This window comes from Tachypleus tridentatus, chromosome 3 (genome assembly GCF_004210375.1).
Source record: "Tachypleus tridentatus isolate NWPU-2018 chromosome 3, ASM421037v1, whole genome shotgun sequence".
NCBI classification, from domain to species: domain Eukaryota; kingdom Metazoa; phylum Arthropoda; class Merostomata; order Xiphosura; family Limulidae; genus Tachypleus; species Tachypleus tridentatus.
Window position 1 is genome coordinate 81,201,535 of NC_134827.1, and position 117,720 is coordinate 81,319,254.

General features: G+C 32.9%; 3 protein-coding genes across 15 annotated transcripts; 1 reads left to right on the plus strand and 2 right to left on the minus strand.

Moving 5' to 3' along the window:
- Positions 1–289: 289 nt before the first annotated feature.
- Positions 290–32,950, minus strand: LOC143247339 (apoptosis inhibitor 5-like). 2 transcript variants are annotated; one of them, XM_076495213.1, is made up of 13 exons: positions 32,758–32,950; positions 28,896–29,057; positions 23,316–23,481; positions 21,358–21,509; positions 16,373–16,513; positions 15,200–15,265; positions 13,414–13,608; positions 8,027–8,208; positions 5,983–6,076; positions 5,283–5,414; positions 3,466–3,491; positions 2,886–3,028; positions 290–535 (listed from the first exon to the last, which is right to left on the minus strand). In XM_076495213.1, exons 1-13 carry the CDS (start codon positions 32,824–32,826, stop codon positions 456–458), a joined length of 1,608 nt encoding a protein of 535 aa, XP_076351328.1. In that variant the 5' UTR covers positions 32,827–32,950; the 3' UTR covers positions 290–455. The 2 variants fall into 2 exon arrangements, with proteins under 2 accessions (XP_076351328.1, XP_076351329.1); XM_076495214.1 differs by lacking the exon at positions 15,200–15,265.
- Positions 32,951–36,313: 3,363 nt separating this feature from the next.
- On the plus strand, positions 36,314–46,471 carry LOC143247343 (thioredoxin-like protein 4B). 11 transcript variants are annotated; one of them, XM_076495232.1, is made up of 6 exons: positions 36,329–36,483; positions 37,003–37,110; positions 38,032–38,279; positions 43,331–43,515; positions 44,651–44,802; positions 46,191–46,471. In XM_076495232.1, exons 4-6 carry the CDS (start codon positions 43,375–43,377, stop codon positions 46,354–46,356), a joined length of 459 nt encoding a protein of 152 aa, XP_076351347.1. In that variant the 5' UTR covers positions 36,329–36,483; positions 37,003–37,110; positions 38,032–38,279; positions 43,331–43,374; the 3' UTR covers positions 46,357–46,471. The 11 variants fall into 11 exon arrangements, with proteins under 11 accessions (XP_076351350.1, XP_076351347.1, XP_076351349.1 ...); XM_076495234.1 differs by having other exon boundaries at positions 38,038–38,279; XM_076495233.1 differs by lacking the exon at positions 36,329–36,483 and adding an exon at positions 36,658–36,834.
- Positions 46,472–46,948: 477 nt separating this feature from the next.
- LOC143247342 (uncharacterized) lies at positions 46,949–82,839 on the minus strand. 2 transcript variants are annotated; one of them, XM_076495224.1, is made up of 6 exons: positions 82,638–82,832; positions 77,792–77,851; positions 74,167–74,333; positions 53,185–53,440; positions 51,664–52,741; positions 46,949–48,496 (listed from the first exon to the last, which is right to left on the minus strand). In XM_076495224.1, exons 2-5 carry the CDS (start codon positions 77,831–77,833, stop codon positions 51,668–51,670), a joined length of 1,539 nt encoding a protein of 512 aa, XP_076351339.1. In that variant the 5' UTR covers positions 77,834–77,851; positions 82,638–82,832; the 3' UTR covers positions 46,949–48,496; positions 51,664–51,667. The 2 variants fall into 2 exon arrangements, with proteins under 2 accessions (XP_076351339.1, XP_076351341.1); XM_076495226.1 differs by lacking the exons at positions 46,949–48,496; positions 51,664–52,741; positions 53,185–53,440 and adding an exon at positions 66,952–69,636 and having other exon boundaries at positions 82,638–82,839.
- Between the last annotated feature and the right edge of the window lie 34,881 nt (positions 82,840–117,720).

Here is a 117,720-nt window from a genome sequence, read left to right on the forward strand (position 1 = left end):
AATATTAAATTTTAAAATTACCATATTAGCATACCCATAAAATAATTTTATTACAAAATTGATACAACAAAAAATAATTCCTGAGTAAAATAATTAAATTTATGACAAATTAAGGTACATTTGGTGTTGAAACGATGTATACTAAGTTTTGAAATATAGCTCTTGTGAGCAAAATAGGATGTGAATGTCTACAATCACAAGATTCTTATTAATGTAAAATTTATATTTATTCATCAGTCAAAAGTTGAAGTATAAATGACACAGAAAAAAGTCAAAAGACACACAACCATTCCAACAGAAGCCATATTACTGTTTAATGGTTTACACAGGTGATCCAGCCACAGAAATGTATAGAATAAAATTCATCATTGACTTGCCAAATAAAGACACTGCTACAAACACAACAAAGAATGTATGAAACTATTCGATGTAATTACTGGAATGCATAAAACACGTTAATAAATCCTGTCTCGATAGCCTCTTCCCCTACCTCGAGAACTGCCTCTACCCCTTCCTCCTCGACCTCCTAGTGGTGCTGTAAAATAAATATTAGAAAAGTAATGATCTAATAATGAATATAAAAGTATGCATAATACAAAGTTATACAAGTAAGAGAGCAAAGGGAAAATGTGCACAAGAATTTTTTGTCTAACAAATAGAATAGAAAATTCATTCAGGGTGTTACTCATGAAGTGATAACAGCAATAAATTTCACAACTAAGTATTTTTGAAGATAGGTTTTCAAATAAACAAAACACACACAAAAAAATATACAAAATATGTTCAAGTAATTCAGAATTACTTTGAATTTAACATAAAATACAATGGGTTTTGGTTAAATAAATACATCAGATAACTGCTCTGGCAAACTCTCAATCATATACCTACTAATAAATTTTAATTTTTAGGTAAATGCTTTCTCTGTAATATACTGATGGTGGAGGGTTATGTCAGTACACTGCTGTAGTCAATCTAATCTCAGTAACTTGTGATAAAAAAATCGAAGGTTTGATCAAAATTAGCAACGAACTCAGTGAAACTGCTGAATGCATGTATGTGTTGAAATCATGCATGGATTTAACGGCACAAATGAAGAATACTTTACATCATCAGAAGAGAAACTCCACCCCTAAGTCAAATAAAAACAGACTGGAAGTTTCCAACACTAAAAAAATGGTAAATTATTAGCTGTGTCTAGCCTATGTAGGAGATGAAAAAATACTTCATACAGTATGTCAAATTGGGAATAAAGATAAGCCTGGAAGAACGATGTACTTCACTAATAAAGAAGAGAACAACGTTTCAACCTGAAAATGACCTACTAAATAGTGCAGAGCTGTAGAAGCTGCAAAACAAAATATTAGATCTTTTTTTTTACACATATAGTTAATTTTTAATGTTTTATTTTCCTTTCTTGTCTTTTACTACTTATCATTCATCTTGACACAAGTCAGAAGTGTCCTTGAGAATAAATGTTTGGGAGACATGCACAGGCCTTCAAAAATATTTTCATTCATAATGTAACATTGTAAGCCTTGAGAACACATGTAAAACTCTCCAAAAATGTTCAAACAAAATACATTTGCATAATTTCTGGAACCTCCTGAAAGGATATCAAAAATTATTTTTAAGGTAAATAAGTCTTTTTATTGTGCATTAAAAATTTATGAAGTTTTAAGTATTTTTTAAAGGTTTATTTTGAAATAAAGGACTTAACTCTTGGATATGACAAAGCTTCAAATCATAACATACGCGACGATATCAATTTCAATTACATAACCTGGCAGTAAAGGAGCTCAATTTAATTATGATTAGTTATGTTATAACTATGCATTTTAAACCATAAATAATACATAACTAAAATACAAAACTGTATCTCTAATTATAACACATTAAGGTAAATGCTACAGTCAATCAAACAGTCAACAAAGCAACGGTCAGTTACTTACATTAAATTAGATTGCAGTGTGAAATGGTTTTTCATATAGTATTTTAACCCTTTTCGTTATCCAAATATTTTTAAAACATAAAAGAAAATTAAAAGGCTTCATAACCTAGAGCAAGCAGCAAATGAGTGCAAAGATCTTAACTTGAAGAGATAATTGTTACCCTATAAGTTTTTATTTAACGTTCTATGTTTCAAAAAAATAGTGACTATATTTGTAAATAGTAATAATGTATATAGATATATATTGTATTGTAATTAAAACGTGACTGTATTTTACAAAATGCTGGTCCACTAAAACACAGATCACTTTGTGCAGACCAGTTTAAAATCACTAAATATAGTAACATTAGTACACATGTAACACATGTAATGCTAGCTAAGCACAGCTGGAGGGTTGATATAATAACAATAAATATTTATAAATGTTATGAGATTGAAGCTACATAGATAAAACATTTGGGTTTTGTTTTATAATTTTTAGTCATTACATAATGAAAAAAGTATAATCTACATTTATTTCTCACAATTTTATAGTAGTTATAAGATTAGTTAAATCTACCAAACCTGTATAGAGATATGGTAGTAAAAATAACAAATATAAAGTTTTTTCTCTTATGAAATATTTGATTTGGAGGTTATAAAGATTTTGTATGTGAAATTTAAAATTTTTCTAATTAACCAAAGCATTTTTAATCTTAAAATCAAAATTACTTTGTATGTTGGATGGTTGAACATGAAAATATAAATAGCATAAGAAAAACACTATTTAAAAAAATCTTGAAACCTGATATAAAAATCAAAATGAGTTAAACCAGAAGAAAAAATCTTGAAAAACATTTCTGGAATAAATTCATTTTACTTGATTTGCAGAGTCTCATAATTTCAACTTTATGAAGAGAGATTGAAATGTCAAAAAAAAATATCTTAATACATTTACTTTGAAATTTTTTCACTTTAGCACTATATTTTCCACTAGGAGGAGCATACACTTCCCTCTCTCCTTTATTTACTGGTGCTGTTTTCTTTGCTTGCTTGGAATTTTCATCAAAATTAATAGATGTTTTATCTGTCCTTTTTTTGCTATAGGGCAAGAAAAAAAAAAGAAAGACACACACAAGGTAAAACAAAGGCAGCTAAAATGATAAAAACAACTGGCTGAAAAAAATTTTCAGAACACAAGAAAAAAAATATATGTTTAAACTATGCTGTTTATAGTAATTCACTTTTGATTCAAATACTTCTACAGTCTTAGTTTCTGTTTACTCTGATGTACCACTTTACAATCTGAAGTTAACTGAACATTAAAGAAAAAAAAAGTCCAGTAAGTACTAAAAAATTACCAAGTAAAAAAGAATATCTCAAATACAAGATGTGTAATCTGAATGACATTTTAAAGTGATAATTAAACTTCCAGAATGTTTATAGTGCTTAAATATATAATAAAGTAGCAAAACACTAAACTTGTCCGATATGAGATATTCTATTAATCTGTTATTAAGTTTGTTTTTTTTACTTACCCACTAGTATTGGATTCAGGAGTTTTCTGAAATAAACAAAGATAAAAATATTATAAAAATATTTAAAAAGTAGAACTTCATATTCTACACAGAAAGTTGTACTCTGAAAAGTGGTGCAATTTTTTAAAATTTATTTATAGCCATCATCAAATGATGGTTCTACCTGCAACATTCCCATTGTTACCTGCAACATTCCCATTGTTTAAGGGTTAAACAGGAAGCCACATAAACTATAATAGTTCTGGGAGATCCTATTTTGTATGAGGTATATAGTTTGTGTTATAACATTCATATTAGAAATCTACATTAATTAACTAGAAAAATAAAAAAAAGCTTATAAATGCGAGCAACTGAGTTTTAATTGGCCTAGGGGTTATGATAAATACTAAATTGTTATTATACAGATTTTTTATTTATTGTTAACTTTCTAATAAAAAGCAATTAAAAAGTAAAAAGGTAACCTGTATCAGGTTAGATAAGAAAATTAAAAAAAATACATAATTTGTTGTGATTACTCATCAAAAAATGCAAGAGGAATGCACAATGTAACCTGAAATTCATTTTACCATAAATTCACCACACTCCTTGGTGGGTGATTTATTTCTTGTCACAGTAATTCGGCATGATTCAAAAAACAATAAAATTAAATAAAAACAGCTGGAAAATTAAGAGGCATAAAGCTGTTATGATAAACAATGTAATTACCTGTTACAATGTGAGATAATTACTCGTTACGATGTGAAATAGTTACCTGTTACAATGTGAAATAGTTACCTGTTACAATGTGAAATAATTCAAGAAAAAGATATTTTTAATTTTTTTCCACAGAATTTAACTTTTGCTATAACTAACATTAGGATAGAAAAAGAAGCATTAAGTTCAGGAGGACCTAGAGGTTACACATGAGGTTAAAAGCATGCCAAATTTGTTGAAGATATAGTTATTACACTCAGGCTTATAGTATGTATTGTATAGTTTTATGATTATGTGATGATTACAAGGTCAGTCAAAATTAATAGTGTAAGATGTTCATTACAGTAGGGTTAAAGGCATGTATGTAAACTGGATCTGTGTTTACTTCCTCAATTGTGGTTGAGTTCCTATCCAAGTAAAGAGTTTGAATAAAATATAACAACTAAGTCGATAACTTTCAACATCCGAGGAAAAAGACATCATCATCAGCAATGACTGCACAACAGACTGAGATAAATGTTTTTATTTATGATTAATTACAATAAAAATAACTGTAATTAATTAACAAGTACCCATCTCAATGAAAAGATCATATTGCTACTAATCTTAGTATAGACTACCTGAGCTATGAACAGGTAAGCATGGGAAATGTAAAGTGAGTAACACCATATGGGATGGGAAACTGGCTTCAGAATTATAGTAATGAATTTGTAGAAACAAAGTTACGTCTTAGACAGTTAGATTTGCATGGCATGGCTTTGATTAATGCTAGTCTTCTCTATTAACTTATATATATATATATAGGTTGTTTTTAAGACAAAGTATCTGCTCAATCAGGATGTAATTGAGATAAAGCTGTGAAATTAAATGTCAGATATCAAACCAAAAGTATCTTGGAGTAAAAGATAACTTTTACTTATTTCGATTATATTTTTTATACTCCAGCAATAAGTGTATTAATTAAATATTAAATAACTTACAGTATATTTGTATAAGCAAAAAGATTTTGAAAAGAATGTAGAACTGAAAAAATAATTTGATATCTGAGACTAACAGATTTTACTGAAATTACTAATTATGATGACATATTAGTGTTCAGTAGAATCAAAGAAAAGAATACCAACTGTTGTTATTATACTTGGCACCTTCCATGACAAAGTGATTGTACTCTTGAAGGACGGAGGAGTGTGGAAGAGATCTCTAATAAGAGCGTTAATGTTTGAAGTTGTTTTTAAGGCTACAACTTTGAGCTTGTTCTGAAAAATAAAAATTATTGATAATTACTTATTATTATTTTCAGAATAACTTAAATGTTGCATAAACAAATAAAACAATCACTAACACTGTATTAAATCACTAACTTGTATTAAAGTTGCATAACAAGTAAATATGCTGCTTAATCACCAAGACATAATACTTTAAAAGGCACTTGAAGCATGCATGAATATTAGATGTGCCACTTAAAGGGCATCATTTGATTGTAAAACTCTCAACATCTCAGGTCTGAAATAATCATTTCTATACACATAGAAAAATTATAAACTTAGACTATCATCTTATACGTGTAGGAGAAATAAATGAAAAACAAAGCATATAGCCTTTAAATAGCTTAACATCCATATTTAGGGACTAACTGTTACTCTTATAGTGCTTAAAATACAGAAAATATTTTTTGATATTGCACGGATCTGAACTCATCTTTAAAAATTGAGAACCAACCTGTGGAGAATTAAAGAGTAATAAAAGTCTTACTTGTATTTCAGTAGTTATTCAGGCTATAAAAATTTAAAACCAACATTGCATAGGCTTAATATAAGTTCTTGCCTCATCTGTCTTTAGTTCTTCCTCTTTCTTTCCTTGCAATGCTGCCCTTAGTTTTTTAATGTATCCCTGAATTCCCTGAGCCAGGTACTGCAATCTAGGAAAAAAAAACACCAAAGGGCTCTATTTTCATGCAGAATTCTGCATCACTTAGTGACATTTAAAAAAAAATATTATATACTCCCAAAATATGAAGTACCCGTATTTACTTAAAACTCTTATATGTTTATATTTAACATCTTTCAATTGTATCAGCTACATATATAGATTACCATTGAAAACAAGTTCTAATATCTGGTAAGATAAATTTTAGTTATCCTTTGAAATAAACAAATTATTGAACTGAAAACCTTTGAATATTTCATGCAAGAAAACAACATATATTTAATAACCAAGAAAATTCTACAGTTTTACAGCTAACAAGATGGAAATAAGGGAAAAGCTAAATTCATGCATTAACCATTAACTCTATTTGTGTCATCACATAGACGACTTAATGAACTACATAAAATACACTTTGAATCCAAAGAAATATCTTTTTAAATTTTCATGAGTATTTTACAATCACAGCTAGAATATTGGGAAATATGATTAGCTTTTAATTATTTTAAACATGTATGTATTGAGCTTTCATCATAGCTCAATATCTATATTATCTAAATAATCAAAAGCTAATCAGATGTCTCTACATTCTTATCATTACAAGGCACAATTATTGTTATTAAATAATAAAATGCCACCAAAGTTCATTAGGTTAGGTGATTTGATATGCAAGTGTATACCACTGAAAACCTTAAATTCAAATTCGAGAGATTTTACTGCCCAGTAAATGATAAAAAAAGTGTTTGCTCATAATAAAAATGATTACTTTAGGCAGTCATGAAAATTGTATTTTGGTGAAACAAGTATGTTTAAAGTGAATCGGAGTTGCTGAGGCAATTTGATTTAATACTCCATCACAAGCTGCTTAGAATTTTATTGTTTATTTCCAAGCAACTCACCCATATGTTGATTATTTCATTGAATCTTCCAAAAGTTGCTAATTTGTTAGGTAGTAGGGATACACATACACTCAGACATTTAATCTCTGTCCTACTTCACCTGTTCATGGCAAAAATTAATGGTTATGAGGTTGTATTCCTATACTTTATGAATATATGGTAAAAATCTGAAAAGTGACATAACTGGTGACATGGTCAAACTGTGACCTGAAGTAGGGCTATTTTTAGCTAAATTATAAAAAGGTGCATGCAGCTACATTTTTTTACAGGAGATCTAACAGACTTTTAATTACAAGAATTGCTGATCTATCAACTGATATGTTATAGGAAGTTATAAAAAAAATTCAGCTTTGTATCATATTAAGTCTTAGAGGTATGGCTTATTACACAAATCAATGTTTATTATGATTTTGGGTTTTCAGGTGATTTTACAGCCTCACAACGAAAATCCTAAGAGAGATAAACTTGATTTGAGACCATTTTTGAATTCTGTGAGATTAATTCAGTCAGTGTAGCAAATTTCAGCCTTCTACAACCACTACTATTGCAGCTTTAAGCAGCCAAAATTGCCTGAAAATGAATTTGCCAAAGATAAAAAAAAAAAATTAACTAAATTTTACATGGCTGTAAATCAGAAACTATTAGAGATATTGATCTAATCTTTGGTAGTTTTTCATTATATGGGTAGATGAGCATTTGTGAATTTTTTCAAGGTATTCTATGGGGGGTCACCTGCAGCCCCCTGGATGATTTGACAGTAGTATCATTAACATTTTATTTAAAGAAATAAAATGTGTCTATCATATGTAGAACGTACAAAACTCAGACAATACCTTAACCTTTCTGAGCAGTGTGTGTGTGTGTGTGTGTGTGTGTGTGTGTGTGTGTGTGTATATACACATATATATATAAATAAGTTTTGTGTCATAAATATTTATCAGATATTTACAGCTCAAATATATCATGTATATGTTCTTCCAGAAAAAAACAACAACAAACATAAAGCATAATATTCTATCCTCCAGCTTAACAGACCTGGCCATTACCTCAGTTTAAAGTCCCTGAGACGTTCTGCATTTTCATCCAAGGAAAGAAACTCAGGATTGTGCTTACAAAGCTGATGAAACGTACACATTAGACATTCAACATGAGACAGCTGCAGAGATGGTTCATGAGATGGAGTGGAATTTTCAACATTCTCATTAGATGGTGGTGGAGGTACATATTCCTCAAAAAAAACCAATTTAATTTGGTGTAAGAAACTGCATTCCCATATTCATACTACCTAAATGTCTCTCAGTACAAAAGTTTGTTTCTGGTTATTTGGAAATAATGAGTTTACTAGCTGATACAAATCAAAACTACCTTAAGTAAAAACATTGTACTCAAATATAAGAGGAAACTTTGCAAGTTAATACACGTATAAAACTGAAACAGAACAAATTTTACTTGAATTGTATGCAACTTTCAAATATAATGTGGTTGTAATGTTATTGCTGTTTAAAACTCAAATTCAGAAAATTCTTGTTTATCTGATGTAAAATTGAATTTTCTCTCCCTTCTCTAAGGTTACAGCTTGAGTAATGCTCATCAAACACCAATTACTTTCTTACCATCTTGAAAGTTAGTTATGTAAAGAGATTGATTTTTTGTTGAATTTGGATCACTTAAGAAAAATAATTACACATTACATATTAATAAAATATAAATAAAAGACAATGGAATAAAAGTACTGTTAAAATGTCATGGAAGCTCTTAATATAGCAAATTGAACATATTAAAGACAAATCAAGTTGATTACTGCTATTTACCAAGTGCTAATGAGCACAAAAACACAGTACAAATCATTACATGACATGTTGCAATACTTACGCACTTGCTTTAATATATACAAAAGCAAAATTGTTGGATATTTGGAATAAAAACTGTAGTTAATGCTAAATACAAATTCTTATTAAACAATATTACATCCACCTTTCAAAATAACTACATTTTTCTAGTAGGTTTGATTATTGCACTGCATTCTGTTCTTAAACCCTTGATAAATCTGTCTGTAAAAAAGTCTTTACTAACTTTAGAAACCAATTTAAGGAACTAAACTTGTCAGTAAAATGATTTCTTCCTCCTTGGCAGTCAAAGAAATAAACCTTATTTTAAAATACCTCTTCTCCTTGGGAACTCACTTTAACCACACATGTACAGTGGAGGATCATAACCATTTTAGAAAGTTACATTCAAAGTTGATTAAATTATAAACATTTTATAAGATTGCAAAAAAAATTAATCAAACAAATTTATTATGAATTTACACGAGTAACCTTGATATAAAGTGTGTCCATTATTCAAATTTTAATATTATGCAAGTTTCAATTTCTTAATTTCACGTGACAGAGAAATAAAAACAGAATTTCTAGAGGTTTTAGAGGCTATGGAAATGAATTATGAAAGGCAAGAAATAATATTTTTATTCTTAACATGAAAATCACCTTGTAGTCAGGCTAGTCAGAATCAGAGTCAGTCTGACTTAGCAAATTCACAGACAAATCTTCAGTAAAAATACTATTAAGAATTCTGAATTCTTTGCAATAACATACTCGTAACAAGCAAAAGTACCTGTTCCAAGTGATAGCAAGGTTTATGTTAATTTAGCAAGAGTACCTGTCTCTAGTCATGGGAAAAGTTTAAGGTAATCTGTCAATATAAATTATTTCATGGACTTTAATAAAAGTTAATTGTATTACACTCTTGGTTTTACTTAAGAGCAAAAGCTCTGAGCTACATATACCACCCACCAAGAAAAGTGATTGTTGAACATTTCAGTCATGTTAAGAGCTACTCAACAAAACATATGGTAAAATGACATTCTTATTTTTTTATAACATGTTACACTTTAAAATGTGAATGATAGTCTGACTACTTCCTAACAATTAAATGTAGAATATCCTGTTTGTAAAACAAAATTTGGAATCAACATTATTCATGCCTATTTTCACTTCATCTCAATGTAAATAATGAGCTTTGTCTTCGTGCATAGCTTTTCAAATGGAAGACAAATGTTCAGAAACACACAATGATATTCACTAATGAGCTTTGTCTTCGTGCATAGCTTTTCAAATGGAAGACAGACAAATGTTCAGAAACACACAATGATATTCACTAACGAGCTTTGTCTTCGTGCATAGCTTTTCAAATGGAAGACAGACAAATGTTCAGAAACACACAATGATATTCACTAACGAAGCTTTGTCTTCGTGCATAGCTTTTCAAATGGAAGACAGACAAATGTTCAGAAACACACAATGATATTCACTAACGAGCTTTGTCTTCGTGCATAGCTTTTCAAATGGAAGACAGACAAATGTTCAGAAACACACAATGATATTCACTAACGAGCTTTGTCTTCGTGCATAGCTTTTCAAATGGAAGACAGACAAATGTTCAGAAACACACAATGATATTCACTAATCCAGCTTTGTCTTACGTGGCATAGCTTTTCAAATGGAAGACAAATGTTCAGAAACACACAATGATATTCACTAACGAGCTTTGTCTTAGTGCATAGCTTTTCAAATGGAAGACAGACAAATGTTCAGAAACACACAATGATATTCACTAACGAGCTTTGTCTTCGTGCATAGCTTTTCAAATGGAAGACAGACAAATGTTCAGAAACACACAATGATATTCACTAACGAGCTTTGTCTTCGGTGCATAGCTTTTCAAATGGAAGACAGACAAATGTTCAGAAACACACAATGATATTCACTAACGAGCTTTGTCTTCGTGCATAGCTTTTCAAATGGAAGACAGACAAATGTTCAGAAACACACAATGATATTCACTAACGAGCTTTGTCTTCGTGCATAGCTTTTCAAATGGAAGACAGACAAATGTTCAGAAACACACAATGATATTCACTAACGAGCTTTGTCTTCGTGCATAGCTTTTCAAATGGAAGACAGACAAATGTTCAGAAACACACAATGATATTCACTAACGAGCTTTGTCTTCGTGCATAGCTTTTCAAATGGAAGACAAATGTTCAGAAACACACAATGATATTCACTAACGAGCTTTGTCTTCGTGCATAGCTTTTCAAATGGAAGACAGACAAATGTTCAGAAACACACAATGATATTCACTAACGAAGCTTTGTCTTCGTGCATAGCTTTTCAAATGGAAGACAGACAAATGTTCAGAAACACACAATGATATTCACTAACGAGCTTTGTCTTCGTGCATAGCTTTTCAAATGGAAGACAGACAAATGTTCAGAAACACACAATGATATTCACTAACGAAGCTTTGTCTTCGTGCATAGCTTTTCAAATGGAAGACAGACAAATGTTCAGAAACACACAATGATATTCACTAACGAGCTTTGTCTTCGTGCATAGCTTTTCAAATGGAAGACAGACAAATGTTCAGAAACACACAATGATATTGACTAACAATTTACCAAATTCTGTAAAAATCACTCAGTAAATCTGGAATTATAGTAAACAATGCTATGTACAGTTTTACAGAAATGAAGGTTGATGAAATGTACCAGCATTGCACGTGTAGGGTTAAGGAGGTAAATTCATCTGTAAAATCCTTTCATCCTTTAAGAAGCAAATTATTTTTACAATCTTTCTTTCTTGGGAATTCTACTATGAAGAAGTAAATATGTCTGTAAAATCATTCATACTTCAGAATCCTACACTGAGCAAGTTGGTCAGTAAAAAAATTCTCTACTTTGGAATATTACTTTATGGCACTAAACCTGTCTGTAGTCTTAATTACCTTTGGTATTCTACTCTGGAAAGGCTAACTACTTATGAAAATATACTAGATGTTACTTTTGCATTTAGCTTAGCAGGAGAACAAGAATTATTCATCTAAAATTTTCAAACGTTTCACACAAATGTAGGCCTAGTGCATGTACTGGTTTTAAAACGTGACTATATTTGTGATTTTAGTGGTTACTTATTTATAAATGTAGGTTAAGTGCACGTACTGGTTTTAAAATGTGAATATACTTGTGTTAGTGCATGTATTGGTTTTAAAATGTGACTGTACTTGTGGTTGTACTGGTTACTTATTTATAAATGTAGACTTAGTGCACGTACTGGTTTTAAAATGTGACTGTACTTGTGGTTGTACTGATTACTTATTTTTATGGGTCATTACCTTTTGGTGTCATCTGAAGCTTTCCCTTGGAAGAGTATGCTCCATAATTATATAGGATACTTATTACTTAGTATCTGTAGAGCTTTCAACAACATCTCTTACATTTCAAGGATGTATTTTGCATTTTTTGGTCTCTTTCTTCAAAGTCAGTCAGAGTCAAAATTCAGATCTAATTCCACACAACATTTTCTGCCATTCCTTCCATTATCTTTGGTTACTACCCAAAGTTCAATCAGTACATCTGGGAACACCACAAAAGTAAGCTTGTCTGTAAGTCTTCCCTAAAATGTTCTCTTACTTTGAGAATGTAAAACTGTTTGTAAAGTCCACAAAGGACCCAGCAGATTCTAAACAATGTTATGTGAAACTTCTAGTATCTATTTTTGAATATAAAACCAATTAAAAATAGGAACACTTTAATGAAATAAATTAATAACGAAGTGAATATACCATGACAAATTGCTTAGTAAATAATAATAATAATAATATTAACTATGTTAAAAATAGAAAATTTCTAATTTGAAGTCCTTTATTTTTCTTCTATTTCAAATTTTTAGTAAATTATTTGGTTCTTTCAAGCACAAAGCTACACAGTGCAAACCAGGGATATTGAAATATAATTTTTAGCATCATCAGCCTACAAACTTATGAGTAAACAATTTTGGGGCATAAAAAATGGAAGATTCAAATTGAGTTTAATAATACTAGCATTCCTTAAGTTTTTTTATGATACCAAAATATTCACATACATTAACATGTCAGAGCCAATTTTATAAATTAAGTTTCTACATTTTTCTAAAAGTATTCTTCAACTCTCAATATTTCTAATTTAAATTCCAATAGTAGCAATATACTTTGGTTACATATTTGTATTTCATTCAGTGGCATATTTAAGGTAGGGGCTAGAGGTCACTAACCCGATGGCCCGTTGTTAGTTTTATTCTATGTAAAATTACATGTAATGTAAGGCCCACACAACCTTAAACCTGTCACTAATTTAATTTTACAATAATTGCTCTTATATAACCCTTTTAGAACACTTATAGTTTCTAAAATTTATTTTTAAACCTAAAATCATAATTCATAGTAAATTTCACAACTAAAAGATTTCACTACTAGGGTATCGCATCATTACAAATCTTATAGAAAGAAAAAAAAAGGTATCAGATAATATATATATCTTACTAAAATTTAGTGGAAGATGAGGTGACAACAAACCCTACAAAAAATAAATGTTAGAAAATCTTTTTTAAAGTATTACCAGTAATTTATTGAAGACAAGTTCAAGACATTTTTCATTACTATCCAAGTTTAGAGCAAAAGGTGCCATTTCTGTTAACAGCTTCAACAACTCTAAACTGACATCTATCCCTTCTTCTATAGCAGGAATATTTTCAAGCACCGGAATCACTTGGTTACAGAAATATTGAACAAATCGACTAGAACTGACGAATGGCTAAAAAAAATTATAATAAATACAATCAAATATCACATTGAACTTGAACTGTTAAAATTGACAACTGATTCATATTTTTGCATTACATCACATAAATTACAAATATTCTTTCAAACAAAATTTACAACATTGATTATTCTTTAACTACATCAAGTACTTGATACTTGAAAAATCAGCCCTTTACAACAGTTACAGATTAACTGACATCTGACCTTATTAGTTTTATCACTGTAAGTACACTGAATAATTATAAATATGCAACAAACTATTCAGGAGAAATGAAGTGCATGTGTATGACAACATTTCAAAATGATTAACAGATAAAACTGATTCCTAAATATAAAATCTGAGATAACAAAAGTCCCAATAGTTCATTAACCAAAATTGGTCACCATACATGCCCTTCCACTGTAAATAGAAAGAAGGTCAGCAACATAACAGACCATGCTTGGGGGTGTGGTCAAAGAGATCTCATAGCTCTACATGTGTTCACACATTGTGACAGTAGTGCTTTCAAACTCCTTCAGAGGATGCCTGCATTCCAAAATGTTCATGGTAAACTACAGAGTTCAAGGACTGTTCCAGATCATACAGAGGCAGGCTCAAAAGAGTTGACATGTGCAATGTATGGCAAACAACAATACAAAAGTGTTGATAATTTGTGCTTTGTAGCACTCAAGGAGAAATGTGGAGGGCCTAATGGAAGTACAAGTCTTAACCAGAACACTGATTTTAGTCAGCTACTTTTTTGTAAGTATGAAAATAGATGGGCTAATTACTATCAGGTTGTCATCTGGAAGTCTGCCAATGTCCATCAACCAGATATACAAAAACCAACAGAAAAGCATGGTTGGAAAGTTGGAACCTCTGGTCTGAAGGATATACCCTTCTAAATTAAATTGCTAAAGAGGATGTTAGCTGGAAAAGTAATGACCCAAGTTCTTCCTATGAAAACTTGGATCACAGCAACTTAACAGATACAGATGATACTTTGCTGTCAGATGATATGGACAATGATGTGTACTGAATATCTTTTCCAATATTATAAATAAATGTAGCAGAAATAGGACTATACCACAAATACAATGTTAATAATTTACAGGACTTTTATTATTTGTGATTAAAGATTAGATAAGAGCCATTTACTTTTTTTTCAGTCCTTGAACAGTGGGCAGGTACCACAGGATTGGAAATTAGCCAATGTAACTCCTCTTTTCAAAGAAGCAATAAAAACTGTCCCAGTAATAATAGACCCATCAGTCTTAAACTAGTTGTGATAAAAGTTTTGGAAAGTCCCTCTAACAATTATTTTACTTCACTTATTTTTTAGTATGTTTTGATTTAAAAACATTTTTTAATTGTGATCAGTTACTGCCACAAAGAAGAAGCAGAATTAGTGTTCTCCAGTTAACCCATTGGCTACTGATTCACCATACTTTGTATGGTCTGTCTCCAGCAGTTGAATGCAGGTGTGCTTTATACACTATACAGCTCACAAAAAATTTAAAGCAGTGAGTCAGAGAGTTGATATTCTAATAAAAACTCTGAAGATGTTTTTACTTGAAAAAAACCCAACAAAAACACTACTTACATTAAAAAATGGCATAGCTTGTCTAATACACTGCATGACTCTCACAACACTATCAGAGTCAGTGTGCTGAAAATACAAGTAAAATGTTTTATAAAAGGGTATCCTTTAAATCTTTTATATAATAAGCAACAGAAAACATATGACTCTAGTAAAATAAGTTATATTTTGAATTATTTGAGTATTTCTGAAAATCAAGATATACAAGTACACACACACACACAATTTCATCCTTGAAATTGATACATATGGTACATTGAAACTATTCCAGTAATCAACTCTATTTTTGCATTTTCATAAATTTGAGTATAAAAACTGTTAATATTTATAAAATTTGAAATGTGAGAAAGTTTTAATTATTTCTTACATACACAAAAAAGGGCAGAAAAAATTCATTCAAAAAGTTATGTTTCTACATTGCATACTACTGCTGTACAGCTTTCACAGCTTTGACTTGTATCTTGGAAAGATTAACCTAAAGATGGCCTAGGAAGGCCGAAACGTTGTTGTCTGCTTATCAATAAAAGTGTTAATACCCATACCGGCTATTCTGAGATACATTTTTATTTCAAGTGGGTTTCTCGTCACCAAGAATAGCTTTGACTTGATCAAATTTTCAACTAAAAATATTTACAAATTTTAATATGGACAGAGTTACTTATTTATTAGCACCTCTGTACAGAACAACTCTTTTCAAAAGCAAAAACCCCTTCATTTTATTGACTCAAAATAAAAGAGACAAGTCTGCAACAAAAAAGACTAGCTTTCTAACTTTCCAGGCATCTTATATTAGTGTATAGTCACATTGGAAATAAAGTGTAACCTGAAAATCCTTTAAAATGCTTTGATGAATTGTATCCTTAAATGTTTTTTTCACAATGACAATTTCAGCCAATAATAAATAACACTTTTGCACCGTTTCATACAAATATTGAATAATTTTTATATACAACATTTAAATACAACTTTGACAAAATAATGTTTTGAATTGTTTGTTTATTATAAAACATAAAGTTATAATATCTTACACAGTTTGTTATTAAACCTTATAAAATGCTTTAGGAATGTAAAGGGAAACCACCCTCTCCTGCTCAGTAAAATGCAATAGCCAGCTTTTTAACATTTCTTTTCATAAATAATCTGCCAACTGTGACTTTACTGCTAACAATACCTTACCTCAAACTCTTTGTCTATGTCCAACATATCAATAGCCATATCTACTAATGCTTGCTGGCCAGGTATTGTTTTTGAAAGTTTAAGTCCTGATAAAACACTCATCAGGGTGACAAATTCTTCTCCTGTTACATCTTGCATTACCTGAAAAACATACACAACGTTACATCTTGCATTAACTGACAAACAAAACAGATAGTTATATCTTGCATTAACTGACAAACAAAACAGTTAGTTACATCTTGGATTAACTGACAAACAAAACAGATAGTTACATCTTGCATTAACTGACAAACAAAACAGATAGTTACATCTTGCATTATGTGACAAACAAAAATAAATATGTTACATTTTGCATTACCCAACAAACAAAAACAGATAATGTTATATCTTGCATTACCCAATAAACAAAGAACAGATAATGTTACATCTTGCATTACCCAACAAACAAAAAAAATAATGTTACATCTTCCATTAACTGACAAACAAAAAACAGATGTTACATCTTCCATTAACTGACAAACAAAAAACAGATGTTACATCTTGCATTAAGTGACAAACAAAAATAAACACAATGCTACATTTTGCATTAAGTGACAAACAAAAATAAACACAATGCTACATTTTGCATTAACTGACAAAGAAAAATAAACACAATGTTATATCTTGCATTAACTGACAAACAAAAACAAAGATCAAATGTTCTTCTTTCACCTTTTCCAGATGGTTCACAGGTCAAGGGCCATGTCATCATACTTGTTAATTCGCATTTAAAATTTTATTGGACTTTTATTTCATGAATTGACAACATTAAGTTTGGTATGAAACTGAAGAATTTAATTTAAATTTTTACATTATACATTATTTAATTTAAAAGTAAATGTTTAAAAATATGTTGAATACAGCACTGTTTTAAATTAGATGTTTGTGGTATAAAAATAATTTTGTATGAATTAGGAGTTCAAATTACCAATACTGAAAAGCTAAAATACAAAATAAGATCTGACTATCTTTACTATTTGCTGAGATATCACTTATGTACTCAGTCAAACACAGAGGCCTTGCTAACCTCTTTCCATTTCTGGAAACTGTCCCTTATATAAACTTACTTCTATATGTGACAAATGAGTAACCAATCAAAAGTATAAAATGTCCCCCAAAAGGTTTTCTCAGCCATTTTCAAATATAACAGCATTAACTCTTTCATTCAAGATGAACTTTTGTGTTGGTAAGTTGGGTCTTTACCTTATTCAAACTTTCATAGTTTTCAAACCCAAATTTACTTTAGTTGCTAAACTTGATAAATTATAATACACTTCTGTGGTATTGGTACAGTAATTTATGAGATTTTCAGTTATTTAAATGTATATATATAAAACATAAAAAAAAATTCATTTCAAAATCTCCACATGTAAAATTTAAGGCTTATCAACAACCAAATACAAAAATCATAACTACAAATTAATTGTTTGCTTTAAATCTATATTTACAGTTCTCTGTTTTAAGAAAACTTATTTGTAAATAGTAATAATGTACATACATATACAATGTATTGCAACCAAAATGTGACTGTATTTTACAAAATACCAGTCCACTAAAACATAGCATAGATCAACCACTTTGTGAAGGTAAGTTTATATTCTTAGATATGGTAACGTGAGTGAACATAAACCTTATCACTGTAACTTCTATGATGTTAGCCAGCCTTGGCTGAGATATCAATTTAACAAAAATAATAAATATAAACAAATGTATAATACTATAATATTTGAGCTCTTTAGACTAAATATTTGTAGTTATTCTTAAAAATAAAAGCATAATTAATATTTATTTCTTACTTTTTTTATGGTAGTTATGAGAACAGTCAAATCTAATGAACACCTACAGAGATCAAAATTTGCTAGAAAAAATAACAGTTTTTTTCTAAAAAAGCATTTGATAATTATTTGAAGATTATAAAGATTTCACAAATAAAATTTGCAAATATTCTGATGCACAGAAGTATTTTTAATCTTAATACGAAAATCTCTTTGCATGTTGGATAGTCAACATTCTGAAAAAAAAACTTAGAGAAAATCTTTAATTACAAAATCTTAATACAAAGTTCAAAAACCTGATATTTTTTGTACATAAGCCTTGTAACATTTACAAATAACTTGTAAAAGAATGTGAACATGTATATGCATTTATCAAAAGTAACAGCTTTTAATAATTACTCTCACTGATATCTTCATGGTTACAGGCTGGATGGATTCCACCCAACCAATGATGGAAGAGTTAATTAAAGTCTGAAAATTTCAGTTGTCAACTACACCCTTGTGCAAATTAATTGAAACAAGACGGAAAATTACGATTTTTTCAATTTTTTGCATTTTATTTCTGAGAATCCAAAAATTACTCACAAATTAATACATGATATGAACACCTTTATTTTTCAGAAGATCATTAATCCACTTTGGCATTGAGTCCACGAGTTGACTGCAATCTTTACTAATTTTTGGATTGCGGTACCACACCTCAATTATGGCCTCAATTAGCTTATTTTTCATAGTACAGTCTTTTCCCCAAAGTCTTTCTTTACAAATCACCCAAATATTTTCAATAGAATTTAAGTCTGGAGAGTTTCCAGGCCAGTCCAGCACCTTTATTCACATTGTAGTTATAAAATTCTTCACAAGTTTTGATGTGTGGCATGAAGCCAGATCTTGCTGAATAATGCCAGATCCATCTGGAAATCTCTTTTTCAAATCTGGAATGATTCTTCTCTGTAAAACTTCGATGTACTGTGGTACTCACATCATACCTTCTACTAAATGTAAGCCTCCAACACCATAGTAGCTGAAAAAGCCCAAAAATATTTTCTTCAAGGGATGTTTTACGAACTGATTGATGTGAGATTCTCAAAGTTTCTCATCTGGAGATCTACGAACATGCAGACTTCTTTGACCCTGTACGAAGAAATGAGTCTCATCACTGAATAACACCTTCTTCCATTGTTCTTGCATTCAGTTCTTGTATTTCATATCCCATTCATACCGTTTTTTCTTCATTGAGTTGGGAAGAAGTTGTTTTTTGACTGGTCTCCTTGCCATTTTTACGCATTTTCGAATGATGTAATATTCCTCAAAATTTTGTTATATATCCCAAAAATTTATTGACCGTACTGCAAAACACAGCTAATGATGCTGTCTGTGTGAAAAAATGACTATTACAGGAAATCAGCGGGTCCAGCGAACCTACACCAGCTGCCATGCTGTAAAATGACCATTTGTTTCAATTAATTTGTACAAGGGTGTAAATCATTCTGAGAATCAGCTGCAAATGAATTTAAGTTGAAGAGCATTCTGTTAATTAACAATTAAATCTGGATTATTCAGTGATTTGTGCTACTTATTAAACTGAATATTTCATTGCCAACTTTAGTCACTAGTTTAAAAATGTATGGAGGTTAACAAACTTGTACTTTTTGACAAACTGCACATTATGATTCTGTGCTGCATATCTTAAAGTTCTTCATAGATACTTACAAAGACAAAAATGTTGAACGTTACACACCTTATTGCTTATAAATGTGCAAGAAAATTCACACACAGTTACACAAGGACTATCTACAGATAACTGTTCTTCATTTTTAACTAACTGGAAATAACACAAGTCAACAGTATTCATAACAAATGTTTCATTATTCTTAAGTGACAAAATAGTGAAATTTCATCTTTGCTCTTATGGCACATCCACAGTCCTAAAGTGAGAAGAGCATTCCTGTATCAACAGGATATGAATCATGAACTCATATTGACAGTCTGAATCCATTAACACAGTAGGCAACAGCCCAGAAACATAAAATCCAACAATGAACACATTTTACATAAATTAGTACAACTTACTGCAGTATACATCAATCTTTAAAACAAAAATAAAGATTGGATAAAATAAATAAAACAAAAACAAAACTCCAAGATAATTAACAAAATTTAAAAATCTGAAATATAAAGACTAAATAAGAGTAATAAACCTCATTCTTTATCTGTTCTGAAAATTTCTCCATACCTTAGTATCTAGATATGCATGTCCATGCACTTCATTTCAACGGACATAAACAAAAGGCAAACATAAATATACTTTGGTAGATATTTTGTACAACAACATATCGGGTGTTTATCAAAGGTTTTAAAAACGTTTAACTTTAGGCCATGTAATAACATAAATTTGATTGATGATATCAAATATGGAAATTTTTAACTACTGTTAGGCTTAAGACAAGTGGACTTGCAGATTTTAGTATCTCTGATAAGAATTCTTTTGTATTAACCTAGAAATACTGTATTTAAAGTACTATTGCTATAAAAATAATAACTTGACTAAAATGTTTTGCAGCTTCCTGCTAATGTGTATGTTTGTATATGTATCATACACAAGTTACTGTATGCTGCTATCTCTTGTGTTAACTTATAAAAAAAATTCACCATTGTATTTTATGTGATGCTTGATGGACACAAAATAGCAATTAACTGCAGAAGAATACTTAAAGGTTATGAAGTAAAATTGAATATACTTGTTTATAATGGAAATAAGCATATCAGAAAAGTATACTATAATTTTATTTACCTTAAAAGTATTTGTTGTTGACCAATACAAGAGTACTCTACTTTCCTTGTTGTATGTCTCGAATGGGGTGAAAATTAATATTTAAATGCAACTTCATACTTTCAATGAAATATCTTAGATTTTCTTGCTTTCAATGTTTAATTGATTTCTTTAATTTTTGTATTTTCCAAGGCATAAAAAATTGCTTTCTTTAAAGAACTAACTTACAGTTGCCTTTTCAATTAAAAATACATAAAACTAACTCCTTAATTTTCCACTGTTTTTGGAAATATGACATCCATTTTCTGCATTTAATAATTAAGCTTGTAACTCTGCATGCAGTAGTTGCTTATTTGAAGTATATGTAAGAACTTGTGCTTTCTCTAAAATACATAAAACACCTTTTTGCATTCTTGAAATATGTAATCTTCTAATTCCTTCGTCATAATATCTGAAGGCAAAGCCCTGATTTTGCTGTTTAAGAAACGAATGGCTCTTTCTCGGACAACTTCTTCACCATTCAGTATCTGGGAAAACAGTCCACCCAATGTATCTGAATAAAATAAATAATTATGATTGAAATTAAGATCAAAGTTATTTCATACTAAACAAATTTTACAAAACAAAAACCATCATAAAAGAACACTGCACCATATATTATTTAATCAATACAAAATTCTATCTCACCTAACATACAGTGTTAAAGGAAATAAAATACATTTATAAAAAGCCATTTTCATCATATTTTTGTTTAAACAATTGTGCATACATCAAGTAAAAAACAATACAGATAACTGTCACTTATTTTACAACATTAGCTTACAGTTGAAACAATAAATTTTGTGTGTGTATATATGTATAATTATATATACATATATAAAGAGTTAATGTAAAGTTAATGGGCCTTTTTTAATTAGATAAATCTCATAATTCCAGATGTAAAAATCAGTAAACTGTCACAATTTGTATGGACAACAAGTGGATAATAAAAAAATGGTAGCAGTGAAGAGCAACTCATCACCATGGGACTTTATACATTTAACTTATTCACATACAGGTAGATGGACAGTATAAAACCAGCAGAAACAAAAGTTTCTCATTCATTGCTATTTGAAATGTCTCAAAATTGAATGTCTGCACATGTAAAGTATACAACTAATTACAACACCAGTGCAGCACCGATATTGCATTAATATAAACATGGTTCCCACAGAGGGCATTGTAACATGCATGTCAGAGGAATCAATTAAAAATTTTGATTGAAAATAAAAGGTCAACTTGCTGATGCATATTGGAGTGGCTACCTTCCAATACCAGTTGAAGTTCTTGACAAAGTTAAGAAAATGGCACTCGCTGCTGCAGAAACAAATACACATCAAGAATGGGGCAACCATTAGATTACCCACAGTCAACAGCAAAGGTCATGTGAAAAAAAAAAAAAAAGGCTGAAGAGAATCTATGCAATTAAACCAAGAGACAGAAAGCAATGATTACGTTAATTAATGATGCTAACAATAAATGAAATTTCATATTTCCTGTCAAATCAATACTTCAAATCCAATCAGCAAATGTATTGTTCACACACAGTTTGTTGTACTTGCATAACACTAAAAACAAAGTTAAAACTGAACCGATTGTTACCGTTTTTTAATGTGTGTCTCAGTAACTTAGATCTTGTGATGACAAGAAACCCACTTAAAGTAAAAATATACCTCAAGACGGTTGGTATGGGTATTAATACTTTTATTAAATTAAAGTGGAGAACAACATTTGGACCTTCTTAGGTCATCTTCAGGTTGAACAACACATAAGAATTTGTGCTTTTTCTAAAATACATGAAATACCATCTTGAAAATGACCTAATAAGGTTGAAATGTTGTTCTATACTTTATTTTAATAAAAATTTTAATATCCATACCAACTTAGATCTTGGCTAAAATTATCATACTTAGAAACAGAGATAACAGAATTAACACATTCATCATAATATTCTCATTTATGATGATTTTACACTTTTTAGTTTTTTATGACATCAAGAACACAGATATAATTTGAATGGCATATAGTTCTACTAAATTTGTGTTATATGAAAATAAATGTTACAAATCATTCTGTTCATTTTTAATTTGACTTTTAAAATTACGTTACAGTCCGAGTTTCAGTGAAATTGACAAACAACTTCAGGTAATTGTTTTTTTTTATTCTATTTGATGTTTTCAATGGTCTATGAAAGATGCATTAAAAAAAACTGATTTTAAATTATAGTTACCAAAAGAAATTACAGTTGCTTTACATGTGGTAACTATAAAAATTCTGAAACTGTTACAGATAATTTCAATAATAATATAAATGAGTTTACCTTTGGCACTGATTCTAAAGACAGTCATCAGTGCCGCATGAACCACTATTAGTTCAGATGGCTCGTCTGTTAGTAAAAGTTGAGCTAAAACATCAGCAATCTTTGGAACAAATTCTACGTTCTCCTTACAAAAACTGGGCAACTCTTTTATGGCCTGCTTTCGTATCTATAGAAAATAATACATATACTTAAAAAGTGATTAAAAATTTTGTTTATAAGCACAAACAATTGCTTTACAAATGGTTAATCATCCTACAAGAATCACTTGCATATGTTAATACAGTTGATTATCATTACAGAAATGAATTGTGTTGCCAAAAAACCAAAAAACTGGCATTCCTTTATGTATTAGGTCCATGATTAAATCTGAGCAATATGATAGTGCATATATATCCAGAATGGACAAGAAACTGCCTCTTCTCAGACATCAGTGCACTAATGAGACTTTATGAGTAAAAGTAGAGAAAAGTGCAAAATGACATGTCAACTATTACCATCCAGTGACAATAAGGCCTTTCACCTAATACCAGGAGTTTTGAGGTTATCAGAGATATGAAAGTCATAGTAGTTTGTTAAATACAGAACCAAAGATCATAATATTTCATAAAAGGAAGTTTTTTTCTGTGTTTTCTCTGAAATACAAGCACAGCAGGGCGTTTAAGACAGCAACAGGTTATGATATCAAACTTAAACATGTAATAAAACTCTCACCTACTAAGACAGCAACAGGTTATGATATCAAACTTAAACAACATGTAATAAAACTCTCACCTACTAAGACAGCAACAGGTTATGATATCAAACTTAAACAACATGTAATAAAACTCTCACCTACTAAGACAGCAACAGGTTATGATATCAAACTTAAACATGTAATAAAACAACATGTAATAAAACTCTCACCTACTAAGACAGCAACAGGTTATGATATCAAACTTAAACATGTAATAAAACTCTCACCTACTAAGACAGCAACAGGTTATGATATCAAACTTAAACAACATGTAATAAAACTCTCACCTACTAAGACAGCAACAGGTTATGATATCAAACTTAAACATGTAATAAAACTCTCACCTACTAAGACAGCAACAGGTTATGATATCAAACTTAAACAACATGTAATAAAACTCTCACCTACTAAGACAGCAACAGGTTATGATATCAAACTTAAACAACATGTAATAAAACTCTCACCTACTAAGACAGCAACAGGTTATGATATCAAACTTAAACATGTAATAAAACTCTCACCTACTAAGACAGCAACAGGTTATAATATCAAACTTAAACATGTAATAAAACTCTCACCTACTAAGACAGCAACAGGTTATGATATCAAACTTAAACATGTAATAAAACTCTCACCTACAAAACTATAGTTATAAAAAGAAAACTCTTCAATCCAAAAAGATGTCACAATGAAACTTACCATATCTCCAAGTTGGCTTACTATATAAACATTTAAAGTTCTAGTAAAAGCTCACAAGCTAAAAATCACATATATCCAGCACAGCCACATCTTGAAATGAAAACTTTTTTTCAGTAGAAAACTGGAATCACAAAACTTTCATTTGACCATGTTCTGCCAAGCCCTACAGTATATCTCCAATGAACTTTGAAATTTTGATATGCATAAATGTTGTCTTGTAAACTAAAGTTTATGCACAGTTAGCAAGTCTGTAACTTGTTTGTACAGATATAAAACCTAGGATTGAATTACTGTCTTTCACAGAAGCTTATTACAATTAAATGTGTGATGTTCAGCTGTAGCATGTTATGCAGACCATCTTATTCAACAAGATAACTTATGAAAATTACTTCTAGGCTAAAAACAGACCTGGAAATTCCATTTAATAATTTACTTGCAGTTCTAACAATGACTATCATTGCTTAGTTAGCAGAAAAAACATTAAATAATAGAAATTTTATATTGTATTTAATTAACATAAGATTTTACTTTAGTACTAAAATTATTAATAATTTTGTAAATAGTTATTGTATCACACTACAAAGAAACATCAGACATGTATAAATTTTGACATAGACTAAAGATGCATGTTTTAAACCCACTATATATGAAGTTTTTAACAAGACATTTCAGCAATAACTGCTGCATGTATATTAAATATATATGTACCTACCAATTTATATTATTAGTGATTTTATCCTTAGAACAGCATGTGCACAGAATTCCTTTATCTACATTTAAGAAACTATAAACTTCAGAGCTATACAATGCACCTAAGATATAACTATGGATACAAACTGTTAAATATACTTGTAAAACAGTCAAACAATAAATACAAAAGTGCTATCTTGCAGCATAAAATTATAACCACAACTATATTTTACACACAAGTGAAAATTTTATGCTTTATAACTCTTATACCAGCAAGAAAGAAGTTTTTCTGCATAATATTACTTTTAAAGTAAAAACTGGTTTTAGAATATTAAAAATACAGTGTACTATCAGATGTTTTACAGACACTATTAATTTTTGTACATCATTTTTCTCATTGATTAAATTAAATATGTGAAATAATGATGAATGTAAGTAGAGAGCCCATTACATTTTATTATTTGTTTTTCTATTATATAATTTTCCCAAAGATATTAGGCATAAGGCAGAAACATGCATAATATTGATATTTTCATGTAAAAGTTGGTCATTACAAATCAAAATTATCAAATATTTGAATATTCCAGTTTACTTAGGTCCTGACAACAACAGATCCATCCAAAGAGCAGGTCACAAAAACACATGTCATGTTAACCAGGTGTGCATTTCAAAGACTTGATTAAGTTTGGTTGGTTTGTTTTTAATTTTGCACAAAGTTACACAAGGGCTACCTGTGCTAGCTGTCCCTAATTTAGCTGTGTAAGACTAGAGGGAAGGCAGCTAGTCATCACCACCCATTGCCAACTCTTGGACTACTCTTTTACCAACAGATAGTGGGAGTGATCATCACATTATAACACCCCCATGGCTGAAAGGGCTACCATATTTGGTGTGACAGGGATTAAAACTTGCAACCCTCGGATTATGAGTTAAGTGCTCTAATCACCTGGCCATGCTGGGCCCTATTGATTAAGTCTTACTTCAGTGTTTGGGTCTGGAAATAATCATTCCAAATTGTTAGGATTTGTTTGGGTATCAGTTTTTGTTGCATTAAAGAAAAAAAAAATTTTTTTTAATTTAATAGATGTAGTTGTTAATTTCATATTAGTTGAAAAATCTGAATTTTATGTGGGCAGCTACCTCTACTATGACCCACAAACAGTGTTACAGGTTGACTAAAAATGAGTCATAAGATTATTTATCCATATATATCTTATTATACATTGACTAATATGGGTCAAACACTCATGGTAAAACCTTGGAGATGGAAATTTTTAGAAGTAGCCAAAAAGCAAGTCAAACTTAGTGGTAGAAAATTAACTAATAGATATAAAACATGAGTAAAACTAGTTACACTTGGACATCAATTGGTGTTACATACAATACCTGATTAATTGAAGGTCACAAAAGGAATCAACTGGTGTTCTTGATTATTCCAATTATGTAGTAACCAATACACTGACATTATGACTGTTTGTTATTTAACCCTTTCACTATGAGCTTGGTATAATATACACGTTTGTCTACACATTTGCACATGTTAAGTATTTGCACTATAACTTATGATATAGCATGTCTATCTTCACAAACTTTGGTAGAATTTTAGTAAAGATTAAAAGTATTTTGTATACAAATAATCAAATTTTTAATGAAATATTTTTACTAAAGATTTTTTTTGTGAAAATAGAGTCTGTTTTGTTACTATTCTGAGTGCAAACTAATTTCACATTATGATTAAAAAACTATTATTCATCCAACAAATCTCAAATATTATTTATGTAATCTCTAAAGCCTCTTAAATACATTTCTAATGTTTGTTTCAGTAAGACTTTATATTGTATGTTATTTTCAACACTCTAACTATGTGGAGTCTGTCACTAAACCAATCTCATAACCATCACTGAAAAAATTGGGAAATAAATATAAATTATGCTTTTTGCATGCTAGAATAACTGCATATTATAACATAAAAATACAAATGTTTAGTCTAAGTAGCTTAAGTCTCATAACACTATATATTTACATGTGTATTTGTTACTTTTTATTATATTTACTTTCCATCAATGCCTAGCTAACATTACATAACTTGCATTGATGTGATGTGTGTGCAGTCATGACACATAACCATCAACTTAAAACTGGCCTTCAGTCTTCCCTGTCTTGGCTGTGTTTTAGTGAACTAGTATTTTTTAATATACAGCCACATTTCAATTATTAAACATTATATGTGTATATAAATTACTACTATTTAGAAATAAATTATTAAACTTATTTTTCTTAACATATAAAACAATAAATTTTGTACATGAAGGATATCAATTTTTTTTTTAGGTTTTATACATGTAAACAAATAGTAAAATTCTGTGGTATCAGTGTAGTTATTTATGTAGTAACTACATATATAGTTGAATAACCAAAACATCATACATAACTACACTGATACCACAGAATTTTACTACAATTTATTAAGCTTAGTAATTAAAATATATTTAGATTTTAAAAAATACAAAACTTCAGGCAGGCTAAAGACAACCTTCCTCATTGAAATCTTAAGATTGAAAGAAAGTGATACCCTTTTCACAGATTAAAATGGCTAACAAAAACCACTTTGGGGCATTCTAAGCTGCTAATTGGTTATTCACACATCATACACTGTAGTAAGTAACGGTCTAATGGACTGTTTCAAAAAATTAAAAGAGTTAAATGGGGCCAACACATTTGATTCAGTACATAAGCCATATCTCAACAAAATAAAAAGATACAAGTTCTTATTTTATATTCTAGCTTGATAACATTAATAATTTGAGTTCCCAATTTGTACAAAACTATAGACTTTGTACCTGACATCACAAACATCTATTTTAAACAGCACTACATTTATCATACCATGTGATTCACTAAAATCTATATTTAGATACTTTTTTTTTCTGATATTTACTTTCAAATTAAGAAATGAACTCATATATAATATTAAAGATTGAATTATAATATACAATTTGATTCTAAACTTACTGACATAAATCATAAAATAGTAGTTCAATAAAATTTTGAATGCAAGCAAAAATGCAATGACATGGCCTTTGAAACATGACCCATTGTGAAAGGGCTAAGCACAAAGCTGCACAATAAGCCATTAATTGTGAAATGGGTAGCCAAATGTATTTATAGACATCTCATACTAGAATATCCGATTATTTAAGTGTATTGATTAACAAGCCTGATGATTTACTGATTAGCAAATCCAACTAATCACTACTATCATTGCAATACTCTTCTTTTCTACTGTATTACATTAAGCAATTTAGAGTGGAGATTAACATGATAGCATATTTGGGTTGGGCTTTGACATACTAGGTGAGCTGAAGTTTAAGTAATGAAGTAATCAAAACCATTACACATATTCCCACAATTCCTCAGTGAAACTAAGATGGAAAAAAGTTACAAAACTTATAACTTACAGACACATCATCATCTTCACAGAGGTCTAACTGAGCATCAATGGCTTTATCCACCAGATGTGGGAAACTCTTAAAAAAGCGGGTTATGAACTGTGAAGCTAGACGTTTTTCATTGGTAGAGCCTTTTACAGCATCTAGTATCTCAAAATATTCCTTTTCATGCTAGAAACACAAAGAAGTGTATAAATGAATTATTTCAAAACTAAAAAAGATATCTTTGTAATAATTATAAGAAACCTAATACACTGCTCAGAATTGTTTCATTCTTAAACAATTGTCAACTGTACTATTGAAATGAAATATTTTTATTGACTGATTACAGCAATAAATGATTTAAATAAAAAACTGTTGAAACCTGAAGTAAATTTAAATATAATTTTGCAAATATAATGAACATTTATACTTTGGTTTATTAACATGTAAAACAACATTAAAATTTAAGTTACCATGGTTTGACTGAGTAAACCAAAAAGAAACAAAACAACCATTATAGATGTAAAACAGAAGCAGAAAACTGCTGTCAGAGTAACAAAATAATTTAAAACTAAACAGCATGCACAATTACTGTACTAAACTAGTTTAATACATTTTTTAAACTTTAATATTTAAAGATGGAATTGTATAAGTATAATAAACTCACTGATGACACAAATATGTTTCATATATATTATATGCTGACTGTGGTTGTTGGTGAAACCTATGTGGCTTATAGAGCAAGTTAAGACTCATGTAATTTATTACAATATGCCCTATTCATTTTTACTCCATATATAGAAACATCTTTGTAAAAAACTTGCGTACCATTAGGAATGTCTGTCTATATAATAATACAAGGGTGTGTCTGTATGTCACCACAATAGTTCCTAAAGGAAAGAACCAAAAAGCCTGGAATTTTGCACCTATACTAGGTGAACCTTTAGGGTGTACACCTGGATATTATTGCTTATCTTATGCATGTGTGTGCACACAGGCACATCTTTTTAATAAGGCAAGCTAGCAAAAAAACCACATAGGAAAGAAATAATTTCTTATATTAGAAACAGAGATCAGACAGACAGACATGTACATTATTCAATTAATTCCAACAGAAAATGAGCAGATGGTTTGTAGCATGTGTAAAAAATGAAATTCACATATAGAGGACAGCAATGAACATTAGTAACTCATCTTGTGAGTGGAGAAAAGTAACATATTGGAACAAACGATTTATTGTTAATATCTAAAGTATGCATTGTGCCTGATAAATCTATTTATTATCATGTTATAAAAGTAAAAACAAATTATGCAAGAGCTTGTATATTTTCAAAGGCAGGTTTCTTCATAAAAAGTAATACTTTTGACACTATTTGTTCATAAATATAAAAGGAACATAACTACCGTTGGAAAGAGTCAAGCTTTTCAATATTAGTTACATAATCACTTTGTAGTGATCCATTGTGCTAATCTACCTCATTATTGTACTAGTGTCATTTACTATTATACATTTATTTTAATATCATGTCTGTTTCAGTTAAATATATATATTTTGAAGTACATACAACTTGTACTATTAAATCTGTATCACAAAATTCCTGCCTATTCACTAAAGTTGCAGAAAAATCTCTATTGTAAGAATCTACAATAGGTATATGTATGTAAATGCCAGTACTGTTGCCTTAACTACAATTTCTAGAATCTTGCCTAATGCTTATAAAAGGTAACCAATGCAACATGTGCAGAAACAGTATGTTGGTTTACTACAATTAATGTACTATAAACCTAGAAAGCTATAACTGTTATTAATGCATGCTAGTTGGAAACTTCAGCTATTGGACCAGAAATATTTAGAGATTTTGTACATTACAAACTGTTTTAACTTTAGTGAAATACCATTGGACATTACTATTTTTACAAAGATGTTATATAACTTATGTGGTGAAAACTTGCATGTGATCAATGAAGATCTAGCTAGCTAGCCCCTGTTAAGTAAATTATATCAACTTTCAATTAATTCACTCATTGTGAACCCTTGGTAAAATATCAAGGAAGTTCTGGATCAGATAGAAGACTCAATATTGTTTATAAATTTGTAAAATTTTTGCATAGAAGTCACTATTTGTAATAACCATTATTATATATTGTATTATTGTTTGTATATTAAAAATATTTGTTTTAAGATGGAAAACTGTGTGTATTAATCTTGTTGGAAAATATAAATTTAACAGATATCAACATTTAATTAACTTCTAAATTGAAATTACAATGTAACTCTATTTCAGGCTATTTCAAATCACAATACATAACACTAGTTATGTGTTTGAAATGTGCAAGACTATTATGTTGCAAATTAATGAGAAATCAAACACTGAATCATGCTAGTTTTGACAAGGAACTTATAAAATGATTGTTTCTTGTTTAAAATAGCCTGTGTGTCATTAAAATTTGGGAATTTTCTCCAGAAACTTGTGTCTTTCCAACCAACTATTTTAAATTATGAATTTTTCATTTTATTATAACCAAATAAATATATCCATAAAAAATTCAGTTTTTTAGAAAGTATGTATTTTGTAAATTACAATTAAATAATTCTTTCCTATACATATGTTTGTTTGGTTGAAATAAATATAAAAACTAAGTAACAGTAAGTACAAAAAAACAACAACTCATAAATGCTTATAAGTCTTAGTCACATATTAAAGTGGTAGAATAAGTTCTAGTAGCAGTTTTGATTTTTTCCGTTCCCATATTAGCCTTTTATCAAATGACATAAATTATTTAGAAAATCTCATAAAAGATACTTCACAAAATAATTTAACAAAGTTTAATATTTTTTGTACAGTCAATATGGTTTCACTTTACTCATCTTTTGACATTCTTTGAAGAGGTTACTGTAGAAGTAGATAAGTATAAGTGGGTGTATTTGATGTATCTAGATTTTCAAAATGAATATTACACATTGCCACATATACTACTTGTCAAATTCTCTGTAGGTGTGGGGGGGACAAGTGGGGTTAGTGGGTAGAAAAATGGCTAGATGGAAGAAAGTAATAGGCTGTTGTTAATATAATTTAAAAATAAACCTGTTAATCTACCATGGCTGTCCCATCCACCAAAATAAATCTTAAAATAAAACAGCTCTTTTCATTCTAATATTTATCAAGCTTCCTTTTAAATTTACCACACCTACTGGCAACCCATATAAATTAATTTCATTCAACTTGGATTAATATCACAAATAGGTAACCTCAAAGCTCAGGATTTAGTTAGGTCCTTTGCTCTTACTGATTTATATCAAACATATCTGCTGGTCTTGGGTATTGCTGGCTGTGAAGGGGATGCTGTGAAAAGGATTTAGATTATTTAATGATCTGCTTTGCAAATGGGTTGTCCTAAGAGTTCAAGGAAAGGTTTGGTATAAGATTTAAATGACAAAAGTTAGTTACAAGTTTGTTTTGTTTTTTAAATAAGCTTTAGTTTAGTGGATCGGACAACCTAGATAAACCAACAGGTCCCTCGTTGTACTTAAATTCAACATTACGTTAATGATAATACAGTAATAAAGTGGTACACTATATAATAAGAGATGCAAATAAATTATGAAAAGTGTTTCGTGCAATGTCACAACCATCTATAAATATTGTAATGCGCTGTAAACAACTATTTTAGTAGTAGATTCATTTTATAAACAGTAATACACATATTTTGTATTTTAATAACTGCCACAGACAGATATTAAACTTTCCTTTTGAAAAGTCTGGACTCTGATTTAATATTTATAAATTGAAGCCACAGAGTTACGATTACGTCTAATGCCACTGAAAACAAAACAACACGAGCTAGACTCCACACCATTACATAAAATAAATATACAATTAATTCTTACATCTAGAATTTTTTCTTTGGCATCGTCCAATACTTCATAATTTCTATACAGTTTCTCCACACTATCCATTTTCCTTTTCTCTTAAAAGTTTAAGTTTTTCGACTGAAATATTCTAATTAAATATAATATATTCATTCACAGCCGGTAAACTACATTTAGCACTTAACCACAGTTTACGAAGGTCGCGAAAGAAGCTCAAAATTAATAATAGATGGCGACGACAAAATAAACAATAAACTACTTTAATTAAAGTTGTTTATTTTATTTCTTTTCAGAATAAAATATTGTTTAATTTTAGATGTAATAATTCAATGACTAAGAAGTATAAAATTATCTGTAAAGTTAAATAATTAAATACTTTATCTTTGAAAATAAACAAGAAAATGTATTTCCCATAACTTTATATCGTATTGTACACGAGTTTGAACAAAAAATTTGATTAGCAGCATATATATGAATATAAAGTACTGTCTGATGTATGTCTATGTAACTAATAGGCAGTGTGTGGATGGTTTTCACCCAAGTTGGTATGGAGACTCATTAGATACATGCACGCTTCTCTTTTTCTGTGTGGGTACTTGGGTATGTTAATGTTTGAATACCCAAGAGAATCAGGTGCATAAGACCTCTTCCTCCATCTCTAACTTTGATGTTGTCTATTCTTTGGGGTGTGTTATTGTTTAGAACTTTGGGCCAGAGTAATACACCGTACTCAGGCCCGTTTCAGGGCAATGTCCATGTGTAGTCTTGAAGTTTTTTTCCCCCTTTTCCTTCCTTTCTTTCTTTTTTCTTCACTTGTATATTCATAATCTTTTTTTTTTCATATATATGAAATACTACTACTACTACTAATAATAATAATAAAGCACATATAATTCAAAAATATAAAATAAATAAAAATAAGGTAAGGTACAGTAAAATAAAACTAGTTTTAAGCGTCTAGTGCGTGGTGGCCAGCTTGTTTTATATATCTTAAATATATATTTATAGGAGAGAGGTATTTAGAACCATGTTCATCATGCACATAGTAACTGTCGAGATAACACATTAAGTCATTTTTATGCCAATTCTTATTAAAATAGTTTAGTGCATTATGAAAGAGTCTTTCGGATATTGTTTCTATGTTTGCATACTTGTGCATGAATGTGGATGAAGTGCTACATGGTACTTTATAGGCTGAAGTTAAAATTGAGTTTTGAATTATTTGTAGTTTCTGTAATTGTTTTTGTGGTATGTTTATCCAAGCAGGAGATATGTATTCTATTATAGTTCTGATGTATGTTTTGTAGATTTTTATTATATTGTCAGGTGATCTTCCTTGATTTTTACCTGAAAGACTCTTGCATAATTTGTTCTTTTCCAGATTCTTATCAGGATATTGTTTGTATGCTGTATCCACGTTAATTTGGTATCATAAGTTAATCCTAGAAATTTTGCAGAAGTAGCAGTCAGTAAAAATGATCCATTCATGTATAACTTGGGTGGATATTTTTTTAGTTTATTTAATCTGCTGAATAATATTACTTGGGTTTTCGGAATATTAATTTTTATTCTATATCTCTGGCAGTATTATTCTATATTATTTAGGACTGGTTGGAGATTGGTTGCTGCAATTGAAGGAGTGGGTGCACTTTTCCAGACTGCTACATCGTCAGTAAATCGTGATGCAAAACCTAAATTTAGGTCCGACAGTGGCATATTACTCACATACATGATAAATAATATAGGGCTAACTACCCTTCCCTGTGGGACTCCTGCTTCAAGTGAAAAGGACCCTGAGTGGGCCCCATTCACATCTACTTTACACGTTCTGTTTTCCAAGAAGTTGGATAGTCAGCGAATAACTCCCTGGGGTAAAGCAATTTTCGTTAACCGATGACATAATCCGTTATGTCACACTGTGTCAAATGCTTTTTCAATGTCGAGAAAACAAGCTACAGTGCATTCGTTTTTGTTGAAGCTGTCTGTAATTGATTCTGTTAGTCTAATTAGGTGGTCTGTAGTTTGTCTGTATTTTCTAAAATCGTTTTGAATTTCAGGTAATTTTGAATTTACTTCTAAGTATATAGATAGTCAATTACTAATTATTCTTTCTAAAATTTTGCCGATACAACTGGTTAGGCTAATTGGGCGGTAGTTGTTTGGTTTATTCGCTGGCTTTCCTTCTTTCTGGAACATTAATATTACTGCTTCTTCCAAAAAAACAGGGATATATCCAGCTGATACTGATACATTAAATAAAGCTGTTAGGTGCTCATATAATCTCTGAGTGCCATGTTTTCGGAGGATAGCTTGGATGCCATCTTCTCCAGGAGCTTGGTTTTGTGTGTTTTTGATAGCTGTTTCTACTTCCATTACTGTTATATCTTTTATTAGTTGATGAGTGCTCCAGTCTATTGTTTTTTCTGGTTTTATTAATGTGTTTACTGGTAATATTGGTGTGTATACGCTTTTGTTGTGATCAATAAAGTTAATGACTTTATTATAGAAGTATCTGTTCATGTCTGGTTCATGATGTGTTTTGAATGTGTTTTCTCGGTGTTTTTTAAATATCTCAGCTTTTTCTATATTAGTGTACGCAGTTTTTCCATCTAGTTCGAGTGGTGGGTATGCACGAGTGGGTACAATTTTCCAATTTTGAATTTTGCGGTTTTTTCACTACCCGTGCCCTGTTGATGGATCTTCACTAGATTTAGCACGAAGGTTTGTTGGGCCAATTCGAGGATACATGGAAACTTGTGATTTCACATTTTGTGTTTTGCAGTTTTTATGAGTGTTTTTTGTTTGTTTTCCTTTACAATTACATACAAGTTTTTGTTTGTTTGTTTGGGAATTTCGCACAAAGCTACTCGAGGGCTATCCGTGCTAGCCGTCCCTAATTTAGCAGTGTAAGATTAGAAGGAAGGCAGCTAGTCATCACCACCCACCGCCAACTTTTGGGCTACTCTTTTACCAACGAATAGTGGGATTGACAGTCACATTATACACCCCCACGGCTGGGAGGGCGAGCATGTTTAGCGCGACGGGGGCGCGAACCCGCGACCCTCGGATTACGAGTCTTACGCGTTAGGCCATGCCGAGACAATTACATACAAGAGAAGCAACTTTACATTACGAGTTGAGCGCCTTGACTACCTGGCTATGGTAGGAAACTGTATTCACTCCAATCGCAGTGCCACAGCAGTATGTCTGTGGACTTATACCACTAGACATCAAGTTTTAATACCACTGGTGGGCTGTGCACAGATAGTCAATTGTAACGCTTTTTGTTCAACTGCAAACAAACTTAAGCTCGTGAAATCCTACATTCGCAGAGCCTTGGTCAGATCTACACGTAAGCAATAATTTTGTATTGATAAGTGTATTTTTCACTCATATTTCATATCCGTGTAAATACACTTAATAATAATTTGTTAAAACGACAATAGTGTTACTTTTATTCTCATTCTTGAATGAGAGGTTTGTGTTTTATTGCATCAATATTAATAGTGATGTTTTAGTATTATGTTTTGCGTCTATTTTTGAGATTTTTCATTTTGAGGAGGGGAAATTGCAGCATCAAGTAGATGAGCACTGAGTAGAGCGCAAATCCTAGTCATACGGCGCTGGTCATATTACGATATTGAACATAACGATGGACACGACTCCTTTTTGGCAAGACAGTGAAGAATAATATTCTTTCCATGTCCACTAAGTTTCATCATAATCCAACAATTTTTGACTAAGGTATATAGCGAAAACAGCATAGTAAATTTGTCTCAGTTATAACAGATAGGGATTTCTTTTTAATTTTCTTGAACTTGTGACCTTAACCATCGAAAAACGTATCACTTTTATGTTTGGCTAGAGTCCAAATTTGTATGAAATTTTGTCCAAATTCGTTCAGTCGTTTATGAGAAATCTTGCTGGCAAACAAAACGTATGGGGTGAAAACGACTCGTTTGGGTTGAGAAAATATTTTACGTAAAGGAGCGTGAAATATTTTCTCAACTCAAACGAGCCGTTTTTACATATATATTTCTCTACAAGTGGGTTTTCTCGACACCACTGGGTGAAAACATAACCTCTGGTGTTGAGGTAAAAATGTGAACGGCATCATTATGTTCTGTATAATCAATAATTTGCTGGTCTGAAACGTTGTGTGTTAGGGGGAAATGTAGGCTTAAAAAGGAATCGCTGAAAAACAAAAATCTTATCTGAGTGTTTTTGAAGATGAAAGCTAAAGCTACACCTTTTTTTCATTAGGAAAAAATCAACATTTGTTACAGAGAAGAAGAAAATAAACTTTTAAAGGTTGCAACAAACCTATACAACAAAGATTAGAGGTGGAGAATTTGCCCCTGATGAAGAAAGGTATAGATTTTGAAAGCACTCAGATCATAGCGAATTTTAATTTTGGTTTAGATACTTGGTATTTTATGTTTTTCAATTAATGCTTGTATTTATCTTTGTGAGAACAGTTTGTTTAGCTTTGTTTAAAATTCAAAACATCCTAAGTGTTTAAATAGGGGTAAACATTAGGAAGGAAATAAGAATATGTGGTTATAAAATATCAGAGTGTTTATGATATAAGTAGTTAATGTTGATGTTTGTGATGTTATTTGATTGGCCTTTGATAAAAAAAAGCTTTCATAGTAGTTTTAGTTTCAATCAAAACTGCAATGATCTATTTGCCCCATCAAATTATTTTTCAGTGCCTTGTTATGTGGGCAAATTGCTTTATGAGCATACAACTAAAGTCAGTACCACTGTAATAAAAGGAATGAAACATTGTATTAAGAGATGTCAATGAAGTATATTTTACAGAGGCAGTAACTTGCTGAAGTCATGCAGTAGTTACCACTTTTACATATTGTAAATTAGAATGTTTTGTTAAATGTGAAAAACAAATTCCTAACTCTAATAAAAAAATTAAGAAGAGTATTTTGTTTTTTGACTTGTAGATTTTGTTCAAAGAGTCTAGGTCTATAACAAGATTTTTATGAAGAGGAGATATGAATGCATTTTTTTATGAATAACAAGATTATATTTCTATCTACATCTCAGGAAAGTTGTGAATAGCTGAAAGGCTTTTTTCACAGTGTTTCTGGAGTAGACAATCTACAGCATTGGAAATAAGTTATGTTGAGTAGTAATTTCCAGTATAATGTATGGTTGTAATTTGATATCTGAAAATCATTTTACATAACTGTTGTTATATTAATACTTATATATATAAAGGTATTATTGCTTGATTTTTTTTTTAAAGGAGTGGAATTTATATGGTGTTTTAAGTTTCAGGAATGGGTTACGTTTGAAATTGTAGACTTGGTCACAACTTTCAAGAGGCTCTGAAAGATACAGTACACTACATGTAAAAGCTTGCTTAATTGAGCTTCAGCTATGACAAAAACAGCAGCCAAAATTAAGGACAAGACAGGAAATGGACAGAGTTAGGATAAAGGTTGCTCGGGAGGAAGGTGTGAACAACAGTGCCTGATCACTTTATATAAAGGATGAACAGCAGTCTGTTGAGACAAAAGGTATAATAATGACAGTCAATAGGTTGGATTTATGTTGGTTACAATTACATGTTTCTAACATCAAAAGTTTTTCACTGGCATTGATATTGACAACAAAAACAGGCAGAAGAAGTGAATAAGAAATTGTGTGATGAGATCTGAATTGTTACAAAAGTAGTGATGAAATAATTATGAGAGACTTTAATTTTGGACATTGACTGGGATTGTATAGAATGTTTTTAGTAAGGGTAGGGTTAATAAACTCCACTGGGAGTGTGAGAATGGTATTCTCATGTTTTCTATAAACCATGATGTGACCACTCATATGAATAGTTCTTGAGCTGGTTACAATTATTAACCACTTTTTTATGCTATTTAATTACATTGTTTTCATTTCTTAACTACTACATGTTAATTAGGAGAATGTGCTGGACTTACTTGCATGTAATTAATGTTACCTTCCAATCACAGCAAGCTACCTACTTAAAGCAAAGCTAAAAACTGTTTAAACATTATTCACCCAAATATATTTTTTACTTTCAAATAGTGATAAAAGAATTGTACATTCTAATTTTCTTGAAAGTATAAGCACAAATTTTGGGAATGCCAAGTTTCAAATTCCTAACACGTTGCTACAATTTCCAGATATGAATAACAAATATGGCAATTCCTGTATTGCTGAAATTTTTATAAATGGAAAATTATTTATCATGTATTATAAAAGCTAGATATTAAAGGAAAATTATATGCCCTGCTAGGTGTTGTTTAAGCTTAACTGGATCTAGATAATTGTCCTTGTTTTATGTGGGATAATATGAAATGTAATTCTTAAAATCTGTACAAATCCATTGTTGACTTAAGAGGATTTTGAATTTTTAGTAAAGTAACTAGTAAGAGAGAGAGATTTCTTGATCTATTGTTAGTAGTAAAGATATTATAATTTTAGGGTGTTATTTATAGACTTTATTATAAATGAAACACAATTGTTTCTGTTTTAATTAGTAGTTAGGTCTCATCTGAATTGACTGTGTACAGTTTTTTTTTTCTCCATCGAAGAAAGTACATTGACTTATTGGAAAGGGTTAAGAATAGTCATCAGAATAATCAGGAGATTGAAGAGTTATCTTAAGGAATACGTTAAGGTATTTTAACTGGTTTTCTTTGGAGAAAAGAAGAGCAAGGGGTGATATTATTGGAGTTTACAATATTGTCCAAGAGATTGATAAAATACATATCTTTGAATTCTTTATGCCATATTCTGAAGACAATAGGATGAGAAGGCATAAGTTTCAATACTTGGAATGACAGGTTGTCTCTAGCTGAAACAGTTTCTATTTTTCTAACAGTGGATGAGTTGCTGTTGACTATAATAAAGGTTGGGACTTTACCAGAGTTATAAAAGGAGAAACTGTAATTTTCTAAAGAGTGAAGGGTTGGCTTCTGTTTTTAATTTTTTTTTCTCAAGAGACAGTCTTGAATGGGCAAGTTGTTCCTTATTGTCCATATGTTAAAAGAGGACTTCATGGTGTTGTCAACAGTCACATTCAAATTATTATTTTTACCTTTATGTTCACTATCAATAATCCTTTCTTACTGTGAAGTAATTATTTCTTATATTTTATACTCTCAGTATGTCACTTTATGCTTCTCCATACCAAAACTAATTTTTTCAAAGCCTGACGTCGTCTTTAGCACCAACTGCAAGCTCGGCCTTAACTTTAGATGATGCTAGCCAACGATTGTTAGTTATTCTTTTCCCCAGTAGAAAAGTATGGACTTCTATTTATTTTTTGTAACAGAGTTTCTAACAATGCTAGCAGCAAAACCATTTAGTAAAGGCCAAAGGGTGTGTATCTAATTGGTAGGGATGTAACTATTGTTTAAAAAAGTATTGGTTTAACTTTTTCCAAATATGCTGATTAGTTATTCAGTCTTTAATGATAGGTGCTAAACATATATACATGTGAACCTGACGATGACCAAAGAAGGTCAAAACGTTGTTCATTCCTTTATATAAAAATTTTCTCAACCCAAACCAACTGTTTTTACATATATGTTTCTCTACAAGTGGGTTTTCTTGTCATCACTGATTATACATGTACTTCACTTCTATATGACTTTTATTGTGTTTTATGGTGTCTTTACCAAGAATGAAAACAGACAGGCCTGATACAAACTCACTTTTCAATACATTATAACTTTATCACACCAAAAGTTATAGGGTCATTCCATGTCAAATCATCCAGATTTTGGAAAATATTCTGGGTGACCCCCTCAGAATACCTTGAAAAAATTCACATGTGCTCATCTACCCATATAATGAAAAACTGCCAAAGATTAGATCAATATCTCTAATAGTTTCTGATTTACAACCATGTAAAATTTAGTTAATTTTTTTCTATCTTTGGCAAATTAATTTTCATGCAACTTTGCTACACTGACTAAAATTAATCTCATAGAATTAAAAAATTGTCTCAAACCAAGTTTATCTCTCTTACGATTTTCATTGTGAGGCTGTAAAATCACCTGAAAACCCAAAATTGTAAAAAACATTGGTTTATTTAATAAGTCATAGCTCTAAGACCTAATGTGATACAAAGCTGAATTTTGTTTTCAAATTTCCAATAACATATCAGTTGATAAATCAGTGATTATTGTAAGTAAATGTCTATTAGATCTCCTGTAAAAAAAATGTAGTTATGGTAAAAATCTGAAAAAGCTGAATAACTGGTGACATGGTCAAACTGTGGCCTGAAGTAGGGCTATTTTTAGCTAAATCATAAAAAGTTGCATGCAGCTACATTTTTTTATAGAGATCTAATAGACTTTTAATAACAACAATTGCTGATTTATCAACTGATATGTTACAGGAAGTTAGAAAAAAAATTCAGCTTTGTATCATATTAAGTCTTAGAGCTATAGCTTATTACACAAACCATTGTTTGTTATGATTTTGGGTTTTCAGGTGATTTTACAGCCTCACAATGAAAATCCTAAGAGGGATGTACTTCATTTGAAACCATTTTTGAATTCTGTGAGATTAATTCAGTCAGTGTAGCAAATTTCAGCCTTCTACCACCACTACTCTTGCAGCTTTAAGCAGTCAAATTTGCTCAAAAATGAATTTGCCAAACATAAAAAAAAATAACTAAATTTTACATAGCTGTAAATTAGAAACTATTAGAGATATTGATCTAATCTTTGGTAGTTTTTCATTGCATGGGTAGATGAGCATGTGAATTTTTTTAAGCATTCTGAGGGGGTCACCTTCAGCCCCCTGGATGATTTGACATGGAATGGCCCTATATTGATTCATTCCTTTTCAGTTTTATAAAAACTTTATATTCTTTTACTTACTAAAGGTGAAAATTCACTGCCAAGTCCTCAGAACAAGAGACAACAGCAACTTTTTACATAAGATCCTTATTTTCTATATTTTAGAAAATCTTTCCAAAAATACAAAAACAAATCCTATTGGAACAAAGTCATTTCAAAACCTTGTTAAGGTTAAGTAACATCAACAACAACAAAAACTGTGTGACAACTTTATATATGAACTTTTATTAAGAAAAGTTAACATGTTGATATGACCTGATGTAATTTTTGTGTGTGTAATCAACTTATTGTAAGTTTAGCAGTGGAAAACAAGTTCTGCAGACATAGTAGATACTGGAATATACAGTTAAGTCTGCCAGTTTTTTAAGCTTTGAAAAGTGTTGTGTATTGACTTTCTACTGCAGCAATGGACTGTATGCTAATAAAATAATTCTTCAGTCCATTTTGTACTTGATTCTAATCAGTTTGTTTAGCACAACTTTCATCTGAAGACATTACAATTGTTTTTTTCTTCACCATTTCACAAGTATTTTCTGCTGCTAGTTATTAATCAGTTCAACTGGTTCATCCACAGCACTTGGAGCTGTTTCAGTTTTCTTTGAAGGTATCCAGTTCAGTCTTTTGATTTGTGTAATTACTGTTACTTTAAAAACAATTGTTATATTAAAATATTATTGAATATTTATGGTGCTGTCAAATGCATAGAAGCAGAGAATTATGTCAGAGCTCTGATATTATAAACAGAATTATTTTACATAGTCAATGCTTTTTCATAGACACTGCTTTTTGCTGTTACTTTGGGTTTTGTGTAGCGCAATATGAATTGTATATTGTGTGGTATTGAACGTTTTGTCATACTTGTAGATCTGTATTTGTTTTCTGATCATACTTGATTTTGTTCTGTTTTGCTGCTTATTCAGTGCAATGTAAACTAAATATTTTTAATTAGTCACAAGTAATGTAATAAGTTGGCAAGCAGTGATTTTAAAAGCACAGTGATTTATATTTGGGGGAACATATATTTTTGGCAGAACATTGATCTGTTTTTTCAAACCTTTAAACTTTATAAGATATTTAATTTTTTTTAGTTTTGATTATCTTTTTTATTTAAATACAACTTTTTTACTTTTTTATAGCAGTTTTTTGTGTTCTATGTTCATAGTGAAGTAGGCATAGCAAATAAATAATTTTTAACTTATATTAGGGTTGGATTTATGAATTAGTCTAATTTACAGCATATGTTGTAAAATTATTATTTAGGTTACAGTGGAATTGCATTTTGAAAGTTAAAAAGTAGAAATATTATTCAATATTATTAAATACTTCACTTGAAAACTTGGAGAAAGCACACAAAATTTTAGTTTTCACAAAGTTACAATTCTTTTAACTAACTGTATCCATCTGAAACTTGCTTTGTTCTTTAGAGAAGAAAAGCTAGTTTTGAAAACTAAGAATAATGTAAAATGATTTTGTACTGAAATGACAACCAAATCTTAATGTTTATTTAAAGCTTAAATCAGTATTAACTTATGTTCATTTCAGTGATTAGTGACAACTCTCATAATATTGAATTCCACATATATGTTAATGGCACAACCTCTGGGGAGTAGATGAAATTAAATGACATTTTTATACCCCTCACACAGTAATTGTATCAGGGGTACCAATAAAATAGTATTTGAATGTTTTTTCCTGATTATATAATATTTTGAAATAAATAATTTTATATATTTCAGATTAGCATATTGGAAGCAAGTATTACAGGTTTTCTCTAAAAAGCATGACATCCAATGTTTTGGGATTAGAAAATTTACAGACAAAGAAAGAAGTTGATAATGTAATCAAACAAACTGAAGACAAAGTTCTAGTCCTCCGGTTTGGTAAAGAAAATGATAGGTCATGTTTAGCTCTGGATCACATTGTAAGTTCAATTACACATTTATGTACAATGACATGCAAATTTCTTTCTTTAAACAGCTTTGTATTTAATTATTAAAGCATGTAACAATTAATGTGCACACAGTTGTAAACTTGGAACTTTTACCACATGCAAATGTTTCAGGATTGTCCATATATACAAGTACTCTGTGAAACTGTATGTGTATAAACTGGTCAGTTAGTTGGAAGTTATTTGTTTTTGTATTTAGTTTTGTTTATTTGCAAGTTATATACATGTAATTTTTTGAACTATAAAACAATATTATTATAATTTATTCATATGTATGTATTGTTCAAATTGATCCATAATAATAATCTAAATCAAGGTTTGAAATTGGCACAAAGAGAATTGTAAAATGTTTAAGAAGTGAAACAAATTAAACAGCTTTGTTGTTTACTTAAAAATGTTTAAATTTATTTATAAGAAACTACATTAAATTTCCAAATATATTGGTACAGCTAGAGAAGGTTTCATTCCTCATGAGCTTGTACATGAATGAAGATAAAAAGTTTCTTCAAACATCCAGATGGAGTTTAGAAATTATTGATAAATAATAAGGTTGGTGACCTTCCACAAGAAAAGGTTGCTGGAAAAAGTGTGTTTAAGACCTCCTAACTTTAACCATATCTACTTGTACTCTGAGTAATTAAGACATAACTGTATAAACTAAATTTCTAAATATGTGGACATTTATAGTAAGGGTCTGGTATGGCCAGGTGATTAGGGAGCTTGACTTGCAATCTGATGGTTGCTGGTTTGGATCTCCATCCCACCAGAGAAGTCTGCCCTTTCATCTGTGGGAGCTTTATAAAGTGATGACTGATCCCACTATTTTTTGATAAAAAATTAGCCCAAGAGGTGGAAGTAGGTGGTGATGACTAACTACCTTCCCTCTAGCCTTTCACTGCTAAATTAAATTGGAATGGCTAGTGCAGATAGTTTTCATGTAGTCTTGCACAAAACTCAAAAAGAAATGCATTTACAATAAGCAAACTGTTTAACTTTTTGTTTGTGAGGATTATCATAATCTTAATATCAAAGGAAAAACTTTGTATGTATTCATTGTTATTAATAAAATATTTATTGTTGCTAATATCATAATCTTAAATTTTGACAGCTCAGTAAAACTGCCGTCTTGTTGTCTAAAATGGCAGATATCTATTTAGTGGACGTAGACAAAGTGCCTGTGTACACGCAATACTTTGATATTACCATTGTCCCTGCAACAGTGTTCTTTTTTAATGGTCAGCACATAAAAGTGGATTATGGGTAAGAGATAAATATATGTTCTGAGCAGTTATATGTTAGTTACTTGTAACTTACTTAACACTTAATTAATGAAATTCAAAGGAGAATATTTATATAGATGTACTTTGTTTTTTAACTTAAAGGTCTGTACATAAAGTAGCTTGAAGAAAGATTGTACAAGTTAAAAGAATAATATTGCACTTAAAAATCCAATACCTTACTATACTTTTGTAGATCTGACAATGTAATTTAGAGTGCATAGTATCATATTGTTCTTATTTGAAGAACCTTTTCTCAGACTGTATTTTAGAGTTATAATTGTTTACACTCACTAAATAATAAAATTATAATTTTAATTGAAGATAAATCTTCTAAATGTCTTTCAGCTATTTGTTGACATCCGATTCAAAATTGCTGTTCAGATTTTTTGCCTCAATGTGTTTGGATGTACAGTATGACAATTTTAGGATTATCCACTTAATACTGATGAGTATAATGTTCAATTGTCCTGCTTGATAGAAAGTCAGAAAAGTGAACCTCAAAAACTGCTTTGATAAATCTTAAAAATCACCTTTCTTCATATACAAATGTATACAGAATGCAATGTATATAAAATGCAATACTATCACTTCTTTCAACAGCTACCAGATTTTTCAATGATTTCCTGTGTTATCTTATAACTTTAAAATGTCAAAATATTCGTGATTATCTGATTTAGTGTAGGCCCACTATTTGTAATAATAGTGTCTGGTAAACCTCATAAATATTGTTTTCAGCTTTGTAGATTGATTGTTTATTCTTATAGTACTACGATGAGGAAGAAATGTACCCCCCTCCCCTCATCAAACATAAGATTCATTACATCAATCTGCTCTGTGCCTAGCTGATTCTTAATGTCATTATACTTGTGAGAAAAGAAACCAATCTTTTTTCCCAACGAATTCTTATAATTTGTTAATTTATTCCTAGGTAACTAAGTGTGGATTTCTTTCATGAAATTGCATTCCATTTCTTCAGAACTATCTACACATTCTGAAAATGTCTGAATTTTGTGTATCATACTTGTAGTAACAATATATTGCTGTACTGATCACACCTCAATAGAATCTGTTTCCACATGTTCATCCACATCAACAGTTATGTTGAAATAGATTGATCAAATTTTGATTGTTTTGTTTGGCAACATTCATTTTATGATGCAGTAAAGTAGAAGTCATTACCACTTCATAAGTTTCAAAGTGTGGATGTGAATCTCAATTTACATGGTTTATGATATCCAATATTTCTCCATTTATAATTTGGGGCCACATAAAACTATGATTTAGGAAGTCACAATGAAGAAGAAACCACAACATTTGTAAAATAGTAAAACTTATGAAATTTTTAAAATTTGTATTAATGTTTTTCAGAACACAAGACCACACAAAGTTTATTGGAGCTTTTAAAGACAAGCAAGACTTCATTGATTTAGTCGAGGTTATCTATCGTGGGGCAATGCGTGGAAAACTCATGGTTAGATCTCCAATTGATCCTTCACGGGTGCCAAAGTATGACCTTCTCTATATGGATATCTAAAGTTCTCCAAACTCAAAAATATTTTGTATTGATGGTAGAAAAGATGGATGATGTATAGTATGTACATTTAACTTGTACATTTTTCATGTATTAAAATAATTTTCTTCCACTTTTATTTATTTATATATGTTATCTTAGTGAACCAACATTTTTGGGAATAAGTAATACATTAATGCATTCACCTTTTTATTTTGTAATGTGTTAGTGACCAAAGATACAAGAAAGTGCAAAAGAAATTTTGTTGTCTATTTAGCAATAAATGTTGCATTATTAATTATGTAAGCTACCATACATAGTACAGTTGTCATAGGAAAATATATTAATTTTTAAATGAAAAATTTACATGTTTATATAAATATTTCTTGTGCAAGAAGTATGTTTTTATGGTGTAAAACAGGTTTCAAGACAGTAATACAAAGTTTGCTTCATTGTCCAACTAGTTGTCAATTTAAAATTTCTTTAGAAGTAAACATTTGTGGAACTTTTGGTGTTTTATAATTTTATTTCACTTCTGATGTTTTTTGATAATTTCTAAAAGTGTAGAGGATTGGATACCTTAAGAATTAAAAAAAAAAAAGACAAGTGGACATAATATACAGAAATTTTGTTTATATCAGACAAGAAGCAACACCAAGAAACATTACTAATTGAAGCCACAAACAATTACACATTTTGAAATATATTTGTATTGCCTTAGATGTACAGAAACAGGGTGTCCTTGAAGTCTGGCACCATATGAAAAATACAGTTTATTCATAGTTTATTTATGATTTAAATTGTGTGTCATTAACAGCCATACACATTATCAATTCTTGGTATACTGTAGCATCAGCATAATTTCATTCCTAAAGTTGAAATTAGAAATGTTTGTTAGTTTTTTTCCCTATGGGTCCAGACTTCTCAGACACACTGTAGAATTCTGTACATCTGAAAGTAAATAGAAACCCATTTGAAATACTTTCACCTGTCAGCTTAAGCAAAAGACGTTAATAAAACACATTCCATTAAGCCTTAAAATTGAAACACTAGTTTATCAATAATGTTTGTCAAAACACTTAATGTCATCAGAGTATGAAATAAAAGCAGTAACTCCAGAATCATCTGAAAATATACAAGTCATTGGATAGTCTCATATTCTACTGTTAAATTTACATAATTATTAATTAGTGATGAGATTGAAATAATTCATGCTATGTTAAAATGTAAGATGAATAAGTTCACTTACGTATGGTTAAAAACCTGCTTCAGTGTTGTCATCATCAGTGTCATTCTTGGTGATCATATACAGTTCAAACATGAATCACAGGCTTACCACCTACAAAGTTTATAATTTAGTCATTGACATTGACACTAACTGTGGTCACTTTTCACATGTTTTGTGATGACTGGAAAAGTGCCTGCAAACTTAATGAAATTGTGGTGTAGTAAAGCATTTATTGGTGTTACTATATACTGTAATATTGGTAAAAGCCATCAAGCTGTGTCCTCATTATTTTTAAGAGAGGTATAGACAGAGTAAGTTGGATTGGATTTGAAAGTTTTGTGGACTAAATGTGTGTAAATAATATATTCTGTGTGCTTATATGGTGAGACCAAGATGTCGTTAAGCCAGATTCACTCTATAAAACATATGCATGAATTCTTTACTGTGGCTTTTAGCTTTGACTAAAATTATTAATCTTATTTTACAGTCATCAATTTTTTATTTCAATGTATTACGAATTTTGCAGGTATGTATAATGTGCTTTGAGATTTAGTCTTTCAAATGTCAATTGATATACTCGAATAAGATACAAATTAACAAAAACGTATTAATTGATAACGCATAGAAAAAACTTGGGAAGAATGTTAACGTTTTTAATTTTAACTATGGGTACTTAATATAGGTACTTAATATAGCCACTCTATTTAAAAACAACATTTATATCTAATTAGAACGTTTTTGAAAGTAATGCCGTGGGTTTGATTTATTACGTTATGCCAAGTGAACTTTTTATATTATTTTATTAATAAAGTTTCAAAAACATTTTCTTTTTTTACCAACTGGAAGATGATGACAATATTTGAGCTTTTGGACTTTAAATCATTGTTGTCTTGGCATGGATTAGTTTTCTTTTCCACTTATATCGTCCATGGACATCTGAAAAACAGGATTTTTCTCGAAATAAAACACAAGTCGCACATACATTCTTAATATAGTTAGGCTCAGTGTATATTATCTGTGCTAGGAAACAACCCAATTTAGAACAAGTACTTTGATGATATAATGTATATACTGAAACTTAACAGTTAGAGATTGTATTGCATAAATCTACGAATTAATGGGAGCCACGTTTACATACATAATACAGGGAATTAAACCGTGATGGGTGAAATATTGGAACGAACGAATGGGCTCAGCAGTAGATACGTGACGTATAACATCCAGACTGTGATACTCACAGAGTGTGGCGTAGCTTTGAGATTTACAATCAACAAATAAAAGACGGCCGTTGGAAAAGTCATGTCATCCTTTGGTGCTACTTATGTGGTTGGAATGTTGTTTGTTAAAGAACGACCTGGAACTCGTCTTAATTTGTACAGGGCTAATACAATAAATATATTGGAAATCTTTGTATTTCTTGAGATGAGTTCAGAGTTAAATGAAAATTCATAAGTTGGTTTACAACTATAATCGTAGTATACCAAAGCCGCGTCGTATATTAACACCACTGGAAAGGTTCTCCCCTGTTTAATTTAGACAATCGGAAGATGATGACGCTGCTTTTAATATTTACTATGTTAGTGTTTCGAAACATAAGAACAATCTTAGATTTTTATTACCAGCTTGTTCGATTGATTCAACATTCAAACACAAAACTATGAGTTTTATAAAGCTTAATGTTCTATTACTCGGTGTTTCTCTGATGACGGTCGACCGACCAGTACAGATCCTTGAATCAATTTCTGCCGATATGCAGTTTGTGTTGGTTGTAGAAGGTAGTCACACCTATTTACGTTTGTTGTTGTTTTTTCTATGTATATTTCATAACTAAAAGTCCCATAGCGATTAATTTATATTGTTCATTTTAAAGAAATGGCGGAAATTTCCGTCTTCTTACACACGATGTAATAAACATTACAATAAGCATTATTTGTTTGTTCGTAGGTAAATTAAACATAAAACTATACAAAAGCGTTTAAGTTCGTAGACATGTCGCTGGGGGACTACGTAAAGTAAAAGGCTTATTTTGTGTTCTTGTTTTTCGATTTTTCCTGTGTAAATATTGTATTGTTTTACTTGTGTCAATACCAGACATTTTACTTGGAATAATGGTCTCCGAATTTTTTTATTTTGGAATTTTACCAGTCAGTGATTGCTAAGAGTATGGAAATCATTGCTACAAGTCATACGATCATACACCCAATATAGTTTTAAGGTACTCTTTTCATGTGTTTGTAAGTGAATCCGTGCTTCTGTAGAAAAGAAGGAATTCTCAGGATTTACTGGTCGATTTATATATACTCTTCAAAAAAAGAAACGCAAAAAGCAAAATTTGAGACATTGTTTACAAGTTTATTCAGGGTAGTTCTGTATGACATGTGTGAAACTTTGCACATTCACTGCTGAACATCCAAAGTCTGCAAAGGCGAAGACCACGCTCACTAGTTGACGTTTAACGTCACTCAACGTCAATAACGAGTATGACCCCGTGAGCATCAATAACTGCTTGGCATCTCCTGCCCATGGAAGCGATGAGATGACGAATCACATTCTGTGGAATGGCTGGCCACTCAGCCTGCAAAGCTGCTGCAAGATGAGGTAGAGTCTGCGGTTGAGGTTGTCGCCGTCGCAGACGTCGGTCCAACTCGTCCCAAAGATGTTCGATGGGGTTTAAATCTGGTGATCTGGAGGGCCAGGGAAGAACGTTGATGTTGTGGTGTCTCAAGAAGACAGTGGTGAGTCGGGCTGTGTGAGGACGGACGTTGTCATGTTGAAAAACGTCGTTGACGATGATGGGTTGCACATGGGGCCTAAGAATCTCGTCGACGGTTGCGTACGGTCTGATCGGAAATCCTACGCAGCCCTGGTATGATTGAGGCAGTGGTGGTCCTATTCCGAAGGTGACGTAACCGGATGTAGTGATCTTGTGCGGGCGTGGCCACAAGAGGTCTGCCAGATCGTGGACGGTAACAAGTTGATCCATGTTGTTGGTGACGATTTCATAGCCTTGTGATGGTGCTTGGGTGGACATTCACAGATCTGGCAACATCTGATCGAGATTCACCTGCTTCCAAGCGACCAATGGCGTTGTTGCGTTGTGCTTTAGCCAGTCTTGGCGTAACTGTATTGCGTGTCGGTGGCTTAACACTGAGCTATGGAAACCGAGAACCCGTCACATTTATAGGGATTTTACACATGTTGCACTTGCAGAACATGCAGATCTCTCAAACAAATTTATTGGACACGAATGCGTTTTGGCGAAAAATCCGATGTTTTCCTCCGTTTTCAAAGTGCATAACTTTTATTGTCATTTTGGTCTGACAATCAGTGCCTTAACACGTGTAACATCACATACTCTGAGCTTGTAACGTTATTACATATATTTCTCTTTAAAATAACAAAAATATCCCTTTTGCGTTTTTTTTTTGAAGAGTATATTTTTTTGTAATATTAATGTTATCTTGAAAACCTGGGAAAGGCTAAAGTTGTTTATATGTGAAATATATATAGTTGTCATGAATCATTTTGATTTGCTCCTAATGGCCCGCCATGGGTAGGTAGTTAAGGTACTCGAGGGTCACGGGTTCGAATCCCCGTCACACCAAACATGCTCGACCTTTTAGCCGTGGGGGCGTTATAATGTGATGGTCAAACACAGCATTCGTTGGTAAAAGAGTAGCCTAAGAGTTGACGGTGGGTGGTGATGACTAACTGCATTCCCTCTAGTCTTACCCTGCAAAATTAGGGACGGCTAGCACACACAGCCTTCTTGTAGTTTTGTGCGAAATTCAAAACCCAGTAATTCAGCGGTAAGACTACGGACTGCGTGCTTATAGCACTAAAAATCGAGTTTTGATGACTTACAATGTAATAGTAAAATATTTTTCAACTTACACTGTATATGTATAAACACAGAGTAATATATAATAATTTTAGAAAGAATAATACAAACTTTTTTGAGGGGCTAGAATATCACTTTATGAACAAATATAGAACGATACATTGGCAACTAAATACTGGCATAACTGATGTTAATAGTACTTATAATGCATTCATTGTCACCAACTAATTATCCATTATAATGGTCTTTTCATTTATCTTACCTCTTTATTTAGGATGCTGTTGTTTTTCCACACTCGAATCCAAAAAATTTTCTTTCACCAAGCGATAACTTTTTGTCCTAAGAGAAATTGAATACATTTTCTGGATATTTAATGTCTTCTGGCGAAGTATGTTCACAGTGCTATTAACATGTCTAGGAAATCGTCTTGGTAGTATTGGCTGGTAGTGGAAATCGTGAAATGGGTGATCAGGAGGAGCATTACCTTTCCAGCTCATTTGGGTTGGTGGTTTTGTGATTGGAGGATGAATTATTGGTGGCCCAGTGATTGGGGGACGGGTAATTGGTGGTCTGGTGATTGGAGGGCGAGTTATTGGGGGACGGGTGATTGGAGGGCGAGTTATTGGTGGCCTAGTGATTGGGGGACGGGTGATTGGAGGGCGAGTTATTGGTGGCCTGGTGATTGGGGGATGGGTTATTGGTGGTCTGGTAATGGGAGGACGAGTAACTGATGGTTTTGTAATTGAAGGATAAGTTATTGGTGGTCTGGTGATTGGGGGGCGGGTAATTGGTGGTGTTGTAATTGGAGGATGAATTATTGGTGGCCTGGTGATTGGGGGATGGGTTATTGGTGGTGTTGTAATTGGCGGTCTTGTTGTAGGTGAAGTTGGTGGGGTTACGATGATGGGTACAGGATTTGTTGGTTCTCCAGGACAACGGTCTTCACAGTGTTGCTTACAAACATCAATATTACAAGTTATGTAAACGTTCATACCTTCAGGGAATTTGAAAGCATTTAAAGACGTGAAAGCTATAATGCTTGCTCCAGTATCCCCAGTTTGGAGTGTACGTTTCCAGTAATTAATTAATTTTGGTTGAGCAGGACAACCTTCTAGATCTGTGAGTTGAATATTTTGAGTATCACTACTATTGTAGTTTTGTCTGTCAAATGCATAACAGTCTCTTACACGGACGTCAACATCATCAGTGCTACTTCCTATATAAATTATAATAGACATTCGTTGACCAATTTTTACGATTCCATCTATTGGTTGCGTTTCCGGAAAAGTGCCTATTTGTAGTTCCATCCAACACTCAATTTTGTCACCTTGAAAGGGAACCTTGGGAAAAAAAAAGAGATATACTAGTTCAAGTAAATAAACGTAATCGTTTACGAAAAATTTAACAACTCATATAAAAGTTATGATATTCGCAAATTATCATTCGACTGCTCACAATAGCAGGTCGTATAAACCACTTATTTTTAAAAAAGTTTGAATATTTTTCACGATAAATTTTTACAATAAAACTTTTTAATATTCAAAAATTCATCAGTCATATTTTATAACTTATCTTTGAGTTATTTTATCAAGATTATCTTGGTTCAATGGATGTTAATTTTAATATAATAAAATCATTGTGTGGATTACACTATTACAAGTAAAATGAGTCTGAAATCAGTAAATTCTTTGTAAATTAATTCCACTATTATATATTTTTTCGTTCTTATAAATCTAATATCTTAGCAGTTCACATGGTTGATTAGAAATTGCTGATAAATTACCGTTACAATGTTCAACATATCCACAACAAAGGGCTGAAACTCAATATGCTTCCTGAATATATCAACCCACTGACAAGAAAGTTTTCTTGCTAAGTCCCAGGCTTCCTGGAAGATTGGATCCATTTGAAAAATTATAATATTCTCAAAATTAAGAACACCTCTTGGATCATTAGGGTCTGGGAATGTCACTGTCCCACAGTCTTCCTTGGGAATGAAAAACGTGTATTCAGATAGTCCAGAGTCGACTTCTATGTATCTTAGAAACAATGAAACAACAGACCATAAGTATGGATAAATTAAAGTGTTACAAAAAAATGATTGGTTTGTTTAGAATTTCGCGCAAAGCTACTCGAAGGCTGTCTACGCTAGTCGTCTCTAATTTATCAGTGTAAGACTAGAGGGAAGGTAACTGGTCATCACCACCCACTGCCAACTCTTGGGCTACTGTTTTTACCAACGAATAATGGGATTGATCATCACAATATAACGCCCCCACGGCTGGGAGGGCGAGCATGTTTGGTGCGATGGGGAATCGAACCCGCGACATTCAGATTACGAGTCGAACGCCTTAACCCACCTGGCCATGCCGGGCCTCAAAGAAAAAAGATGCCTTTGGAAAAGTATTTAAAAGTGGTTGATTAAAAAATTCAAAACACACTTTTGTCCTATAAGTGATAGAATAAGTTTAACATAAATATACAGTTCTTCTTAATGTTAGGATAAAATATCATAATGGAGAAAATCACTGGCCAATAATATATTAACTTGTTAAAGAAAAACAAATTCGTGTTTTTAAGTGTTCGATGATGTCATTAGTCTTAAGGTAAATAATGTGTTTACTCATCAGATCAACGTGAACTTCGATAATGGTTTGTAACAGGGATCGCACAGGAATTTTCTTAAAATCTTAATAGAACATTTAGATAAAAATCACATTAAGAAGCAGGCTTATTCTTGAAAACACATTCATAACCTTCATTTTCAATAGTTAAGTCCACTCAGACATTGATATTTCACAAAACTTAAATCACTCCTTTTAATTTTGTTGTGTTGTGAAATTTTCTATGTCCTTGAATTTCTATCATTAAAAATTCAGTGTTTTATTAACGTGTACCTCAGTTGGAAACTGAAACTTGTGCATTTCCTATCGCATATATTGGAAACTGTTATGTTGAAGATTTCCATGTTACATATCGTTGCTAGAGTCATTGATGTTCATCGTTACTTGAGCTTACTGTCTCTGTGTGCATTTCCCGATTATATTTCAACAAGCTTTAGCAGTGAACGATTACCATAGAAGATTTGCCTACTCAGAAGACGGTGATGGTTCATTCTACTGTTTCTTATATTTAGCTGAAATCGCGTATGTGTATTCAGTATTTGTTACCACTATATATAACAGTATTTCATATAACTGTTGCTGTTTTTAAATATTTGATGTTAAGGTAGCGGTTGTAAATGTTGTAGATAATAGATGACTTATGCTAAGGGTACGTTTTGCTGTTGTCTATTTTGCATACATTATTTGTGTTGCTTTATTCTAGCATACACTTGTGCATAGCAGATTATTGAAGAACATACACTGCTGGCCAAAATCTTAAGGCCAATGAACATACAGAAAAAATATGCATTTTGCCTTCTTAGACTCAACCATTTATTTGAGTAGAGCTTCGAAAGAAGAAAAGGAAAAAAAAAAAAAAAAAAACTTTTTAGCATTTAATAGGAAAAAGTACTGGTTTATTATAACTTAAACTATTCAGAATATTTAGACGTATCTTTTTAAATATAACAGTATTGTCTGTCCAGGTAACTACTTCGCAGGATGTATATAGATATTCATCAAATGTGGTATGGAGGTTCATGCACAATCCGTAGATTTGTTTTCTTCTTCTCGAAACTGTTCGAGCATTGTAGTTTTCACAATTAATATCGTTATCGGTTAAGGATAACCAAATAATAGGCTATATGTGCTTATAACTGAGTGTTGTCCATCTGGCCAGAAGTTCTAAATCAGGGTTAGCTATTGCTTGAACCTTTGAGTTCACAACTTGATCATTTAACCATGTGTCACATCAAGTGTCGTGCAGGTTAAAATACGAAAGTTAATTTGAAGATAAGATTAGTAATCTTAATTTAAGTAATCAGATTTAAAAAAATGAAAATAAATAAATAATATTTTGTTATATTCCTGACTGTAAGATGTCAGTTTGTAACTGACTTAAATACTATTGATAATAAATACAGTTCATTACTTTATCTACTTCTTACCATAACATTCGTTGTTCATGAAAATTGACGATATAAATAGAGCCTAGATCACTTATATGTCTGTTGCATCCCAACCGGCCTTTTGTTTTTTCTTTTGTTTTTGAGTGTAGAGTTACACAACTCTCTATCTCTCGTCAGTCCACTATGAAATATCGAACCATGGATATTTGCGTTGTGAGCCCCTAAGCTTACAGTTGACCAACAGAGGTACACCTGGTCTTATGAATCCTGGTATTGTGTGAAAGAACTCTTCAGCAGATGTAGTGTGAAATATTCATCCTTGGTTGCGCTCGTAAGTTATTACAATATGAAACTTATAAAACTGTTTATTTAGTTGTAATGTTTTTATGCTCATGTACTGATGATTTTAAGAAACAGGCCACAATGAATTTTATATAAATGATGTTTTAGAGAACACCACATTTTGGTAAAACTTGAAAAACTACGAAATACTGTAATTCATCAGTAACGTCATGTATTGTCTTTGAAATTTTAATTTTAAAACCAAACTACTTGGAATAAGAATGTTACTACCTTACAAAGTTAAATACAATTTTGAAATCACGGGATTCAAACTTGACCATTTGGAATACACCACTAACACTTGACTATATAACCTCAAGCGTTTTCATTTTGATAATGACTAGGGTTGATATCTGTAATATTTGCAGACTTACAATGCTAGAAATCGGATATCTATACCTGTGAGGGTAGAGCACAGATAGCTCAAAGTGTAGCTTTGTGCTTAATTACAATCAGACATATCTGTAATAATGAAACTTCTTAATTCTTATATGTGGATGGAATATTTTGATTACAGTAACATATATACGCACATCGTATTATAATAGAACTCTTGCTTACATGATACTGGAAAAGCATTTTTACTACGCGATGTGCAAACCCCCGACTTCGTGAAATTCTGATCATCTGTGCATGTAGATTTGCAATAGGGGTCACGACTTTCCAGTTTCGTTTCCGTTTCTCGTTACGTAGGATTTTATTTTTCTCCATTCTCAGAGTGCAGATATGACGTCATAAAGATGTCATCACAGGGCGGATCTAATGCACTGGTCTCATCTATATAAATATGATAGTGCTGTCTGTTGTACGTCCATGTAAATACTTAGCAGGGTTTGGGTAGACTTCACCAAAATTGGTATGGAGGTTCGTTAGGTCAATAAGGAAATACACACATTTTCAATTTTGCATTTTGCGGTCTTTTGGGCTTTATGAGTGTTTTTGCGTGTGTGTTTTTTTTACCACTACTTTGTCCATGTTAATGGATTTTCACCAAATTTGGCATGAAGGTTTGTTGGGACTATGAGGAGATACATGCAAATTTACGGTTTCACATTTTGTGTTCTGCTGTTTTTATGAGCGATTTTTTTTTGTAATTAAATATAAAGGAAACAACTTCTCATGTCCTAAGATAACTTTTCATTAATTAGATTTAAATAACTTCTATCCAAGGTGTGGGTCCCCAGCTAGTTTTCTAAAGTGTTTCTCGGTAGAATAGTGTTAAATCTATAGACTTACAAACTAAAATCAAAGGTTCGACTGCCCGCGGTGGACACAACAGATGGCCCACTGATGCTTTGCTCTAAAATAAACACATAGTTGTAATAGTTATATTTTTCAATAACATATACTTAGTAATGATTAGGAGTGTATGTTCCCTACTGAAAACGAGCCTAGTGGTTACGGATAAGCTTATTACATTGAAATTTTATTCCGATATGTCATCAGATCGTTCTATAACTTGTTTAAATATCTGCAATACGTAATGATTTGCTACACAAAGGATTAAAAATAACAACATAACCCTGACTAGCTAGAGACTGTATTTTCAAATGGCATGAGATCAGCTTTGGTAAGGAAATGTTGAGGGTTTTAACAAGAAGGTGATAAGTATGTGTAACTTACTTGTGTGAAGTGTGTTAACTAAATTAGCGAAATTTATCATCTCTGAAAGTCACTGTAACTTTAATTATTTTCCGACCATGTGTATTTTCTCAAAAAAAAATCACAATCAGGTATCACTTTAGTTGTGTGAGCATTTTTTTTCTAAATAAATAGATTTCTCCTCAGAACAGGAACTGAAGTGAACACATGAAACTTACGAAACTAGTTTACAAGTACTTCTATATACTAACATATTGTTCCAAAAGTGTATTTTGTTTTTCGTTACTATGACGTAATATAGAAATAAGCTAAAAACGTTACCTTTCTTTTGTATTATGAAAATGCTTGTGAAGTTTATTAAAGTATATTTTTAACACTGTATATATATAATAGTAACGCGATAACATTTGTTTCAATGAGTTTTAAGAACCATTCTTTTTTATATATATAGATATATAAACCAAGAGCCCTACATTTCTTTTTTGGCAACAAGAAAATTCTAGTGCCCCAAGTTTGTTGGACATAGTAGAAAACCTAATGCAGTTCTGCCCTGAAACAAACAAATGAAAAAAAATATGTATATAATTCTGAAACTTTAGCGTAGATAACGTTTCTTACAAGTAACACGTTCAACTGCACTACTTAGCTCCATTTTCATCGACAGCTGGAAAAATACTAAAACACGTAAAAATAAATAAATAAAAGAAACTTTCTAGATCAACTTATCTGATAAAGCACAGAAGCTAGCAAAATCTTAAACATTCAAATACATAGTTGATACAAGTACTAATAAAGCACAAAGCTACACAATGGGCTATCAGCACTCTGCTCACCACGAATATCGAAACCCAGCTTCTACCGTTGTCAGCGACAGGCAGACCTCAGTGCCGCTAGGAGGAACTAATGGGGGAGTTTCAAGACACGCAGGTAACAAACCAAACCTTTTACCAAGAAACCTTCTAGGATTGAATGACAATAACTGGAATCAAAGCATAATTTCTTATCATGACTGAATATCTTGAGGGCGACAGCTGTTATCTCAACGTAGCCTCGGGTTAAACTAATTATTAATTAAAAAATAATCAATTACACCTTTTATGATCGTGTATTTTTTGTTGTTTGTTGGTTCAAAGCTACACAATGGGCTATTCGTATTCTATCAATCGTGGAGAATCGAACCTAGGATTAAAGCGTTGGAACTCTAAACGTATCGCTGACTTATCGGGAAACGTGACCGTATAGACTAGTACTCATTACAATGATAAACTGATTAATTTTATTTGAATGAATTTGATTAAAGGCAAATTAATAAATGAGAATTTAATTTTAGTATTAGTTGTGAGTATAAATTTTGGAACTGATAGTAATTATTTACTTGTGTGTAGTTAACCAGAGGGCTGCACAATAGACTATTTATGCCACGCCCACCACAGGTATCGAATCCCGGTTTCTAGCATTATAAGTCTGCAGACATACCGCTGTGCCAATGTGGACGTTGATAGTAATTAAAAATATAATTCTTGCTGGTTATTTTTATCATTGTTTATTTTAAATTACTTTCCTTTTTATGTAAATTACTTCCCGTGAGGAGGCCGAGGACAACCTGTTTTAACTGCTCGCACTATTATAGACTAATGTGTTATTTGTCAGTCAGTAGACACTAAAATGACATGACATACGGGACGTTGTAATGTTTCAGTTTGTACTGTCAGTAAAACGTGTTCATGTCGTAAATCGCAAGAATAATTATGTACTCTGTGGGCTACAATACAGCATGACATAAAAAACTTCAAATGTAATATATAAGGCTATTTGTCCTTTCTATAAACGTATGAAATGCTTATTTCATATCTACGTATTTTATATTAATAATTTAACAACCTTGATATTCAAGCACTCGTAACTATATTGATTTAGTACAACCAATGTCATTTGCCGTAAGATAATAAACAGTATTGGGCATAGCATAATTGAGAGGCCTAGCATGGTATTAGTGGTCATGGCACTTGACTAGTAAACTGCAGTATCAAACCATGTCCATGAATATGCACGCTTTTTCAGCTGTGGGGGTGTTATAATGTAACGATCAATCTCACTATTCGTAAGCAAAGAGTAACCCAAGAGTTGGCAAGTGCTGAGTTGAAGGAAGACAATTTGATAAATAAATAAACTAATTTTATCTGAAATTCTATCATAAACTCGTATTCTCGAAGATACCCCTAACAGACCGATTAAAAAACGCAATGTTTAAAAATACAATAATTTCGTTTTCCTTTGGCAAATATGATTTATTATAATCGCGCTTCGTCAGGAAAGGGGGTTCACGTAGTAAAAATTGTTGATGTCTTACTTATATTATTTACGTAGTAAAAATTACACGTATTATATACATATATATATAAAATTCTGATTATATTAGATAATACCCTAAGCGACATTTTTTATATATTCCTGACTGTGCATATACTAGTAATAATAAGTTATGTATATGAATCAAAACTCTGAAAATAGATTATGTAGCCAATGCTATATGTGTATAAAGAAATAATTGAACACGTTTTGGTGAATTGTGAGAAATGAGGGGGATCATGGGGATTTGTCTCCTTTTTCTTTCTTTTCAGCACACTGTCAGCCGTCAGTTATCCCTCCCGAAAAAAAAAAAATCTTAATAATAACGAATTATACAATTATTTGGGATAATTATGTAAAAGAAAGTTTCTTTGGGCCATCTGCTGTGTTACCGTAGGAAATTACACTTCGGATTTTAGCATTGTTAGTTCGTAGATTTACCACTGTCCAACAGGGGGACAAATTCTATAGATAAAAATATTATCTCAATTGAAAAAAACAAAAAAAAAAAACAGGAACAAATTTTTCAACGGAACATGTTTAGTGTTAAAGTTAAAAGAAAGAATAAGGTTCAATTATAACATGGTTAAATTAAATAATGTTGCAGAATCTTATCACCCTATGAGGAAAATGGAGAACTAATTTGAAGAACTATTATTATTTTGCACGTTTCATATTCTCATACGCTATAAAAGTTAATGTCCGTTCGTTTTCTCGTGTTCTTATTGTATTTCTTTCAGCGATGCGGTAATTTTGTTTCATTGTGGTATTATGTCTTCATTGTAACACTATGTTTTCCAATTAATTTATTATGAATAAGAATGTTTGAGTGAGCGTAGAGAAAAGTGTACAACTATACTATATCTGTTTAACTCAGTGCCAACGAGGTCTTTCGTTAAATACCAAGGTTCTTCAGGTTGGCTGAGATACGGCAGACATAGTATTTAGTTATTGTGAGTTGATTTATTATGTCCTTTCCTTTGGAAAATTGACTAACAAAGAGAATAAAAACTACTGAAAGAACGCGTAGTCGGTAATGTATATAGCGGATATAGTGTGGTTGAAACACTATTAAACAATGTTATTCTAGAAAAAACAACAAGAAAAAAATGAATAAAGAATGTATTGTTTAAAAATAAAGTAGGCCTACTACTATAGCTTTATGACAAACATATTGAATTATGTTAGATGTATTGCTATAAACATTTTATATGAATGAGATGCTCTGGGCGTTAATGTCTCTAAGTAGGCCTAAGGTTGAAATGTTATGAACCAAAAGAGAAATGCATTAAGTGTGTCTGATAAAAAAATGTTCAGTTTGCTTCTCTGCACTTCTATAATTTTCGAGGGCCGCGGATTCGAATCCCCATCACACCAAACATACTCGCCCTTTCAGCCATGGGGGTGTTATAATGTTTACGGTCAATCCCACTATTTGTTGGTAAAAGAGCAGCTCAAGAGCTGGCGGTGGATGGTGATGACTAGCTGTCTTCCCTCTAGTCTTACACTGCTAAATTAGGGAGAGCTAGCGTAGATAGCCCTTCTGTAGCTTTGCGCGAAATTCAAACCAAACCAAACAAAACTTCTATAATTTACAAATTACTATCAGTTACTAAATGAATATCTTCGTTTAATATATTATTTGTACTAAAGTAAGTTGTTATCGCTGTTTTTTTTTAAATTTCAGAGTGTTTTAATGAGTACATTTGGATCACAAGATTCTTCCCTTAATTATAAGTTCATCATTGATTATGTAAGTAAGGAAGGAAAGAACCAGAGTACGTATGACGTATTAACACTAATTTACCAACTTTGGAATGAGTTCCTAGTCTTAACCTCTTTTAGTTAAATAAAGTTTGTTTGTTTATTTTTTAATTTTACGCAAAGCTACACGAGGGCTATCTGCGCTAGCCGTGCCTACTCTAGCAGTGTAAGACTAGAGGGAAGTCAACTTGCCATCACCACCCATTGCCAACTCTTGGGCTACTCTTTTACCAACGAGTAGTGGGATTGAAGGTCAAATTATTACGTCCCAACGGCTGAAAGAGCGAACACGTTTTATGCGACGGGGATTCGAACCTGCGACCCTCAGATTACGAATCGAGCGCCTTAACCATCTAACAATGCTGCCCAGTTATTTCTGCTTAATTCTCTATAAACAAGACAGCGATGTAACACTCGTAAGAGTGCTCTCGAACCTAAACAATGAAGAAATATCATATGATGAGCAGTTGCCTTCTGCTAGCACAGCGGTAAGTCTATGGATTTATAACACTAAAATCAGGGGTTCGATTCCCCTCGGTGGGCTCAGCAGTTACCCAATGTGGCTTTGCTATGAGAAAAACACACATGATAAGCAGTTTATTTGTTTAAATAATACAGTCTCGTGAACACTAGCGTTATCTTTACACCAGACCGAAACAACATTTAATATATCATTATTTCGCCTAGGGTGCTTGTTGTTATTGTTTTAACCTAAAACTATATAATGGGTTACCTGCGTTTTGTTCACCTTAGGGAATCGAATCCGGATTTGTCCGTAATCTTACCGTTGATCCATCGAGGAACCGATTGAATAAACCATGAAACATTACATCACAATAAACTGAAAATAAGAACAGAGCTACATGATGGGTTGTACTCTGCCCACCACGAGTATCGAAACCCGATATCTAGCAGTGTAAGTCCGCTGTGCCACTGGGTAGCAAATGAGAACAGATAAGATGACCACCATGGTGTACTAGATGCAACAAGTTCATAAGTACAAATGATATCTATACTGAAGAGTTATGCCATTACATTACATCTTATGTTAATTGCAAATAGTGGTGAAGGTATGTATCGCTCATTAAAGATTAGTGGTGAGAATTGACCCATACATGAAAAAAAAAAAAAACTTTATTTGTTAAACAAGGAATATTTCGTGGCCGAAAATCACATTTCAGTTTCTGGGTTTATTGTACAAGTTCGAATATATACCTTATAAATAAAGTGTAAAATAAGTTTTCTTCTTTGTTCGTGTTTTCTCTTCCGCAATTTCTGAATGCGTATGTGTGGATGCAACAAATAGTTTTAAAATTTTGTTCATGATTTCAAGAATTAAAAAAAAAACAGCTTTGAACTATTGTTTATCTGACAAGAAACAGCTGGCCCTTAACTAATGTTGACTTCACAAACATTTATTGAACTGCTGTTGATCGAGAAATAATGATCTTAAACTAAGGTTGATCTGGGAAAAAATAGCATTGAACTATGTTTGACTTGACAAAAAGTAGCCTTAAAATACGGTTTATCTGAGAAAAAATAGACTGGAACTATCGTTGATGTGACAAAAAGTAGCCTTAAACTTCGGTTGATCTTGGAAAAAACAGCATTGAACTGTCGTTGATGTGACAAAAAGTAGCCTTAAACTACGGTTTATCTGAGAAAAAATGGACTGGAACTATCATTGACGAGAGAAAAAGTAGCCTTAAACTACGGTTGATCTGGGAAAAAACAGCATTGAACTATCGTTGACGTGAAAAAAGTAGCTTTAAACTACGGTTGATCTTAGAAAAAACAGTTTTTAACTATCGTTGACTCGACAAAATAAACATCCTGAATTACGATTGACATAAGAACAACATCTATGAACTACATCTGACCTGACACAATGAGGTACTAAATATAACCATTGTTGATCCCCATTATATGTCACTGAGTAGTCCATTTATAGAAAAAAGTCGTTGAACCTCAGCTTGGCCCGTTATAAAGAAGATACAAGACAATCAATTACTGTACTCAATTTATTATATTTTTTTTAGTTTTCATTTCCAGGAATGATTTTCATTTACTTTAAATTTGAATGTTTATGAAATGAGAATTTGTGAAAAATTGAGAATTTTCTCATTTACCTATTAGAGTGTATGTTTTCTTATAGCAAAGCCAGAGAACGTTTATTTATTTTTGCTTTGAATATCGTACAAAGCTACACGAGGGTTATCTGCGCTAGCTGTCCCTAATTTAGCAGTGAAAGATTGGAAGGAAGGATGCTCTTCAACAACATCCAGCGCAAACTCTTGAGTTACTCTTTTACCAACGGACAATGTGATTGACTATTAAATTATAACGGCCTCCACGGCTGAAAGGGCGAACATGTTTGGTGACGCGACTAAAAGATTGCAGTTCGACCGTCCTAATCAAAAGGCCATGCCAGGCCTAACTTAACCACCAGGTCATACCAAGTCCAACTTAACCACCAGGTCATACCAAGTCCAACTTAACCACCAAGCTATTCCAGACCTAGAAAAACATAACAAGTACTCTAATATTGTTGCATAATTCAAATCAAAAAAACATTTGAATTATAATCGTTTGTTACTACAATTATTTGTATTTTACGTAACTCAAATACACTGAGAAAAAAATGTAATTTTTCTTGAAATATCATTTTGAAAAGCATTCGGTTCTTTCCTTGATGGCCAAGCGTGTTAAGGCGTTCGACTCCTAATCCGAGAATCGTGGGTTCGAATCCCCGTCACACCAAACATGCTCGCCCTTTCAGCCGTGGGAGCGTTATAAAGTTACGGTGAATTTCACTATTCGTTGGTAAAACAGTAGCCCAAGAGTTGGCGGTGGGTGGTGATGACTACCTGCCTTCTCTCTAGTCTTGCACTGCTAAATTAGGGACGGCTAGCACAGATAGCCCTCGAGTAGCTTTGCGCGAAATTCAAAACAAACAAACAAACAAAACAATCTTTGCTTGATTTAACTATTTTTATAAAGAATTACGTGTCGGAATCTTATATTTCCTTAGAATGCTCTTACTGATATTTTTAACGTAAATGAAATTGCGTATAGCAAATTAGACGTCAGACACAAAGTCGGTGCAAATACATTGCGACAATTCACTGATACATATATATTTTGACACAGAAGAACGAACGAGTTTTTTAATATTAAATACAAAGTTTGCAGTTACAGTTTCGGCAGTCATTCCGTATGTTTGTATACTGAAACATCTTATGCCACAGTTGCAAACATATACATGCACGCACACACACAAAAAACACCTTATAAGTTATAGTACTCCAGAGGTATTCATCCAGTGTTTCGCCTGATACAATCTATGGATGATAAGCTGGCTTGGGAAAAATTTTTAAGTGCCTTAAAACAAAAGAAATTCGCAATTTTTATTAACGATTTTTTTAAATGAAAGAATAACTAACTGACAATAAACCAGTTCGAAATATTCGTAAGTTTAAGCCTAAAATACCATACCTTGGATTATTCTTCACATTGGTGAGATTGGTTTATATCGTGTAAACAAAGGTTTATTTATTTCAACTCTCTTTATCACATTCTTCCACTAGTCACACTAAGGCACACTGTGAACCAAATAGACCCCCATTTTGAAACAAGGCGTTACGATATAATTTATTTTTCTATTTCTGTATTCTGCTTAACAAGCAGCCAGTAATACATACAGATACTTCCCCGAAATATTTAAAACTTGTTTTAATAATTCTTAAGTCGCACAATTATCTTCAAGTATGGTGTTTTTAACGGAAGGGCTCAGGTTCTCGCTTTCCTAACTTCTCGATAAGTTCATTCCCTGCAAGATAAGAAAAAATCTTCGTCTGTTTGCTTAGTTTTTCTTCTAATTCCAGTCTGCATTAACTGATGAAAGCATTGAAGACAGAAATATCCAGCACATTAGAGAAAACAGCCACAAAACCAAACGTCTTATTTATTTCTACGAACAATTTTATCCAATTTAGCAACTCTAGTCTATATTTTGTCATACTATACAATGGTCTGTGGTTACTTATGTTAAGCAGTAGTCATTATGTTGTCCTTGTGTGGAATGGACACTTTCTCGTATTTTGTGGTTTTACTATTCCTCTTCTGGTCCGTTCCTCTTCTAATCGATAAATTAGTTTCATTCTCTTCAATAAAGAAGTTTTCATTGATATATATTGTGTATCATTCTTAGTGGTCAAATGTTTTTTTGTAATTTTCTCACCAACTGTTTCTTCTTCTTTTAAACAAAATTCATCTTCATAGAGTCAGGTTCATGTACTTCCTCTTGTAAATCTTTCGGTATTTTACTCCGAACAACTTGTTTACTAGTCATATTTCTATTAAGAATTAGAGATTAACTGTACTACCTAGCATCTATTTGTATTGGCCCGGCATGGCCAAGCGTGTTAAGGCGTGCGACTCGTAATCTGAGGGTCGCGGGTTCGCATCCCGGTCGCGCCAAACATGCTCGCCCTTTCAGCCGTGTGGGGCGTTATAATGTGACGGTCAATCCCACTATTCGTTGGTAAAAGAGTAGCCCAAGAGTTGGCGGTGGTTGGTAATGACTAGTTGCCTTCTCTCTAGTCTTACACTGCTAAATTAGGGACGGCTAGCACAGATAGCCCTCGAGTAGCTTTGTGCGAAATTCCGAAACAATCAATCAATTAATCTATTTGTATTACTTAAGTAGTAAAAAACAAATAAACTGAACCTACTATAAGACAACAAACGTCAAAAAATTCCAACATATAAAGAAAATATTTAGTGGTTTTATGGCCATTGAAAAATCTCCTTTTAGGGTACAATAGATCCCCATATACATCAAAAGGTTAACTGCTGCAGTACGCGTTATATCTGTTATCAGAAACACATTATTTCTTATGGTTACTTTCACTTAAGTCTTTGAAGTTTAGCCAGAAGTCTAAGAAAATGTATTCCTATTTATACTTTTCATAACAAACACAAGGCTACATTGGCAAACTGTGTAAGACATTTAGTTGACTGGGGTAAAACTTCTAAACACTATTGCTTCTGTCAGGTAAGATGTGAGGTATGATACAGAGCAATATATATGCAAAAACTGCTCTTTTGGGTTGAGAAAATATTTTACATAGAAGAGTGAACAACGTTTCGACCTTCTATGTAAAATATTTTCTCAACCCAAACGAGCCGTTTTTGCATATATATTTCTCTACAAGTGGGTTTTCTCGACATCACTGAAGATACAGAGCACTTACTATATGTTGAGATGAAGTGAATCAGAATGTTCTAAGGTGTGTAGAGTGGCGATAAGACTACTAAGGATCACTTCATGTTCTACCTGCTAAGTTACTAGTAGTAATTTTTGTTTGTAAATAAAATTGCAGTTGCTCTGCAGATATAATATAAAAAAACAACAAAAGTTACTCTGAGCTCGAACGTTTTCATTTACTTAGAACAGTAATAAATATGACACAAAAATAATTAACAATATATAAATGCATTTTATTCAAACACACGTATTTTATATACCATTGAGCAAACTGTAATATACATATAACCTATTGTCGTTTGTGTTATAATATCATAACCGTACCATATGTCAGTCTCTGCTTTCCACTTTACATCAAAATACAAAATAATCAGAATGTCACTGTTTCTTGCCTGGAAGTGTGAAATGAACCTGAAAATAGTCACTTCTAGGAAATGAAAAATGTAAAAATATTACTCATAAAATTTATTTATCATTTTACGTCAACAATAGTGTTTTATTGATTGGATCCTCTTTCTACATTACACGTTGTTCCTAGTGAAAATATAAAGGTTTTTTTTTTCTCTCCGTGAGAGTCATGGGTTAATAAAACTTTTTGATTGTATCAGAAGAAAGATACACACTGGACTACTAGCTGTGTCCACCGCGGGGAACCCATTGGAATTTTGTAAACTTACCGCTGTCCCTCTAAGGGAATGGGTTTAAAAATACTTTTGGAATAAAAGAATTACGCATATTTTTATAAACATAAATAAAATCGCGACCTATATTTCCAGAATGTAAATTCATTAGTTCAATATTTCGCTATTACAACTTGTCAGAAGTTATCGATTTATTTACGGTTCACGAATCTAGTTTATAATACATAGGAAATCGATAGCTTCTGATGAAGCGGCAATAGAGAAATATTTATGAGGTAATAAACTTACATTCTAGAATTATGGGCCGTGATTTTATTTGAGTTTATAAAAAATGTCACTTAATTTAACTTAATTTTGCGTTAAACAAAGCTAAGACTTACATACATGTTGTTAAAATAGTTCATTAATATTTCATTATTTTTATTTAGTAATTGATGCTAGTGAAAAGAGAAAAATTGTGACCGAGCACAATTACTTTAAACATGATCGTGGCATTATTTGGTTGTTGTTTTATTTAACAAGAGCGAAAAAATGTGTTATTGGAAGATAATAATAAAATTGTATATTTTGTTTGTAGGTATATATATTTTACTCAACCATATATCTAAACGCGTTTTTGTGTACGTGCATTAAAATACAAGAAAAAATAACGTGGGCAAATTTATCTTGATTACCGCTGGATTATTTTACTCGTGTAATTGGCTATTTGTATAGGATTTATCAGTAACGCTCCCTAACTGATCAGAAATAAGATGAGCCGTAATTATAATAACAATAATAATTCTAACAGTTTTAAAGTTTGTGCTCGTTAAGCTAGTGGTTACGTATAGATTGGACGTATTTAAACATGTTAAGGATTATCACTTTACGTGTTCAGCATGATAAACTGTATTACTTAGTACGAGGTGAATACTTCAAGTTCCCAGTATTCGAACAAAGTTTAAAGTTGTTTCCAACAGCTCGGTCTTAACGTACGTGATAGCGAGCTCGCTGTAATCCGCCTGAAGTGAACTAGAAATTGCTTTCTTCTCTGCTGTAGTGTTACTTTACTTTCGAGTGACGTACAGAGGACCAGCAAGCATCATCCCTTCTTTACTGACTCGCAGTCTGATGCATAAGACGACAGCTAACAAAAGGGAGGACAGCAACAGGAACCCCAGGATGCTGATCCCCACAGCGAATACAACATATGAAATGCAGTCACCATCTTTGCGGCTCGGAATTAATCCTTGGTTCTCAATAGTGGCTTCATATTCTGGGAGATCTTCTGATGAAACAACGGTGAAACTCCGTGATAAGTTGAGGGAAAAGTTACCGGGCTGCCGCAAGTCTCGTGCATATCGATTCGCCTTCGTCTCCTCTCGTTGGAAGGAGCGAGCGTCGAGTAGTTGTTGAGTGGTGGAAACTGTTGTTACATCTGTATCTGTCGGTGTGTTGGTAAAGGGCTGAGTAGACGTAGGGACCATTGTCGGCAAAGTTGTGATTGTAGTGTTTACAGTGGTGAGAATGTCGCGTGGGTTGAAAAGTGGAAGGGTAGTTGTTGTGACCTGTCGTTGCTCTGAGGCTTTTTCTCCAAAGGAAATAGTCTCGGAAGGAAAGTCGTCACAAAATGTCTGGCAGGGAGTCCTACATATTTCTACTTTACAGGTGATGTATACGTTCATTGTTTGAGGGAACTTGAACGCACGCATTGTGGCAAACGCGATAAGGTCTGCGCCAGTGTCACGAGTGTCCAAAGTTTTAAGGAACTGAGAGAAGAGCGTCGGCTTTATGGGGCAGCCTTGAACATTTGTTAGTTGTACCCGGCTGGTGTCGGAACTATGGAAATCAGAATTGTCGTAAGCGTAACAGTCTTTTACGCGTGCGTCGTAACCTGCACCCTTGTCTCGCACATACACGACAACCGACATCTTGTCTCCAATGCGAACTATGCCGTTCACGATAGGAGCAAAAGGTCCTTCTCCAATCTGTATCTCCATCCAGCACTCTACTGAATCTCCGAGGATTTCAATTCGTTCCGCTTCAAGCATGTTAACCATAAAGGGTCGAAAGGTCACCAGTTTGTCCAATAAGGACTGCCAATCACATGAGATCATTTTAGCCTTATCTCCCAGCTCCTGTACTAACAGGTCGGTTTGAAAGATGACGGTGTTATCAAATTTTAAACGACCACCAACTTCTGTGGATTGCGTCCCACAACCATTTATGGGAATGGTGAAGTCGAAGTAGCTTCTATTGCTGCCTATTGCCACGTATCTAGGTTACAAGTAAGAATTTGAAGTGGAAAATAAAATTATACAATATATTTAGAAAATTCACTTTACGATTTTTTCAATTTTTAAGGATAATTTTAGCATTTTGTTTATGAACGAATTAAAGTCTTCGAGTTAGATTTTTTTTTAGTTTTCTGGATTATGATTGCTTTTAAGTTGAAAATTAATTAATCTGTTTACGATTTATGTTACAATTTAGAATCATAGTATAAACTGATGCAAGAATAAACGAGTCCTTTATGGAGGTCCTTGTTCGTTTTCGCCTTTCGCTTCACAAAATGGGAGAAAGAGATTTTGATTTTGTACGTTCAGAAATCAAAATTGCACAAAACGTGTGCTTAATGATAATATTATAAATTTTATTTGTCTCTTAAATATGCGACTTCTTCGTGGATTCTCCTTTATTGACTGAAATTCAGGTTTTCTTAAATTTTGCTTACTCGCCCTCTGGATAATTGTAGAAATGGAAACGTTTCGACGACCTTTCCACAACATTTTAATATTTATTTAAATTATTCTCCAAATAAATTTTAGCCTCTTTATTGTCGTTACCGTTAACATAACACATGTTAACTTAACTAATTAATTCAACACATAATACTTTCTAAGGCGTACAGTACAGAGAACTTAATAAAACACAAACAACTCAGCCCCAAAAAATTGTAACAGAAATGGTTTTGATTGTGTTAAGTTGTGATAAGCAGTACTTATAACCTAACCCATATCCTTCCTAGGATCTACATGCTGAACAAGGTTTTGAGGGGCAAAAACTGGATACAATGAACAAACACAACTATTTTTTGAAGCAATTCCACAATTTTTTTCCTAGATATTTTTTGCCCCCCGGTAGTGCAGCGATAAGTCTACGGGTTTACAATGCTAAAATCAGCGGTTCGATTCCCCTCGGTGGGCTCAGCAGATAGCCTGATGTGACTTTGCTGTAAGAAAACAAAAAAAAACAACAAAATCCTAGATCTTTATTTGTAAAAATCATATGTCTTCATCTTAATTCTAAGAAAACAATGTGACTGATTATTATTTCTCAACGACTTTTAGGACAAAAGCTGAAAGAGATAACCAAAATGGGGCAGACTTCTGAAAAGGAATTTTTAATGTGAATCTTTAATTTTGTGGAAAATGAAAAACAATTGGAGAAAGTGCAAATCTTCACATCTCTAGTTAGCCCGACATAGTCAGGTTATTAGGGCGCTTTACTCGCAATCTGAGGGTCGCGGGTTCGAATCCCCGTTTCACAAAATGTGAAGATGTTATAACGTGACAGTGAATCTCACTATTCGTTAGTAAAAGAGTAGCTCAACAGTTAGCAGTGAATGGTGATGACTTGTTTCCTCTCCTCGAGTCTTTCACTGCTAATTTAGGGACGGCTAGTGCAGATAGCCCTGTGGTATCGTTGCGCAAGTCTCAAAATCCAACAAACATATTTAGTTAACATGTACATCTGGTAGTGGTACATTATGAATTTTGAACGAATTGCAAGCTGTGCTACACTCAAATCCCTCTTTCTTACACTTAGCAGATTTACACCGTCTATTGGACTTGCATCTGATATCTTTCTTCAGGTTAGACAGTGATGATGTCTCGTGGTTTCAATTTTTTAGTTCCCGTACTCAGTCTGTTTCGTATATGTTCTCCTCCCGCTTCTACATAAGGCAGTCATGTTTTCCTTCACTTGTGTGTTTGGAAGTATACTCTAAAGCTATTATATTTGGCCATAGCTACGAGATTCTGACGCTGGGAACCACTGCAACATACATCACCCATCCATTAGAGACGTAAGATCTGGAAGAACAGCTGAGGATCTATTCTCACTGTTTCTCCTTCCGTTCTCATGTCAGCTTCCTTCTTCATTGTAACCATCTGCTTGTTCTTTTTAAGCGTACATATTTCTCACGTTAACTAGAAATACTCTTCAAAAGATCAAAATAGTTTGTTTCAATAAGTACTCTATTAGGGTCTGCGTGTCTTTCGGGCCCTCCTGCTGTCTTATTGTGCTCACTGGTAACGTACGTTAGTCCTATAAAAAGCTGCTTTATCTATTTATTTATGGACATGCAGAAAGATACGGTACCTACAGTGCTCTTTAAATACCTGTCTTTCCTCTTACTCTTGTTAAACGAACATCAGATTACAGGTTTCTCATTAACGACTGTTCTATCACTAGATCTGTGGATAAAAAGCCACCATTTCTTCTGACAATTTCACTTTAATTGAATGTAATGTAGAGGTACATATTATAGACTTTAACAAGACGTGACGTAATTTTTAAGCGTCCACTTTTGTTTTCGTTTTAATGAGATATCAGTCACAAAATCCAACCACTTCCTTTTTCGTCCTCTTCCAACGAAACATTTTAACCACTTATAAATCTGTTTGCCCCCCGAAATTATTGAAAATTCTCAAGTGATAATTCTTTCACAGAACTACAAATTATAATATGCTATTAAATGCTAATTAAAAAATCCAGTAAATAGGTATACATCAAATTTATTTTTTTGTTGTTGGATTATTTCGGAAATTAGCCATTTTTGTCATTTTTAAACATTTGCTTTAAAAATCTGCGAAGAATATTAACCAATCACATTGTTTTCTTAAAAATAAGAATTAAGTATATGATTTTAAAAATAAAGATCCAGAAAAGATATATGAATGTTATAGTTTGTACAGTTATTTCAAAAATTAGTCGTTTTTGCTAATCTTCCCACTTTTGCCCCCCAAAACTATGTTCAGTACGCAGATCCTAGAGAGGAATTTTTGTTACGTTGTAAACAATGGCTATCACAATTGAAAGCATTAGAAACTGCGTCTGTTCTAAATATCCTTTGGAGGTCTCGCCATGTATTAACTGGACTGGTATACAAGATCAAAGAAGTGCAAGTTATTTTAACGAGTTGTTATTATGTTAAGTTTATTTTTTATTTTTAATCTTACTGTTTGCTTAACTCACCTACTTAAAAGAGACATGTGCAAGTGGATAAGAGAATACAGAACAATCGTGCTCAAACGTAAAGAAACTAAAAAGAGTGCTTTATATATAGAAAAAAAACCAACATCTTGCAATGAAATATTTTTGGTTTTTAATTACATGCTTATGCAGTTTCCTTAACTGATTTCCTTTCTTTTTATTTAAGTACAAAACTACACAATGGGCTATCTATGATGTGCCCTCACACACACATTTACCGCTGAATCAATGGAGGCTTCTTAATTGATGTAAACTTAGTAAGAGATTATCGTTTTAAGAAACGATATGTCTACCAAGGAAAAATGTTTCACATGGTTGTGTTTATTAACATACAAAAGGGTGTAAAAATAAGCTATGTCTACCAAAGAAGAATATTTTCAGTTAAATGTGATAAAAAACATAAATTTACGAAAACGAAGAAAGACTATTTAAGAATAAGTTTTGAGATAGATGTGAGAATATACTTGGAAACGTCCAAAAATAGTTAAGTTTATAGTAGCACAATCAATATAATTCAGTTGTATGTGTCAAATAACACACAAAAGGTGCAAGAAAAATAGTAGTGGAACAAATGATACTTCACATTCTTGTATTTATTAGCAGAAGAAATATTATTGCATTAATTAAGAGTTTTCACATTGAACATATCAAAATCTGCTAAATAAAATTATTAAGAATTCACATCAATGTAACAGCACACTAATAGTGTAAGAAAAAAGTAAATGTTACTAAACAATATCAGACTGATTTCAGAATAAATAACTTCCGCTAATAAGTTATATATTTGAGACTGGTATTGGTAGAGAACAGCAAAAAGAAATTAAAAAGATTAATTATTTACAAGATAACGAAAACAAATGCTTCAAATCAAAGACTAAAATTGTCTTGAAAATTCTTCCTAGAAAGAATGTCTGATATTGGTAATTTAAATAACAGGATAAGTAAATATTGAGTTTGTGTAGAAGTACGAATAATAATTAAATATCGCATTGTGCAAATACGGCGGTAAACACTTTCGTGCAAATACGGCGGTAAACACTTTCGGTTTGTAGTTGGCAAAATGCGTGAAAGAAAAACGTAGAGTAAATGAGTTAGAATAAACGTTTCATGCGTGCATAAGTATCAGTGAATAGAACTTGATTCAGGAAATATAAAACTTGCAAGGATATGTGACGGAAACAACGTAATTATGAAAATCCAAGAGAATTCTCATGAAGGTTTGTCTTAATGAAGCTGTTTGGTTTATTTTAAAATTTTGAGAACTTTATAAAAATGGACAATTAGAGACAAGAATAACATTGTAACCAATCTAGGTACAATATAATATATCATAGTAGATGTAAGGTAATTTTGAGATATGTAGTAATTAATTAAAACTATAAACAATAAGTATTATGATATGTTATTCAGGACGAATTAATGTTGAAAAGATATTTTACATACACTCTGTGTGCTTACTTTGAAAGAAACGAGACGACCATAAGTCTTTGTAATATATATGTACTATTTCAACAAACAGCCTGTACTTACCGACACCCGGGGCTGCTGTAATATCCTTTGGAGTAAATAATCCCATTGAATGGCCTGTCAAACTCAACAGAAACTATCATTCCAGTTTTCTCACACTGGACTTTCAATGATGTAATCTGTGGCATCATGGCGACTGGCGTTAGTTCGTTGATTTGGGTCCACGTGGTCTAAAGTTAAAAAAAAAAAAGGATGAGAGAAATCTATTTGTTTTATTCGATATCTGATTTAGGAATTATTATTAAGAGAACAACCACAGCTATGGTTTTTTTAGATTAACTGACATCATGTTTTCAACTTCCAAATGGTGGCTGAGCCGTTTCTAATATACAAGTGATGGCTGAGCTGTTTTAAATTTTCAAGTAGCCGTCCAATTGTTTTAAAATTGCGAGAGGTGACCGAGTTTTTTCCCACTTGCTAAAGGCGTATGAGTTGTTTTTAACTTTCAAGATCTGGCGGAGTTGTTTCCAACTTGAAAGAGATGGCTGAACGATTTCAAATGGGCAAGTGATGACTGAGCTGTTTTAAAGTTCCAAGTAGTAGCTCAATTATTTTACAATTGCAATATGTGACTGAACTGTTCCTAACTTTTAAGAGATGGCTGGACCGTTTCTAACTTTAAAGAAAGGCTGAACTATTTTAAACTTACAAAAGGTGGCTGATCTACAGTTACGACAGAGAGTGTTCGTACCCCTCCGTCCCGAGTTGCTTTTTGCTCATAACTTAAAAAATATCCCGATTAGGCTGATAGACATAGGGTGTATTATTAATATTATACTAACACACATCTACATAAAGTTTTATGTAAATTAAACGACAAATAAATTGTTTATAAACAAATAACCAAAAATAGGAGGATCAGAAAGTGTTCGTACATTTCAGAACGTGTGAAAAAACTGATATTCCGGTAAAAATTTTGTTTAGTTTGGCAAATAAACTACATTATACCATTCCAGAACTAGACACTGGGTTCATAATTATTGGAATTTAGCCAGCAAGAAATGTACTTCCGACAATTTAGCGCCTCTCCGTCATTATCTGCTTGGTCGTCATAACGAACAGGAAACAACCGTCCAGTGATTTAAAAAATCGAATTATTGTAAAATACAAGTCTCGTGTGTCTCTTTCCGGTCTTGCTATACAACTTAATAATTAAAGCATATAAAAACTGTTTAAAGCATAATTGCCAAGTTTAAGCTTGCAGGATCAATTGCTAACCTCCCTCGTTCCGGACACCCCACCAAAATTCCAGAGAGAACCAAGAGGCGGCTCGATCATGCTATGGGGTTCCTTCAGTTCTTCTGGTGTAGGCAGCCTTCAACGCATTAACGGAATCATGAAAAGAGAAGAGTACGTTGATATGTTAGGCACTTATATCAAGAATGATGCTCGGAACTTGCGGCTTGAGCGTCGTTGAATCTTCCAGCACAACAATGACCTTAAGCACACATCGAAATATGTGCATTCCTGGTTGCGGGGGAACCATATAAGCATTTTGGAGTGGCCATCGCAGTCACCCGATCTCAACCCAATTGAAAACGTTTGGCATGAGTTGTCATCCGAAAAACTTGCAAGAGTTGGAGGCCTTCCGTAAAGAAGAATGGAAGAAAATACCAGTCGACTACTGTCAAACGTTCATGGAGGACTATGAGGAGAGATTGCGCCAAGTAATTCACCTGAAAGGCTGCATAACTGACCATTATGAAAGGGTACGAACACTTTCTGTCGTAACTGTGACTCTACTAATCCACCCACTGCCAGCTCTTGAGCTACTCTTTTACCAACGAATAGTGGGATTAACCTATCATTATAACGCCCCCACGGCTGAAAGGTCGAGCATGTTTGGTGTAACAGGGATTGGAACCTGTTACCTTCAGATTGCATTACATAAGGAGAATTTGGACAGGAAAGTAATAAGATGATTTCGACGAAGAATGAATATGATATATATTAGATGTAACCGAAAATAAGGTTGAAAATTGTTTCATATTTGTTGTACGTGTTGGGTTAAGAAGTCAGATTAGGAATTTTACGTAGTGAATGAATTTTAATTATATTTATTTTAACGACGGCGCACGTTTTGTTTGAAAAGTGCTGCCAACATTTTTCATATGTTTTTTTTTTCTAAAAGTCGTAATACTTTATTTATGATAATATAGCAACGTTCCCTCTCATAACCCACCCCTCTTTTTTCTAAACATAACAAGAACAACAGCTTCTGAATTAACGTACAAAATTTCTCAAGCTAAGTTCTCGGATTTCAACTGAGTACATCATTAGGTGTTTGTATATAAGCATTTTTAAGACTTCTTCATTGTAGAAAGTTTCATTTTGAGCTAATTTTCTTAATGGGAATTTCGGGAGGGGGAGATGCCAATGCTAAAAGAATTGTTGAGCAGACAAAAAGAAAAATTGGAAGGTAAGACAACATGAGGGCGGGCGCGGGAGTTCCATCCATCCCCTACCGTTAAGACACACGAGAAAAGTGGATATCATAATGGTCACCTAATACTTAGCAAGAAAAGAGGATATTTATAATGGCAATGTGATGGTTTGGGGTATTTTTTTGTTGAGGCGACAAGAGATATTTCGAATAATGAATTAATGAAAGTACCATGAGATACTGATCTGTCATCGTATACCTAGTGGTTTGCGTTTTATTGGTACAGGATTCTACTACCAAGAAGATGATGACCCCAAACCATCATCAAGCCTATGTAGAAATTACTTACCTAAGAAAGAAGCTGTTGGAGTCATTCAATTGATGCAACAGTCTCCACAGATTCCCGATCTCAACCCAATTGAGCAGATTTGGGATTTGATAGATCAAAAACTTAACAAATCACTTCCAAATAAACTTTATGGGAGTGTATTAGAGACATTTGAAGTAAAATCTTAAAGAACATTTAGATTAACTACGTTAGAACAATGTTTGAAACCCCCTTTGCGGTTAGTTATTAAAGCAAAAGGGGGACACAGAGAATATTAAGCGTTTGCTGAATTCAAGTACTTTCACTAAGTTTTTGTTGAACTAAATATGGAGATTAATAAAATTTTGATGTTTCACCTATGGTTTACCTTACATTGTCTTTGAAAGTAGCTTGAAATCTAATTTTTGACTTTGTCCTAACATTTTTGCACAATACTGTATTTTACTGATTACAAATTAAAAGATAATTATTTAAGAAAAAGAAATATTTTTTTTTCATCATAAAGAAGAAACATAAAAACAGTATTTCGTAACACACGTTATTATCCTCACCACCACCAGGGATACCATTACATATATTTTATATTCCTCACCACCACCAGGGGTACTATTAGACACATGTTATATTCCTCGTGGCCAACAGGGATACCATTACATACATGTTATATTCCTCATCACTACCAGGAATACCATTAGAAACACTTTATATTCCTCATCACCACCACGGTACCATTAGACACACGTTATATTCCTCACCACCACCAGGGGTACCATTACATACACGTTATATTTTTATCACCACCAGGGGTATCAATAGACAAACGTTATACTCCTCATTAACACCTGAGGCACTATTAGAATGGTTAGCTACTGAACATTGAATTCAACTATCTCAATTAACTTTGAAGTGATACATACCTGCAAACACGCTAACAATATTAACCCTCTCTGGACCCACATGTTTCAGATATACTTTTTCTGGAAACAAAAAATAACTTAAAATCAGCACGTTATGTTATACGTGATACATTACAAACACAAATTAAATGCATTGCTTGTTACTGCTTTAGGATTTTTCCAATAGTAAAATAATACAAAATGCATTAGCTAGTTTAGTTCTTCACAAAATATTGTAGTATAATGTCACAAATACGAATTCACAAGATTTTGTTCAAATCATAGTATCAGTAAAACTTCAGGTTTTTGTAAAAAGAATATACTAAATGTAACTGGCTACTTGGTGAATATGAAAGGAAACTCTACCGCATTGTAGATAGATCGAATTTTAAATAAAGAAATAAGATTTAAATGAATTTATTTACAACTCTCTCCCACTTTTTAACTTAAATAACAAGTAATTATAGAGAAACACATCAACGATCGGAAGTTTATGTCAAACCTTTTATAGACAAAGTTATACAATGGACTATCTGTGCTTTACCTACTGTGGATATTGAAACAAGAATTTTAGCATTGTAGGCCTTCTGATTTACTGCTGAGTTACCTGGTCAGTTTTATCCATGATTGACTAATATTCATAAAAGTATGTTTTTTTTTTCTAAAGTTGAAATTATTGATTCAATGAAGATTGTTCACAGCTCTATAGTAAGATAAGAACCTAATTTAAAAATGTTAATTAAAAAATTGAGTTAAAAACGAAGTTCAGTATCATGATTTTAAAGTTTTGTTAAAATTCTGGAGACAGTTCAGTGAAAAATCTATTTTTTCACATTCCATCAGAGTTATTAGGAAAATAATTACAAAAAATAAACAAAACATTTTTAGTGATTTATTGAAAATAAGTAGAAGTCACTTTTGTACTGTAAAAAATTAGTTTATAAAGCCACCACTAGATACAGCTAAATAAATATAGTTTCGGCTTTCGTCAATCTTGTGATTCTGTCTTCACAGGAAGACATATGTCGTTCCTTCATTTCTTGGCAGATTGACTTGAAACTTGGTAGAGTTATACTTTGGTCCAAAAGCCAAGATGCCTTTTTCATTTTCCATTTAGACCTTTTTACGGAAGTTTGTGGGGACAAAGGTAAAAAGTAATCCAAAATTTATATTTTGGGCTCCTGTGCGGTCACATTTATAGTAATCAAGAAGGCATTTTGCGAATATATAAATTTTCGTGCGCCCAACACATTTACGAATTACAAGGTTGGGTTTGCTCATTTTGAGTATTGTTGTGGAGGTCAAAGTTACCAAAAACGTATAATTGTGGAGTTTTTGATCAATTTATCGACCGTATTTTCACTAATTTACATGGGATTTGATTCTGATATTGTTCTTCAGATACCATACAATGACAAAAAATGGTGAACTTGCACATTGTCAGTAATTATAAGAGTAAAGATGCCAGAAAAATTATAATTTTATACTTTTTTACAATTAATCCGTCTTATTTCGGACTCGCTCCTAACATTTTACAAAGAAATATTGGTCTTCACTGAAATATAATGCATTAAATCACCATCAGGTAGCACTACATTACATAAATTACGAAATAAAAGCACCATTATATTTTCTGTATAACTTTATAAGATGATGAATGCATACGAAACGTATGAAAGAAACGAAAGAATCTGTAAACTCGTCTTTGGTTATAAAGATAGTGCTAATAATACAGAAATACAGATGTTTTTTGAACTGGTACATAATTGATAAACACGATTTATTTGTCTTTCTCACTACTCGTTTTCTTACGCAACTGTGTTTGTGACGTGAGTAATTTATTTACAGTTTCCATCACACAGTAAGCAAAAAACGAAGAGAACTGGACGTTGCTTGACGCGTTCAGATTGTGATCAACGTTTCATGCCCTTTGGCTGCAAAAATGTGCAGTTTGGAGCCGTGAGCGCTTAGGTAGACAATCAGTTAAGAATTTAATATATTTGTGTATAGGGTTGACAATGTAAGCCTAAACAAGTGACGCGTTTCCTGATTATGTGATGTCTGAGAGCCATACTTTTTCTATGTATACATATTCCACGGTGCAATTATATGCATACGTATAAGTATTTTTTTATTTTAACAAGTGTCAATCTGAAATTACAAACAAACAGTGTCTTATTCACCCTGTTCTACTGAATAAAATGTAAAGGTGATGATGTCACCAACCGTTTCAGAAATCTCTTAACAATGTTCATTTTTAAATATCTTAATGAGTTAACTAAACCTAATCATGGTGCACTTTTGTTCCAATCACACGGACAAACAGTTAACGAGCCCTAGCCTTTAGTGATGATCCAGAAAGTCTTGAAGGGAAACTTTGCATTACATTTTATAAAGAGCTCACGCACGGGCACAAAAATAGCAGTTTTTTTCAAAAAAACAAAGGACAGTCGATTTCTAAATTATGAATGTAGTTTATGGTATTCATGAAATAGGTGTGATTTATTAAAGATTAAAAGTAAAGATATTTATATGTTACGTTACGTTCTTTTCTAAATAAATATGTTTACCTTTCAACAGGTTTTACAGATGCAAAATTATGTAACAAACTAAAACTCTCCGGAACGAAACAAACATTCACAAATTTTACAGGAAGCAAAATTTGGTTTTAGTTTTTTAAAACAGAGATGACTTTTCAAATACCAGTGTGATTATTCTTTAAGAATTTTACTATTAAAACTTTTATACTTGAGAATTACCGACAAAGTGCGAAAATGTCGTACTTGTTCTAAAAACCATAATTATTACAATTAATTTACTTATCAATGTAGAGCGTAATGGTGGAAAATAATCTGTTTAAACTAACAGTTTTTTGCATTTTGAAAATAGAAAGTTTAAGATGACTGTATTACTTCAAAAAATAGCAGTGGAAAGGTATACTTGAGTATGAAAACCGATCTAAATCACAGCGGATGTGAAATCATAACAAAATAAAATGAACTACTACAAATAATTAAACACGTTTTTTTATTATTTCAGTAACTATTCTTTCTAAAATCTTTCGAAATTATTTTATTTTGCAACGTTTAGGCCTAAGGGCCATTTTATGCAATAATTGAATTATTTGTTTGTTTTCTGAATTTCGCGTAGAACTACAAAAGGGCTATTTGCGCTCGTCATCCCTACTTTTGCAGTGTAAGACTAGAAGGAAGGCAGCTAGCCATCATCACCAACCGCCAACTCTTGGGCTACTCTTTTACCAATGAATAGTGGGATTGACTGTCACATTATAACGCCTCCACGGCTGAAAAGGCGAGAATGTTTGGTGAATAATCGAATTACGACTCTATATTTGCTTAAAGTAGGCCTAAGGCCGAAACGTTGCCAAGTGGTTTAATCATCAAGGGTTTACAAGAAAATTTTATACAATTAATTAGAAATTTAACTTGTTCGTTAAATCAAATATTTGCTTTGATTTATAACATTATATACATGGTTGTTGTCGCCAGGATCTTTTTAGCATTTCGTATCTCTTCATAGCCCTTCTGACTTATATATGTGTACGGGTATGTAAGGATATATTTTAAAACACACAGTAAAACTGCTAGCGTTATGGCGAGAATTTGATAAAGAAAATTTAAATTACAGTACTCTTCCATGTAAGTTTTTAAATATAAATACGTTATCTGTTCATTAAATAATTAATGATGTATGCATCAAAAATATACGTAGGTAAACGTAGTTTAATAACTGCAGCGTATTTAATTTTCCCAGGGTATCTATATAAATATCACAGTATTGTCCGTCATTGAAACTACTTCGCAGGCTGTGAATGGATATTCACCAAATTTGGCATGAAGGTTTCTTGGATCTTTGGGAAGTTAGATTCACATTTTCAGTTTTGCATTTCGCCAAACATGCTCGCCCTTTCAGCCGTGTGGGCGTTATATTGTGACGGTCAATCCCATTATTCGTTGGTAAAAGAGTAGCCCAAGAGTTGGCGGTGGGTCTTACACTACTAAATTAGGGACGGCTAGCACGGATAGCTCTCGAGTAGCTTTGTGCGAAATTAAAAAACAAACAAAAACAAACAAAACAGTTTTGCATTTTGCGGGTTTTTTTTATCACGACTTTGCCCCTATTGAGGGATCTTCATCAAAGTATATTGGGCCGATGCGGAGAAACATGCAAATTTGGGGGTTTTGTATTTTGTCATGCAGTTCTTACGGGCGTTTCTGCGTTATTTACAATAGCATACAAGAGAAGTAACTTTTTATGTCTAAAGATAACCTTTCATTAATCATTAATTTATGTTACTCCCGTCCAGGGATCGGGTACTCCAACTATTGTGAAAATATTTTCAGTATTTTATAATGTGGCCTTTGCCTGGTTACAAAGATGTAGATTGGTACAGAGTTGAGAAAAGGGACAATGTCCGTTATAGTAGGGCTAAAAATATTGATTCCTGGTTTGGGACAACGGTGAATTTTTACTGACTTAGAACACTAGAATCCGAGGTTTGATTTTCGGAGATGGACACAACAAATAAGCCGTGTTGTTTAATCTGCAAACAAATATGGTAGGTCCTGGAATCATCGTATATTTATTGTTGGAAAAAGGGGGTTATTTCGTATCCCGAATTCCTTCCTCCCACTTCAATGAAGAATCCACTGGCGTAATATACTCTACTTCTTATGTAATAGATTTATATTAAAACTTATTGAACCACAGTAGTGCAATAAACAATAAAGTTCACTGATAGGTGCTTTTATGACTTTTTATACGTGTCGTTACACTAACCCTAATTTCATCTAGTTAGTGAATAATAACTTCTAAGAATAAATGCAACTATTAAAATAAAACTTACTCCTGTCCTATTGTCTCTCAGCTCAATACGAGCCTCAGTCTCTTTTGTGTAAGTGATATATTCTCCCGAAGTTTAGACGCTTCGGCAAAAAAAAAGCGATTGATCTGAGAGGACCGTCTGCACCTTTGTAGCTTTTATAACGGTGACACCGTTTCATCTACACTTCCTCTAAGCTTCGAACCAGTAGGAAAGCTGCTTTACTTACGCTTCTTACAATATGACCTTTATTAAGACAATTGAGGAAGCTGAAAAGCAAAGGTAAATGGGGGACGCACGTGTGTTACCTGACCATCCAGTTGTATCTTCGTAGTAAGAATCATCCTCAAGGCCGTCGGGTTGGTGGTGATGGTGGGGGGTGTCATTATTAGTGATTTATGATATCGATAAGTAAAGTACAGGAATTTGTGCCACTTGGAAATCAACTGGTTGTTCTTTGATATTAACAAACGTTCAAGGTCGTTTATAGAGCCATAACCAAGCTGTTTAAGAATGATAATTTTGTCAACTTCATTCAATACATGTAACTTGTTTAACAAAACATCAATACGTGTGAAGTGTTTAGTAAAACATTAATACGTGTGAAGTGTGTAGTAAAACATCAATACGTGTGAAGTGTTTAGTAAAACATCAATACGTGTAAAGTGTTTAGTAAAACATCAATACGTGTAAAGTGTTTAGTAAAACATCAATACGTGTGAAGTGTGTAGTAAAACATCAATACGTGTAAAGTGTTTAGGATCCATGAACGTCAAATCCTGGAGGTAGAACTGACATTTTGCATGTAGTAAAACAATTAAGTTTTATGGATATTAATTAACGTGTCTATTGCTCAATTTATTGTTACTTATTCAACAATAATGAAGTCCTACGTATTCAGATGGTCTTTTTGTGTTGAAGTAGTTTGGAAGTTTGGCAAAGCCCTATTTCCGATTAAAGTTTGCCCTAAACTTCCTTTTTTATTATATGAAATGAACTTGGTATAGGGTGCTTTCACTCATAAGTTCTCAGAGTTAGGAATGCAGTTACAATTTCAAATATTAATCACTAATGTATATTATTAACATATGAATAAGCTATTTGTTGTGTTACTCACGTCTGTGGTTTAAAATAATTTTCCGTGGTTATAAAAAATACAAAACAATAAAGAATGATGTGTCTCAGAAACTATTTTAAAATCAAACTTCTGGACGCACTGAGAAGGAATTACTGATAATGATAAATTAAGCGAAATAATCACACAAGCACAGCTTGAAGATAGGTTTTATTTAAAATAAACAGCAGTTTTGTTTAACAACAAAATATATTTACTACTCTTACATTAAACTATTTGTTCTTGATATATGAAATTATTTAATGGTTTTTATTGTGTTAAATTTTAGACAAAAGATAGGGATGGTTGTTTACAGTTCAGCACAAAGCTACATGGTGGGCTATTTGTACTGTGCCTACAACGGGAACCGAAACATGACTTTTAGCATTATAAGTACGCAGATTTGCCATTGTGCCACTAGTAGTCCCAAACAAAGCTAATCGCGGACTAACTGCAAACATGTAATCCTTTCTTCTTGATAAATTGAAATCCTAAATTGACGAATGTTTTATTTTTTTTACTTCACGCACAGGTTGTTCGATTGTTTGTAATTAAGTATAAAGCTACACATTGGGCCGTGTCCACCACAGAAATCCGGTTTCTAGTGTTATAAGCCCGTAGACTTATCAAAGTGCCACTGGTACGCCAGGGATGCACCAGCCATTCCTACCTGAGAAGTGATATACTAGTGGAAAGGCAGCTAATCAACACCACCCACCGCCAACTCTTGGGCTACTCTTTTACCAACGAATAGTGCGACTGATCGAAACGTAATAACATCTTCACGGCTGTAAGGGCGAGCATGTTTGGTGCGTCCGGGATTCGAGCCCGCGACCCTCAGATTACGAATCGAGTGCCTTAACCACCTGGCCATGCCGGGCCTTACGTAAAAGTAATATGAGGAGTGTGTGTGTGTTTTCTTATAGCGAAGCCACATAGGGCTATCTGCTGAGTTCACCGAGCGGAATCGAACACCCTGGATTTAGCGTTGTAAATCCGTAGACTTACCGTGGGTGACGTAATACGAAGAAATCAATTCATTTCCTAAATATTTAAAACGCTTATACTTACATACTGAATATACCTACTTAACTTACCGAAAAAATCAAACAACGGTTTCACTGTAACAGGATAACCTCTCTGTTAAGAATAAATTTTGATAATGTCGTGTTAAAGCGACAATCTCCACTTTGTCGCGAGCGTTAATCGTATATGCATGTGTGTGTTTTTATAGCAAAGCTACATCAGACTTTCTGCTGGCAATAGGGACGGAAATCTAACCCTTTAATTTAGGGTTCTAAGTTCGTAGATTTATCGCTATTCCACCGCGGGACGCGAGCGTTAACCGTGCTATAAAACTCTACGCGAATTGACCATTTAATTATGCTGTCACGAGAGCCATCTTGAAGGTTTACATGGGATGAGCGAAAAGTTCAAAGTTTATTGTTGTGTTGTTTAGTCACAAAAATAAATATTGTGCACATAGTTGGAATAGGAGGTGTTTAATGTTAGAATATATAAATTAATGTATCGATATGTATTATCCCTTTCATACTTTGAAGGTTTTATAGTATCCGACATTTACAACTTACACTTTCTTCATGTACCGTGCCCTGGGGTGCTCGGCATGGCCAGGTGGGTGAAGGCATTCGACTCGCAATCTGAGGGTCGCGGGTTCGAATCCCCGTCTTACCAAACATGCTCACTCTTTCAGCTATGGGAACCTTTTTAATGTGACGGTCAATCCCACTATTCCTTGATAAAAGAGTAGCCCAAGAGTTGGCGGTGGGTGGTGATGACTAGCTGCAAAATTAGGGACGGCTAGCGCAGATAGCTCTCGTGTAGCTTTACGCGAAATTCAAAACAAATAAATAAAACAAAACATGTCCCCTGTTGGCTCAGCGGTAAGCTTGAGGCTTTCTAATGTTAAGATTCAGGGCGCGACCGCTGTAATGGGCAGAGTGTAGATATCCCATTACGTAGCATTGTGTTTAATAAACAACAAAAACAAAATATCTTTACATACTACGAGAATGAAATTATTCCCTTCAATACTCATAAAACATTTTCCCATTTGTTTGTGTTTTGATGTGGAACAATTCCTTTCAACTTTCCTTAAACATTTCCCCATTGGTTTTCGAGTTTTACGCTGACCTATACCCAAGCTAACTCATAAAACAAAGAGAGAAGGATGCTAGTGAATAGCACCCACCACCAACGTCTGGGCAACTCATAACTGACCGAAAAGTGGGAATGACCGTCGCTCTTACGGCGCATTCATAGAGCACAGTGCATTTTTGCAACAACGGTTCCTAATTTTTGTATCATCACATTCACACAAAACTTACCTACGACCGGCCCAGTTATTTAACGTTATTAAATTTTCATATCTACTACATCATAATATTAAATCGGATATCTTGTGTATACGAATTTATCGAAAGCTTATAAATATCAGATAAGAATAATGCTTTCAGAAAACTAAAAATCAAACCGCGATCATGTAAAAAAGTTAAAAAACTAATATTATTTTATGTTAAATTATAATGTTTTAAGCCTATATTTTGGCTATAATACCATCATATATGCTGGTAAATGTAACATATAAACAACAACAAAAAGTATTTGAAGTTTGTTTGTTTTGAATTTCGCACTAAGCTACTCGAGGGCTATCTGTGCTAGCCGTCCCTAATTTAGCAGTGTAAGAATAGAAGGAAGGCAGCTAGTCATCACCACCCACCGTCAACTCTTGGACTACTCTTTTACTAACGAATAGTGGGATTGACCGTAGCATTATATTGTCCCCACGGCTGAAAGGGCGAGCATGTTTGGCGCGACGGGGATGCGAACCCGCGACCCTCAGATTACGAGTTGCACGCCTTAACACGCTTGGCTATGCCGGGCAGTCTTTTAAAGATATATGGCGCAGAAACACAGAGAAAATCAAACAAAAACACCTCCTTGTGGCTTTTGACATTTTCAAAATTCTAAGCTTGGCGAATCTAGGTTTGATATTTATGTTTAAACAGCCTTTCTATTCTTGTAATATTGTAAAATATTGTAGCGATTTTACATAATTCTCTCATAACCATAAAAAGTTTATATTTTCTCTCATCCAAAATGATCAACATTAAACGAAACTGTGTCTGTACTAAGTAAAAAAATATATATATATATGTATACAATTTTGTGAAGTAAAAACAGTGGCAATGTACAGGCCCTTACGATATAAAGGTCTCACGGTGGGTATGTGGCGAGTTCACTAAAATGTGTGGTTTAATTCATGCGGTGGACTGAACGCTGATGGTCAGTTGTGTAGCTTTGCGCCATAAACCAATAACTCAAAATAGAATGATAATATTGATGTCTCAAGGCCAAAAAATATTCACAAATTAAGTTATGGTTGTGTGGAAAATTTATTTATTTATGAATCGAATTTGGTTTTTTGAAGCCAGTTTTATCTCTAAATAAAAAAAATCTTGGATTAATTTGTCTTATTATTCATAGCTATCTACAGAAACGGATCTAGGACAACGTTTCACCTCCACTACCAGTGACTCTCACTTTAAAACAAACTCACTTTTGATGTTGCATTCCTATTCATAAATACAGATTTGTGCAAACATTTGGCGTTACTTTTATAAAGCATAAGATGCAGACTTTGTGGACAATTATAACTACAGAGGAGGCCCGGCATGGCCAAGCGCGTAAGGCGTGCGACTCGTAATTGAGGGTTGCGGGTTCGCGCCCGCGTCGCGCCAAACGTGCTCGCCCTCTCAGCCGTGGGGGCGCTATAATGTAACGGTCAATCCCACTTTCCGTTGGTAAAAGAGTATCCCAAGAGTTGGCGGTGGGTGGTGATGACTAGCTAGCTGGCTTCCCTCTAGTCTTAGACTGCTAAATTAGGGACGGCTTGGTGCAGTGGGCTAACAACCTACTCACTTAAATACTTGTTGAAGAATCCGCAAGCGATTGCGGCCCTATGTTCCTAGAGGAAATCTAATGGTGATAACTAACTAACTAACTATAACTACAAGACATGAATATGGTAATCAAATAGTTGACCACCAGTATTTCTTTAATTGTTTATAAATATTCAATAATTTTTTTAAACAATACTTCAGTTGTGGGAAATTGCTCTAAGTTTTTCTTTAAATGAATTGAATCGTAATAATTTTTGTTATGTGTTCAGACAAAATTGTGTTTTCGTATAAGTTTAGTCTCTTGTATTCGACTGCAAAAATGTGTTTGCCAATTGTTTTCTTGAAATAGTACCATTTCTTTCTAATGAGACGTTAGTTTTACGCAACAAAGTGCCGAATTTTTTGGAACAGTTTGTATTTTCTCGTCTTGAAAAACATAAGTAATAATTACCAAATTACCTACCTAATTAGATTCTTACTTCTAAACAAACAAACGTACAATTACAACAAACAAACTTTCAAGACGTCTTTAAAAAGTAATAAAAATAAATAAAAATGTAGACAATACAAAAACTAGATGGGTGAGACATTGTCCGTAATCCTACAAAAACAGTATTTTTCTCTTTGTTTAGAAACCCGACAGCATTGACAGGTTACGTAACTAATGGAACACCAATTTCCATGCAACAATATCTTCTTACATGGGGAACAGGGAGTCAGTCAGTACACAGTTATCTGAGGAACTGAATGTACGAGAACCGGAGAGTTCACGAGGCCAAACAATTGTGTTTTTATAGGTTATAATGCAGGTGATCTTTCACTTTGGTATAGACCCCACCACAGGAAATAGTTCTCAAGCTATTCAAATATCCTAATCTTACATAAAATATTCCCACTCCCTAAAAATGATCCATGAAATTAGTTTGACACAACAACAAACATCATTGTTTTATTTATATAGTTGAAGACAACGCGTGTAGATGTGTGTGTGTTTTTGTTTTCTTTATCTGTTGGTTTTTCTTTTACACTTGTATCAAATGAAATAATGTTTTAAACAAAAAGTCAAATAGATGAAGTTTAAAGCACGAGTGTAAGTCTGTTCATTACTCCAAAACTTTTCATTTTTTTCATTATCTCTGATATTAAAAGGGAGAGGTAGTATGTATCTTTCAGAGTTTTTCACATTAAATTTAATTTTTAAGGTTTATAAAACTTTAGACAGTTCACTCCAATTACCCCCTTTATTCACTTGTTGAGTCTTTCCATATCCTACTGAAAACAACGCATGTGTTAAATTTAAAATAAATTATACTATGTAACAAAAGTTTTACTTTTTCTTGTTCCTGGACAGAAAGTGTTATTTCCCAATTACTTATGCCTAAAGTAAATGGAAAAGATCTATTTTTCTCCTCAAACTTTGCTTTTGTGATCTGAGAGCGTATAACAAAAACATGATGATAGACTATATTTGGGGGCTGATACGTGAAAGTGATTTACATTACAGTCACAAATCTCGAAAACCTACTGCTTCTAAACATTTTTGTATAACTTTAGTATGAATACATGTAAATCTTGATTCATATGTTGTTTTATTCAGACCTTATGTAAATGAAAATGTGCAAATTTGCCCGTTTTTACATAGAAAATAGGTTAGTTTCTAAACTTCATTATCCAGGTCACAAAAGCAAAGTTTGAAGGGAATAATGGCCATTTTCTGTACTTTTACAGCATAAGCAATTAAGAAATAACACATACTATCCAGGAACAAAATTTGTGTTACATAGTGTTATTGGTTATAAAACTGTTTTCGTACTAAAGTTCGTTCGTTTGTATTATAAGTGGTATGTAGTTACAAAACGGTTTTTTCAAATAATGTATTTAGCGGTACAAATGAATTTATGTGTTTGGGCGTGCCCAGCAGTGGAATGGTGACTTGCTGTTATTTGTTTGTAGGTCATACTGGTGTATACTCAGTAGTGGACATTGTGATTCGTTGTTGTCTATTTGTATGTCATGCTGGTGTGTACCAGACAGTGGATACTGTGACTCGTTGGTGTTTGTTTGTAGGTCATGTTGGTGTGTACCAGACAGAGGACACTGTGACTACTCATTGGTTTTGTTTGTAGGTCATGCTTGTTTAAATTACAGAACATTTCCCGGAATGTTAGATTAGAAATTAAAATAACTTAAAATTAACAACAAACTTATCATAAATCACGTTTTACAACATACTGCGAATTACTTATGGATGTTTTTACTGCTCAGTTTAGCTTCAAGAATTTTTATTCTGAATAAGCTTGACATTATAACTGCCCGATTATGTCGTGTTTTCAGTTTTTCAACTATTTAGCATTTACGGCAACAGTGGATACAATTGAAAACTCGATGTGGCTCTGTTGTTAGAAAACACACGCCTAAGTTGTATGTTTTTGCGCAGATCTCTGTTTGAACTTTTATTAACACAGTAAAAGTATACGAAAAATAAATTTCTATTTTTTGCAATTTTCTTTATCTCCGAAGCAATTCATATACATTAAAAAAAAAACACAACTAAATTTAACTTGTGTAGTACCATGAAAATAAGTTACTAATTACCATTAATTCTGTAACTACATCAAATATTAGGTACCATTAATTCTGTAACTACATCAAATATTAGGTACCATTAATTCTGTAACTACATCAAATATTAGGTACCATTAATTCTGAAACTACATCAAATATTAGGTACCATTAATTCTGTGACTACATCAAATATTAGGTACCATTAATTCTGTAACTACATCAAATATTAGGCTAGTAAAATATATATTTAGTTATGTTTTACCAAGTCATGATAACCAGAAGCTTACATAACGATCATAAGTCCTTTTGCATAACAATAAAATAATAATAAATCTTCATTCGTGGTGTTATTTGTGAGCTCAAATGAGTTGAAATCATGTATGGAGCTGTCTATTGTGCTTCTGTGAACAAATATTCTAAAATTGTAATTCTAAGTCATACGTAGGGAAAACGACAGTGACAAAAGTGTTTTGTAGTGGCAGGTAAACTAGAAATTATCAGATATGATTATCTGAAATTATGGATATCGAGAACTTTCTTTTTTTAAGAGTATATAAAACCAGAAGTAAGAGTAACAAATATTTTTATTTCTTGTTTTTCACGCTCCTATGTTATGCTATAGTGTAGCTGTAAAGAGTGCATAATTCTCGAGATTCATGATATGAGCACGTTTCACTAACATCAACGACAGTGCAAGTTGTAACGTTAAGCGTTAGCTATGTGACGTCATTTTAGTGTCTTCCGACTGATTGACAGACAACACACTATTGTATAGTGGTGTAAGTAGTTAATACAGGTGACCCTTTCCAGGTGGCCTTCTACTTCCTTTCGGAAAAAATTATCGCAATTTGGAACAAATAGAAAAATATGTATATTTAAAAAAAAAAAAAAAAACATAACGGAAGGAAACATCATATTGTTCCATTCAAGAACGAACAAAATAAAACAACTGTAATTTAAACAGAGGAAAAGATTTTTATCATTATATTATACCATTCAAAAATAATCCAAAATGAGCGTGAGGATTAAATTCCATGATTAGCACACGGATAGCTTTTTCGTCATTACATTACCTCACTCGAAAACTGGAGAGGTCTGATTATCATGCTGATTAAACAACCCCCACCCCTTCTGAAGAATGCCTTTCCGGTTCGCATGGTTCGATCTTGAAGCTATCCTAAGCATCTTCTCCACCGACAAACAATGAATTCGAGGTCACAGTTCAACAAAGTTGGGTAATATGCAGGGCTCTGCTGGAATAATCATTTTCACCCTTACTTCTTCGTCCTTGTATGGAGATTCCACGATGGAAAAAACAACAACAACAGCGTCCTTGTTGCCATGCTACAAGATACTACTGTATCGGCTCTGATGAAATACATGGTAAGCTTTCGTTGGCCTACTTTTGTTTTTACAGTAACGACCCACTTCGTGTTTCCCAAGTTTCAATATTGAAACCAATAATGAGATGTTACATAGTATTCCTAAATGTTTTGCTTCTTTCAAAGCACCTAAATGTACACGAATCATTATGTACTTCGAATTAAAAGTTTCTTTCGGCTTCGATGATCGTAATTACATCCAAAACATAAGTTTGTTTGGAATTTCGCAGAAAGCTACTCGAGGGCTATCTGTGCTAGCCGTCCCTAATTTAGCAGTGTAAGACTATAGGGAAGGCAGCTAGTCATCACCAACCACCGCCAACTCTTGGGCTACTCTTTTATCAACGAATAGTGGGATTGACCGTCACATTATAACGCCCCCACGGCTGGGAGGGCGAGTATGTTTGGTGCGACGCGGATGCGAACCCGCGACCCTCAGATTACGAGTAGCACGCCTTAACGCGCTTGGCCATGCATAAGTGAATTAGATAATACAAGCTATAAATGTACCACCAACCGTAATTCAGTTTCCCAACTAAACTGTTACATATTAATTTTAGGACCATGAATGTTGTGATAATAACCGTGAAAGTCACTCGACGGGAATATTAAACAATTTTTAACAATTAGAATCGCTCAGATTTTAAATAAGTTTATGCATTAGAAAGAAAAATCCTTAAATTTTGTTATATGAGCACTTGTGGAAAAGAATATTAAATTAATCAATAACATTTTGTATCTGTTTTACACAAAAAATAAATGTTTCATTCTATTATAAACATAATTTATTTTCAGAAGGAAACAACATTGTCATATGTTACCCCTACTCAAAAGTAAATCAAGAAAAATATGATTTTGTTTAGATATTTGAACAAACACTTTTCTTGTAACAAAGTCACATCTAGATATTCGCCGTGTTCACCGAGGAGAATCGAGCCCTTAATTTTAATCCGAAGACTTATCTCTGTTTTAGTGGGCGACTGGACAAACGCAAGTAAAGCCGCATATCAATATTGTAAATTATATATAGCACAATATTCCAAGATAACAACATAAACATATTACCACACAATATAAGACGGGATGTAATATATTCGCCATTACTTAGAATAATTAATTTTTTCAAAATGCCTAAAGAATTATTCTTCATTCTATTAACGATCCCAACTCTCCATTTAGGCCCGGCATGGCCAGGTGTGTTAAGGCGTTCGATTTATAATCTGAGGGTTGCGGGTTCGAATCCCCCTGTAATACCAAACATGCTCGCTCTTTCAGCTGTAGGGGCGTTATATTGTTACAGTCGATCCCACTATTCGTTGGTAAAAGAGTAGCCCAAGAGTTGGCGGCGGGTGGTAATGACAAGTTGCCTTTACTCTAGTCTCACACTGCCAAATTAGAGACGGCTAGTGCAGATAGCCCTCGTGTAGCTTTGCGCGTAATTAAAAAAAACAAACACACTACATTTTACCAGTTACTACAATGTGAGCAAAAGAATGGCTTTTTTATGAATAGTGAGAATGGTAATTCTATTCACGTAAATAATAAACGATACAAATGCTATTACATAATTACACTCGCACTACTTTTAAATTTTATCGCTCTCCAGTGAAAGAATTAAATTGCTGTTTGCCGTGAAGCGGTTACTTATTATTTTATTTAAACATTCTTTCTTCAAAACAGAATTTTATTTTTCATAAAAATTTTACGACATGACTCTCGATTTCTTGTTAAGTTGTTCGTTTGGTTTTCTTATGCAGAGCTCAAAAAAAGCTCAGCGGTAAGCTTGAAGGTTTATAATGATAAAAACCGGGGTTCAGATACCCATGATGGATAGAAGTCAAAGATAGCCTATTGTGAAGCTTTGGGTTTAATAACAAGGTTCTTACGCAGTTATACAAAACCTAGGCCCGGCATGGCCAGATGGTTAAATCACTCGTCTCGTAATTTGAGGGTTGCGGATTCGAATCCCTGTCACACCAAATATGTTCGCCTTTGTAATCGTGGGGACGTTATAATGGGACGGTCAATCCCACTATTCATTGGTAAAGAGTAGTCCCAAGAGTTGGCGGTGGGAGGTGATGACTAGCTGCCTTCCCTCTAGTCTTACACTACTAAATTAGGGACAGATAGCCCTCGTGTAACTTTTTTCCCTGGCACTACTTCCATTGGTACGATTTAGTTATAGTACCCTCTTACGACAAAATCCTAAAGATATATTTATTTATATATAAAGTTTATTTATTATTTAGAAAATTTTTGAAGTGACGCAATTAAATTAACAACTACCATTAAATTAATCTACTTCTTATCAGTACACTAAAAATCTCAAATATAAAGATTTTCAGAAATGGTTGCACATTTTTTTATTTAATTATACATATCACGAATGTGTGTAATTATATTTCTATGGTGTTTGTCACCCAATAATCAAAACATTGCAATAACATTTTGATGACAAGAAACCAACTTGAAATAAAAATGTATCTCAGAACGGCAGGTATGAGTATTAACACTTTTATTGATAAGCAACAAATTGAAGTGTTAATACTCATACCAGTCATTCTGAGATATACTGCAATAGCTTTTCGTCTTCTTCCCTGATAGTTGCTAAGGGATATTCTTGTAAATGTAAAACTTTACCAAATGTTTTTTGTCACGAAAGTAACCCGCGGCTGAGACAGCGGATTTATTCAAGTCAGAGGTTCAATGCTTTTAAAAGAAATATACCTACAAAAAACACACTCTTTACAAAATTATCAACGGATTTTGATGAATCAATAAATGCTTCAAGTAGCTAATTGGTAAGCTAGTAGGTTAACGACACTGAAATTCACGTTTCGATACCTATGAAACAGATTGCATATTTTGTGGCTTTGCGCTTAAGAATAAATAATTTCTAATTTAACTTTTTATTTATCGTATCGTCCTGTAGCATCAAAACAAAAAAAAATGTTTAGCATAACAAATATTCTCATAAGTTATCTTTAGGGCTGACTTATGCTTTTATGGTAGTTGGTCTTGATATACTGTATATCAAAAAGAAAGACCCCCTAAAAAATACAATAATAATTTAGACCGTTTCAGTGAACCAACACATAGTTACCAAAGTTCTAATCATTGTAATTATTATACTTAAGTGTTCATGCTACACTTTAAGGTTCTCTGAAACTATGTTCTAGAAACCATGTCTCCCCGTCACACCAAACATGCTCTCCCTTTCAGCCGTAGTGGCATTATAATGTTACGATCAATCCCACTATTCGTTGGTAAAAGAGTAACCCAATAGTTGACGGTGGATGGTGATGACTAGCTGCTTTCCCTCTAGACTTATATTGCTAAATTATGGACGGTTAGCGCAGACAGCCCTCGTGTAGTTTTACGCGAAATTTAAAAATAGAAACAAACAAACAAAAACATTTCAGTGCATAATGTACGCTTGGATTTTTCAGGAGATAAAGAAACTTCTTATCTGAAACATCACAATGATTCTCCACCAGGAAGAATCACTTTGAAATTAAATAAATAAAGCTTTATCCCACAAAATTAAAAGTTTTATAAAATATTCATTTTGTTGATAATAGGACCTTATTTTATTACATTTCCCTAAATCGATTTTTCCTTTGTAATCATCTAAATCCGATTATTATAGGGGTCTATTTCATACCATTTATAAAACTGGGAAAAGCTCTTATTTATTTATTTTACAAGTAGACACGTCAAAATATTCTTTTTCCTGGTGGAAATCATTGTAATGAAACTTTGTTAAGAACTTTCTTTATGAAGAATCCAAGCGTACATTATGCATGAAAAGTTTCATCCGTTTGTTTTTCAATTTCACGCAAAGCTACATGACAACTATCTGCGCCAGCTGTCCCTAATTTAGCAGTGTAAGTCTAGAGGGAAAGCAGCTAGTCATCACCATCCACCGTCAACTATTGGGTTACTCTTTTACCAACGAATAGTGGGATTGATCGTAACGTTATAATGCCACTACGGCTGAAAGGGAGAGCATGTTTGGCGTGACGGGGAGACATGGTTTCTAGAACATAGTTTCAGAGAACCTTAAAGTGTAGCCGTGACCTTCAGATTGCGAGTCTAGCGCCCTAACCACCTAACCTAACAATTGTTCTGTGACCGAAAGAATCGCACTTCGTTCGTACGGAGTTTGTTATATGCAAATTTGCAGTAATTTTGTAGTAACTCATCTTCGTAAGTTACATAATTTTTTTCTTCATTGTGAGTATAAAGTGATAAAAAACATTGAAAATCACGTGTCGAAAATTGACAAATGGAAAGGTGACTTATCATGGAGACAGTTTAAAACTTTGAGAAAATGAAACTTCAGGATGCATGTTAGAAAAAGAAAGGAAGAAACAAGCTTAGCCACTAAATTATCAGGCAAGATCCAAGGAGAAGAAGCTACAGAACTACAGAATCACACCAAACTGCTCGTCACGTTGCAGTTAGAAGAAGTCAGAAACAATTTTGCCAGAGAGAGAGAAGCCCACCGTTTAGCCTAATATGATCCTGATCGAACAATTCCCACAGGTCCGCGTTTCTGTTACTGAATATTGTAGTTGCTGTTGTTTAAAGTTTCCATTGGTCAGAAACCTGATCCAGCGAAACTTTCTAATGGACATCGTCAATATGAAGAGGACTCTAAGAAATCAATGACCAGCGATTAAAGAAAATAATTAAATAAACTATTATTCTAAATTATATATCTGAATTAATAGCAAATATATACTGTGAGAAAAGGTGTAGTGTTATGTTTATTTGTTTTTTGATTTCTAACTTTGCGCAAAGTTACACGAGAGCTATCTGCTCTAGCCGTCCCTAATTTAGCAGGGTAAGACTAGAGGGGTGTTTTTGTGTGTGTTTTTGAATTTCTCACAAAGCTACTCGAGAGCTATCTGTGCTAGCCGTCCCTAATTTAGCAGTATAAGACTAGAGGGAAGGCAGCTAGTCATCACCACCCACCGCCAACTCTTTTACCAACGAATAATGGGATTGACAGTCACATTATAACACCCCAACGGCGAGCATGTTTGATGTGAGGGGCATTCGAACCCGCGACCCTCAGATTACGAGTCACACGCTTTAAAACGCTTGGCCATGCCAGGCCAAAGACTAGAGGGAAGGCAACTAGTCATCATCACCCGCTGGCAATTTTTGGGCTGCTCTTTTACCAACGAATAGTAACATTGAATATAACATAATAACGCCCCCACGGTTGAAAGCGCGAGGATGTTTGGTGTGACAGGATTCGAACTCTCGACCCTTAGATTACGAATCAAGCTTTCTAACCACCTGGTCATACCGGGCCTAGGGGTAGTAGTATTTTCTGTTAATCTCACGCTCTCTGTCGCTATTTTAGAGCTCGTTGTTTTAAACGTGATTTACTGGCGTAGAGTAAAAAAAGTACTGTTTTTGAAAGCGTTGTAAAAAGGTAAAAACATTACTACAAACTAGATGCACTTCCGTAGTGTTTCCGAAAGTTTTGAGAGTAAATAAAATCAAAATTAAGCGTAACAAATTCAACAAGTAGCAAGTTCATATATGGCTTACAGAGTGCATAATTCGTCTCGGGACTCATGGCATGCGCACGTTTCATCGACGTTACGACAGTACAAGTTGTAACGTTAGTGACGTAATTTTAGTGTCTACTGACTGATAGACAGACAATACACTACAATATATTGGTATAAATAGTTAAAACAGGTGATTCCCTTCAAGCAGCCTTCGTTGCTATTTTGGGAATTAAAATTATCAAAGAAAGGAATGTAATTTAAAATGAATAATGATAAAGAAATAACCAATAAGGATTATATTTTCAGTTACTATCAATAATTATTAATAATAAAAATAAATAATTCATAAAATTACGAATAATTGTCACTTTGTTGTTAAGCGTATAGCAACACAACGGGCTATCTGTGCTATACCCACTGTTAGGTATTGAACCCAGATATTTTAGCATTATAAACCTTCAGAGTTACTGTTGAGTCACCGAACCTACTCTCTCTTTCAACCGTGGGGGCGCTCCAATGTGATGGTCAATCCCGCTATTAGTTGGTAAAAAGTTGGCTGTGGGTGACATTAAATAGTTGCCTCCCCTCTCGTCTTTCACTGCATTTAACCTTCGTGTAATCTTCCACGAAATCTAAACCAAACCCAAACTGCTATGTGTGTGTTCGTGCGTCTGTGCATATGACTGCCAAGGAGATCTATATTATGAACATGGATTAATAGTGTGATCATATATAAGTGAAACTTTTGTTAATATATCAGTTAAAATTACATCATGAACTGGACGGGACACGAGAACGTTGTGTTAATTAAAAACTGGGGACAATGGAGAAAATTTAGCACACCGCGAGTAATATTAATACAATCACGAAACAGGGGTTATTACCTAAGATTCTGTAACAGTGCATGTGTCAACACTCAACCCGACCCTCCTGGGGTCAAAACATGGACCAAATCACAATGAAAAATAAGAGGCTGTGAGACCAAGGGGAATGGCTTTTAGGAGTATGTGGATAAAATAATGATAAGGTATAAGTAACCATAAGTGTTGCTTAAAACATCAGAGATATGTGAAGTAACTTTATATGAAGAAGAACCTTGTTAACTAATTGGACGAAGTCCTCTAGTGAGTCAACGGTAAACTTGAAGGCTTAAAATAGTAAGAAGACAGAGATTTGACCTCTCCGTGAGCATAGGTTATTATAGAAAAATTTTACATTAACCCTACTTTGACCACCTCAATCACAACTTATTTTTTCTACCTTGTTCACCGAATCTCTTTTTGTTACTTTTACTTATCGTCAAAACATTTCATTAAATATTCCTAAATTAAAATTTAAAGTTTTGAAATAATTGCCGGCCTTGTTAGATGTCTTCGCTGATGGATTTTTAACGCTGCGTTCATTTGTTCCTTACAGTTTCGCTTTAGGAGATCCCATATCTAATCAGACCCCAGGAGCAAATCGTGATGAGCAGTTATTTACCAAACAGGTTCATTTCACAATTTTCACTTACCACGCGCGAGAGCAGTGGGAATTCATTAAAACAGTTACGGTTGCTGTTTACTTAGGTCTCTCGCGAAGTTCGTGACTTCAGATCGTTTTGTGCAATCGAATAACAGTTTTGTGTGTGTGTGTGAATCTGTGTTAATTAGAACAGTTACTACATGACAAGCTTATTCGGTCATTGGATTCTTTAAAATAACATAATTTTATAAGAATAGTTTAATGCCCAGAAATATATTTTCTAGGGACGATTCACTGAACGACCAGAAGTTTGAAATGAAATATTTTATTTTAATAATTCTCTCCTTTTAATTTTTTTCTAATTTCTCGCATATGTATATGTTATGTAAATTACGTTAGACCAAGTAAATAACAGGAAACACTGAGAAAGATTTCGCCAGAAGGAAGTTATCCTTATAGTAAGGAAGTTTAAACAAACACTTGAAGGAAAATATCCTGATAGTATGGAAGTTTATGCAAACGCTTGAAGGAAAGTGTCCTTATAGCAAGAAAGTTTAAACAACGAATCGTGAAGAAAAGTATTCTTATAGTAAGGAAATTTAAACAAGAAAACTTGAAGGAAACTATACTTATAGTAAGGAAGTTTAAACAATAACCTTACAGTATAGAAGTATAAACAATAACCTTAAAGGAAAGTATCCTTATAGAATGAAAGTTTAAACAAGAAAATTTGAAGGAAACTATCCTTATAGTAAGAAAGTTTAAACAATATCCTTATAGTATGAAAGTTTAAACAATATCCTTATAGTATGAAAGTTTAAACAAACAAACAAAACTTGAGGGAAAGTATTCTTATAGTAAGAAAGTTTAAATAAGAAAACTTGAAGGAAACTATACTTATAGTAAGGAAGTTTAAACAATAACCTTACAGTATAGAAGTATAAACAATAACCTTAAAGGAAAGTATCCTTATAGAATGAAAGTTTAAACAAAAAACAAACTTGAGAGAAAGTATTCTTATAGTAAGAAATTTAAATAAGAAAACTTGAAGGAAAGTGTTCTTATAGTAAGAAAATTTAAACAAAAAACCTGAAGGAAAGTATCCTCACAGCAAGGAAGTTTAAACAAGGAATCTTTGAAAGAAGAAATACAAAGGTCACCACAATGAAGTAATCTAGCATGATGACAAGAAAGCTTAAATAATCAACAATTCTAAGATGACACACACAGGCCTTCAAGGTGAAGGAAGGCGACCTGATAGTAAGAACGTTCAACCAAAGAACATTTTTAACATGAAATTTATAAGTCACCCATCCGTCCGTCGATGGTTCAGCAGTAAGCTTGAAGGTTTACAACAATAAATGTAGATGTTCGTTCCCTGTGATGGGCACGGAATATATTTTCCCGGGGACTCTGTAGCGCAATTTTCAGTTCATAAGGAGCAAAAACGAAATACAGAGGTTATAGAGTAAAAAGATAATCTGTTAAAAATCAACCACTTAAATCACTTGACTTTTATTCCCGTTATTTGTATACTTTGGTGATTCCAAGTACATGTCAAGTTCCACGAAGTGGAAACATCAAACGTTCCGTTGTTTCTTAATGAAGAGTACGATTTTTTAAAATGCAGGCATCACGGAATTATAAAGTTAGTAAAACAGTGAAAAATTATCTTACTGTAGTGTCAGTACTGTGCACATACTTTATCTTCATTTAACGACTTAGAATAATTATAGAATAATTAATTTCTATCCTTCGGTCATATTTTATTAATAAATAGACGAGTACTGTCATTTGCGATAAAATCAAAACAGAAAAAAAACTTTATAAAATCCATAGTTGATGAAGAAGACAACTGGAGAACATTCTAAAAATATTTCGTTCAGCCTGAAAAGAAAAAGAGGGAAATAAATTAATTTGTCTTGAAAACCTAACTCGTAATAGTTGGACAATTTTCAGGAAATCATCGATTCTTTAACTGAACTTTACTTTTCTACTTTTCTTTAATATGGTTAAATGTGCAAGTTTAGTTGATTCATATTTTAAACAGACGTGTCATGAAATCTGCTTCCCAGCATTGTGACAGTGAATTATTCATTTGTCTGTAGTTAAACACGAAGCTGCACAATGGGCTATACGTATCGAAACCCGGATTCTAGCGTTGTAAGCCTGCGGGTATACTGCTGTGCCAGTGAGGGAAATGTAAGTGAGTTAAATAGAAAACAGTTGTTAATGTTATGGAATTGTTTGTTCTCAGCGTACTTTTTGAAAATATCAATGGGGTCATTCGAGGTCAACATCGTGATCATGTCCTTCAAAGCTTTGATTCATATGCATGGTACACTAAAATATTGCTTGCAAAGATGTTGACAGTAACAAATGAAACATTTTAAAAACAAAACGTTTTCCACAACAACAGGTATTAATACAGATATGGTAACCATCCTAACAGCATTACGAAATGATGGCAAACTTTCAGTCACTGTATTCAAAGTGCTCTACACATGTGACAGATGCCAATATAGCATATTAATTTAGAATATTATTGCTATTCTTGGTCTACTCGTACGGCTCCTATATCGCAATGAGCCTATAGTACGAAGCCGCTGAGAATCGTTTGTCGATTGTGAAATTTTTCATATAAAATGACAATATTAACAGGTTCTTCAACTGAATATTATACCAACATTTAGATGATTTGAAAACACCTGCATTACGATGTATGTGTGCTACCTTTCATATAGTGGTTTTAGTTTACTAGCTCTTAAAGTCTTGAACCCTTCAAAATACAGTTGCCTGCTTATGCCAAGCCCTGACTTTGCAACTCAGGTTCGTCTAACTACCTTTACAATGCATGGAAAGATTGAATTTATGCCCACGTGCACAAAGAGGTTAATTTATCCCCACACACATGGAAGGGGCACATTTATTCCAATAAGCATTTATGCCTTTAAGTGATGTTCTTAACGCGTTGACTCCCAGGCCTAGTTTGCCAATACTTTCCAGGGTCCTGAAAAGAAATGTTGTTCTAATGTCCCACTCTCATCTGTATATGTATGTATCCGTTATGTCTCAGCCAATAAGTGGCCCTTTAAAAAGAAACTGGAACACCACTCACCGGTGGGTATTACTGGAAGACTATCACGACCAACCGGTGGGTCGTGTGGAAACCAAAGTGTTAAAGAGCAGTTTTAGTAAGTTTGCATTTACAATGTTTAATTTATTACTGTGCACATCTTTGCCATTAATATTTTCAGTGTACGGTATACAGTAATCAAAGTTTCGAATGATCTCAACATGAAACTGACAATTATTATTTCCCATAATTCCCCGTTCCTAATTATTCCGCCTCCCAACAGAAACTGTTTTTTGTTTTTGAATTTTGCGCAAAGCTGCACGAGGGCTATCTGCGCTAGCCGTCTCTAATTTTGCAGTGTAAGACTAGAGGGAAGACAGCTAGTCATCACCACCCACCGCCAACTCTTGGGCTACTCTTTCACCAACGAATAGTGGGATTGACCGTACCTATATAACGCCCCCACGGCTGAAAGCGCGAACATGTTTGGTGCGACGGGGATGCGAACCCGCGACCCTTAGATTACGAGTCGTACGCCTTAACCCACCTGGCCATGCCGGGCCTTTAACAGAAACTTATGGGTCATTTCCTTGGGATGTATTTAAAAAAAACAAAAAACGAAGAATAATTTCGACCCTACCATACTTATCTCCTTAATTAATGCGTTTAATACAATTAATATATTTTTATTTATTTACAAATCATTCTAGCTTAAAATAAAAGATAGATTGATATGCCAAATTAACCTTTAAGACTTTTAGGCATAGTGAGATGATGTAATTATTTTCATAATTATAGGAGGGATTCTAAATGTTTCATGGAATGTATGCATTTAAAAAAAAAAAGCTCGTAATAATTAATTGCTTTTCAATTTCATAAATGTTTCCAAGTTATTGTCATTTGATCATCATCCGGCCAACTAAAATGAACCTCAGCAGCCATTACATATTATTGCGTTATAGTTAAAATTGACTTCGCATTTAGATAAGTTGAGGTTGGTGAAATATACCATTTATTTAGAAAGAATCTCGGTAAAATCACCGTTTCATTGACATCATGACTGGGTAATTCTTTTTTAAGCGAAGAAACTGTTCGTTTGATTAAACACAAAGCTACACAATGGGCTCTCTGTGATCTTCTCAAAGATGTCCAATCCAGGTTTCTAGTGTTGTAAGTTCGCAGAGATTCCGTGGTGCTACTGGAAGGGGGAAAGCAACAGAATGAATACCGAAAGACTGAAATTATTAGATATTCTGTTTGTTTGGTTTAGAGTAAATACACATTAGGCTGTTTACTGCGTGCATCGCGGATAATCAAGCCCTGGATTTTGGATTGCATATCCGTAATCTTAACGCTATGCCACCGGGATATCTGGATTTCTATGGAAAGAAAGTCACATAAATGTGTCATACAAGTTCAAGTTGCATCACAACATAACGTTTTCAACTTTTTCCGTAGGTCACTACGTAGACGTTTTTAAAATTCTAAGACAATAAAGATACGCTTCAACAGATATGATTGTCATGCTTGAATTTCTAACAAAGACTTTTTTTTTTAAGACAATTGAAGCGGGATTTTTGCAGGGTGGAACTTATAGAATGAAATGGAGGGTGGAGATAATATTTGTTGTGGCTCACAGTATCACACGTTCGTTTCCTGAACGACAGACAAGATGAATGTATTTTACCGCCAGAACACTTGTATCGTGCTTTTAAATAACAGGATGTTTTCGTTATTCTTTCATTTTTGCACGTACGGCCGAACTGGCTTTCGTATATTGTTAACAAATAAGTGAAACGCTTCAAATTACTGAACAGAATTATTCAGAAAAAGGGTACCTAACCCATTACTCGCATTTATTAGGCTAATATGAATGACCCACATACACGTTGTCTTGGAGGATATTGATAAACTATACTACCGAAATAAGAGTTCAGCACCTTCAAACAATTAACGAATTATCAATAAGTTGAAACACAGACGTCTAAATGTTAGTTTGAAACAATATAGTGATTTGTTCATGCGACACAACCAATTCCTATTTTTATTACATTTAAGTCTCTTATTGCTACCACTAATAGTAGAAAGACCAGCAAGGCGTTGCCACAATATTGCGCATGTGTATAGCTTAATTTTATCATTCACTTAGACTTCGTTACCTGAATTTGGAAACACGAGGAGGCTTTTGGTTTGGTTTGAATTTCGCGCAACGCTACACAAAGATCTGGATTTGATTTGGTGACTTTAGCAAATAAATGACAGATGGGTTTAACTATAACAGATGCAAGGTAGACCATGTGGGATACTACAATTTGAATTATGAAATGAGCCAGGCATGGCCAGGTAGTTAGGGCGCTCGACTCGCAATCTGAAGGTTGTGGGTCCGAATCTCCGTCACACCAAACATGCTCTACCTTTCAGTCTTGGGTGTGTTATAATGTGACGGTCAATCCCACAATTTCACATCTGAAGATGCTATAAACATAAAATCCATAAATAGGTTAGTTGGCAATTTACGTATGAAACATAACATGACTGGATCATGAATTTTTATGTGCACACATAACACCCACATTATTTTTCGTTCACATCAGCGCTTTACCATCTTCTACGGGTCAGATGAATGCCAGACATTAAAACTATTCCATTTTCCCTTGGAGGAATGGGCTTAGGTAGTAACCAAACTTTACTGAAGCCAAAATAAAATATTCTTGACACGTTTCCCGCTTTGTCTGACTAAAAACACCACTCTTCACGCAACACATTAAGCTGATCAATGTACATCCCATGCAGAGAGGTCATGGTTAAGGGTCAAATTACCATATGATACTACGCCTCACGTGTCCTATATTTTCACTCAATTCGCTCCAATATTATTCCCAGATCTTTTTCCAAGGTTGTTTCAATCGTCGTGAGTTATGACAATTTAAAATTCTAAAAACTAAGTTTGATCTTTAAAACTTTTTCTTAACCTAAACTTGTTTTACAAGTTTTAGGAGCTTACGTCATATAATAAGCGTATTCCTGTATCAGGCCGGCTGAGAAATAAATAATCATGAAAAGGACTGAGAAAAGTTATATTTCTTTCGTAAAGACACAAAATTGTATATAAAAAAGGTATTACATTTCCTAAATAACTGTACTCCACAAACCCATATTTCTCTCATGCATAAACCCTGTTGTTATTACTAATTATCGTAGTAAGTTCTATCTTTTCTTGATGATGAGAAATCCACTTGAAATAAAAATGTATCTCAGAACGGCTGGTATGGGTATTAACACTTTTACTGATAAGTTGAGAACAATTTTGAACTGACACAATAGAAGGAAAGTATGTAGTCAGTTTTCACTGCCAACTCTTTTGCTACTCTAATTGAATAGTGGAATCTGACTATTTCTCACACAATGAATTCATATCCCTAAAGTTTGGAAACGGGACGTGAACATGAACACACAGATTCTCAGTCCAGAATGCTTTCCATGCTTAGGCCATGAGTGTTAAATGAATTAACCTTCGTACAGCCATATAAATTCGTCATTCGATCTTATCATTAAAACATGGTTACATTTCAAGAATTTTGGAAGTTTATTAGTTTTATTAAGATCGATAATATGTACATTATTAAATACGGTAGCATTTAACAATAGGGATCGTGATGAAACAAAATGGTGACCATAAAATTCGCTCGTTTAAAACCACTTTTAAAGTATTTGAATATTAACAATGATTTTTTTCACAGTTGTCGGAAACTTAATTTTTATTCTGTATGTTATATATAATAAATTAAACTATATTTATGGGTGTATTTAGCTAAGAATGTTTCTACAGTAGGTGTCTGTGACTTGTTGGCAATAAATTCGAAAAATAAACGAATAGTAGGCATTCTTTGTTTTTCAAATAATATATTCAAAACAGAAATTCTTTATACTATGTATATTATAGTTGTTTTATAAATACCATACAATTTCTTCTTCTTTTCAAAAGGACACTTAAACCAATTCAATTGACAAGCTCGACTTTTTCTCTCTATTCTTGTCACAAGGAATATTAGTGTATAATTCACTTACTTCTTTTCTTCTTTCTCTCGCTTTTACCACAACAGTATCGGCGTATAATTCATTTACGTTGTCGTTAAATTACCCCAGTTGTATCCTGTACTTCGATACTCGTCTGATTTTTCCTATTTAGACTTACTTCCATTAAACTTTGTTTTTTTTTTGCAACTTCCAAATAATCGTTTGTTATTTTTTCCACACAGGTAGATTCAGTTGCTTTAGAACACCCTTTGACGAGACAAATTATTCCCTTAAAATATAAGAAGTATGTTTATCTCACTTTAACCTATCAACTTTTTAAAATTACAATTTAAAAACAACATACCCTCATGTTGACAGATTACTGTAAATTTGTTTGTCTGAGCCAAAGCAAGGATGATGTTTTTTAAATGTTAAGTGCCTCACTTTTTGTAGTTTTGATTTTCTTCTTTATATACTTTTTGTGGCATTAAAACTAGCTATTGTAATAATAATTGTATTAAGATTTTATTGTTGTTTTACATGTGTTTGCTTAATAATTTGCTTAATTTACAAATTTAACACTGATCCTAGTGCAGTGTAATTTACTAATAATTACGAACTTGCTACGTACGACATGGTGTGATAATAGTAGGCTCAGCATTGTGGAGAAACTAAATCTCTCTACGTGACGAACTTTTAAACGACCTTTTGACGAAAATTATTTATATTATGTGGATCACACTTGTTAAACTTATATTATACTTTGTAAATGGCACTTTGTGTATGTTTAGTGTGGGAGAGAAAAAACAGAAGCAGTTTACATTACCATGCTGGGTTTACAAGTTTATTAGCTCTGCAAACACGCTCACACTTTCAGCAGTGAGGGCGTTATTACAACGTCACAGTCAATCTCAATATTCGTTGATAAAAGAGTAGCCCAAGAGTTAGTAGTAGGTTGTGTTGACTGGCTCATTTCCCTCTAATCTGTCACTTCAAAACTGGGGACAGTTAGCGTAGATAGTCCTCGAGTACAAAGCCTAACTATAAAACATAAACAAACCTTAAGTTACGTATTTGACAGAGAGACACATTTGATTGTGCCAATTTCAATCAGGGCATTTTACAAAGAAAAAATAAGTAAATAAAAAAATGTAGTTAAGTTTTGAATTTCGCACAAAGTTATATGAGGGCTATCTGCGCTAGCCGTACCTAATTTAGCAGGGAAGGCAGCTAGTCATTACCACTCACCGCCAACTATTTTACCAATGAATGGTAGAATTGACCGTCCAATTAAAACGCTACAATGGCTGAAAAGGCGAACATGTTTGGTGTGACAGCAATTCGAGCCCGCGACCTTCAGACTACAAATCGAGCACCCCCCCCCAACTACTTGGCCATGCCAGGCAAATGTATTTTCACCAATAATTCAAAGTTATAAGAATGCAACAACTTCAATCACACAATATATTATTTTACATATATTTACTTACATAGATATACGAAATTTAGCCTAGTAGGTAGCATTTCAGAGTGAGGATTGTATCTCTCGGGTTTGAGATGTGATGCTTGAAAACACGTCTCACACTCTCACTCGTGGGCGCATTACAAAACTTACAGCCACTTCTGCTATTCGATTAAGAACAGTCAACAGTCGTTTCAGACAGTTCATTGGGTATCTTCCGTTTGATCCGCAATTCGAAATGAAGAACGGATATACGTGAACCACAGGGGATCTTTGAGGTGAACGAAGAAGATATTATAAACACACTCGTAACACTATGTTAAACAAATAGTACACTTTTGGGTAATTAGTGGTGTAACAGATTATAGGTAATTTTAACATTAACATTTTAGGCTAGTTCTCTTTAAATGTGAGATACAACAATCATTAGATTAAAGGCTTTGCACATTATGAATATTCTTAAACGTGGAGAAACATTTAGGTAATTTTCTGTATATATGTGTGAGTGTGTGTATGCACACATATACATCAAAAGCGTTGTTCTGTATGGAAGTAAATAAAAATATTATTACTTTCTTAGAGACAATGAGAGGCAATCATATCGTAGTTTTATCAGATATATTCCTCTGATGGAAATTTAGCGGTAATTCTTTCATCTGAGGCACTGAGGTAATGTGTGTCATGGCAAACATCAATATCACCTGTCTCGAAACGCCTACTTTTCGCTGAATAAACAGAGCAAAAGAAATATGATTACAAGGCCTAGCCGTTACATGAGCCTACAATCAAGGAATGACTAACTTTTACCTTTTGTAAAGTTCATCACGCAATGGTCCATTAGAAAATCACGTAGTTATTTAAGTAACTGAGGCGATTACTAATGTACATAAATTATATAGATTTATGATGTAGAAATTAACCATCAAAACGACCACGTCAGACCCAGCGTGAGAATATTGAGATTTTGCGTTATCGCAAACTGTTTGTAAACACATTTCGTTTACGTTTTGATTCTAGGTCAGTTGTACTAAATTTATAATTTTTAAAACACTTGTATTTAATTTTTTATATAACTCTTTGATGTCTCACATTCTAAACACTATGTTTATAAACAAGGAAAGAGATAAACACACGAGACAAATGAGCTCTATTTATTGCTTATTTACTGAAAACTAAAAAACAACTTTTATATGCAATCATATTGTAATATTTATTCCTTTTATTTTTCTTGACTGTCAGAAGAAACTTTTAACCAAAAGAGTTCTATAATGAGTGAGATTCTTCTTGCTTTTTATAACTACGCTTTCTCTTGTTAAAATACGTTTCTTTATCTTGTTTCATCTAACTTTTAATACGTGGATATATTTTTAAATATATCGCAATATTGGTAAAATATTTGATAACAATGTAGAAACTTCAGAAAGTGCAAGGAAACCTTATGAAAAGACATATAAGACATGTAAACGTATTTGTCAGTGGGAGACATTGTAAAATATAAAAAGAATTCCGGTTAATAGCTATACAATATTAAAAAAGGTAAACTAAATAGAATGAAAAAAGGCCAATGGCTCATTTAAAAGTTAAAAACACAATCAAGTTGGACAGAGTTGCCATCGCCAATGACACCGTCCGAAGTCAGGGCTGAACCTGAAATATATCTAAAACTGTGTCGCCGCTCATGGTTACAACGATGGCACGACAGTAAAACGTGAAATATTGTGACTTGAATGTCAAAAAAGCTATACATTGAGGGATTGGTCCCAGATAAACGAAAACGATGGGTTAAAAAACTGTGAACAATGTGTAGTCTAGCCTTATGAAGACAAGATGTTAAAATAACAATAGAAAGTTTATTTGGAAAATCTTGTTACCATGTTGCTCTCTCCAAGTCGACTGCTAAACGTCTCGGAGCTGAGCCTTGAATAAAGGACCGTAGTCCATATATGAGACAGGCACAGCAGTGATAGCACCAGCGCAGAGGGACTTAGTTGCGGTATCAGCAAGTTCATTTCCTTGAATACCAACGTGGTCTGGAATCCAGAAAAACCTGATAGAAATGTAAGACAGAGAAAAATTGGTCAGTCGTTTTCAAATATCGATGAAAACAGGATAAGAACTAACAAGCAATTCCAAGGCCAGCAGAGAGCTAAGAGAGCTTATGTAAATAGTACAACTAGTATACTGCATAGCTTCTACGTGATTCAAGGAAAGAAAAATGAAGTACAACTCAGTGGTGAACACAAAAACTGTAGAAGGAACCATTTTGACAACTACCGAACCACAACAAACCATGGCAAATCCCGCAGAGTTACCTGATTTCGAATATTTCGTAAAGACAAGAACAGAAGAATGGTTCGAAAGATGATAATTCCAATTGGGAATATCCGCCTTCCTCAGATGATTCAAAGAAAAATCACAGGCAGGGACGGTAATGAGCCATGGCGGGATGAGCTGACCCTGGACTCAGCAACGTCAACTAATGACAAACCTAATTTAGCCAGCTGCGTCTGGATGCGAAGGCCAAAAGAATGAATGGCGTACTATCTGTTCCCAAAAGCACATCCCATCCAGGAAGGTAGACATAACCCCAGGTTGGATGCTGTGATAAGTATCAAAGTTTGGTAGCATATTATAAAGAAAGATGCCAATGGAGAAGGTGAAGAGAGAATTCGTGGGACTCGATGTACAGACTCTAGATTAGCAAAGTTCGGAAGAGAAGGGGGCAAGAGAAATAAAAAACTGTTACCAAAACGGCACCAAATACAATAGACATATTATGTCTACGAATAGTATAAAGCTTTCATATATATCTACCTCTTAAAAATGTCGTACTCGTAAACTTATACATGTGACATTTAATTTTTAAATTAATTAATTAAATGTATAACGACAATTAGTATTTTGTTGAAAAGATAGAGAAAGAAATAACACGTGATAAAACAAACTGAATTACTTTTCAAAAGTTCCATAACACATTATATTTAACACTAGCTGAAATACCCGTCCTAACCTGAACGGAATTTATGTAAATTCGGGATTAGTGAAAGGAGAAAAGTTGCTTCACTTATAAGAAATTGTAAAAAATAACACACAAACGCCCTTAAAAACCGCAAAACACAAAACGTGAAACCACAACTTTGCACGAACCTCCACATAAACCTAACAAACCCTCATGCGAAAGTTGGTAAAAATCCATCTATAGGGAGCGAAGAAGTGATAAAGAAGCAAAATGGAAAATTGCCAATTTGATGTAACTTTCCACGGACCCAAAAACATTCATGACAAATTTGAAGAAGATCCATTCACACAAGGTGAATTAGTGGTAAAACAAACAACAACAAAAAACGTCTATAAACCCCGCAAAACTGAAAATTTATGTCTCCTTGTATCCTCATATCAGTGTTGGTGAAGTATCACACAGTGCAAAGTAGTTACATGGACACACAACAAACAATACTGTTGTATTTATGCATAAAAAAAAGAGATAATTGGCCCCAAGTTTTCAAATGAAGGTGATTTAAATATTCCTGTATATATTTTGTATTTACAGAAAATCTACTACGCTGTCTGTTTCTGCCACTAATTATGAACTAGTGATCATTGTCAGCTTTAAAAACAGAGGAACGTGCGGTTTGAACTTTTAAGATAATTTAACCTCATTCAGATAGAAACCTGAAGATGTCGCTTCAACTGTTAACTCGGTGACCCAGCTATTTTTTTTGAATAACCGGATATATAGCATATCTGCTTTCTCTCATACCTTGTGAATAATTCTTTATTCCACCTAAAACTATCGCTTCCGACTTTTACTCACTTTATATTATTCCTCAAGAACACAGCTCTATCTGTCGGAAGCGTTACAACTTTACCAATGCTTTTTAAATGGAATTTACCAAACGAGATTCAATGTTATGAATCTAGGATGTTAAGGATTTTATAGTCTTGGTTTTCTTTTCTTCTACAACACAAAACTTTCGTTGAACGATTAAAATAACCTTTTACTATTTCTAATTTATTGACACTAGATATTTATCTACCAATGATTCCGAAAACGCTCTTGTTAAATTTACAAAAACTCGAAATGTACCTCAGAACGGCTGATATGGGTATTAACACTTTTATTGATAAGTAGATAACAACGTTTCGATCTTCCTAGGTAATTTTCAGGTTAACAAAGAGAGCTTGCAAGTGACCATTGTCGGACATATGTCTTAGGGATGAGAGTGTAAACAAGTTCGGGATTATAGGAGGCGTTGCAGTTGGATGTTAAGTTATTAATTAGTATAGGTATAAAGGTGTTCATTTATAACGGTTTCATTTTGGTTTTAGTTGCTGTATAAGTAGGGCTTCTTTGATTTTGCGTTTGTTTATATTTGTTTCTATACTTAGTATCAGGGTATTTTCTATGGTTATGTTGTGTTTATCTGATTTACAGAGTTCAAAATCGTGTGAAGGTGTTTTTTTATGTTCTATGAATCTAGTTTCAATTTTTATACTTGTTTCTCCAATATAGAAGTCGTGGCAGTTGTTGTATTGTAATTTTTAAATTATGTTGGTGTTGTGTTTGTTAATGTAGTTTTTACAAAGTATGAACTTTAGTTTTGTAACTGGTTTTTGAATAAATTTGGTGTTTACTGGAATGTTGTGTTTTGTTACAAGTTTTTTCCAAATGTTGGTTATTTTTTCGCTGATGTTGGAAACATAAGGAATGCAGCAGTACAAGGTTTCGTACTTTGTTGTATGTTGAGACTTATTATTGTTTGTTTGTTGTTGGTCTAATTGTGTGCGTATAATTTTTTAACGGCTTTTGGAGGAAATTTGTTTATGTGGATGAAGTGTTGTTTTATTTTGTTGATTTCATCGTTAATTTTGAATTGTGTATCAGTTTGATTCAGATTGAATCTCAAGCGATCAATTCAGCTTTACACCCACCACTATACTGGTACAGGGATGCTGATGATATAATTACTGGATTCACATCTACAGATCACACACTTAATTTTTCAATCACGTTAACTCGATACACTTCAACGTTAAGTTTATCTGTGAAGAGGAAAAACTAACCAAACAGCATTTCTTAACTTCAAGATCGCTAGAACTGATACACAAGTCAAAACAGAAATCCACAAAAAGAATCACGCACACTGGATTATACATTTCCTGCGACTCAGCACATGAAACATAAAAAAAACTCAACATATTAAGAAATCAAATAAACACAGTTACAAAACCATGTTCACCCGATAAAATTAACGATGAAATCAACAAAATAAAACAACACTTCATCAATATCAACAACTTTCCTCCAAAAGCCGTTGAAAAAATTATACGCATATAATTAGACCAACAACAAACAAACAATAATAAGTCCCAACATACAACAAAGTACAAAACCTTGTACAGCTGCATTCCTTATGTTTCCAACATCAGCGAAAATATAACCAACATTTGGAAAAAACTTACAACAAAACACAACATTCCAGTAAACACCAAATTTATTCAAAAACCAGGTACAAAACTAAAGTTCACACTGTGTAAAAACTACATTAACAAACACAACACCAACATAATTTAAAAATTATAATACAACAACTGCCACGACTTCTATTTTGGAGAAACATGTAGAAAAATTAAAACTAGATTCATAGAACATGAAAAAACACATTCACACGATTTTGAACTCCGCAAATCAGATAAACACAACATAACCATAGAAAATACCCTGATACTAAGTATAGAAACAAATATAAACAAACGCAAAATCAAAGAAGCCCTACTTATACAGCAATTAAAACCAACATGAAACCGTTATAAATGAACACCTTTATACCTATACTAATTAACAACTTAACATTCAACTGCAACGCCCCTACAATCCTGAACTTGTTTATACTCTTGTTCTTAAGACATGTGTCCGACAACGGTCACTTGCAAACTCTCTTTGTTAACCTAAAGATGACATACGAAGGTCGAAACATTGTTCTCTGCTTATCAAGAAAAGTGTTAATACCCATACCAGCGGTTCTGAGATACATTTTTATTTCAAGTGAGCTTCTCGTCATGAAGAATTACTAAAACTCAATAGCCTAACATTTTCTTTTCTTCTACTTAGTAAAACATTATTAGTTCTAACTTATGTACTAAAGCTGCCATAAAATGTAAGATTTAGAAAAACCTTATTAGTATGACCACGTGTTGTGCATGTATATATGTATTTTATTATTAGTATTCAAATACTTGCCAAACGTCGTAAAATTGTATATATAACTGCACGTGGACAACATGCAGCCTTTGATTGCTACAGGTATTATGGACGAAACTTTACAAATATTTCAGTTAACACTAATTTACGAAGCTTGTTCTGTTATCTTTGTTCTTCTTATGAAAAGAAAAGAAAGAACAAACCAAGAAAAGTCATTTAGTAATTCGTATCTACTGTTTATACCCATAATCACTAGACGGTAAATTTGTAGGTTTATGATGCTAAAAGCTAGGTTTCATAACCCGTGGTGGGCAAAACATATGCCCACTTTGTGTATATTTGCGCTTAACGAAAAACAACAAATACACTGTGTAGGTGTATACATTATATATATATATATATATGAAGATTGACTAACTTATATTTGAAACATCTTTACCAGCATATTGTGTAATTCAATGATTCTTAATCTATCTTTGCACGCCATCTGTTGAAGAAGAAGTAAACTATAGCTTGGAATATCCAAGTTGCCTTAGGTAGGAGATTGACACCTGGTGACAAGAACTGTTATAAATAGAAAATTACACCACACCCACACTTGTATCAGATCATCCCTTAAATAATGTTCGATTTTAGGTTCAGAAAAAGAGAAAGGATTTCAAACGCTTTTAATGTTATTTAATCAATAATGTATGTTCCATTATTATTAATTACTTCCTGCCAACGATTCACAAGCTTCTGAATGCTACTTCTATAAAATTCTTGAGGTTTGGAGGAAAAGAATGTAAAGAGGGTAGTTTTGACATCTTCATGTGTTCAAAGTTCTTTTCCATCAAGATGGTTCTGCAAACTTCGGAATAGATGATAATCAGATGGGGCAAGGTCTGAAGAATAAGGAAGATGTTGAAGTTTTTCCCAGTCTAACTCTTCAGTCTTTGCAGGTTTGATCCTCACTATCTGAGGATTGTGAATAATCCTGGTGTAACGCAACACCTTTAGGAACAATCAAAGCAGGCCTCTTTTCTTTCAGTGAAACATTCAAGTGCTCTAACTGTTGACAATAGAAGTCTGATGTAATCGTTGCATTGAGTGGCAGCAACTCAAAGTAGATCACACCAACAATATCCCACCAAATGCTTAACAAGACTTTCCTAAGGTGGAGGTCCATTTTGGGTTGTGCTTTAGCCACTTTACCTGCATTAAGTCATTGCATGCAGTGCTTACGATTTTTATAAAATACAAGACTTTTTTCATCTCGAGTCACTAACCTGACCAAAAAAGGGTGAGTTGCATTCACGAAATGCAGAGAAATGCAAATGCCCACTCTTGCTTTAAGGTTGGCTTTTGTCACATCATGGGGGATCCATTTTATATGTTTTGACACCTTTCCAAGCTGTTGCAGATGATGGTGAACAATTGTATGGGTTGAATTAAGCTTCTGAGCTAGTTCTTAAAGTGTTACAGCACAATCTTCATCAAGTGCAGCCAGCAGCAAGTCATCGTTATACTCAATAGGACGACCTAAACGTGACGCATCACTTAAGCTGTCATCATCTGATCTGAACTTCTGAAACCACCTTTGACATTTTCTTTCATTGAGAGACTGCACCATAAACACCTTGAGTGTTTCGGGTAGTTTCTGCTGCACTATTGCCTTTTTGTAAACTTATAAAAAGTTTATAAAAAGTCTTGCTCCTCAGACACATCCATCTTCATAAGGGTTTATTTTATTAATGATCAGAAAAAGTGGAGTTGTGTTAGTTTCTTTTGTTTATACACGTACTACTAACCATATATATATATATATACATATATATAGGGTGTTTTTTATTATTGTTCTAGATTATACGATGAATATTAGAATTTATTCCATTCTCCCTACTTATTTCTATTTGCGTTACCTCAGTTTATTTGAATAATAAATAACTTCAAATTTTAATTTAAGCCGTTGACGCGTTATAATGTGACAGTCAATCCCACTTTTCGTTGGTAAAAGAGTAGCCCAAGAGTTGGCGGACGGTGGTGATGACTAGCTGCCTTCCCTCTAGTCTTACACTGCTAAATTAGGGACGGCTAGCACAGATAGCCCTCGAGTAGCTTTGTGCGAAATTCAAAACCAAAAACAAACATCAAATTTTAATGTAATGAATATAGAGTAAATTTGTTTCGAATATCAAAGAGAAATATTGATGAAACACAAACATAAAAAAAATTATTAATTAGTCTCGTAGAAGCTAAATTTTATAACTAAATAAACTTACAAAACATCTTATATTTTTAAAACCTAATTCAACTAATAATAGTTAAATTGATGAATGTTGATTACTTGCGCCATTAGGAGATCTAAAATAAGTAATTTCTTATCATAGGTACATAAGCATATGAGGTTTTTAAACGAAACTTTTAACATTTGACAAAATATGGATTAGTAGCACCATTTTTCAGAATATATTTTCTCTATTACACATATAAACATATATATATATATACCAGTATTTTTCGTATAGACCCATCATACATTCGAATACGTATACCTGATCAATCTATTGTTAGGTATAAAAACAAAAGAGAATGTTAACTGGATCCACATCCAAGAAACATTTCCAGCTATAAAAACAAACTGAGTCAATGTTTTAAATACAAACTGTGAAAAGGTAGAATGTATGGAATTTGCAGCACATTAAGGTCTGTAACAGCGACCTCCAACGCTTATCAAAGCTACTTCCTTGAAATTATGGATAAAATTCACTATTGTTCACTGTAATACTTCATATTTTCATTTGTATTCAATTTAACAACATTATCGATATATAATATAGTATTTATGTAAACTTCGTTATGTCTTTTTCTCATTGAAACCTGAAGAACATTTCAAGCCTCCAGTTTTGGATGTAAGGCATGACCACTTGAAGATTAAATAACATTAACGTTTCGTTACAACAAAAGTTTTTTTTTTTTTTATGGTAAGGACGCCTTTTACAAACTGGCAAAGTATGATTCAAACTATTTATATTTATCATAAGACAATAGACAGGTTTATTTGCAAAGTAGGGACATTCGTGTTTAAGTAGTGTTACACTTTTAATGTGCATTTAGAGGACTTGCATTAGGTGTAAAAATGTAATTCCTTACGTACTTTATGTAATGTGGTCTTAATAAATCATAAAACAGTAGAATAAAAGGCTTTATTTGAAAGATTATTACTTCCTTTAGTTACAGTAGTAAAATAACTTGCGTAGGTGCAATTCTAAGATTTGGAATTATGACAAAAACACTATTTGAAACTGAAGTATTAAGAGGGGTTTATGTCAATTCTCTGATGTTTCTAAATTTTATCCCAGTTTAAATCAGTTGTTAATTTTAGGCCAGTATAGTTTATTTTAAATGTGTCATGTATAATTGACATGAATGGTTTACATTGCCCTCCGGAGCCAAATTGCACTAGAAATCTATCGAAATCTAAATGAGAGCTTATGTCGCAAAATATCAGCAGTGATTAGGGTATGAGGATAATAATTATTATAATGCTTTACTTCTCTGTTTTTTTTTTGTTTTATGAATTTCGCGCAAAGCTGCATGAGGGCTATCTGCGCTAGTCATCCCTAATTTAGCAGTGTAAGACTACAACTAGTCTTCACTACTCACCGCCAACTCTTGGGCTACTCTTTTACCAACGAATAGTGGGACTGACCGTCACATTATAACGTTCCCACGGCTAAAAGGGCGAGTATGTTTGGTGCGACCAGGATTCGAACCCGTGACCCTCAAATTACGAGTCGAACATCTTAACCCACCTTGCCATACTGGACCCTTTACTTCTCTTAATGAAGTCATATACGAATATCTTTGTGAGTTTAGGTTTGTCTAGGTTGAGTTTAGGGCAAAATTGTAAAAGGAATATCTGCTCTAGCCGTCCCTAATTTAGAAGAGAGACTAGGGAGTTGTCATCACCACCAACTGCTAATTCTTGGGCTACTCTTTTACCATCGAACAGTGGGATTGGCCATCACAAAATATTGCTCCCGCGGCTTCAAGTGCGAATATTTTTAATTGGACCAGGATTCGAACCCGCGACCAGCAGTTTGCGAGACGATCACCTATAACCCATACGCGTGATCGCATTTTATAAAAATAATAAAACAATCATAAAGTTATACAGAACGTATACAGTTACGACAGAAAGTGTTCGTACCCCTGCGTCGTGAGTAGTTGTTTCCTTATAACATGAAAAGTATCAGGATTAGAAAAATGAAAGTAAAGTACATTATAAATATTATATTAACACACATCTACATAAATATTTATGTAAATTAAACGACAAATTAACTGTTTATAAACAAATAACCAAACATAAGAGGGGCAGAAAGTGTT

Coding starts and splice junctions, on each gene's coding strand:
- LOC143247342 (XM_076495224.1), bottom strand. CDS start 77,833: ATGTGGGTCCAGAGAGGGTTAATATTGTTAGCGTGTTTGCAG. Junction 74,334..77,791: donor TATTGTTAGCGTGTTTGCAG/GTATGTATCACT, acceptor TTTTAACTTTAG/ACCACGTGGACCCAAATCAA. Junction 53,441..74,166: donor TACAGCAGCCCCGGGTGTCG/GTAAGTACAGGC, acceptor ATTGTTTCTAAG/ATACATAGAAGTCGACTCTG.
- LOC143247339 (XM_076495213.1), bottom strand. CDS start 32,826: ATGGATAGTGTGGAGAAACTGTATAGAAATTATGAAGTATTGGACGAT. Junction 23,482..28,895: donor GTGAAGATGATGATGTGTCT/GTAAGTTATAAG, acceptor TATTTTCTATAG/ATACGAAAGCAGGCCATAAA. Junction 21,510..23,315: donor CTTTAGAATCAGTGCCAAAG/GTAAACTCATTT, acceptor TATTTTATTCAG/ATACATTGGGTGGACTGTTT.
- LOC143247343 (XM_076495235.1), top strand. CDS start 43,375: ATGACATCCAATGTTTTGGGATTAGAAAATTTACAGACAAAGAAAGAA. Junction 43,516..44,650: donor GTTTAGCTCTGGATCACATT/GTAAGTTCAATT, acceptor AAATTTTGACAG/CTCAGTAAAACTGCCGTCTT. Junction 44,803..46,190: donor CACATAAAAGTGGATTATGG/GTAAGAGATAAA, acceptor AATGTTTTTCAG/AACACAAGACCACACAAAGT.